Source organism: Podarcis melisellensis (genome assembly GCF_964234715.1).
Source record: "Podarcis melisellensis genome assembly, chromosome: 12".
Taxonomy (NCBI): domain Eukaryota; kingdom Metazoa; phylum Chordata; class Lepidosauria; order Squamata; family Lacertidae; genus Podarcis; species Podarcis melisellensis.
The window spans coordinates 60,430,346-60,556,225 of NC_138544.1; the positions used below are offsets into that span (position 1 = coordinate 60,430,346).

A 125,880-nucleotide genomic window follows, 5' to 3' on the forward strand; every position below is an offset into this window, starting at 1 on the left:
TTAGGAGGGTGGAGACAAAGTGGGGCACATGGATGGTTAAAACGCCTGAGGCTACCCCCATTTGCTCATGGATGAACAAGTTAAAGGGAATCCGGTAGTCTGGCAGGCCCAAGGCGGGGGCAGATCTCAATTCTCGTTTTAGGCGTTCAAAAGATTTATAGGCTTCCTCCTCCCAAACCAATGTATCTGGGTGGTCTTGGCGAGTCATAGCGGATAGGGGTTTTGTGATTTCACTATAATCCGCAATCCAAGCCCGGCAAAACCCGGCCATTCTGAGGAAGCTGCGTAGTTGCCGCTTTGTCTTGGGGAGGGGAATTTTGGTGACAGCTTCAATTCTATCAGTTGCAAGGCTTCGGGTACCCACTCCTAGGATGTGCCCGAGGTACTTGTTTACAGTATTGCAACTTTTGGGGGGACACCTTATGTCCCTTTCGTGCTAGCTCTGAAAGGAGGTGTTCGGTGTCTAATTTGCATGCCTCTTCACTAGTAGAGCATAAAAGCAGGTCATCTACGTAGAGAAGGAGGGCGGAGCCAGCAGGTAGGTGTATGTCTTGTAAATCTTGATGTAATATCGCAGAAAAGATTGCAGGTGATTCCACGTAACCCTGGGGCAGCCTGGTCCAGGTTAATTGGCTAGGTCCCCAGGTGAACTCAAAAAGGAACTGGCTGGTGGGGTCTAAGGGTATACTAAAGAAGGCGGAGCATAGGTCCGCAGCGGTGTACCACGTTGTTCCCGCCGGGATGGCGTTTAGAAGAGAGTTTGGGTTGCCCACCACTGGGCGGGGTATTACGAATTGGTTCACCAGTCTCAGGTCTTGGACGAAGCGATACCAGACTGGGGCTCCTTCTGCTGAAGGTTTTTTTACGGGGAGCACTGGGGTGTTACAAGGTGACGCACAGGGGACCAGAATCCCCTTTTTGAGGAAGTCTTCTATCATAGGCGTTAATCCTTCAATGGCTTCCTTGGGTAGAGGGTACTGCATGGTGCAAGGGAAGGGCAGGTCAGTTCTATAAGTGATCTTTACTGGAGTGGCTGATATTAAGAGTCCTACAGAGGTTGATTCTGTGCCCCATAATGAAGGGGGTAGTTCATTCTCTAGTTCTGGAGGGAGTTCGGGAAATTGGCGGTCTGATTTCGCCTCTTGTATCATGCCCTGGAATGCGGGGACAGAGTCTTCAGGCATATACAAGTAGATGCCATCCCCGGAACATTTTATTGTGGCATTGAGTTTACAGAGCAGATCTCTGCCAAGGAGGTTTACAGGACTGCTAGTTAGGAAGAAAGTATGCTCTGCCAGTAGGGGTCCAAGAGTGACTTTAGCCGGTTGTGAGAGTGGGCAAGTGCAGGGTATCCCATCCAGTCCCATGACCTTCCTGGTCTCCGACCCTGGTTCCAGGTGGCTGTCGGTTAAGGTAGAGTATGTGGCTCCTGTGTCTAATAAACATTGATAGGGGTGGCCGTCGATCTCGATAGTACAAACAGGGTCTTCTGGTGATAATGCTAGGACGGGACAAATGGCTTGGGTTGGATTGGGATCCCCTTTTAGTTGTCAATATGTAGGGAGGAGCGGTAGCGTTAGTCCAAGGATGAGTAGGTGGATTTATGGCGGGCATTTGAGTCCGTGGACCTGGTTGGGGTCGTTGGCTTTGGGGTAGTGTATTCGGGGGCACTTGTGGAGTATAGGCTGTAGGTTGTTGGTTCCCATATCCCTGGGTTATATTGGGATGTGCTGGGAAAGGGGGATAGCTGGTTCTATCAGGAAAAGGTTTAAAGTCTTGTCCCTCGTAGGTTGTTGTACTAAGGTAGGGACAAAAACTTTTTATGTGTCCCTCTTCCTGACAGTGGCAACATCCTCCGGTGGTGGGTCCCCACTGCCTATAGGAATTGGGGGGTCCTCCTCCCCGGACTCCTCTTCCTCGGCCGAAGACTCTGCCCCGGCTGGGGCTACGTTCCATGGTTAGCGCTAAGATCTGTTCGATTTCAGGCTTGGTCTCCTTTCACTTCTTCTCATCCCGGGAATTGTAAACTGATTTGGCTATAGATAAGATTTCACTAATACTTTTCCCGTCATATCCTATTTGGAGATTTAGGGCTTTTCTGATATCTGGGCTGGCTTGGTCTTTAAAAAAGCCTTTGACAATGACTTCATGCTGGGGGTTCTCTGGGTCTATCCCTCCCCATGTTTTGATAGCTGATACCAGCCTGGTATAATAATCTGATGGGTGCTCGTTTGGTCCTTGCAGTACTGTTTGGACCTTCGTCCAATTGACGGTACGCTGTCCAACAGCTTTTATGCTGTCTAAAATTGCTTTTTTAAATAAATTTAAGCACCAGATCCCGTTGGTGGTGTTGTAGTCCCAGGTTGGTTCTATACGTAAGCATTGAGCTGAGAGAGCCTCTAACTATTTGGGGCGTCCTCTCTGGTAGTCTGAGAGTTCTATGGCCTCCCCAGCCTTGGCCAGAATGTCTGCCTTTTCGGCTTCGTTAAAGAGGGCATTCAAAAGGACGTGGACATCTGGCCAGGTAGGCTTGTGGGTGGAAAAGATAGTGCTGACTTGGCGGTGGCATTTATCCAGATCGTCCCTCATTTGATTTGACCAGGTTACTAGGTCAGCCATATAGAAGGGTTGGTGCATATAAACCATCCGGGGGGGGGGGTGTCCATTAGGTTGGAGAGGCGGAATCGGCAAAGCCCTTAGGGGCATCTGGACCGCAGTAGGACTCACTTGACTAGAAGTCCCCGGGGTTTCTTCGGGTTTTTCTATAGGGTTTTCTGCAGGACTACGATGTTCTGGGATGTGGTTTTTCTTTGTTCTGGTTTGTAATCGTGTAAGTCTCTGATTCTTGCCCCCCTGTGCCCCTTCCTCCCCTGTTTCTTCGTCGCTATCTGAGTTGTCGCTAGGGACGGGTGGTGTTGGTTCTCTATAGTAAAAGGGGATCAGGGCTTGTTCCATAGAATCATCCGCGAGGTGTCCCTCGTAAGGGGGGGCAGAGGCTTCCGGGATTTAATATGGGCAGCTGATAAGATGGTGCTCCCTTCGAGGCTTGGAGTAGTCCTTTGACCGTCTCAAAGGTGGCCAAATACTCTAACTGATGGGGTTTTTCTTCCATCAGATATTTTCTTAGGTGTTTCAGACGATCTTCACTAAACGAGCCTCCTGTTGGCCAACGTAGCTCTGGCTTGGCGGAGGCGGTACTGGCGGGCCAGGTCTCTGTGCAGGGGTCCTCTAGTTTTTGTTTCGACAACAATTTATGGCCAGGAATTGACTTCCAGTAGGTGATAACAAATTCAAGAGGGGAGTCAGGGTCCCTCTGGGACTGGGATGGCTTTCTAGAAGCCTTCCTCCCAGAGTGAACCCGCTCGTGCTTGGAAGCCTGGGTACCCATTTTATGATTCACGCGTGTCTGGATAGAGAGAAGGGAAAAGAGAGGGGTTGGTAAGGATTTATGTAACTCATACAGGGGTTTATTTTAAGGGGGGTGTCTCTTGTTGCTTGGCAACTTCCTAGCGGTTTAGTGAGCTCCAACTATCCGGTTTCCTTTTCTATTCCTTTCCTTATTTCCTATTCAATAACCTGGTGTTCCTTTCCACTCTGCCGATCCCGCCCAATTCCTCATGGGCTATCCCTCCTGGCAACCTCCTACCTATTGTCACAAATCTCAGGAAATGGGGCCCTACTGAACGCCCACGCTGTGCGGTGCCAGATCGGGTGATCCCTGGATAGAGTTTGAATCGAAAATCCCCCTTGCTTTCGGAAGCGCTCTCACGCACGATACACGTGTTACATGGCACTGACCGGTGCGGCTGGGATTGATGATAGAAAGCCAGACCCCTTCCTGCCCCCTTGCCGGGCGCTAGGGAAGTTCGGAAAGAGAGCTCCAACCCCTTGCTTTCAACTGAGATGCCCGTTGCGGAGAGTCGGCTGTGATTCAAGTCAGCTCTCTCCGTCTTACTTTCGGACTCCCAATTGGTGCGGCTGGCTGGAGGGTTTTTAAGAGAAAGAGATAGAGCTCAGAACCCCCCTTTCGAGTCGAGCAGCAGTCCATGGTCTCTCTCACTAACCGGACCAAGAGAAAGGTAAGAAGGAGCGATAGAGAGGAGGGCAGAGAATTCAGTTGCCAGGAGACTTTCACCCCTTTCCCACCAGTGCACTGGATTTTCTTTGCCTATACTCACACGTCTTCTACGATGATCCTGGGATAGATGAATAAGCCGGCTGGATCCCTCTTTGCTCCCCGGCTGAACCCTTGGAGCATTCGATTACCGCCCGGAAGATGGCCGGAGGTCCAAAAGGATCTTCCCAGGCAAGATGGGCTGAAGCCGGCTGAAGATTTCGGGGCCCCTGGTCAGCAACACAGGAGAACCACCCGCCCCATGTTGGGCGCCAACTGTTACGGTAAAATCTGGGTGCGAGGCTTCTCTGCCACCCAGCTCGTCGGACTAAGTCCGCGGGTCACTGCGGAGGAAAATGAGCTAAGCCGGAGACAGGAGCAAGCTGCAGAAGATCCAAGTTTATTGTGCAACAGGTTCAAGGCGAGATTGAACCCCGAGAAAGGGGTGACATGAGTTTTTGAAACTTCCCTCCATGTCCCAGAATACAGCACAAAATACATCATAGTTACATCATGAATACATTAAAGAGAGGTTGGGTTACACAGATTACATCGTGAATATTTTAAAGAGAGGTTGGGTTACACAGATTAACATATGGAGGAGGGAGGGGGAATATGCAGAGCTGGAGATATGCGCGGATAAGTGCTTCCTGAGCACTGGTCATGAGAAGACAATAGTCCAAGTATGTAAAGTCTGCCACCTGGCACTGCCCGGAGGAAAGGTTGGGCAGAGTGATTTGACCGGATTAGGGTCTTCCTGAGTACGTGACTCCTCGCTTGAGGGATTATGGAGGCAGAGGAGGTGTCATGGAGTCCTGAAGAAACTGAGTTGATCGACACCAAAACCAAGGGAATCGGAGCTGCGGTTGATTTTATACGAATTTTAGAAGTTTTTAGTCCGTTTCAGTCCATTCTTATATTGATAATTGAAGTCAGAAACAAAATAGATACATTGTTGCGAGATTTGACACTTTTATGAGTTCGCGAGTTTCGGTTCCATTGTTCTCCCAGCGGGGAGCCGTCAGCAGCTTGTCAAGAGGTTAAATGAGGCATGCAGGAGCTCGCTGAGCTAGCTCTGCAAGGCGAATGCATGGTTCTGATTGGGTAGAACATGGCCATTGTAGCGGATGGAGGATACAGTTTGATACGGTCTACCCACAATAAAGATGGAGCGAGAAAGAGGCTTGAGAGAAAGAGGCTTAAGAGTTTGGGCTTATTTCGCCCGTGTGGAAAAGGGAAAGGCACTTTAATTTTGGGGCTTGGGGTAGGGTGTGGTGCTTGTGCAACGGTGGAGTCAATGCAGGGCTGGGTGCCCTCGAGGTCATCGCCTCGGACCCTCTGGTGACCGGCGGAAGGGTGAAGGAAGGCACCCCCCCTTTCCGTATCAGTCCCCCATTCGGAGATAGATTTGCATTAAAGTTCTGTAAGAACTTGCAAATCCTTTCTCCGCACCCTATATTTCAGTGATCTCATATTCTCCTTCCCCCAAGTGTCTCATCTGCACGTACTCTGGGAAGGTAGGGGTGCCCTGTGAGCGGGAATAGGCTCTGAGGGAAAAAGAGGCAGGTTGGGTAGGGCAGCGAAGGAGGGAGCAGCAAGGAGTAACGTAATGTATAGCACAACAGAGGATAGAAATACAAAGGACAACGACAAGGACAGTAAGGAATATAGCTTTGAGCAATTGTCGGAGCCATCCCAGCTTGGGCAACCAACCCCACAAGTCTACATCAGATAGCCCTTCATGTTGTATCTCATTTAGCCTCCCTGCTAACTCATGGATGTTATTTAAATGTCCAGTGATATTTAAGGCTTGATCGGTCACATATGTACAACACTCTGTGCCTATTAAGGCGCATGTCCCTCCCTGACTGGACAGCAAAAAGTCCATCGCAATCCTGGTCTGCAAACTCAGCTGTCTTACCTCAGACAGTTCCGACATCAGGGAGTCCGTAATCTGGGTTGCTTCCTGCATGAATTTGAGGAGGATGTCAGTAAGTCGAAGAATGTCTACATGATTAGATCCTGCCCCATAGGCGGGGAAGAGGGCTTGGCCTACAGTTTCTCCATTTGCAGCAACGTCTGAGAGGTCTGACAGCTCCTTCTGCTCTCTTTTATTCCTCTGTCTCCCGGGGGGTAGATGTGGGACTACCCTGATTCTGGGGACGATGTATCCTACGAAACAGGGAAAACCAGCAAGACCCTCAGCCCACAGCGAATGTCAACAGTATAGAAGAGAGGGGTGACCAGTTACATGATCAAATAGATCAGATACGCACAGACCTCTACAATATAAAAACTTCCTAGCAGAAACAAATGGCCTACTCCTGACGCTTGTGGAGAATTTCAAACAAGCAAAAAGAGCCACAGATCAGACCCTGGACTCAGATGCTAGAATCCACATACCACCCAAAAAGAACTCACGCAAAAGAAAACCGGAACCCAAGACGAAGAAAACTAAAAACATCAAAAATTTTAAGCCGTCTAGAAAAACCCAACACATCAGCAGAAAACAGTGGCAGATACTCTTCAACTTATTGTCATCACCTCCTATATCTACAAAAAAAATCAAAGCTCAGGACACCAAAGAGATCAACAAGGGAGACTCGCCAAAGACCAAACCCCTCCCCATATGTGAAAATAATTCCCCAAGTACATTTAAAGAAATAAGCCCCCCCTCAGCTGTTCTCCCCCTATGTTCGCCCAGCCTGACAAAAGCACCCAAATTACAGCTGGATGCTCCTGTCTTGAACCCACCTAGGACCCCTGTACAAACTGCAAACAGAAGTAAGTCGGGGATCTCCAATATAGACGGGAACCCGCGGGAACTCCAAGCCCCCAGTAGAAAGAAAGAATGGATCCTGGTCCTAAGCCCGGAAAAGATGGTGTTACCGGAAAATCCGAGGGCTCCCTTGGGTAAAATCAAGACACCAACCGTAAGGGAAGAATTTGCTGACAATTTAATCAGAAATTAGAATACAGAAAGGGGAGGAAGTCGGGAAAGTAAGTTATAAGAAAGAAAAATCAGAATTTATACGTGTTTTATGTTTGTATTTCTCTTCTATATTGTCTTTCTATTTTGTTTTCTTTTTTATTTGTGTTGTGTATAAATTTGTGAAAATCTGAATAAAAAATTTATTTTTAAAAAAAATCAAGACACCAACCAGAGCAATTTGAAGCAAATCAGCAGCCTGTAGGCTTGGTCTTTATTGAAGAAAGACTGTCGCGACAGGACTCCCACCGCCCACAAGGTGAAGCAAGATGGAAGCCCAGAACAAAGGAAGACCCCAACTTTTATTAGCTCCTAATCCCCTAAGCTACACCCCTAGAAATACATCATATTTACATCATGACTATATTACAAATAGGAGGAGTCGAGGAGGGGCTGCACAGGTAATCTGAGTATCCTGACACCTGGCCGGAGCCCCTTCTCTTCCCCCACATGAGTCATTTTCAGGAAACAAAGGGAAAGGTGCAGTTTCCTGCCCCCTGAGGGGAATCTGGTCATGGTCCCTTTGTTAGAGTCTGTGTTGAATACACTAATGTATGCAGTTCGTTGTGTCCTTGATAGTCTTCTGTCTGAGCCCATCAAGATGACTATCAAGGTTGCCATGTCAAATGGGAAGGGCCGCAGAGTACATGCCTGCTCGGTCAAGGGATTATGACTGACTGGTATCAGGCCACCCCCCTTTGATAGTCCTTGTAATATGAAGCAAAATAAAAGTGGTCCAGTGAAGATCCGATGTACGGCTGATTTATGGTGAATTTATGAAGAATACTGTCCTTGAAGTTCAAAGCACTTTCACCTTCCCGGAAGTGGTTTGCAACATTTTGATTAAATCAGTCACGGTTAATTGGACTTGGAAACATTGTATTTGAGGACTGTCAAAGACAGAGAAGCGAGCGCCTGCTGCCTGCAGTACCTGCATGGCCGCCACAAGGGGCGCTGTTCGGTAATGCTGATTGGCTGAGACGGCAGCCGATTGACCCGGAGTTCAGGCAGTTGGTCTACCCATAATAAGGATAGGGCGAGGTGGAGTGTTATGGGAAAATACATGAAAATAAGGGGGTTCCGTGCGGAGCTGTCAAGCTAGCGCTTCCTTATTTATGGAAGGCTTTTAGGGGATGCCCCTCTAGAAGGGACATCTCCAGGTTTGGGGAGGCGGGAGGTGTGTGTGTGGTGCTTGTGCATTACGTTGTAATGAAGGGGGGGTCTCCTGCTAAGGTTCCCCCCTTTGGAGATAAGATTGCAAAGGTGGACACCGTGCAATCCTTTTCTCTGCACAAACTAGTAAAAGTCTGACATGCCGTACCTAGAATCTGGATTATGCGGGGCTCCTAGGGATCCCATCTCGGTGAAAGTTGAAGGAGTTCCCGGTGGGATCACCCTGTGAGAGGCAGACGTGCGGGAGCGGAGAAACGGAATGCAGGAGTTGCACGTTTGACAGCAAAACGGGAAGCAGTGGATAGCGCAGCAGAAGAAAGCGATGCAAATGGTGACGGTGATCAGAATCAGGAGCCCGTTTCCCAAGAGCTGTTTTATCCATGCGGATCCTGGTAGCCAGCTCCAAAATTGAGCATCGGATAGGCCTTCATGTTGAATATCTCTAAGCTCGTCTGTCAGTTTGTGAATATTGTTGAGATGTCTCGTAATGTTCAAGGTCTGATCAGAGACGTACGTACAGGCCTCGGTTCCTACGAGGGCACATATGCCTCCGGTCGAAGCCAGAATATAGTCTAAAGCAAGGCGATTCTGAATCGCCATCTGTCTGACCTCCGTCAACTCTGTTAGGATGGACTGGGTTGCCGCGTTAGATTCCTCCATAAAGGTTAATAGAATGTCCGTCAGTTTAAGGATGTCAACATGGTTGGAACCTGCTCCGTAGGCGGGGAAGAGGGCTCGCCCATAGGTTTCCCCATTGGCTGACACATCGGAAAGTTCTGATAAGTCCTTTGCCCTCTTGTTGCGCCTCCTTCCAGGGGGAAGGTCTGGGGTGACCCTGATCCCAGGCAGGATAAGTCCAAGGTAGCAGGTGCCTCAGGAGTGGGAGCTGGCCCATACATAGCCATGATGGCCGCATACCCAGAACAATCTCTGTAGGCAGGAGTCTATGCGGCCGGTGAGAAAGGTACGGAAAAAGCACTGGGAAATGGGGGAGGGGTCCCAAGAATCAGGTAAGCTCATTACTTGTTTCCAGGCAGACAACAGATCTGGATGGGTAGAGGGGGTGCCCTGTCACCACAAGGTGATTCTACCGGTCAGGGTGATGTCAATGATGTACTTACAGGTACTTTCTCCAATCATCCTGTCATTGCTGCTGAACTTCCGACAGAGGTCACTTTTCGTAGGTCCAGTTAGGTAAATGTACTGGTGAGTTAAGTTTACAGCCGTCAAGTTCCAGGACTGTACGTCGGCAGGGAGGTGTTGTTGTAAGGTGAGGGGTACTCCAAGAAAAGGAATGCCGCTGTGGAGGTGAGCCGGGGCGTTGGCACAGATCCAACAGTCGTCGGTGGTAGTTTGTTTTGCGATTTCGGAGACCAGCTTCACGTAGGTGTTGGAATGCCAGGTGGATAACAGGTCGTCATTGGTAGGGGGTTGAGATATCGACAGTTCCCCCCTTTGTCGAGGTGCTGTGCCCGCGGGGTGGAGGGGGTCTTGTCGATGTAGGTAGGTGAGTTTTGTAGCTACACCTCCACATCTTTGAGGCCCGGAGGTATCCCACTCCACGGGTGGGGTGGTGGAGTGATACCAGCCCTCAAGGTACGCTCTGCCATCCCAGGTGGAGGCAAGGCCGATGTCCCAGATGCAGCAGTACCTTCGGAGGCAAACTCCTTGGAGGGTGGTGGGGCGAGGTATGGAGTCCACTCTCTGGCAGTAAAATCCATGGATCAGACGGTCGATTGGGTGATTCTGGTCCGTGTAAACTGATTTCCCACCGCCATTGTCTAAAATTGTCCAGTTCAGCGATTGTTGGGGCACACCATCGGAGAATAGTGTATAGGAACCATTTATACAGCGGGCCCGGTTCCAGGGAACCATCTCTGCTGAGTATGAGTTTGCCGAGTGGGGTGTAGTTTGGAGAACGGACAAACAGTTCCCAAGTTTGGTGTGTGGTTAGGGTAGGTAGTATGGAATGGCGAAGGAGGACACGGGTCTCTGGTACGCAAAAGTCAAAATCCCCAAGGCGGTCTAGCATTCCTCTTTTCACCATGTCCACAATGCCGAAGTCAAGGTATTGGTGCTCAATTTGTAATCCTGGGCATGAAACATGCGTGGTCATGGAGGTCAAGGTTGTGGTAAAAATGGGAAACACGAGTAGGACGGAGAAAGGAGGAGGTATGATGCATCTGGTGAAAAACATGGTGGTCGGAAACAGGGTGGTGGTAAGCGGTAGGCTGTGAAAGGCAAACTGTCTGAAGGCGAAGCTGTCAAAAGGTGAGCTGTCAATAGGCGAGCTGTCAAACGGCGTGCTGTGGTGTCTTACGGAGTCAGAGGCGGATCGGTGGTTGCTCCCGGTTGTCCGTTGTTGTGACAATTTTGGAGGTCCAATGGGTCGGCGTTGGTGTTGAAGCAGGTCCGGTCTGTAGGGCCCGCTCTGTGCCCCGATCTGGTCCGGTCTGTTGAGCTACCTCTATGTCGGTGTCGTCTTCTGCCGGTTGTGGGGGAGTAGAGTAGGGTGCGTTGTCGGTGGCGGAGTCAGGTGGAGAAGCAGGTTTGCAGCGGGTATGATGTAGCCAGGCCGACCTCTCTTGACAGAGGTTGGGGTAGTGAGAAGTGCCTGATAGGGTCCTTCCCAGGTGGGCTGTAGGGGTACCTTCTGGTAAGTCTTTGCCAGTACCCAGTCCCCTGGTTGGAACGGATGGATGTTCTCGTCAAGGGGTATGTTCTGACTATCTGTGGAGAACAATGAGTTGCTTCTGGAGCTGTATTATATATTTGGTCAATTCAGACTCGCCCACTTCTAGTTCGGATGGGGGAAATTGCGTGTTATATACGGGGGAGGGTCTCCCAAAAAGTAGTTCATAAGGGGATAAATTCAAGTTCCCATGGGGGCATGCTCTGAGATTGCGTAAGACCAAGGGGAGGGCATTGACCCACTTGATTCCAGAGTCTCTGCAGAGTTTTCCTAGCTGAGACTTCAGCTGCTGGTTCATTCTCTCAACCTGCCCTGAGGGGGGGTGTGGTATGGGGTGTGTAACTTCCATTTGACCCCTAGAGCTTTAAGCTACTTGTTGGACTACGTCGGAAGTGAAGTGGGAGCCCCTGTCGCTGTCTATGTGTCTCGGAACCCCAAAACGTGGTAAAATTTCATGTAGTAGAATTTTTGCAACTATTTGGGCAGGAGGCATTCTGCCCATCAATTGATCAATAATGACAAGGGCATGCTTGTAGCCTTGACAAGGGGGCAGGTCTATAAAATTGACTTGGAGACTTTCGAAGGGGACGAAAGCCCATGGTCTGGCTCCTGGTGGACATCTGGTGGTATGCTTTGGATTAAAGGTTTACACTGAAAAGGATATACCAAGAGCTCTGGCCAAAAGTTTCAATATAAGGAATAATTCCTACTTGAGAGTTGAAAAGAAAAACGTGCATATTCTGCTAAGAATAACAGTTTTAAACTAATAGTAAATTTAAACACAACGTATAAGTGCGACAGTTTTAAGATAATAGTAAATTTAAATGCAACGTTTAAGTGCAGAAATAATGTAGTTTCAAATATGCAGTGATATAGTATAAAGGTACATAAAATACCAGTACACAACAATTGTTTTATACAAGTCTCAATAGCAGTCAAAAAGAGTCCATGTTATATAATCAGAATAAAGAATAAAGAATCAAATAGGGCCAAAGAGAAGTATCCGGAGTATGAATCAGATGTACGACTCAGTAGTGGTGACCAGGACAGGGCCCTGTTTCGGAGTAAACGCCTTCTTCAGCTGGTAATATCAAATAATATGTCAAAATAGATCAAGGTTCTCCAGTACCATAGATCATAAATATAATGAAGTATATACATTCTAAAGTGTATTAACACATATCATGATATTTGGTTCCATACCTCGGTTTTTTGAGGACTATAAATCTGTTGGAAGTCTATATCATTCAATTCTTTTATGTTTCTTTTTCCAACGTGCGTCTAGAAATGCGAATTTACAAGAGTTATTATTTCCAGTCAAATTGTTTGTGAAAAACGGACATCAGATGAGTGTTTTCTCACCTTAGATAAATGAATCCAAATTTTCTGGCGTTTCTCTGTGCGTTTTCTATTGGGGAGTGAGATCATTGTCTTATATGTGTGTCTGTGGGGGAGAAGGATAGGCTCTCCCTTCTTAAAGGTGTAAACAGAGAAGGGATTTAAAGTCCAAGGTCGTCTGTTGTGGTTTTTTAAAGAAAAGAATTGTAGTCTTGATGTTCATTCAAGCCCTTGGGGGACATCGTTTCAAACAAATGAATATATCGTGCTTCCTGTTGTAAAAATAGTCTATCAATGTTTCTCCTGGTATATAAATCTACTTTTGGTTTCCAGATAATGAAGAAGACAAGATCATCCTCCGTATGTTTTTGCTGTATATAATGTTCCACCATTGGGGCTTCTAGCACTCTGTTGCGGATCCGTGATTGATGTTCGTTTATGCGTAGTTTAATTGGTCTGGTGCTTTTGCCTATGTATATCTTGTGGCATGGACACATCCATGCATACACACTATTCTTCGTGTTACAGTTACTAAAGTGTTCAATCTGAAACTTGAAGCCGGTCTGTATGTTGACAAACTCCTTTACTTGTAGTGCGTATTTGCATACATTGCAACTACCACATTTGTAGTGACCTTTAGTTGATGCTTCCGGGTATGTAAGTTGGTCCGATTTCACCAAATAATTCCTCAGTGATTTTGGTTTTTTTAGACCAATTATAGGTGGTTTTTGACATCCTGGGATGTTGGATAACAAATGCCAATGTTTATATATGAGTTTCTTAATGCTAGAAGTATGTGGTGTAAATTGCAGTGATGTGTAAATACGATCTTCTCTGGGTTTATCCGAGGTTTTTATAGCGAGAAGGTCTTTTCTGTTTTTCACTTCCGCTCTATCTTGAGCTGCAGCAAGAGTCCGTGATGTGTATCCTCGTTGTAATAAAGACTGTGTGAGTTGATAGGCCGCTATTTTATAGTCATGTTGGAACGATGCATTTCTTTTTCGTCTAAATTCTGTCCATACGGTAAGTTATTCAATAAATGTGGAGCGTGAAAGGATGAAGCGTGTAGTAATGAATTTCGATCGGTCGGTTTATGGTATGGGCGGATCTTAAGTTGTTGAGAGTGATCTTTAAAGACTGTGACATCCAGAAAATTAACTGATGTGTCATGAATGGTACCAGACAGTCGTATATTTGGATCTTGGTCATTGATCCATTGGAGGAATTGTACTGCTGTGTCTTGATCCTGTATAACGAAGAATAAATCATCTATAAACCGATAATACTTGATTATTTTAGATCTGAAAGGATTGTTATCATGAAGGATGAAAGTTTTTTCAAAGTGTATCATGTAAATATTCGCAATAGAAGGGGCACAGGAAGAGCCCATCGCTACGCCTTTGGTTTGCAGATAGAACTGTTTTAAGTAACGAAAAAAGTTATAGTCCAAAATGATATCCAGAATGTCGAGCAAAAAATGTGTTGGAGGTTCTCTTGTGGGTCTGGAATCCAAAAGTGTTTCTATAATCGTCCTGACTTCAGGTAACGGGACATTTGTATACAGAGACTCGACATCCAGGGTGACAAGGGAAGCCTCCTTTGGTATAGTAGTGTTCTCGATGTGTCCAATAAATGTTTTCGTATCCAAAATATAAGACGGAGTGTTAATGGCGAATGGGTGCAAATAATATTCCATATACTAACAAAGGGGTTCCAAGAGAGAGTCATTACCTGAGACAATCGGTCTACCTGGTGGAGCATTGAGTGATTTGTGAATTTTTGGAAGTATGTAAAATACTGGGGTACGTGGATATTTATTGAATAAAAATTCAGTTGTTTTTTTGTCGAGGTATCCAAAAGATATGCCTTCCGATAAGGTGGTCCTTGTGGATAGATTCAGAACTTATAGGGTTAAGAAGTTCTGAGTGACGTCTCACATTCCTGAGGGTGGCCAGTTTACACAGAGGGGAGTGTTTTCTCTGTGTCTTTGTTCCTTTCGCTTTCGAGGTGAGGAAGCAAGATGTGTGCTCGCTCACCGGGTGTAACTTCTGTCTGATTTATGTTGTTTTTCTACACGATTAAAGAGAAGAGCTAAGCCAGAACACCCGTCTGGAGTCTTGATTTATCACACACGCACCGCATCAGTTTCTACGCTGCGCAAACTCTGCAACAGGGAGTCCACGTAGAGCTGTTCCCTGGAGGTCCAGTGCGGAGCAGAGTGCCAGGGAAGCGTCTGGACTCCATCCAAAAGCCATAGTCCTGATTATTCTGGATACATCATCGGTAGGCAGTGGTTGGGCAGTGGTTTATAAAAATTGCTATTTTGCAATTGTCTATTTACCTCTGCGGTATAATCCTGAGTATTCATAATAACTATGGCTCCGCCCTTATCTGCTGGTTTTATCACAATATTCTCATCCGATTGAAGGCTGGCAATGATTTCTCTATCCTTTGCGGTAAAATTCCTTTTGTGTGGAGGTGGTCTTCTCTTTTCTATTTTATTAATGTCTTCTAGTAGAACCTGATGGAATGCATTCAGGCGGGCATTATCTACATGCGGGTTAAATGATGAGTGAACACGGAATAGAGATGGTGTAGTCTGAAAATTGCCAAAATGGCACCTTAGTTTAACAAGACGTACAAGTTTGAAGATGTCCACCCTTGTCTGGAACACATTATATTTAGGTGTGGGAACAAATCCCAGTCCAAGATTTAAAATTCTCTCTTCTTCATGGGTTAGAGTGCATTTGGATAAATTTACAACTAAAGACGTTGTTGTTGATTGTGGCGCTTGGGAAAACCCTGTTGTTTAGAATGATCAGTGGTATGTGGACGTAAATCATATTGTCTTAATTGTCTGGGTTGTCTTGTCTGTCGATGTGGAATTTGTTCCTGTGAATCGCTCTGTTCGGAAGATTCAGCACTGCTGGATGAAAATTCGGTTGTTGATCTAGGTCGAGTACTAGTGTTCGTGGATTTCTGCATCCATGGGAAAACATGATCTGATTCGTAATCCCTACGATCGCATTCAAACTTCCTTAGTTTCTCAATTTTTATATTGTCCGAATAATTCTTAAGTTCTGCTTGTAATTGTTTAAATTTAGATTCAAATGTCTCCAAATCAAATTGTTTATGTAGTTCCTCAGTGATTCCACCAACTTCTTTATCCAGACGTTCAGTCTCTTTAATTGCAAATTCTGTGATTAAAGTCATCAGGTCAAAAGAGCATCTATTTAGAATAGACATCCATTTAATTTTAAATTCTTCATTATTGGAAAATAAAGTTGGAGCTTTTTGAATACGTAATCCTCTGGGTATCCTCTGAACTTTAGTATAATCGGCCATAAGTCTAGCATGTAAGTTATATCTAGTTTGCCTTTTTAAAATGTTTAGATAAGTGTTCCAATCATTATTAGGTTTGGTAGGAGTCTCATTTGTAAAGGAAGGGAAGGAACCGAATATTTTCTCTTTCTCATCAGCGGAATACGAAAAAGTCTCAGCCCATTTGGATTAAAGGTTTGACAGGTGTGACAATTCTTTACTGCCGCTTTTGCGGCGAGAGACAGTCCTGAGGCATACCAGCAGCGTTGCACTGAGTCTATGAGCTTGTCCCTTCCCCAGTGGGTACACTGATGTAGGATCCTTATGTGTTTGGGTACCCAGAGTCTGGGCATTAAGAGTCTCTTATCGGGAAGGTACCAAATGCCATTTTTTAAGAGAGCTCCTTGTTCTTCCCATCCCTTTATCTCTTCTTGGGTTGCGGTTTTGTACATTAGTTCAAAGTCCACATCCGAGGGAACCTGAGGTCCCTGGAATTCACTGTCTGCAGATAGCGGTTGGAGGGCTGCTTCTTGCGCTACGCGATCAGCACAGCGGTTCCCTATTGAAACTGGGTCTTTCCCCTTGGTATGGGCTTTACAATGGACTACTGCTATTGCCTCGGGAAGATGTATGGAATCCATAAGACATTGTACTAGGGGTGCGTGGGCTATTTGAGTGCCTGCAGCGGTCAGAAAGCCCCTCTGCAGCCAGATCTGTCCGGTGGCATGAACCAACCCAAAGCAATATTTTGAATCTGTGTAAATGGTGATTCTTTGTCCCGCCCCTAATTCACAAGCTCGGATCAAGGCAATAAGTTCGGCAGCCTGTGCGCTGTACTTAGCATGGACAGGGCATGCTTCTAGGATGTCGGTGTCGCTAACAACTGCATACCCACTTTTCCGCTCCCCTCCCACAATCTTTGAGCTCCCGTCAGTGTACAAGATGAGGTCAGGGTTGGTTAAGGGGAGATAGTCAAGGTCCTCCCACGGTTTTTCGGCATGTCGAACCACTTGGGAACAGTCGTGATGTGGGGTGCCATCGTCAGGGAGGGGTAGGAGAGTTGCCGGATTGAGGGAGTTTACTCTTTTTATGGTGACATTGGACGGACTGAGGAGGATGGCTTCGTACCTGTTCAGCCTTTGTATCGTGAAGCGTTGGCACCCTTGTAAGCTGAGAAGGGTGGCCACGGCGTGGGGAACATTTACAGTTAGGTAATGTCCCAAAACAGTCTCTTGCGCCTTTTCTAGGAGTAATGCTGCAGCTGCCACCGCTCTAAGGCACCCCACATTCCCCATTACAGTGGTGTCCAGCTGGAGGCTGTAATAAGCGACAGGTCTGTTCCTTCCCTGAAAAGGCTGCGTAAGGACGCCAGAGGCTACCCCCCTATTTTCATGGACGAATAAAGAGAAAGGTAGCCTATAGTCAGGAGTCCGAGGGTGGGTGAAGATCTCAACTCCTGTTTGATAGATTTGAAGGCTTCAAGCGCCTCTGCAGTCCGTTGTAGTTGGTCCGGGGCATTGTCATGGGTCATTGCGGTAAGGGGATGGGTGAATTCTCCGTAGCGGGGGATCCATGCCCGGCAAAATCCACTCATCCCAATGAAACCCCTGAGCTGCCTTTTTGTTTTAGGAAGGGGTAGCTTGGTTATGACCTCGATCCTATCTGTGGTGAGGGCACGGGTGCCTTCTCCCAGGATGTGGCCAAGGTATTTCACTTCCTTTTGGCAGTACTGTATCTTTTTTGGGGATACTTTGTGTCCCTTACGTGCCAGTATCGTCAGGAGGGCTATAGTGTCTGATTTGCAGGATTCTAAATCCCGCCCACAAAGTAAAATATCATCAACGTAAAGCCTGAGGGCGGAACCTCCCGGAAGGTCCACATCTAATAAGTCTTGATGTAATATGGAAGAGAAGATTGCCGGAGATTCCATATATCCTTGAGGCAACCGGGTCCACGTTAATTGACCGGTTTGCCAGGTGAAAGCAAAGAGGAATTGGCTCTCTGGGTCTACGGGGGTACTAAAGAAGGCCGAACATAAGTCTATGACGGAGTAAACTACAGTTCCCTCCGGGATGGTGCTCAAAAGGTGGTGGGGGTTGGCGACTACAGCGTGTCTGGGGATAACGAAAGAATTGACGAGTCGGAGGTCTTGCACCAAGCGCCATTTGACGGGGTTTGTGTTGGGCTTCTTGACAGGAAGGAGAGGGGTGTTACACGGAGAGGAACAGGGAACTAGAACTCCAATCTTCAGAAATTCATCAATCATTGGAGTGAGTCCCTTGATTGCTTCCGGGGGTAGGGGGTATTGCTTGGTGCAGGGAAATGGTAGATCTTTCCTATAGTTTACTTTTACTGGGGTTGCAGACTTTAGGAGTCCAACGGATGTTGATTCGGTTCCCCGTAGCCAAGAGGGAACACTATTGAGAAGTTCGGGAGGAAGATCAATGGCTTTGTTGTTAGCTTCTTGAAGAACCCCTTGGAAATTGAAAATGGAGTCGTTTGGCATGTGCAAATAAATTCCTTCCTGGCCACATTGGATAGTAGCGTTCAGTTTGCAGAGCAGATCCCTCCCCAAGAGGTTGACAGGGCTAGAGGTTAGTAGGAAGGTATGTTTGACCGCTAGAGGTCCGACTGAGACCCTTGCAGGTTTGGAAAGGGGGCAATTCCGGGGGATCCCATCAAGTCCCATCACGGTCCTGGTTTCTTCCCCCGGGGCCAAGTGGCTATTTATAAGGGTGGAGTAGGTGGCCCCAGTGTCTAGGAGACAGTCATAAGATTGGCCATCAATTTTCATAGTGCAGATGGGGTCGGAGGAGGATAGTTGTAAGACTGGGCAAAGGAAAGAAAAAGAGGCGGGATCTGCTTCTCATTGTCAATGGTCCTGATACTCTTCCATTACCATTTCATGGGTTGGATTTGTGGAGCGATTTCCCTGTTTATAAGGATTGGTAGCGTGATGGGGGTGATTTCAGGGTCGTGGTTGCAGAGGAGGGGGTCCTGCGCGGGGTTTCATTTGGGACGGGGATTGATTAGGTTCGTATGGAGGGGTTGACTCTCTATATTTGGGGTAGGTGGTTTCCCTGTGTTCTGGTCTGTATGGTCTTGGATTTCTATATTCGGCCCTTCTGGTTCCCATCAAGAGGGGGCAGTGTCTCTTTATATGCCCTGTTTCATCGCAGTTAAAACAAACACGGTCATCCAGTCGTTCAGGTCCCCTTGGCTTGAATTTTCCTTTGAAGGTAGGAACCCCGACTGCATAGGCTAGTACCCGTGGGGAATCGGGCTTTTGGTCTTTTCTTTTCCGTTCGTCTCTTGAATTGAAAACAGACTTTGCGATGGAAAGGATTTCACTTATGGTTTTTCCATCGTACCCAAGGTGTGCATTTAATGCTTTCCGTATGTCAGCCGTAGCTTGGTCTTTGAAAAATCCCTTGACTATTACCTCGTGTTGAGGGCTCTCTGGATCTATCCCACCCCAGGTTTTAGTTGCAGAGACCAGTCGTGAATAGTAGTCAGACGGGTGTTCATCAGGTCTTTGAAGGACGGCTTGGACTTTGGTCCAATTCACGGTTCGCTGTCCCGCAGCTTTGATGCCATCTAGGATGGCTTTCTTAAAAATCTTTAAGCCCCATACACCATCATTAGTGTTGTAGTCCCAGTCAGGGTCGTTAAGTAAAGTCTGGGCGGTCAGTGGGGCCATCAAGGCGGGTCGGTTCGGTTGATAGCCTTCCCGAGCTAAAGCTTCCCCCGCTTTTGCCAGTATCTCCCTTTTTTCTGCCTCATTATAAAGGGCCCCAAGTAGCATATGTACATCCGCCCATGTGGGGTTGTGGGTGGAGAAGATGTTGGCCACTTGGTGATGGCATTTGTTAGGGTTGTCCCGAAGAGAGGGCATTTTGTTGGACCAGTTCATTAAATCCGAAGGAAGGGTTGGTGTGTGAAGACCATGTGGGGTGGGTCTCCTGCTCTGACCGGGGTATAGGTAGTGCCCTTAGAGGAAAAGCTCCCTCTATCTCTCTGTTTTGTAGGTTATCCCTATTCCGAGTTCTACTGGAGACTGGTCTGTCCTTTCCTTCGTTAAGAGGTTGCCCGTTTAGTAGGGCTCCTATATCCAAATCTACTTGGTCTTCTCCTGTCTTGGACGCACTCGGGGAAGGGTTGAGTGGTGATGCAATTGATGAGCTTTGGGAAGGGGTAGCGGCGGGTGGATTTGTTACGTCTTCCCCGGGTCCCTCGCCCCCCCCCCTGCTCTTATCCTGTCTCCTGTCTCAGATCCTGGCAGTCGGGGTGCTCTTGGTTCGGGATAATAGAAAGGGACGAGGGTTCTATCCAATTGCTCCTCTTGGGCTCTAATTTCATCGTATGGGGGAGGTCTGGTTGTTTTTAAAAAAGCCATTTGTTGAACAATTTGGGCTTGTTGCCGTTGGAACAATTCATGGGCTTCAACGAAGGCATTGAGATAGTACAGTTGTCGGGGCTTCTCATCGGCTAGATAAGATTTAAGTGCCTGCATTTTCACGAGATTAAAGGAACCTTGAGGTGGCCATTGAGAGGCCGGCTCCAGATGGTGGGTGAAAGCGGCCCACGAGATGTTGCAGAGGTCCCTCAGTCTGGACTTTGAGAGTCCCTTCCTCCCTCTCAGCTCTTTCCAATTTGAGAGAACAAATTGTAGAGGGGTATCCTCTCTAGGGCAGAAAGGCTTCACAGAAGCCTTGTCGCCTGGAGGAGTCCAGTCTGAATGTTTGGAAATGTGGGCTCCCATCTCCTCTCGTATGTATTGTAGGGTTTTCGTTCACGAAGTACGCTAAAAGACAGAAGGAATGGACACACACACAAGGAAAGGGACAAAGGGAAAAAGAGGGCAAAAAAGAATATTCTTTCAGTACTCGGGATATCCTTGACTAGTACAATTCCTACCTATCAGTAGACTACAAAATGACTTTTCAGAAAACCACAGGCGCAAGCCTGGAAAACCATGGGTCTCTCCACCCGGAAAACCACAGGTGCAAGCCTGGAAAACCACGGGTCTCTCCACCCAGACAATAACCATGGATCCGAAATTCTACCTCAGCGCTGTTTACAAGACTAATCCTAGTGTGGGGCCCCAATTTGTGAACCTCCCTCTCTACCATCCACGACAGCCTCCTGCCTAGCCTTTGAGACTAATTCTGGGCTCCCTACTGAACGCCTGCGCAGTGCAGTGCCAGACCGGGGTCTGAGAAAACAAAGTTTTGAAAGGAAGCAAATGACCTTGCGTTCTCACGTACACGGGTCATCCCCAAGAAGGGTCGCCGAGCAGGAGGGGCAGCTTCATTTGCATAGACAGGGGAGGGAGAGAGAGAGGGAGATAGATTTGTAAGGATGCCTCCGGACGACTCCGAGGGAAGACGTCAGAGAAATAACAAAGTTCCGCGCTTTCCCCGGCCAAACTCTGAGAGGGAAATCGGGGGAGAGAAAGAGAAAGTTTAGGATGTTCCTGGTCGACTCCGAGGGGCAACGTCAGAGATAGAAGGAAGAAAAGTCCAGCTGTCGTGGGAACCTTGCTTTCCACCCCCCTCCCAATGTATTTAATTTTTTAAACCATACTCACGTTCGTAGATGTCCCTCGTGGATCCCGGGATCTTTTCTCTTTAGCCGGCTTGACCTCGCCTTTGCTTCCCCTGGTTGGGCTTTTGGTGACTATTGATTATTGCCCGCAAAGAGGAGGCAGGGAGAGGAAAAAGGGATCCCCAGGGCTAAGGTTGCCCAGTGGTGCCCGATCCCCTCTATCTCCCTCTCACCTTTACAGGAGAGCCAAGTGTCCCTGAGCACGGTCGCCAAAACTGTTACCGGAAAATCCGAGGGCTCCCTTGGGTAAAATCAAGACACCAACCAGAGCAATTTGAAGCAAATCAGCAGCCTGTAGGCTTGGTCTTTATTGAAGAAAGACTGTCGCGACAGGACTCCCACCGCCCACAAGGTGAAGCAAGATGGAAGCGCAGAACAAAAGAAGACCCCAACTTTTATTAGCTCCTAATCCCCTAAGTTACACCCCCAGAAATACATCATATTTACATCATGACTATATTACAAATAGGAGGAGTTGAGGAGGGACTATATTACAAATAGGAGGAGTTGAGGAGGGGGTAATCTGAGTATCCTGACACCTAGCCGGAGCCCCTTCTCTTCCCCCACATGAGTCATTTTCAGGAAACAAAGGGAAAGGTGCAGTTTCCTGCCCCCTGAGGGGAATCCGGTCACGATCCCTTTGTTAGAGTCTGTGCTGAATACACTAATGTATGCAGTTCGTTGTGTCCTTGATAGTCTTCTGTCTGAGCCCATCAAGATGACTATCAAGGTTGCCATGTCAACTGGGAAGGGCCGCAGAGTACGTGACTGCTCGGTCAAGGGATTATGTCTGACTGGTATCAGGCCACCCCCCTTTGATAGTCCTTGTAATACGAAGCAAAATAAAAGTGGTCTGGTGAAGATCCGATATACAACTGTTATGGATGAACATAATTGCACCCCCTTATAAAACCCATTGAATGCATGTAGAGGGCCTTCTCGGTGGTGGCGCCCTCCCTGTGGAACGCCCTCCCGTCAGATGTCAAGGAAATAAACAACTCTCTGACTTTTAGAAGACATCTGAAGGCAGCCCTGTTTAGGGAAGCTTTTACTATTTGATGTTTTATTGTGTTTTTAATATTTTGGACTCACAGCTATCCATGGAGGCACAGGTCAAATCTGTGTCCAGGGCAGCTGTTTACCAGCTCCATCTGGTACGCAGGCTGAGACCCTATCTGCCTGCGGACTGTCTCGCCAGAGTGGTGCATGCTCTAGTTATCTCCTGCTTGGACTACTGCAATGCGCTCTGTGTGGGGCTACTTTTGAAGGTGACTCGGAAACTGCAATTAATCCAGAATGCGGCAACTAGCCTGGTGACTGAGGGTGGCTACCGAGACTACATAACACTGGTCTTGAAAGACCTACATTGGCTCCCAGTAAGTTTCCGAGCACAATTCAAAGTGCTGGTGCTGACCTTTAAAGCCCTAAACGGCCTCGGTCCAGTATACCTGAAGGAGCGTCTCCACCCCCATCGTTCTGCCCGGACGCTGAGGTCCAGCTCCTAGGGCCTTCTGGCAGTTCCCTCACTGTGAGAAGCAAAGCTACAGGGAACCAGGCAGAGGGCCTTCTCGGTAGTGGCGCCCGCCCTGTGGAACGCCCTCTCATCAGATGTCAAAGCGATAAACAACTACATGACACTCAGAAGACATCTTAAGGCAGCCCTGTTCAGGGAAGTTTTTAATGTGTGACATTTTAGTGTATTTTTTTTTTCATGCGTAATTTTTATTAATTTGCATAATACAAAATACAAAAACATAATACAAAAAATTAAATTCTCATTTTCACAGGTTTTTGAATGTGACTTCCTTCAACCTTTCCACAAATCATCCGTACTAGCCTTTTTTTTAAAGTTTCGCATTTGTTAGTTTGTAATGTCATTAGTCGATCTGATTCTTCCATTTCTCTTTAGACAATACCCTTTACTCTTTACAGAGCTCCTTTGAAACCCACTAATGTTATCTGACCCTCGCTTAAATTTTCCAGGTAGTTCATAAAACTTTCCCAGTCCTTAATAAACCTCCGATCTTTTAAATATCTGATTTTCCCCGTCATTTTGTCCATCTCCACATATTCTAACAGTTTTGCTCTCCATTCCTCGATTGTCGGTAGACCCTCTGATTTCCAATTTTGAGCTAATAAGACTCTTGCCGCCGTTGTTGCGTACTGGATCAGCTTGTGATCTTTCCTTTTTATCTCCCTTCCTATCAGTCCCAGCAGGAAAACCTCGGGTTTTTTAACAAAGGTGTATCTTAGAATTTTCTTCATTTCGTTGTATACACTCTCCCAAAACCCTTTAACCTTTTGGCATCCCCACCACATGTGGTAGAAGGACCCCTCCCATTCCTTGCACTTCCAACACTTATTACAAGATCCATACATTTTGGCTAGTTTTACAGGAGTCATATACCAACGGTAGAACATTTTCATTAAGTTCTCCTTCAATGTCACGCAAGCCGTAAACTTAATATGTTGTTTCCAGAGTTTTTCCCATTCTTCAAAATATATGTTATGGCCGAGGTCTCTAGCCCAATGTGTCATTACCGACTTGACTTCTTCGTCTATTAAGTTCCAGTCCAATAACAGACTGTACATTTTAGATAAGATTTTGTAATTATTGTTTAGTATCTCAATCTGGAATCTAGAGGCTTTGTCAGTATATCCTTTGTCTTTAATATCTTTCCTAAACATTTCATTTGTCTGGAAGTAATGCAGCCAATCGTAAACTTGATCTTTAACCTGCTCGTACGGTTTCATTTTCCACTTTCCTTCTTCTTTCATTAACAGTTGTTCATAAGTAGCCCAGTTGGCCCTCCTATTTATCTTTTTTACACTCATGACTTCTAATGGCGACAGCCAGTGGGGTGTTTTGGGTTCTAGCATGTCTCTGTACCTCTCCCATACCTCGATCAGTGGACCCTTAAAGATATGGTTTCCGAAATCTTTATGTACTTTCCTACGCCCATGCCATAAGTAGGCATGCCACCCAAATCGGTTGTTGTGTCCCTCTAGATCTAGCACTTCCCTATCTTCCAATTTTATCCATGATTTTACCCAGCATAGGCATGACGCCTCGTAGTACAATTTCAGGTCTGGCAGGGCGAAGCTTCCCCTTTCCTTCACATCTGTTAACAATTTATATTTTATTCTCGGTTTCTTGCCCTGCCAGACAAATTTTGAGATCTCCCTCTGCCAGTCCTTAAATATCTTTATACCTTTAATCACGGGGATATTCTGGAATAAAAACAGTACTCTTGGGAGCACGGACATCTTGATTGTGGCTATTCTGCCCCAAAATGACAGTTTAAGCCTGCCCCATGTTTCGATATCTTTCTTGACTCCTTTCCATACTGTTTCATAGTTGTTTTTGAATAGATCTATATTTTTTGGCGTTACCCATATTCCTAGATATTTCGCCTTTCTGGTCACCTCTATTTCCGTTTCTCTTTGTAATTCTTCAACTTTGTCCATATTCATATTCTTAACTATCATTTTTGTTTTCCTTTTATTTAATTTGAAGCCGGCCACTTTTCCGAATTGGTCAAATTCTGCAAGTACCTCTTTTAATGAGTCAGTCGGATCTTCCATTGTTACAACCAAATCGTCTGCGAATGCCTTAATTTTATATTCATTTTGCCCAACTGTTACTCCTTTTATTCCTTTATTTTCTCTTATTGAATTTAGAAGGACTTCTAGCACCATTATAAATAACAGTGGGGACAGCGGGCATCCCTGTCTTGTTCCCTTTGTTATTGTTATTTCTGCAGTCTCCACATTATTAATAATCAATCTTGCCTTTTGGTCCGTATAGATTGCCTTTATCCCATTATAGAATTCGGTACCCACTTCCATGTATTCCAGTTGTTTCAGCAGGAAATCCCAGATTATGTTATCGAACGCTTAACCAGCGTCCACAAACAACAACAGACCTTGTTTATCACACCTGTCAGTTAGGTATTCTATAATGTTTACTATGTTTCTTATGTTGTCCTTCATCTGCCTACCCGGCAAAAAGCCCGCTTGGTCTTTAAAAGATGTTCTGGTAGAAAGAATAAATAGTCTCCTTGCCAGGATTCCCGCAAAGATTTTATAATCTATGTTTAGTAGGGAGATCGGTCTGTAGTTCTTAATCTGTTGTAAGTCTGAATCCTGTTTAGGAATCAATGTAATTAGTGCCTCCTTCCATGTCTCTGGAATTTCTCTTTCTTTGAGGATAATATTCATTACTTCTTGCAGTGGGGCCAGCAAAACTGACTCCATCTCTTTATAGAATCTACCGGTGAACCCATCTGGCCCTGGGGCTTTCCCTTTTTTTAAATCCTTTATTGTTGCTTTGATTTCTTCTATCTCAATTGGGGCACTCAGTTTTCCTTTCTCTTCTGTGGAAATCTTTTTTATATTCTTACCTTTTAAAAACCTTTCTATTTTTCTCAGATTGTTCCTTTCAGTGTTTCTGAAAAGTCCTCTATAGAAATCCAGAAATGCTTTCCTTATTTCTTTAGGCTTGTTTATCTCTTCTCCCTCCACCTCAATTTTATTTATTGTGTTTTGTTCCTTCCTTTTTTTGAGTTGCCAAGCTAATAGCTTCCCTGATTTGTTGGCGTATTCAAAGCTTCTCTGTCTTATTTTTTTGACTTTCCATTCTATTTCCCTATTTATCAACATCACAAACTGGGATTGTAAAACTTTGATATTCTCTTTTACTCTCTTGTTTTTGGGATTTTTAGTTAATTTTTGTTCGTTTTCCCATATTTGTTGTAGAATCTCTTTTTTCCCTTTTTCTCTTTTTTATTCTTAATTACACTCTGTTGGATGAAGAAGACCCGCATCACCGCCTCTCCTGCATCCCACACCACCTTTGGTTTTATGTCGTCACCTAAGTTATCCTCAAAGTATTCCTTTAACCTTTTTTGAGCTTTCTCTACTACCTCTTGATCATCTAACAAGTAATCTTTCATTCTCCATCTATATAATCTTCTTTCCAACCCTTTCAGTTCCATTTTTATTGAATTGTGATCAGAAATCGTTTTAGCCTGGATCCCCACCCATACAGATCTTGGAACTAATTCAGCCGAAATCCATATCTGGTCTAATCTAGAGGATGAGTCATTGGGTTCTGAATGGAAAGTGTATTGCTTTTCCAGGGGGTGTTTAAATCTCCAGATGTCTACCAAATTACAATTTTGAACCAATGAGAAGAAGGTTCTGGGTAGCTTTCCTTCTTTTCCCGTTCTATCCCTTAACCTATCCATCTCTAACGACACCACACCGTTCATGTCTCCCAATAGTATGATTTTCTGATCGGAGTAATCAAATAACTTTCCTTCTAACACCTTATAAAATTCCGATTTGTTGTCATTAGGTGCGTATATCCCCACTATTATTATATTTTCTCCTTGCCAATTAATCTGAACTGCAACTACCCTCCCTTCTTCGTCTTTGAAAATTTGTTGTGCTTCAATTTGTTTATTGATGTAGATGACCACCCCCCTTTTTTGTACTTTGGTCAGACGATACAAATTCATTCCCTAATCTTTTATTAATCAGAACTCTTTTGTGTTTCCTTGCTATGTGGGTTTCCTGTAAGCAAATAATATCTAAACATTCTTTCTTTAGGATATGCTCAATTTTATTCCTCTTTCCTTTGTCATTCATCCCATTAACATTCCAGCTCCAAACTTTTAGCACCATAATAGTTTACCTTTGTGTGAACCTGCTGTCTCCCTTTAAACTCTTCCCGCTGCCTCCTCCTCCTCCTCTGCTTCCTCTCCCTCTGTCCTCTCTCTTTCTCCCTCCGAATCTTTCCCTCCTTCTGCCTCCTCGCTTTTGTCTTCTTCTTTTTGTATTTTTAATTCTTTATATTTCCTTAGGAATTTGCTGGTTTCTTCTGGGTTTGTCAATTTTTGCCTCTTACTCCTATAAGTGAAGGAGATTCCTTCAGGGAACTCCCACTTAAACTCGATATTGTTCCTTTTCAGTGTCTGTACCAATTCTTTATATGGGTCCCTACGTTTTAGGAGCCTGACTGGAATGTCTTTGAAAATTATTATGTAGTTTCCCCTGATGTTCAACCTTTTCCCTCTGTTTTTTTGGAGAATCATATTTCTCATTTCCCTTTCTCTAAATGTGATTAAACAGTCTCCTACATATTTTTTGTTTCTGGCTGGTTTTGCTTTCAGTCTAAATGCAGATTGTATTGCATTTTCCATCTCTTCTGTTGGAATCTCCAGCCAGAGGGCTATTTCTGTTATTAATTTCTCCTTTATATTTTCACCTTGCACTTCGGGTACGGCTCTCAACCTAAGATTAACTTCCCTTTGTCTTAATTCATTCATAGCAATTAGGTATTTCATATCCTCTTGACTTTTGTGCAATTCCAGTATCTCAGCTTTTATCTTATCCTCCTCACGTCTCACATCTTTCATTTCTGATCTTGTCTTTTTCAAACCTTCCTCCACTGCCTGTGTCCTTCTAAATACCTCTTTTAGTTGACCCTTCAGTTCGTTAACTGTTTCATCTATCTTTTTGTCCATTTTCTCAATTCTGTTTTCTACTTGCTCTAACTTAAGCTCTACATTTTTCTCACTTTGTTTTATCTCAGCAAACATTCTTAGAATCTCTGCCCTGAAATCCCCTTCTTGTTTAGATCCCTTTCTGTCCCCTGGTGTTCCCCCTTCAGGTCTTTTCCCAGTATTTGACATTCTTACTTAGTTGGGGACACCGGATACTCAGTGTAATAGAAGATCTTAATTTAAACGCTTATTGACCAATTCCCATTAATTTTACCCTTAATTGACCCGGACCTACAATGTTTTTGCAGTCCTTATAAAGTCCACATTGATCAACAAGAGTATAAGTCCTTAGATAGTCCACGTTGGTCAACTTATTCCCTTTCGCAATGGACCTTCTTTAAGAATATTGTGGGCTTACCAAAATTTATAGAGTTCTTGCAGAGGTAGTGGGGAAGGTACTCTTAGTAGATTCTTTAAGGGGTTTTTTTAAAATTGCGGAAATAAAATGAAAGTTCACCCCTTCAAAACCCCTGCAGTTCAAACTGAGATGACCAGGAACGTATGAGAGGCGGAGGTATCACGTCGAAGAAGAGAGACAGAGAAAGAGAGAAAAAAGAAAGGAGGTCCAGTTGTAGTAATATACTCTGTCTGCTAGATGGCACTCACTGATGCTACTCGGTTCCAAAGGCGGTCTCTCTTCACGAGCAGTCTGGAGAAACCAACAGCCGAGGGTGAGAGACTGTTTCTGATCGCTAAATAATCATCGGAGATAATAAATCTTTTTAGGTCAACGCTGGAATATCATCGGGTAGGTGAAGCGCAGCCAAACTTTGAAGATCAGACTAAGCCGTGCTGCTAAAGTAAGTAGCCTTTGTTAATTAGTCTCTTCCGTGTTCCGTTTCTCCTAATGGCGTCGGCACTTTCTTTTCCGCTCACCCTTTGTTGTAAGCAGCACAGAGGGGAGGCTCTCCACCTTCCCCCTTAGTCCTTTGGACGGTTCCAATTTATTAACTTTACCCTCTGTCCCCTGTTTTAGCAGCCTATATTTTTAATAGGTCACCGAATGCTTGAAAGAAAAGTCTTTCAGGGGAACAAAGTACTCATTAGTGGAAGCTCACTCCTTTTCCCTGCTCTGAAGCTTTCCTGCGTGTTCGCTGATTCCGGATAAGAGTTGAACTCCGTAAAAAATCTATTTCTCGCCGGGTTTCTCTGCTCCAAAACGTTACGCTCCTCAAACACAGCTTACTCCCCGGTTTCTTATGCTTGAAAGCGGAGCGCTAGCCTTCTGCGAGATCTGGGCTGTCTGCTACTAGGGAGGGAGGAAATGGCTGCCCTGTACCTGCTGCTCAGCGCCGCCGTTCTCTTCGCCTTTTTAAAAGGTTACCTGACGGTGAGGCGAGCCGCGTCCAGTCTCTGCTGGGCCCCTGTACCTCCGGACACCCTCCGGACGTGTATCTGGGGTGCTTGCGCCCTTCTGCACCCCCTTTTGCCTCCCTTGTAGGACAGGGTTCGCGCTCTCTGCCGAATCCCTTCTCGCTCCGAAGACGCGCTCCACCGGAAGTCCACCCATTTTAGTGTATTTTTGGTCTCTGTGGAAGCCGCCCAGAGTGGCTGGGGAAACACAGCCAGATGGGCGGGGTACAAATAAATTATTATTATTAATATGAACGAAGAGAAATGAACGAACGTGCCTGTAGTGTAAAAGAAAACGGGAATCCTTGCTTCAAGGATGAAAGATGAGCAATACACTGACATCTTGATTGAAAGGTGACAAGCCAAGGACTTAAATTTTGTGAAGAACAGTTTTGTGACATGGTATTTAAATTGTGTTTTCTGGAAATGTTTTTGGGGAAATTGTAGCTTTTAAAAGGGTTGCACACCTTTGTCCGGGGTTTCTTCTTTTTGCTTGTTGGGGGGGGGGGCGTTTTGCAAAAATAAAGATGGGGCTTAATAGCTTCATATACCTGACTGCGGTCTCTTGGATGGTTCTGACTGGCAAAAGGACCTCCCAAGATCACCAGATCCCAGAGTGGAATGTGCTGTACTCAGTGATCCTCTTTTTTGTGATAGCCTTTTTAATTTTTTCATAAATAACCAAAATAAAAACAACAGCAACAACACAACAGAAGATAAAGGGGGTGGGGAATCATATGTGAAATTTTAAAAACCATATTCTTTTTGGCAGACTTCCCTCCCCTCCCCTTCTTGGTTTCATTAATAATAATAATAATAATAATAATAATAATAATAATAATAATAAATTTTATTTATATCCCGCTCTCCCCAGCCGAAGCCGGGCTCAGAGCGGCTAACAACAATAAAACAGTACAAAAGGGGGTTGGACTCGATGGCCCTTGTGGTCTCTTCCAACTCTATGATTCTATGATTCTTAAGTACAACACAACCCTCTAAAATCATTCATTATAAAATTAATTCAAATCAAGCCACTGGCAACCATTGGGCCAGAGCTCCGCGAAGATTGCCGAGGGATTTATGCACGTCCATCAAACCTTATATTCTTAACAGTCCAGTTTTAAAACCTTCTTCGTCTTATTACAAGTGAGTTGTAAAAGTTATACTGATGTACAAGTCTAAACACAAGCTTGAAAGAGATGCATTAAACATTTGCCCCCCTTTTTAAAACTCAAATTCCTTCTTTCTATGGCTTCAAATTAACTAAATTGTCCTGCATCGTTCAAGAGTTTATTTTGCCAGTCTTCTTGTCTTCTTCGGCGGAGGCTGACCTGCTTGGTCTGGGATCCTCTCTCCAGTACTGGAACAAAACCTTTCGCTCAGTAGGTCCATCAAACCCTGTGCATCTCAATATCTTCACCAGTTTTTCCTTAACATTAATCATTTCCCACATATTCTTCAAATCTGTATACATCTTTTCCCAGGCCTTTTAAAGAATTTTACATTTCCACCACATATAGTAACCTCTTGTGCATCTTGCCCTCCCTTCTTGATTCTTCTCTGTCAAAGCCTCCCAAATCTTTTCACATGAGGTTTCACTTTTATCAGTCAAAGTTTCCCAGATCATTTCACATATAATACCATTTTTGTCTTGAACTCCCCTTACTTTCCCTTGTATTTCCCTTGTGTCTCGTCTCTCTACCGTTTCCACCTTGGTGGTTTGTCTATTTGCCGTTTTTAATTGTGTCACGGCCACTGCAAGGAAATTATTATTTTTTGCAAATTTAAGAAACTGCTCTGTTAACATCTTCTTTTATCTGATCAAACACTTCTATTTTCATATCTAAAAGAAAATCATGCAATTCATCTCTTATGTTCTTTTGAATTACAGCTTGGCTGGTTCCTTTTAACATATGGATTTTTTCCTCTGCCATTTCTAGTTTAGAGCGGGGGGGGGGACTCTTCCCATTTCCCAGCTTCCTCTAGGGTTTGCTTTCAGAACAAGAAGCCTCTTCCCACCATTAATAGTGTTATTTTCAGCTTTATCAGTACTTTGTCAGAGACTTTCCTCCAGGTTCAGTAGAAGAAAACCAGTACTTTCAATTTTACCCCTCCCCTCCCCCACCTTATCCACGAATATAATTTGTAGCAATTATATATTCAGATCTTTACATCCATTCACATCCAAATCATTTTTATATTCAATATAATAAGTCTGTACTATTAAATTTTGATAGCTCAATATTAATAATAAATGTTCTAGTCCTCCTCTTGATTTTAGCTCCGTTTGTGAGCCGCAGGACCCCAAGACACCCCAGTGCTCCTCTTGGGGGTTTTGGGGGGAGGTGTGTGACCCTAGCGCCAGCAAACCGAGAAACAGAACTCAAATTACTGACGTTTGCAACCTGAAGGGACAGTATTGAATGACTCAGCAAGAGATTCAGAGGATAGATGCACTCATCTGACAACCTGCCTCAAAAATTAATACACAATTATTTTTCAGAGGTAGGTTTTCAGCCAGTGCCAGATGAGCACAGGCAGTACCTAAACCAACCCATCTCTCAGAAAGAAGTCCTTGAGGCAATGGAGATCTTCACAGACTTGGCAAAGGGTCAGGGCAGCTCATGTCCTGGAGTTGCATATGTCCGCTCCTCTCCAGGGTTTTTCCCAAGCAAGAAGAGACTGTGCTTGTGTGAAGTTCTTCTCTCCTCCACCCCTTTCCTGCCTCTTCTGGTTCTGAGAGACCAGGAGGGAGGGGAGTTTGTGGCTGCAGGAGGGGGAGCCTATGGCCTCCCTCTTCCCTCCCTTCTACTTCAGCTTCGGCCTCTGATTCTGGACTGCCCTCTCCACAGACTCTCCCCGCTCACTAAGCCCTGTTACCTTCTCAGCTTCTGACCCCTCTTTTCCTCAGTCTTCTCTCTCTGACCTCCCATCGTTGTCCCACCACCTCTCCTCAGGCTCTCAGCCTTCTGCCCTTGATGGTTCCCCAGCTGGTTCCTCCCCTCATTTCAGACAGAAGATGAAAAGGAGTCAGGCTTTGGGGAATCAGATTCATTGGCAGCAAAGAAGCAGCTAACAAAAGGAGAGTTCTTACCCATTAGTTTATTCAATAATCACAACGAGAGACAAAGGAATGTGGTCTCTCTCTAGAAATGCTCAAAGTAAAGTCCCCCCCAACTTTGCCTCCCCTATTCTGTGTTGGCCAATCTGAGACTTCTGCAGCTGAGCTCTCTGTTCTACCATCCTCAATGCCTGACTTGTCTTGTGAGAAGGGGTGGGGGTGGGGGGTCAGGAATGCTTTCCAAAGACACTGAGGCTGTCAGCTGTCTCTCGCTGGTGCTTCTTCTTCTTCCTCTTCCAATCTCCCCCAGCTTCTACCCTCTGCAGCCTCTGAACTATGCCATTCTGCATACAACTGATCCAAATCCATACTATCCTCCAGAACCAGCCAGGATGACCCAGATGAGGATCAGGAGCATAAAAAACAACAACATGACGTTTAAGGTATCTTGTTGGAATCAGCCTGTGAAAAAGATTTTCAGTCCAAGAGCTTGTAGTCATGGCAGTTATTATAGGTTCATTTTCATCATTCATGAGTTATGCAAAATAAAGAGAGATTTATATCGATGGAGCATTAATCAAAAAACAACTATGTGTGTTTCCTTTCTGCAGTGCTGGGTAGAATCAACATGCAATACTGTAAGAATCCAAGGCCATCTTAAGTCCTTGTGGTCAGGTGCTCCTTTGTATTCAGATCAGGCCTCAGCAGAATAACGTAGCACTTGGGGAGGAAGATGCAGCCCAGGAGCCCAGCACTGGAGGCCAACATAGAGAAGATCTGCACGGCCACCATGTACTTGCCCTTGGTGCTCAGGTAGGTGGGCACAAAAGACACCCATACACTGCAGAAGACCAGCATGCTGAAGGTGATCAGCTTGGCTTCGTTGAAGGAACCAGGCAGCTTCCTGGCTAGGAACGCCACCGTGAAGCAGATGGCAGCCAGGAAGCCCAGGTAGCCGAGGGCAACGTAAAACATGGCCACAGAGCCTTCGTTGCATTGCAAGATGATCTTTTCCGCCTGGGAGTGCATGTCGGGCTCTGGGAATGGGGGAGAAGAGCCCAGCCAGATGGTGCAGATGAGAACTTGCACACCAGAACAGGAGATGACAATGGAGTTGGCCAAACTCTTCCCTAGCCATCTCCTCACCCTGTTCCCTGGCCTTGTGGCCAGGAAGGCCAGCACCACCGTGATGGTCTTGGCCAAGAGAGAAGAAACAGCAATGGAGAAGATGATGCTGAAGGCCGTTTGTCGGAGAAGGCAGGTCGCTATTCTTGGTTGCCCAATGAAGAGGAAGGAGGACAAAGAGGAAAGCAGAAGGGAGGCGAGCAGGATGTAGGAGAGGTCCCGGTTGTTGGCTTTGACTATTGGGGTTTCTTTGTATTTAATGAAGATTCCTAACACAATGCCTGCTGTAGAAGATAAGAAGAGGACGATGGAAGCTAAGGTGATCCCCAGATGTTCTTCATAAGCCAGGAAGGTCACAATCTTGGGGACACATTGATCTCTGTCCTTGTTTGGATGCTGATCTTCTGGGCATTTGGTGCAACGTTCTGCATCTGAGGAAGAGGAAAAGAGTGGCTTCAGCATGCCTTACATCCATGACCACCTGTGCTCCGGAAATAAGAATGTGTAGAGTGGCAAGCAATTCTTTGTTCCTTTTTTGCAAAGGGCAAAAATGCTTCCTTTCACCCACCCATGTAATCCTTTTCACCCACCTTCTTGGTTGGACATGGTTCCTTCCGCACATGGATCACAAGCATAGCAGCAAACAGGCTTTCCTTCTGGAACCACCTTTGCAAATCCAGGTTGACATATTTTGCTACACCTGGAACGAGGCACAGCCTAACCATGAAGATAAGAAGGTGCATGGAGAATCAATAAAAATGATAGGGCGGGGAGAGAAGGTGAATTTTGACATTTTGGAAATGATCTAATAGGATCTCTTTGCCTCCCGACCCTGTCCACTTTTTGCACAGAAGCATCTCTTTGTTCATTTGTTCATGCAAGTTTTATATCACACGTTTATATACAAGTCAGAATGTTGGTGCTGATCTTTAAAGCCCTAAACGAACTTGGCCCTGTACGCTTGAAGGCGTCTCCTTCCCCTTTATCCAGCCCTGACCCTGAGGTCCAGCTCCAAGGGCCTTCTGGCGGTTCTCAGTGGTGGCGCCATCCCTGTGGAACAACCTCCCATAAGATGTCAGGGAAATAAATAACTAGCTGACATTTAGAAGGCAGCCTGGTACAGAGAAGTATTAAATATCTGAGGTTTTATTGTACCAATTGGCTGTTTAGATCTCTAATGGGGTTTTGCCAAACTTAGGATTCTCGTACACGTCAAATCACAGGGTGCACACGCCGGGATGTAAGACTTGGGGGGTTACAAAATACCAGCCTCCTTTGATGCTGGGGTGTGTGGAAGGTGTGGGAAGGAGAGAGAGAGAGGAAGGAAGAAGAGGAGAGAGCTGGGTGCTGCTGGCTTTCTTCCCCAGGTGGACTGAGAGTGAGAGGGACCTGGCTGGGAAACATAGTCTGCCTTTTCTCAGGATGCCTGGGCGCTAGCGCATTCTTGAGCCTCCAGATTCCTCTCCCCTCTCAGCTGCTGTGGCAAGAAGGAGCAGCGCTGGCAGCTGAAACTGGGTGGAAAGGACACCACTGGTCCCCCTTCTAAGGTCATTTGGCAAAAGAGGCTCCAGGAAGAGGACGAGCAGGATCTCCTAGCCTTTTTCCTCGCTAACATCCCCTACCTTGTGAAACTTCTCAGGCCACTCAATGGCTTCTGGGCTGATGGTGAACTTGATGCCAGTAGATGCCTCTCTCCTTGTACTGCCAATCTTCACCAAAGCATGAGACTCATTGGGAAACATCACCCAATTCATGATATCCAAGTCAGGAGGCAGCTCCCAATTCTCATCCAAACATATTGTGCCCCTGGAGGTATTCAAACACTGGATTTCTTGTAAGAAAGGGTGGAGCTGGAATGACAGGGAAAACAGCAGCATTTCATTGTTCCTCACTTGGAGCAAGGGGCTCTCCAAAATAAGATTAATGCAAATAATAAATAAGATTAATACAAAAGACAATAAAATCATTTTTCCCTATTTTTTATTAGATTTTTATTGCAAAGTAAATACATCAATATAACTATACATAAAGAATAATATAAAGAAAAGGAAAAAAAGAAAAAAGAAAAAAGAAAGAAAAGAAAAAAGAAAAAGAAAAGTAGACAGTAAAAGAATAAAGAAAAGTATATTTCAATACAATAAACACTATTTTACAAAATAATAATAGTAATAGACTTCCATCACTCTTACAACACTTCCTTTCACATTTCATACTTTATTTCATGTTTTATCTGTATTTCAGTATTATTTGCATCTTAATATATAGATATGCATATATTGTTAGGATATTTCCGTTCCACCTTAAGAGAGAGCAGGCTTGTCAGTCACAGAGTCTGCGTGTTTCGTGTTTCTCAGGATGTTTAAGTTTGCTATTGCTTTCGTTTTCTCTCTCTGCGCCAGAACACGATAGCAGTCGGTCATGTTTTTCTTTGTTCTGACCAACGCTGAATAAACATTCTAAATGATACTCTCCTGAGTGCAACTTTTGCTGTGTGAATTCTGCTGACAGAGTGTGCTCCAGCCCAGGAATGTGGCAATCTGTTTCTGAGGCTTGGTGCCGCTAATTGCTGATACTGCGTGACTACAGAGATCAACAGATCGTCCGGAGACGACGTGGAGGCAGTGATGGCCTTTGTCTCCCTGGCAGTATCCCAACAACAGGTTTCGGGCCCAGATTCACGGCACTTAAAGGAGAGTAAGAATGAAAATGCTACAGACTGCTGCTGAGGTATGTGAAAAGCGAAATGAGGAGGCTTTTCTGTTGGGCTTTTGATCTTACGGCAGGGCTTAATTGGCCTGGGAGCCGAGCCAGAAGGCTTCGTGATTAATGGGAGCCAAGATAAGGAGTCTTTGAAGTAAAGAAAGAGACTCGGGCTCACGTAAAGACCTGGAATGGAGTTTTTCCAAGTGTCTGAAGCTGCTGATTGCCCTAAGTTAAATGGGGGAAATTATCAGACCTGGGCAAAATGGTGTGAGAGTTTGCTGCGTCAGTACGGGGTGTGGCAAACCGTGTCTCAAGCCCCCCCCCCCAGTTCCTCTGACAGAGAAATGGGAGGCCCAGAATTCAAGGGCCATTGACATAATCGTCTTGTCCGTCTCTCTGGAGGAAATAAAAACGCTTGCTGGCAACGTGACGGCACGTAAGATGTGGAATGCTTTGAAGAAAGCTCATTTGCCAGTCATCCCAGCTGAGAGTCTGAATGCCCAGAGTGTGAATGCATCGGAAGTCCTGGCTGTTTCCCAGAATGCGAATGAATGCAGGGATGCTGAGGGCACCGGTTGCAAGCTGCAGGGGGAGCAGACTGTGATGTCAGCCCAGGCAGCATTCCAGCCTCCAGGGGGAGCCAAGGAGTCGGCAGCTGAGAGCTCTGTTTCTCGTGGGAGCCAAGGTCATCGTCTTTGCAGAGGCCGGAAGGCCAGAGGTAAACAAAGACAGATGCCTGCAGATGGCCCGAAGCAGAGGGAGGGTGAAGAGCCCACGCCAGTGGAAAACAAAGCGTTGTTAGCTGGCACAGCTTCACCAAAGGCTAAAGGCAAGCCTCATGGCCAGGAGCAGGGGGGCAAGCTGCAAAAGCCCACGCTGGTGGAAAACAAGGTTTTGCTTGCTGCAAAGACTGCTCCAAAGGCTAAAGCCAAGTTTGTTGTGGACTCAGGGTGCACGCGCCATTTAACGAAGGATAGACACCTGTTTATCTCCTTCACACCTCAAGAAGGAGAGATCCACCTGGCTGATGGAAGGACGTTGCAAATTGCAGGAGAAGGGACTGTTAAACTTGCAAGTTTGCATACAACCATTAGTAAGGTGCTTTTTGTACCAGGAGCTACGGACAATTTGATGAGCGTCCCACAGCTGACTGGGCGTGGTTTTGAAATTTCCTTCAAGAGGAGCGTCTGTGTCATCAGGAAAGGCAAAGAGGACATTTTGCATGCAAAAATTATGGATGGTTTATTCTGTATAACTTATGATGACAATGCTGTTGTGTCTAATGCTGATTCTTGTTGTGTTGCACAAACTAACAAGGTTCTTCATGCAGGTTGTATTCATGAAGCACATCAAAGATTTTGTCACATGTCTTGGCAAGCGCTAGCCAAGATGCCAGGGTTGGTTGAAGATTTGAGCATCAAATCTTGTATCACATGAAATGTATATCTTGTGCAGAGAACAAGGTGAAGGTTGCTCCAAAAGGCAAGGAGTCTAGCAGGCAGGCTTCCAAACCCTACCAGCTAGTGCATGCAGACCTGGTTGGTCCACTTGCGCCCTCTTTGGGAGGAGCAAGGTACTTCATGGTTCTAATTGATTCTTTTTCTAGGTACATTCATGTGTTTATGCTTGAGCAGAAATCGCAAACATTCCCTAAGTTCAAGGCATTCTGTGCTTGGTTGCAGAATGTTCGTGGTGAACGTATCGGTTGTCTTTTTACCGATCGGGGCGGGGAGTTCACTTCTCAGCAGTTTGAAGCTTTCCTGACTGAGAAGGGAATCCAGCATGATTTGTCAACGCCTAGATCGCCATGGATGAATGGACTTGCGGAGCGAGCAAATCAAACGTTGCTTCAAGGCCTAAAAACCTTGTTGCATGATGTCAACCTCCCTGAGAAGTTTTGGGGGGAAGCTCTGTCGACGGTGGTTTATACCGTTAATTGCAGACTGTCATCACCCATAGGTTGCACTCCGTACGAGAAGATGTTTGGTAAGAAACTGAACGTCAAGCACATGGTATCTGAAGAAGTGTGCATGCACACGAAAGCTCATACCAAGAACTAACTTAGTTGGTCTTTAAGGTGCTACTGGAAGGATTTTTTTTTGTCAAGCACATGAGAATCTTCGGTTCTGACATGTGGGTACACTCCCCACAAAACAACAAGCTTGGGAAGCGTGGGGCACATGGTTTGTTCATGGGGTACGAGAAAGGTGCATACAGGGTGTGGATGACTAACTCTAAGTCCATTAAGTTCACCAAGAGTGTTGAGTACAATCCTAAGTGGGGGGAAAATGTGGGAATTTTCCAGAGTTACCCAGAGGAGGATGAAGGTGATGGGAAAAAGACAGATGACGTTGAGAAAGCTGAGGATGAGGATGATGATGATGATGATGATGATGATCAGAGTTCGGATTCCAGTTCAGTTGGTGGCGCTGCTGCTGCTGTCAGTGACAGTGATGACACAGCAGACTACAAGAGCGCAAAGGCCTCAGTCAGACCATCTGATGCGTCTGACAATGAACTGAAAGAACCACTGTTCACCATTGGTCACTTTTCTCCTAAGAAGGAGGAGATGAGTCCAGAAGACTTACGTCTGGTTCGCAGATCTGAGAGGGCCACCAAAGGCAGACCTCCAAAGAGGTTTGCTGATGAGTTTGCTAAGATGGCAACTGCTGTTCTTAGTAGCTCAGAGAAGGTGTGGGAACCTTCAAGCTTCAAAGAGGTTCAGGAGTTGACCTCTAAAGATGCTGAGCCTTGGCTTAATGCCATGAAGGCTGAAGTTGATTCCTTGAACAGGATCCAAACTTGGGAATTGGTACTGGTAGTCCCAGGAATGAGACTGGTTGGCAGCAAATGGGTCTTCAAGGCCAAGACAGACCAGAATGGCAAGGTTGTCAGACACAAAGCCAGATTAGTTGCCAGAGGTTTTTCACAGGTACCAGGACAGGATTACCACGAGACCTACTCGCCCACCGTCAAATATGAGAGCATTCGGCTAATGCTCAAGATAGCTGCAGAGGAGAAACTGCATGTTTCTCATCATGACATAAATACAGCTTTCTTGTACGGGATTCTGGGGGAGGAGCTGTATATGCTTCCACCTGATGGAATGCAGATACAGAAGGGAATGGTCTGTAGACTGCGGAAATCCTTATATGGTCTCAAGCAGAGTGCCAGGTGTTGGAACACAAAACTCACTGAGACATTGCTTTCTCTAGGTTTTCACCAGGGCAAAGCTGATCCATGTGTGTTTGTCAAGGAGGAGGGGCAAAACAAACTGTATTGTTTATGTTTTGTTGATGATCTTCTGATGTTTTGGAAGAATCAGGCTTTTTACCAAAGCACCCTAGCTCAGCTGAAGGAGCACTTTGACATGAAGGATCTTGGTGAGGTATCCAACTATCTTTCTCTGCAGGTGGAGAGGGACCAAGCAGGTAATTTTCTGGTACACCAAACACAGAAAATTGCTGATGTATTAACCAGGTTGAATTTGGTTGATGCAAACCCAGCAGACACACCGATGGTGACAGGTTACCAGGTAGATAGTACTGCTGAAGCGTTTTCTGAAACTACGCTGTACAGATGCATTCTAGGCAAGTTGAATTTCATTGCTAGATGCTCAAGACCTGACATTGCTGTAAGCACTAACCTGCTTAGCAGACATGCTAACAATCCTACTGTTCAGGATTGGAAAACTCTGAAGCGCATAGCCCGCTATTTGAAAGGGACTATGCACTACAGGCTGAGGTTCACCAGTCAGAAGACTGGAGGTCTTGAAATCTTTGCAGATGCAAGTTTTGGAAGTGACACCATGGATGGTACAAGCACTTCTGGAGTATGCTACATGTACAACCACTGTCTGTTTGACTGGTTGTGCAAAAAGCAGACGACAGTGAGCCTAAGTTCCTGTGAAGCAGAACTCAATGCTCTGTCATTTTCACTCATGGATTGTGAATGGTTGATGCAACTGTTTAAGGACATTGGGGTTTCTGTGAAATGTCCTATACAGGTATATCAAGACAATAGATCCTGTTTGGCTTTGCTGAACTCAGAGAGTTGCAAGCAAAGAACCAAGTACTTGCAGATTAAGCTACATCGTGCAAGAGAGTGTATTCAGAAAGGACTGATTCAGGTGTCCTACATGCCAGGAAATGAAATTCCTGCTGATCTGTTGTCTAAGGTTGTTAACAGAGAACAACTTAAGGTTTACGTACAGATGTTGCAGTTGGGTGAACCACAGGTACTACAGGTTACACGGAAAGGGGGAGGATGTTAGGATATTTCCGTTCCACCTTAAGAGAGAGCAGGCTTGTCAGTCACAGAGTCTGCGTGTTTCGTGTTTCTCAGGATGTTTAAGTTTGCTATTGCTTTCGTTTTCTCTCTCTGCGCCAGAACACGATAGCAGTCGGTCATGTTTTTCTTTGTTCTGACCAACGCTGAATAAACATTCTAAATGATACTCTCCTGAGTGCAACTTTTGCTGTGTGAATTCTGCTGACAGAGTGTGCTCCAGCCCAGGAATGTGGCAATCTGTTTCTGAGGCTTGGTGCCGCTAATTGCTGATACTGCGTGACTACAGAGATCAACAGATCGTCCGGAGACGACGTGGAGGCAGTGATGGCCTTTGTCTCCCTGGCAGTATCCCAACATATATATATGTTTCCCCTTTTCCATTCACGAGGTCATTCTAGACACAGCCAAATTTTTACGTTAGAACCTTGTCTTTCTAAATAATCATTCAAGCACTTCCATTCCTTCTTCTCTGGATTCATTGGCTTTAGTCTCATTATATCCATCAATTTGGCCAGTTCCAAATATTCACATAATTTACATAACCATTCTAAATGCCTAAGGAAATACCTGCCATGGCTGAAGCCTTCCCTGTTCCCGTTCGGCTCCTTCTCCCACCATCAGCATCCGCCGTGGTCTAGATGAAAACGCAGCATTCAAGGCCTGGGCTGCAGCTTGAACATTGATGTAAGTGCCATAGCTGTCGGCAGACAGGACTCTCTCAATCTCCCCTTGGGGCAAAGACTCCCGTTCCTCCTTCTCTCTGCATCTTATCCGGGATTTTGGGGATAAAACATGCTTTGCATATGAACAGTGAAATGCTACACTCCAAAAAAGGAAAAAATTATGGAACAGTGATTCATCATAACCATGTTTGGTGCTCCTTATCCTGGTCTTAATGCTGAAAGAGAGAGACCCTTGAATGTACTGGATGTACCTAGGAGGGAAAGTCAAGCTAACGTTGATGTCCTGGAAAGCTGTTGTGATCCAGACTGTTCCCGGTATTTCCTTCTTCCAATATTCCTCAATACTTATACATGTTTCCATTATTAAGAAAATTTCCTTTGTATCAGTTACATAGCAAACAAATACCCCAACTTGTCTCCTGTTGATAACAGCTTTACTTGGGTCCATTAGTTGAAATAAATCCTCTTCTGTATATATTTTTGAGAAGGCAATGCAGATCCCTCTTCTGATCATCAGAGGTGTCATAGTCCTCACGAACTTTTCTCCACTGTCATTGTCTGGAGCCAAGAGACCAATCCAGTTCCATCCGAAATGGAGGAGTAACTCCACTATTCCTTGGTACTGACTTTCCTCTTTGGGGAGCATCTGGTAGAGGAAAGGGAACTGTGTTTTATCTTCAAGAACCTGGGCTGTGAAGCCATAACTGAGCTGGTGAGGAAAGGAAAGAGTAATTGTTTGTTTTACTTTCATGGAAGGGAACAGAAAGAGTAATTGTTTTGCTTTCAGGAAGGGAGCAGATATTTAGTAATCTGAAATGATTAATATCTAACCACAGTTGTGCTGGTGGGGCTAATGGGAGCTTTATTCTGAAACATCTGGTGGTGTCAGGAACTGTTCAGATGAGCAGAAGAGGTGGAGATCCTCAAGAGTCTTCCAGGGAGGGGCAGGGGAAGACAGCATGGAGCCAGGATTGTGATGGTGGGAAAAGGACACAGCCCAGAAGAAGAAAAGAGCTGGGGAATGTTGGAAGGTGAGGAAGAAGGGCAATGTAGCAGATTCACCAGCCCTGAAGAGAGACAGGAGTCAGATGCAGTGGAGACAAGATCAGAGCCGGTTGAGACTAGGTCCCTTGGGAGCCTGCTAGATCTTCCTCCTTCCTCTAAAACCAGGCGTTTCACCCACATCACAGAGCAGAAAACGGCCCCGAGGCAGAAGGGGTCCCTTGGCCGCCACCGTAGGCTGCAGGAGGGGCCTGATATGCAAGCTGGGGAAGGAGGAGGGGGAACACTGGGCAACAGCTCCAGCCGGGGGGGGGGGGGAACATACTTTGTGGTTCTCTGTCTCTTTCATTTGATAGTAAGAAGTGAAGGGATAAAGATGCTCCCTGCCTGTTGGGGGGGGGGGTTGCCCTGCCAGACTTGAAACTCTATTATGAATCAGCAGCTTTTTGCTGGCTGAAGGAATGGCTACTTCTTGAAAACACAGATGTTTTAGATCTTGAGGGGTATGATAATGTATTTGGGTGGCATGCATACTTGTGGTACGGCAAGGTAAAAGCACACAAGGCATTTAAAAACCATATTGTTAGGAAAGCACTGTTTAATGTCTGGATCAGATATAAAGACTTTTTGGAGAGTAAAACCCCAAGGTGGCTTTCACCTATGGAAGCGAAAGCTTTGAAAAAACTTAATATGGAGGACAAGTGGCCAAAATATTGGGAAATTTTAGAACAGGAAGGTGACAAATTGAAATTGCAGAGTTATGAGAAGCTTAAAGAGAAGGTGTGAGACTGGTTACACTATTTTCAAATAAGAGAGGTTTTTAACCAGGATAAAAAAGTGGGTTTCCAGGTGGAAAGATCAAAGTTAGAGACAGAACTGCTAGAACCCAATGCTAAGATTCTATCAAGAATGTATAATTTGCTGCTGAAATGGAATACTGAGGAAGAAACAGTAAAATCGGCAATAATAAAATGGGCACAAGATATAGGCTATAATATCATGTTTGCTGACTGGGAGAAGTTGTAGACCACTGGGATTAAATTTACGGCATGTAATGCCCTAAGAGAGAATATTATGAAAATGATGTACAGGTGGTACATGACCCCAGTCAAGCTTGCAAAAATTTATCATTTGCCCGATAATAAATGCTGGAAATGTAAACAAATTGAAGGTACATTCTTTCACCTCTGGTGGACGTGCCCAAGGATTAAGGTTTTCTGGGAGATGATCTACAATGAATTGAAGAAGGTACTTAAGTACACTTTCCCTAAGAAACCAGAGGCCTTTCTCCTGGGCATTGTCGGCCAATTGGTGTCAAAGAAGGATAGAACTTTCTTTATGTACCTTACAGCAGCAGCAAGAATACTCATCGCAAAGCACTGGAAGACACAAGACCTTCCCACTCTGGAAGAATGGCAGATGCAAGTAATGGACTACATGGAAATGGCGGAAATGACTGGCAGAATCCAAGATCGGGGAGAAGAGTTGGTGGAAGAAGACTGGAGGAAATTTAAAATTTATCTACAGAAACATTGTAAAATTTTTGAATGTTGATGACATTGAAATGAATTGAAGGGGTTCTAGCAACAAAGTTAAAAATAAGATTGGATTGATAATAGATAAGTTAATTGGATATGAATTTGCTGAATTAATTTTCAAAAGGGATACAAAAAAGGGAGATGTGAGGAAGTCAGGAAAATAAGTGAATCAAAGATGAGAATTTAAAAAGAGGGATTTTTGTTTTTCGTTTTAGCGTGTTTTGTTTTTTGCTTTCTGTCTTTTGTTTTCTTTTTTATAAGTTAAATGTCTGTAATTCTTTTTTTGTATTTTGTAACCTTATATTTTTGTGTATGTGTTTTTTCGTTTTTTCTGTTGATTCATAAAACCTAATAAAATATTATTAAAAAAATAAAAAATAAAGATGCTCCCTGCCTGCCTGGTTCCCCTTGCTAGTACTTTGCCTGTCAGGAGGGGGCCAAGCAGGAAAAGGCTCAGTATGTTCAAAAAAGAGTATGGATTTCATTCCATTTATTATATTTCTGTGTTGCTTTTCATTCACAAAAATCACAAAGCGGCTCAAGAACAGCAAAAACGTAATAGAACATCACAAATACAACATAAATTGTATAGAATAATTTACAAACCAGCAGTAAAACAATTATGTTCTATAAGACACTCTTAACAAAACAACAGTGCAATTTCAACAAAAGTAACATTATATAATTAACAAAATAGTACCGTATGTATAATCCATGGAACAATATTAACACCCTCAACAAACCAGCAACCAGAAATGAACTGAGCACTCTTGAATTCATGCACCCAGTCTCCCCACCGCATGACTCATGATCTCTCTCTCGATTCATTTCACTAAAAGACACATGCAGATCATGTCCATGGCAGCAGCTCAGGGCTGGAAGGTGGGGCAAGGCAGGTGGGAGAATCCTTGGCCGGATGGCCAGCACATAGCTCAGGGTTTCCCCCCTTAACTCCCCCCAGGAGAAAGTAGAGTGTCCTACTGCGTCCCTCCATGCCCCCTGTCCCATTCATACCTGTGGGATTTTGTAGATGCCTGACATGGTGGAAATCTCCTTTGAGATGTCAGAATCACTCCTTCCAAGAACAGCCAGAAGGGGATTCTCTTCTCCGCAGTGATAATTGGGAATGTTTCTTCCGCTGCCTGCAAGCAGCTCTAGCATGGCATCTGAAGTCATCCTGGCATCAAAATAGTTCTCATAGAGGTTGTAGCCCAGGGGGATGTTGGGTAAGAGCCTGAGATCCCGGTTGATCTCCTGGACAGTGAACAGGAAGGACAGGGTGTGCCAGTAGAACGCAAATGTGTCGCTGCAATGAATGGACCAATTTAAAAGACTCAAACCCTCTTCACAGGTGAATGATAACAAAATATTATCCACAAAGATTAGTCTCTATTAAATTATCTTATTGCATTTATATCCAACCCTTTCCTGCCCATTATACAATTTGTTCTCCAATTCAGGAGTGTAGAGGTGGTGTTTTGTGACTAGTGGGTTAGTTAGTCCAATATCTCAAGACAACTTTACTTAGAAATGAGGGTGAAGAAGAATGAGAGAAGAAGAAGAAGAAGAAGAAGAAGAAGAAGAAGAAGAAGAAGAAGAAGAAGAAGAAGAAGAAGAAGAAGAAGAAGAAGAAGAAGAAGAAGAATTGTTCTTTTTTTAGAGATCTGACTCCATAGCATGGGAGTCTTCTGACTTCTATTGTTTATTTCTTCATTTTGTAGAAAGCATACCTTTCCCTCTCTTCAGCTAACAAATGTCACCTGGAAGATCTTAGCATTTCATTCTCAAAACTGCTCCATTCCTTAAAGACAATTCTGACTAGGCAGTTTATAAATTGTACAAACAGAATAGTGATAAATCAAAACTTGGCACCTTGGAAACTGCCTGAGTCTCATGCCATCCTCACCTCCTTCCTGCAGGTGGGAAAATTCAGGGGATCCCTTTGATCCCTGACCAGATTCTCTTGCATTCTTGTGTCACCAACCTGCAGGATGCAAGACAATAGGAGAGGCTTTGGGGGGGATCTTTTACTGGACCCCACCTCCCATCAGCCCCGGTGGGGCGGCAATTGGGTTGTTGTTTTTATTTTTCTCAGGTATTTTGTGGTTTTATATCTTGATTTTATTCTGTGAACTGCCCTGAGACCCCCGGGTATAGGGATATCTATAAATTCTAACAACAACAACTATCAAGGCCAAGGGTCGGTCAGGCAAGAGGGGGTTGTAATCCAGCGATCTCTGGAGGACCCCAGACTCCCCAGCCGTGAGATAGGGGCTCTCTCCTTCAGAGAGAGGGACCAGGGGAGGTTAAAGACTTTGACATTCCTACATAAAGAATTACTTACATGAAATGGTTTTTGAAGGGTGTCTGGTTAAAGACATATGGACTATGTTCCAAAATATATTGTGGAGATATGATTCCACCAATGAGAAAGTCTCCAGGCCGGAAGTAATTGTGAGCATCAATTTCATCTCTGATCAGATTCAAGGGGCATTTTGCCTTCTGCTTCACACAAACTCCATGGGACTGAATTAGCAGCAGGAGCAGCAGGGATCTCATTCTGGCTCTGCCTCCTTCACATCTGCTACGTGTGGCTCCTCTTCCTTCCTGACCCAGCCAAGCAGGAGAATCACAAGACTCTCGCAAGACCAAAGCTGCAGTGGCTTTCCGGGGGGGGGGGGGCTCAGCTCTGGCTTCCCTCTCCCCCCCAGCCCTTCACCTGCTCCAAATCCTGACTCTGTCTCCAACACTTTTTCTTTTCCAGTCCAGGTACAATTAATAATGTCATGCTGTTGGTGCTTCAGATGCAATCTCTGCAAATATCTCTTGGGCTTTTAGAAGAAGAAATCACTATGATTTTGATAATTATAAGTGGAAGAAATCTCACCTAGATAACTTTCTGGCGTCTTGAATCCTCAAGTAGCAGCTGCAGAGCTGGAGGAAAACACGTTTGCAATGCTGCTCTAACATTTGGCATAAATCAAGCAGTGGGCAGAGTTTGGCCTGTTGCAGGAACCCCCCCAATCATTCAGTTGCACAAGCACGACACACACACACACAAAACACACACACACACCACTTCCTTTAATAAACTTTATTTGAAAAGCCTTCCATAAATAAGGAAGCGCTTGAATCGTAAGTCTATCCCCACGGAAGCCCGTTTGCTATTTTCAATACAGGTAGACCAGTTCCCTATGCAAATAAACTGCTGCGCTCCAGCCAATGAATGTAACTGAATAGCGCCCCTTCTGGCGACCAAGCAGGTACTGCAGGGCCGATGTCTACCTCTCAGTAACTATTGACAGCTGCTAATACAATGTATCTGGGTTTAATTGACCATGACTTGTCCTATCCGAATGTATCCAAGTGTTTCCTCTTGGAGTGAAAGTGTTTTTACCTCTGTAGTGTTTCTGTTATAAATTCAAAGAAATTCAGCTGTACATCGGATCTGTACCGTTCCACTTTTGTTCTGCACCTTGGAAGAAGGACTATCAAAGGGGGAGGCTTGACATAGGGCAGCCATAAGCTCCCAAGCGTACCAACATGTCCGCAGCGAGCCCACCCCAGCGGGCGTGCCCACACTGATGGTGCCAGAAAGTGGACCATTTCAATTACAAAGAACTTGCATTGGAAGTGGGTTCAGTATGGACCAAAACAAAGGACAGTGACCAACCCTTCCCTCTGGGAGCAGGGAACTGTGAACTCCTCTTTGTCCTCTGGAATGTGCTCATGGGGAGGGAGAAAGAAGGAACCGGACAGGTGACACTCAGGTTACCACATCAACCCCTCCTCTTTGTGATGTATCAATGATGTAGTTATGATGTAGTTATGATGTAGTGTTAGGGGTGTAGCATGGGGGATTAGTAACTAATAAAAGTTGGGGTCTTCTTTTGTTTGGCGCTTCCATCTTGCTTTGTCTTGCAGTGTGTTGGAGTCCTGTCACGACAGTCTTAATAAAGACCAAGCCTATTGGCTGCTGTTTTGCTCCAATTTTCCTGGTTGGTGTCCTTGCTTTTTGTCCAAGGGAGCCCTTGGATTTCTCCCTTAACAGTTTGGTGACTGTGCTCAGGGACTCTTGGTTCTCCTATGAAGACGAGGGGGGAGATAGAGGGGATCGGGCGCCACTGGGCAACCTTAGCCCAGGGATCCTTTTTCTCTCCCTGCCTTCCCTTTGTGGGAGGTAATCAACTGTCACCAAAGGCTCAGCCAGGAGGAGCAAAGGCAAGGTCAAGCCGGCCAACTAAGGATCCTGGGATCCACGAGGGATGTTCCTAGGGCATGAGTATGGTTTGAAATTAGTGCACTGGGAGGGGGTGGAAGGATAACATCTCCACGACAACCAAAGCGTTCCTTTTTTCCCACTCCCCGACCTGATCCCTCGGAGTACGGCCATAGAAGGTCATGGGAAACCTTTTTCTTTCTCTCTCCTCGACCCGACCCATCAGAGTTTGCCCAGAAAGGGTCATAGAAATATCTCTCTCTCTCTCCGACCCGATCCCTCGGAGTACAGCCAGAGAAGGTCGTGGAAAACCTTTTTTTCTCTCTCCTCGACCCGATCCGTCAGAGTTTGCCCAGAAAGCGTCGTGGAAAACTCACCACTTTCCTGAAGGATACCCTTCAACCCGATCCTTCGGAGTACGGCCAGAGAAGGTCAAAGGGACTTTACCTACTCCTATACTCTTCTCCTTAAATCAAATGAAGCCGCACCTCTGGCATGGCGACCCTTGTTGGGATGACTCGTGTACCTGAGAACGCAAGGTTGTTTGTTCCTTTCCAAACTTTTGATTTCTCGGGTCCCAATCTGGCATTGCAATGTTCAAGTGTCTAGTAGGGAATCCTGTATCTAGCATTTGAAATCAGGCAGGAGGTTGTTGTGGACGGTATAGCGGAAGGTTCACCGAAGAAGACAGGGCCCCGCACTAGGATTAGTTTGTTTTATAAGCAGCTCTGAGTGAATTCCGGATCTGTTGTTTTTCCAGGTTAAGAGACCCGTGGTTTGCAGGCCAGTTGCCTGTGGTTTTAATTGTAGGCAGGGATTGCCTGGTTTTAGATTTCTGCTAGCCTTCTCTGGTCCAATCCATTGGAATTTGCCCAAAAAGGGCCACGAGGGGCACCTGAGTGTTAGACTGAATACTGATAGGACATTCTTTTCTCCCCCCCCCCTCTTTGTCCCTCTCTTGTATCTGTTTGTCTATCTCATTGTATAGCTTGTTATTGAGCAACGCCCCCCCCCCAGTATAAAAGTAAAATTGGAGCTCAACCTTCCAAGCACTATAGCTGGACTCCTCCTGGCAACAAGGCTTCCATGAATCCTTTTTGCCCCAGAGAGGATTCTGATACGGCTCTCCAGTTTGTCCTCTCCAACTGGAAAAGTTTAAAGGGGCGAAAGTGTCTTTCCAAGTCCAAATTGAGAGACCTCTGTAACTTTGCATGGGTGGCTTTTATCCATCACCTGGAGGCAGGGTCTCAATGGCCACCTCAAGGCTCTTTTAATGTTACGAACATGGAAGCACTTAGATCCTACTTAGCTGATGAAAACCCCCGACAGCTTTACTACCTAAATGCCTTCGTGGAAGCCCACGAATTCTTTAAATGTAAGCAAGCACATATCACTTGACAGATGGCTGTACTGGGGACTGCCAGACCCCCTCCTTATGATGAAATCAGGATGCAAGAGGAACAGTTAGATAGGTCCCTCATCCCCTTTTACTACCCTGAACCAATGGGACCCCTGCCATCCAGACCAGGAGTGGAGCCAGAGCCGGGGCAGGAGCCTTAGACAGGCCGGGGAATCCTGCCCCTGATCTCTCCCAAAACCTACAAATCTCTCTCCCAAAACCTACAAATCCCAGCTCAAACAACCTTCTCCAGATTGTGCCGGGGGGGGGGGACACAAGCTAATCCCGACCCCAATGCTATGCCTGCGGGGGCTCCTTCAGATGAGGAAGGTGAAGAACCACTCTCTAGGAGAACTTGCCACAGAAATAACTTAGTCAATGGAGAAGTAGAGGCCGTGCGCCCCCTCAGAGCACTACCCATACCCCCGGCAAGAGCAGGAGACCCGCCTCACATTGTTTTCACCCACCAGCCTTTCCTCACCTCCAATTTAATGAACTGGTTGGATAAAATGCCTTCCCTTCGAGATGACCCCGATAAATGCCATCGACAAGTAGCCACTAACTTTTCCACTCATAATCTGATGTGGGCTGATGTGCAGATGTTATTAGGAACCCTTTTTCATGAAGCTGAGAAGAGGGAGATACTGGTAAAGGCAGGGAAAGCTTTGAGCAGACCTAACTATTAAGCATCCCCTTCATGGATCACTGCCTTGCCGTGGCGAAGGGGCTTGAAGAACTCAGAGAAGCTATGAACTATGCCGAGCAGGGCACCCAAGATGAACAGGTCATAGTGGAGAGTTTTGACCAAACGTGATCCACCTGGAGGAGGAACCGGCAAGCCACTCCAGTATCCCTGCCAAGAAAACTCCATGGACAAAGACAACAGGCATATAAAAGTTATGACGCTGGAAGATGAGCCCCTCAGGTCGGAAGGCGTCCAACATGCTACTGGGGAAGAGCGGAGGGCAAGTACAAGTAGATCCAGAGCTGATGAAGCGGCTGGGCCAAAGCCGAAAGGACGCTCAGTTGCGGATATGCCTGGAAGCGAAAGGAAAGTCCAATGCTGTAAAGAAAAATATTGCATAGGAACCTGGAATGTAAGAACCATGAACCTGGGTAAGTTGGAGGTGGTCAAAAATGAGATGGCAAGAATAAATATTGACATCCTGGGCATCAGTGAACTAAAATGGACGGGAATGGGTGAATTCAGTTCGGATGACCATCATATCTACTACTGTGGGCAAGAAACCCGTAAAAGAAATGGAGTGGCCCTCATAGTCAACAAAGCGAAGGCTGTACTGGGATGCAATCTCAAAAATGATAGAATGATCTCGATACGAATCCAAGGCAGACCTTTTAACATCACAGTAATCCAAGTTTATGCGCCAACTACTGGTGTTGAAGAAACTGAAATTGACCAATTCTATGAAGACTTACAACACCTTATAGAAGTGACACCAAAGAAGGATGTTCTTCTCATCATAGGGGATTGGAATGCTAAAGTAGGGAGTCAAGAGATAAAAGGAACAACTGGCAAGTTTGGCCTTGGAGATCAAAACGAAGCAGGGCAAAGGCTAATAGAGTTCTGTCAAGAGAACAAGCTGGTCATCACAAACACGCTTTTCCAACAACACAAGAGACGACTCTACACATGGACATCACCAGATGGGCAGCATCGAAATCAGATTGATTATATTCTCTGCAGCCAAAGATGGAGAAGCTCTATACAGTCAGCAAAAACAAGACCTGGAGCTGACTGTGGCTCAGATCATCAGCTTCTTATAGCAAAATTCAAGCTTAAACTGAAGAAAGTAGGAAAAACCACTGGGCCGGTAAGATACAATCTAAGTCAAATCCCTTATGAATACACAGTGGAAGTGAGGAACAGGTTTAAGGATTTAGATTGGTGGACAGAGTGCCTGAAGAACTATGGATGGAGGCTCGTAACATTATACAGGAGGCAGCAACGAAAACCATCCCAATGAAAAGGAAATGCAAGAACGCAAAGTGGCTGTCCAATGAGGCCTTACAAATAGCGGGGGAGAGAAGGCAAGCAAAATGTGAGGGAGATGCTGAAAGATACAGGAAATTGAATGCAGATTTCCAAAGAATTGCAAGGAGAGACAAGAAGACCTTCTTAAACGAGCAATGCAAAGAAATAGAGGAAAGCAATAGAATGGGAAGAACCAGAGATCTGTTCAAGAAAATTGGAGATATGAAAGGAACATTTCGTACAAAGATTTCCATAATAAAGGACAAAAGTGGAAAGGACCTAACAGAAGCAGAAGACATCAAGAAGAGGTGGCAAGAATACGCAGAGGAATTATACCAGAAAGAAATGGATGTCCCGTATACCCCAGGTAGTGTGGTTGCTGACCTTGAGCCAGACATCCTGGAGAGTGAAGTCAAATGGGCCTTAGAAAGCACTGCAAATAACAAGGCCAGTGGAAGTGATGGCATTCCAGCTGAACTATTTAAAATTTTAAAAGATGATGCTGTTAAGGTGCTACACTCAATATGCCAGCAAGTTTGGAAAACTCAGCAGTGGCCAGAGGATTGGAGAAGATCAGTCTACATCCCAATCCCAAAGAAGGGCAGTGCCAAAGAATGCTCCAACTACCGCACAATTGCACTCATTTCACACGCTAGCAAGGTTATGCTTAGAATTCTACAAGGAAGGCTCAAGCAGTATGTGGACCGAGAACTCCCAGAAGTGCAAGCTGGATTTAGAAGAGGCAGAGGAACCAGAGACCAAATTGCAAACATGCGCTGGATTATGGAGAAAGCTAGAGAGTTCCAGAAAGACATCTACTTCTGCTTCATTGACTATGCAAAAGCCTTTGACTGTGTCGACCACGGCAAACTATGGCAAGTTCTTAAAGAAATGGGAGTGCCAGATCACCTCATCTGTCTCCTGAGAAATCTCTATGTGGGACAAGAAGCTACAGTTAGAACTGGATATGGAACAACTGATTGGTTCAAAATTGGGAAAGGAGTACGACAAGGCTGTATTTTGTCTCCCTGCTTATTTAACTTATATGCAGAATTCATCATGCGAAAGGCCGGGCTGGATGAATCCCTAGCCGGAATTAAGATTGCCGGAAGAAATATCAACAACCTCAGATATGCAGATGACACAACCTTGATGGCAGAAAGTGAGGAGGAAATAAAGAACCTTTTAATGAGGGTGAAAGAGGAGAGCGCAAAATATGGTCTGAAGCTCAACATCAAAAAAACGAAGATCATGGCCACTGGTCCCATCACCTCCTGGCAAATAGAAGGGGAAGAAATGGAGGTAGTGAGAGATTTTACTTTCTTGGGCTCCATGATCACTGCAGATGGTGACAGCAGCCACGAAATTAAAAGACGCCTGCTTCTTGGGAGAAGGGCAATGACAGGCCTAGACAGCATCTTGAGAAGTAGAGACATCACCTTGCCAACAAAGGTTCGTATAGTTAAAGCTATGGTTTTCCCAGTAGTGATGTATGGAAGTGAGAGCTGGACCATAAAGAAGGCTGATCGCCGAAGAATTGATGCTTTTGAATTATGGTGCTGGAGGAGACTCTTGAGAGTCCCATGGACTGCAAGAAGATCAAACCTCTCCATACTGAAGGAAATCAACCCTGAGTGCTCACTGGAAGGACAGATTGTGAAGCTGAGGCTCCAGTACTTTGGCCACCTCATGAGAAGAGAAGACTCCCTGGAGAAGACCCTGATGTTGGGAAAGATGGAGGGCACAAGGAGAAGGGGGCGACAGAGGACGAGATGGTTGGATAGTGTTTTCGAGGCTACCAGCATGAGTTTGACCAAACTGCGGGAGGCAGTAGAGGACAGAGGTGCCTGGCGTTCTCTGGTCCATGGGGTCACGAAGAGTCGGACACGACTAAACAACTAAACAACAACAACAACAACAACAACTATTAAGCATACAGACCCACTGATATGCCCCCTTTGACAGCCCAAAACCTCCTGAACAACCCTGCCTAGGATTATAACACAACCAGGGGTATATGGGGTTTGAAGATATTTAAGAAAGCTATCCTGGATGGCTTGCAAGCTGCAGGACAGCAAACAGTAAACTGGACTAAAGTCCAAGCCATCCTACAAGGACCCGATGAACACCCTTCCGATTATTATACCTGATTGGTGCCCGCAATCAGAACCTGGGGTGGGATCAACCATGAAAGTCCACAACATGAGGTTAGTGTTAAGGGATTCTTTAAAGACCAAGCCACAGCCGACATACGGAAGGCATTAAACGCACACCTTGGCTACAATGGGAAAACAATAAATGAGATCCTCTCTATTGCCAAGTCAGTTTTTAATTCAAGAGATGAACAAAAAAGGGAGGACCAGAGGGGAGAATCCCCACAAGTGCTAGTTTACACAACCGGGGTTCCCCCTCCTAGGGAGAGACAGAAGGGAAGAGGACATGAACAGACAGACAGACGTGTCTGTTTCCATTGCAATGAGGAAGGACACATCAGAAGGAACTGCCCATTATTAACCGGACACCAAGAATCCAGGCCCAGGAGATCAGACTATAGAGTCAAGGACACCGAGGCCGGAATACAGGGAACCGGCTAACCCCAGGCTCAGGGAACTCCCCCTGATTATGGGTCCTCCCAAAGGGTGCTTCCTCCTCCTTTACCACAACCTAAGAATCTCCCCAATAACACCAATCCTTTCAACCATCCAAACTGCCCTGTCAACCCTTCCACGAAATGGTAATGGAGGAATACAATGACTATTGACAATCAGAAGCAGATCCCGCCTCTTTTCCTTTCCTTTGTCCTATTCTACAATTATCTTCCTCAGATCCTACAATCTTACGACTGTCTGCTAGACACGGGGGCCACCTGTTCTACTCTCACAAATAGTCACTTGACCCCAGGAGAAGAAACCAGGACCGTAATGGGACTGGACGGGATTCCTAGAGTTTGCCCCCTTTCCAAGGCTGCCAAAATGTCAGTTGGACCTTTGTCCATTAAGCACACTTTTTTAAATTGACTTCTAGCCCCGTCAAACTAAATGCCACCATACAATGTGGAGGAGGGGATTTACCAATCTATCTTCAACTTCCAAGGAATCTTACAAGAGACGAATAATAAAGATCTGGATCTTCCTCCTGAGCTCCTAAATGGGGTCCCCCCCAAGCTGTGGGGAACTGAATCCACATCAGTTGGAGTCCGCCACCCCAGTAGAGGTGAACTACAGGAAAGACCTGCCTTTTCCCTGTACCAAACAATACCCATTACTAAAGGAGGCAATAGAAGGACTTACTCCGATGATTGAGGAATTCTTAAAAATGGGAGTTCTAGTTCCCTGCGCTTCCCCTTGTAACACCCCTTTGCTCCCCGTCCACAAACCCCACATGAACCCTGTAAAATGGCACTTGGTTCAGGACTTGAGACTTGTGAACTCCTTTGTCACTCCCCGCCACGCTGTGGTGGCAAATCCTCATCACCTCCTGAGCTCAATTCCGGAGGGAACTGTAGTTTACTCCGTTATTGACTTGTGTTCCACTTTCTTCAACTTCCCAGTGGATGTAGAAAGCCAATTCCTCTTTGCCTTCATCTGGCAAGCTGGACAACTAACATGGACGTGGCTGCCCCAGGGCAGGAATCTCCAGCAATCTTCTCCGCTATACTATATCAGGATCTGCTAGACGTCACCCTCCTAAAAGTGTCTGCCCCCCTTTTGTACGTTGATGACATCTTACAATGTGGGCGGGACTTAGAATCTTGTAAACTGGACACCATAGCTCTTCTCACGGCATGAGCGCATAAAGAACACAAGGTATCCCCAAAGAAAAGACAGTATTGCCAAAGGGAAGTAAAATACCTTGGTCACATCCTAGGAAAAGAAACCCCTGCCTTAACAACAGACAGGATAGAGGCCATAACAAAACTACACCTGCCCAAGACAAAAAGGCAACTTAGAGGCTTCATTGGAATGAGTGGGTTCTGCCGCGCCTGGATCCCCTGATATGGAGAATTCACCCGTCCCCTCACTGCCATGACTCATGACGATGCCCCAGAACAACCTGAGAGGTCTGCAGAGGCACTTGAATCCTTTGAATCCATCAAACAGGAGTTAAGGTCCTCCCCTGCCCTCTTGCTCCCTGATTATCGGTTGCCCTTCTCCTTGTTCATACATGAAAATAAAGGAGTGGCCTCAGGTGTCCTCACATAGCCATTCCAAGGAAGGAACAAACCAGTTGCCTATTACAGCCTCCAGTTAGATACCACTGCAATGGGGAATGTGGGGTGCTTCAGAGCGGCAGCAGCAGCTGCACTACTTTTAGAGAAGGCACAAGAAACTGTATTAGGACACGACCTGACCATAAACGTTCCTTATGCTGTGGCCACCCTCCTTAACCTACGGGGTGCCAATGTTTCACCATACAGAGACTAAATAGGTATGAAGCCATCCTCCTGAGCCCCTCAGACGTAACGATCAAAAGGGTAAATTCCCTTAACCCAGCGACTCTCCCCCCTCTCCCTGACGATGGGTCGCCACACCACAATTGCTCCCAAGTAGTTCACCATGCTGAAAAACCACGAGAGGATCTGAACTACCTTCCCTTGGAAGATCTGGACCTCATCATAGATACAGATGGGAGCTCCAAAGTAGTGGGAGAGGAGCGCAAAAGTGGTTATGCAGTAGTAACTGATACGGACATTCTTGAAGCATGCCCCACGCATGCCAGATATAGTGCACAGGCAGCAGAACTAACTGCCCTTATCAGAGCCTGTGAACTGGGGCGGGACAAAAAATTATGATCTACATGGACTCGAGATATTGTTTCGGACTGGCGCATGCCACGGGTCAAATTTGACTCCAGGGGGGTTTCTTAACAGCCGCAGGCACACACATTGCCCATGCAACTTTAGTCGAGCGTCTGATGAACTCCACACACCTTCCCGATGCCATAGTGGTGGTGCACTGTAAAGCACACACAAAGGGAAAGGATCTGATCCCAGTCGGAAACCGATGCGCCGATCAGGTAGCACAGGAAGCGGCTTTATGGCCCCTACCACCGGACAATGGATTCCAGGGAGCACAATTACCTTCTGATGTTGATTTCAAGCTAATGTATAAAACAGCGACTCCAGAAGAACTAGAGGGATGGAGGCTGTTTTAAAAGACGGCATTTGGTACCTCCCCGACAAAAGACTCTTGATGCTGAGACTCTGTGTGCCAAAGCATCTAAGAATATTACACCAATGTACTTGTTGGGGAAGGGACAAGCTTGTGGATAGTATGAAACGCTGCTGGTACGCGCCAGGACTAGCCCTTGCTGCAAAGGCTGCAGTTTAAGATTGCCATACCTGTCATCCCTTCAACCCAAAGCACACTGCCAGAACCCCACCGGGAGCTAGACCATGGGCTTTTGTTCCATTTGAACGTCTGCAAGTGGACTTCAGGTTGTGGCAAAAGCCTTGTTACATGAAATCATAGCACCTTTCGGGGTCCCAAGGCACATAGACAGCGACAGAGGATCCCATTTTACATTGGATGTGGTCCAACAAATAGCCAAAGCATTGGGAATTTAATGGAAAGTGCATACCCCGTACCACCCACCGTCCTCCGGCCAGGTTGAAAGAATGAACCAGCAGCTCAAGTCACAATTAGGGAGACTTTGTAAAACCGCCGGATGGAAGTGCGTCAATGCTCTCCCCCTGGTACTACATAACATAAGAGGGTGCCCCAGGGGAAACCTGAACCTTTCTCCGTATGAGCTACTCTTTGGGAGACCTTCCTCTGTGTACCACACCCAATTTCCCCCTTCTGAACTAGAGGTGGGAGAATTAGAACTAACTCAATATGTAATCCAGCTCCAGAAGCAATTGATTACTCTCCACAGGTATGCAGCTGGGAGTCAAAATATACCCCTGGATGAGAAGATCCACTCTTTCCAGCCGGGGGTCAGGAATGCTTTCCAAAGACACTGAGGCTGTCAGCTGTCTCTCGCTGGTGCTTCTTCTTCTTCCTCTTCCAATCTCCCCCAGCTTCTACCCTCTGCAGCCTCTGAACTATGCCATTCTGCATACAACTGATCCAAATCCATACTGTCCTCCAGAACCAGCCAGGATGACCCAGATGAGGATCAGGAGCATAAAAAACAACAACATGACGTTTAAGGTATCTTGTTGGAATCAGCCTGTGAAAAAGATTTTCAGTCCAAGAGCTTGTAGTCATGGCAGTTATTATAGGTTCATTTTCATCATTCATGACTTATGCAAAATAAAGAGAGATATCGATGGAGCATTAATCCAAAAACAACTATGTGTGTTTCCTTTCTGCAGTGCTGGGTAGAATCAACATGCAATACTGTAAGAATCCGATGTCATCTTATGTCCTTCTTCCCAGGTGCTCCTTTGCATTCAGATCAGGCCTCAGCAGAATAACGTAGCACTTGGGGAGGAAGATGCAGCCCAGGAGCCCAGCACTGGAGGCCAACATAGAGAAGATCTGCACGGCCACCATGTACCTGCCCTTGGTGCTTAGGTAGGTGGGCACAAAAGACACCCAAACACTGCAGAAGACCAGCATGCTGAAGGTGATCAGCTTGGCTTCGTTGAAGGAGCCAGGCAGCTTCCTGGCTAGGAACGCCACCGTGAAGCAGGTGGCAGCCAAGAAGCCCAGGTAGCCGAGGGCAACATAAAACATGGCCACAGAGCCTTCGTTGCATTGCAAGATGATCTCTTCCACCTGGGAGTGCATGTCGGGCTCTGGGAATGGGGGGGAAGAGCCCAGCCAGATGGTGCAGATGAGAACTTGCACACCAGAACAGGAGATGACAATGGAGTTGGCCAGACTCTTCCCTAGCCATCTCCTCACCCTGTTCCCTGGCCGTGTGGCCAGGAAGGCCAGCACCACCGTGATGGTCTTGGCCAAGAGAGAAGAAACAGCAACGGAGAAGATGATGCTGAAGGCCGTTTGTCGGAGAAGGCAGGTCGCTGTTCTTGGTTGCCCAATGAAGAGGAAGGAGGACAAAGAGGAAAGCAGAAGGGAGGCGAGCAGGATGTAGGAGAGGTCCCGATTGTTGGCTTTGACTATTGGGGTTTCTTTGTATTTAATGAAGATTCCTAACACAATGCCTGCTGTAGAAGATAAGAAGAGGACGATGGAAGCTAAGGTGATCCCCAGATGTTCTTCATAAGCCAGGAAGGTCACAATCTTGGGGACACATCGATCTCTGTCCTTGTTTGGATGCTGATCTTCTGGGCATTTGGTGCAACGTTCTGCATCTGAGGAAGAGGAAAAGAGTGGCTTCAGCATGCCTTACATCCATGACCACCTGTGCTCCGGAAATTAGAATGTGTAGAGTGGCAAGCAATTCTTTGTTCCTTTTTTGCAAAGGGCAAAAATGCTTCCTCTCTTGTAATCCTTCTCACCCACCTTCTTGGTTGGACATGGTTCCTTCCGCACAAGGATCACAAGCATAGCAGCAAACAGTCTTTCCTTCTGGAACCACCTTTGCAAATCCAGGTTGACATATTTTGCTACACCTGGAACGAGGCACGGCCTAACCATGAAGATAAGAAGGTGCATGGAAAATCAATAAAATTATAAGGGAGGGGGAGAAGATGCATTGCGGAGAAAGTGTTAGGGGTATTTGTGTGTCTGGATTTCACCCACATAGTTTGGTAATCACCCAATAGGATCTCTTGTCCCCCTGACCTCATCCACTTTCTGCATAGAAGCACCATTCTCCAGCCCTAACCCTGAGTTCCAGCTCCAAGGCCCTTCTGACGGTTCCCTCCCTGTGAGAAGTGAGGTTACAAGGAACCAGGCAGAGGGCCTTCTCAGTGGTGGCGCCCTCCCTGTGGAACAACCTCCCATAAGATGTCAGGGAAATAAATACAGTAACTAGCTGACATTTAGAAGGCAGCCTGATACAGAGAAGTATTAAATATCTGAGGTTTTATTGTACCAATTGGCTGTTTAGATCTCTAATGGGGTTTTGCCAAACTTAGGATTCTCCTACACGTCAAATCACAGGGTGCACACGCCGGGATGTAAGACTTGGGGGGTTACAAAATACCAGCCTCCTTTGATGCTGGGGTGTGTGGAAGGTGTGGGAAGGAGAGAGAGAGAGGAAGGAAGAAGAGGAGAGAGCTGGGTGCTGCTGGCTTTCTTCCCCAGGTGGACTGAGAGTGAGAGGGACCTGGCTGGGAAACATAGTCTGCCTTTTCTCAGGATGCCTGGGCGCTAGCGCATTCTTGAGCCTCCAGATTCCTCTCCCCTCTCAGCTGCTGTGGCAAGAAGGAGCAGCGCTGGCAGCTGAAACTGGGTGGAAAGGACACCACTGGTCCCCCTTCTAAGGTCCTTTTGCAGGAGTGGCTCCAGGAAGAGGACGAGCAGGATCTCCTAGCCTTCTTCCTCGCTAACATCCCCTACCTTGTGAAACTTCTCGGGCCACTCAATGGCTTCTGGGTTGATGGTGAACTTGATGCCAGTAGATGCCTCTCTCCTTGTACTGCCAATCTTCACCAAAGCACGAGACTGATTGGGAAACATCACCCAATTCATGATATCAAAGTCAGGAGGCAGCTCCCAATTCTCATCCAAACATATTGTGCCCCTGGAGGTATTCAAACACTGGATTTCTTGTAAGAAAGGGTGGAGCTGGAATGACAGGGAAAACAGCAGCATTTTATTGTTCCTCACTTGGAGCGAGTGGGTCTCCAAAATAACATTAATATAAATAATAAATAATGTTAAGTTGTGGGCGAACATAGCAGACGACAGAGAGATTTCTCCAGAGCAGCTCTTTATTTGTAAGCTGGACAGAACTGAACAGTAAACAGCTCAGCCGGCCTGCTTTTATAGGCAGCCGGCTGTCAAAATTGTAGCAACAACAACACAGGGTTTCCCGCCTAAAATAACTGACGTGGACCTGAGTGAAAACTATCTACAGACCTGAGTGAAAACTATCTACAGTATCCCCCTGCTGGCCCAGGGTGAGAACTTCAGTACACAACACCCCTCCCCACCGAGATAAGGCGTGAGTTACAATCGTAATGGTTTCCTTATATACAGCACTACACGTAATGGTTCAATTAGGCACAAAAGCATATCGGTTATATTTCCCATACTTAGACCAACAGTGATACATGTCCAACAACATAGTCCTTTAAATAAGTTGGGCACTTGGAAACTCTGCCAGACCGCCGGGGACTGGTAGTCAAGTCCAGGAGGCCACACAATTCTTGCTGAGGCTGTGGTGCGACCCTAGGTGGCGTTGAAACCAAATCCCCTGGATCCGCTGCTGTGGGCGGAGCCTCCGCAAGTGGAGTGGTCTGAGTCTGTGGTAAGTCTGGCAGACCCTCTGAAGTGGCTTGGTTCGGCTCCACGCTGGCAGTTTGCGAGGGAGGTGTAGGTGGGGCCTCGCCATCTGTACGTGTCTCTTCTGGAGCTGCAAGCGCAGTTGGGGGCACCTCGGTAGTGTCCAAGTTCCCAACCCTGCGCCTAAGCTGGTCTATGTGCCGGCGCCACAAGCGTCCGTCTTCGAGTGCCACCTGATACGAGCGAGGTCCAGTGACTCCCACTACTGTGGCTGGCACCCAAGGAATGTCCCCCACATAGTTCCGGGCAAAGACTTGGTTTCCTGGAACAAATGACCATGGCACGTTGGCACAGCCTGGGGGTTCGGCCATGGCAAAGTCCGGGTGCAGCCGGTCGAGCGGTGACCTGAGGCGGCGGCCCATAAGCAGTTCAGCAGGACTCCGCCCTGTGGCCGCATGAGGGGTGATGTGTTGCACGAACAAGTATTCGGTGACCCGCTCGTGCCAGTCTCCCCGGTCCAGGTGCGCCAGTGCCTCTTTTGCCGAGCGCACCATTCTCTCCGCTTGCCCGTTGCTGGATGGATGAAAGGGTGCCGTTAGGGCATGGCATGTTGCCCAGTCCCAAAAGATACCGCTCAAAAGTGCCTGATGTGAACTGCGGTCCGTTGTTGGAGACAAGGACATCAGGACACCCATGCGTCGCAAACAGGCCTCGCAGCACCCGGATGACAGCTTTGGTAGTGGTGGAGGGCATCAGGGCCACCTCCAGCCATTTGGAATAGGCGTCCACCACTACCATAAAGGTCCGGCCGTGAAAGGGGCCGGCCAGATCGATGTGCACCCTCGACCAGGGTGTCTTTGGCATCTCCCAGGTGTGTCCCTTAGCTGCCGGTGGTGCAGGCCTCGACTCTTGGCACGCTTGACAGGTGGACACCCAGGCAGTGATGGCATCATCCATGTTAGGCCACCAGACGTAACACCGAGCCAACGCTTTCATTTTGACGATTCCCGGGTGGCCAACATGCAGAGCCTCCAGGATGCGCTGACGGAGTCCCTGGGGAATCACGACGCGGTCTCCCCACAGCAGACAGCCGCGATGAGCCGAGAGTTCATGACCTTAGCGATGTGGCCCCTTCTGGATCACTTCCTACAGATGGCGTCTCTGAATCGACACTTGGCACAGGAATGGTTCCCTCCGCAGCCGGCACATTCCGGTTGGCCCTTGGACTTCTATTGGAACTTCCTGCGCTCCCGCTTTGTCTGGTGCACGTCATCGTCTTCACTGGAGGATGCCTCATCACTGCTGGCCTCTTCATGATGCACTGGAACTGGCTTCCTAGGAAGACGTGGGCTGCTGGACTTGCGGATCTCCTGGGCGCAGCGTTCAGCAGCTTCTGAGGCCACAGCCTCCTCACTGGCTTTCTGTAGCGTGAGGTCTGGCTTGGCGAGGAGACGCCGTTGCAGACGGATGTCCCATACCCCACAGACGATTTGATCCATCAGGGCATCGTCTAAGTCTCGGAACTCGCAGTGCATTGCAGCCTGGCGCAGGGCGGAGGTGTAGTTGTTGATTGACTCCCCCTCTGCCTGGTTCCGGTGATAGAACGCATGGCGGGCAGCAATCTTGGATGGCTTTGGTGCGTAGTGGTTGTGGAGCTTCTCATGGATCGTGTCCCATGGTGTTGCCTGGACTGCTTCAGGCGCAACCAATGCTCGGGCCGTCTCAAACACCTCAGCCCCACAGAGGCTGAGGAATAGGCCCCGCTTCCACTCCTTTGATACTCCTGTCAGCTCGTTGGCTTGGAGGTAGCAGTCGAACCGAGCGAGGTAGGAGTCCCATGATTCAGAGGCTGGCGCAAACGGCGGTAGAGGCACAAGTGAAGCCATGATTCCGATGCCGGCGTGGAACAGCATGCTCTAGCCAGAACAGTCAGCTCTCAATTGGTTCTGTTCAGTGATTTCGCTCAGTGATTCAGCTCAGTGATTCAGCTCTGCTCAGAGGTGGCTGCATCTGGCTGTGCTCTGATGTCCATCGATCCCACCTTCGTCGCCAGTGTGAAGTTGTGGGCGAACATAGCAGACGACACAGCGATTTCTCCAGAGCAGCTCTTTATTTGTAAGCTGGACAGAACTGAACAGCAAACAGCTCAGCCGGCCTGCTTTTATAGGCAGCCGGCTGTCAACATTGTAGCAACAACAACCCAGGGTTTCCCGCCTAAAATAACTGACGTGGACCTGAGTGAAAACTATCTGCAGTATCCCCCTGCTGGCCCAGGGTGAGAACTTCAGTACATAACAAATAAGATTAATACAAAAGACAATAAAATCACCTGCCATGGCTGAAGCCTTCCCTGTTCCCATTGGGCTCCTCCTACCATCAGCATCCGCCGTGGTCTAGATGAAAACGCAGCATTTAAGGCCTGGGCTGCAGCTTGAACATTGATGTAAGTGCCATAGCTGTCTCCAGACAGGACTCTCTCAATCTCCCCTTGGGGCAAAGACTCCCATTCCTCCTTCTCTTTGCATCTTATCCAGCCTTTCGGGGATAAAACATGCTTTGCATATGAACAGTGAAATGCTTCATCCAAAAAATGGATAAGAAGACTGGACAGTGATTCATCATAACCATGTTTGGTGTTAATTATTCTGGTCTTAAATGCGAAAGAGAGAGAGCCATGAATGTGCTGGAAGAGTGTAGGAGGCAATATCAAGCCAGTGCTGATGCCCAGGAAAGCTGTTGTGATCCAGACTTTCCCCCCTATTTCCTCCTCATAATCCGTACATATTTCTATTATTAATAAAATTTCCACTGTATCAGTTACATAGCAAACAAATACCCCAACTTGTCTCCATCTTAAATAAGCTTCACTTGGGTTCAGTGGAATTAAATCTTCTTCTGCCAATATTTTTGACAAGGCAACGCAGATCCCTCTTCTGATCATCAGAGGTGTCATAATGCTCACAAACCTTTCTCCACTGTCATTGTCTGCAGCCAAGAGGCCAGCCCACGTCCATCTGAAATTGAGGAGCAACTCCACGATCCCTTGGTACTGACTTTCATCTTTGGGGAGCATCTGGTAGAGGAAAGGGAACTGTGTTTTATCTTCAAGAACCTGGGCTGTGAAGCCATAACTGAGCTGGTGAGGAAAGGAAAGAGTAATTGTTTTGCTTTCAGGAAGGAGTAGATATTTAGTAATCTGAAATGATTAATATCTAATCACAGTTGTGCTGCTGGGATCAATGGGAGTTTTATTCCGAAACATCTGGTGGTGTCAGGAACTGTTCAGATGAGAGGAAGAGGTGGAGACCCTCAAGGTCGTCCAGGGAGGGGGCAGAGGAAGACAGCATGGAGCCAGGTTCGTGATGGTGGAAAAAGGACAGAGCCCAGAAGAAGAAAAGAGCTGGGGAATGTTGGAAGGTGAGGAAGAAGGGCAAGGTAGCAGATCCACCAGCCCTGAAGAGAGACAGGAGTCAGATGCAATGGAGACAAGATCGGAGCCAGTTGAGACTAGGTCCCTTGGGAGCCTGCTAGATCTTCCTCCTTCCTCTAAAACCAGGCGTTTCACCCACATCACAGAGCAGAAAACGACCCCGAGGCAGAAGGGGTCCCTTGGCCGCCACCGTAGGCTGCAGGAGGGGCCTGATATGCAAGCTGGGGAAGGAGGAGGGGGAACACTGGGCAACAGCTCCAGCCGGGGGGGGGGGGAACATACTTTGTGGTTCTCTGTCTGTCTTGTGTGATACTAAGAAGGGAAGGGATAAAGATGCTCCCTGCCTGCCTGGTTCCCCTTGCCAGTACTTTGCCTGTCAGGTGGGGGCCAAGCAGGAAAAGGCTCAGTATGTTCAAAAAAGAGTATGGATTCCATTCCATTTATTATATTTCTGTGCTGCTTTTCATTCACAAAAATCACAAAGCGGCTCATGAACAGCAAAAATGTAATAGGACATCACAAATACAACATAATTAATATAGAATAATTTACAAACCATCAGCATTTTCACTCTATAAAGAAAAAACTATTAACAAAACAACTCATAAGCTAAACAGCACAATTTCAACAAAAGTAACCTTATTAACAAAATACTACAGTATGTAATCTATGGAACAATATTAACACCCTCAGCAAACCAGCAACCAGAAATGAACTGAGCACTCTTGAATTCATGCACCCAGTCTCCCCACCGCATGACTCATGATCTCTCTCTCGATTCAGTTCACTAAAAGACACATGCAGATCATGTCCATGGCAGCAGCTCAGGGCTGGAAGGTGGGGCAAGGCAGGTGGGAGAATCCTTGGCCGGATGGCCAGCACATAGCTCAGGGTTTCCCCCCTTAACTCCCCCAGGAGAAAGTAGAGTGTCCTACTGTGTCCCTCCATGCCCCCTGTCTCATTCATACATGTGGGATTTTGTAGATGCCTGACATGGTGGAAATCTCCTTTGAGATGTCAGAATCACTCCTTCCAAGAACAGCCAGAAGGGGATTCTCTTCTCCGCAGCGATAATTGGGAATGTTTCTTCCGCTGCCTGCAAGCAGCTCTAGCATGGCATCTGAAGTCATCCTGGCATCAAAATAGTTCTCATAGAGGTTGTAGCCAAGGGTGATGTTGGGTAAGAGCCTGAGATTCTGGTTGATCTCCTGGACAGTGAACAGGAAGGACAGGGTGTGCCAGTAGAACGCAAATGTGTCGCTGCAATGAATGGACCAATTTAAAAGACTCAAACCCTATTCACAGGTGAATGATAACCAAAGATTATCCACAAAGATTAAATGTAAAGGTAAAGGTACCCCTGCCCGTACGGGCCAGTCGTGTCCGACTCTGGGGTTGCATTCTCAATTCGCTTAAGAGGCCGGGAGCCAGCGCTGTCTGAAGACACTTCCGGGTCACGTGGCCAGCGTGACGAAGCTGCTCTGGCGAACCGGCACCAGCGCAGCGCACGGAAACGCCATTACCTTCCCGCTATAAAGAGGTACTTATTTATCTATCTGCACTTTGACGTGCTTTCGAACTGCTAGGTGGGCAGGAGCTGGGACCGAACGACGGGAGCTCACCCCGCTGCGGGGATTAGAACCATACGATCGGCAGCTCCTAGGCACTGAGGTTTTACCCACAGCGCCACCCACGTCCCCTTATCTTATTGCATTTGTATCCAACCCTTTCCTGACTATTATACAATAAAGATTTGGAGATTTGTTCTCCAATCCAGGAGTGTAGAGGTACTCTGGAGAATAAAACAGAGTATGAAAATGAATCTCCCTTCCCCCAAATTTGTGAAATACTGGGAAGCTGCTGCAAATGTTTTGCCTGTGCTTTTGCCCCAGGAGTTTGGCTCCTTCAAAGGGGGGCTGTACACATTCCCCAGCTCTTATTCAGAAGGAAAAATGGGGGTCAAGTAGGGGGGTGTTTTGTCCAGGGTGACCAGTGGATTAGTTAGGAGCAATTTGAGTCCAGGACCTCAAAACTTCTTTACTTAGAAATGAGGATGAGAGAATGAGAGACAAGAAGAAGGAGAAGTAGGAGGAGGAGGAGAAGAAGAAAAATAGGAAGAAGAAGAAGAAGAAGAAGAAGAAGAAGAAGAAGAAGAAGAAGAAGAAGAAGAAGAAGAAGAAGAAGAAGAAGAATTGCTCGTGTTTAAGAAATCTGACTCCATAGCATGGGAGTCTCCTGGCTTTTATTGTTTTATTCCCTCTTTTTGTAGAAAGCATACCTTTCTCTCTCTCCAGCTAACAAACGTCACCCAGAGGATCTTAACATTTCATCCTCAAAACTGCATCCCTAAAAAGCAATTCTGACTAGGCCGTTTATAAATTGTACCAATAGAATAGTAATAAATCAAATCTTGGAACCTTGGAAACTGCCTGAGTCTCATGCCAGCCTCATGCCTTCCTGCGGGTGGGAAAAGTCAGGGGATCCCTGTGACCCCTGACCAAATTCTCTTGCATTCTTGTGTCACCAGCCTCCAAAAGCAACCCAGTAGCATGAGAAGGAGAGTATCTTACTTGGGAAGATGCAAGGAACTGGGAGAGGCTTTGGGAGAAATCTTTTACTGGACTCCAACTCCCATCAGCCCCAGCCATCAAGGCCAAGGTCAGGCAGGCAAGAGGGGAGCTGTAATCCAGCGATCTCTGGAGGACCCCAGACTGCCCAGCCTTGAGAAAGGGGCTCTCTCCTTCACCAGGGGTCGTTAAGGACTTTGACATCCCTCTGCAAAGAATTACTTACCCCACAATCCTGGTGAAGGGTGTCTGGGAGAAGACATAGGGATCATATTCTCGAAAATCTTTTGGAGATACGATCCCACCAATGAGAAAGTCTCCAGGCTGGTAGTAATTGTGAGCATCAGTTTCATCTCTGATCAGATTCAAGGGGCATTTTGCCTTCTGCTTCACACAAACTCCATGGGACTGAATTAGCAGCAGGAGCAGCAGGGATCTCATCCTGGCTCTGCCTCCTTCACACCTGTTGTGTGTGGCTCCTCTTCCTTCCTGACCCAGCCTAGCAGGAGAATCACAAGACTCTTGCAAGACTAAAGCTGCAGTGGCTTTCCTGGGGGGGGGGGCTCAGCTCTGGCTTCCCTCTTCCCCCCAGCCCTTCACCTGCTCCAAATCCTGACTCTCTCTGTCTCCAACACAGGATCTATCATCTGCAACAACTTTTTCTTTTTCATTCACGGTACAATTTATAATATCATGCTGTTGGTGCTTCTGATGCAATCTCCAGAAATGTCTCTTGGGATTTTAGAAGATGAAATCACTATGATTTTGATAATTATAAGGGGAAGAAATCTCACCTAGATAACTTTCTGGCGTCTTGAATCCTCAAGCAGCAGCTGCAGAGCTGGAGGAAAACACGTTTGCAATGCTACTCTAACATTTGGCATAAATCAATAGGGGGGCAGAGTTTGGCCTGAAATTTGTGCACAGGACCTCCAGAGAGAGACCTGCACCTGGATCTGACCAAAGTCCCAACTAGTGCAACACCCTGTAGCTCACAGTGGGAAACTAGAGACGCAGGACCGGAGGGTCCCAAGGGAGCTGCTCACACCTTCTCAAAGAATTGGGGTGCATAAAGCTTGAAAAGGCTACAAGCCCCCAAAGTCCTGCTCTGCCTCCACAGGGGAGAGGGCTGTTGTGCTCAGGTCCAGCCAGGGCTTTTCATGGAGACATTGGGTTGTTCACTGTGAGAATAGGATGAGGAATGACAATGAGCCGTTGGCCTAAATGAGCCAGCAAAGTCCTCAGATTCCCAGGGCTGTTATTTCATAGTTGCATTGCTGATCATAAGCACTGTGTTGCCCCCCCCATCAGACCCTTTCATGGAGCCACAAATGGTAATAATAATAACAATGATAATTTATTATTTATACCCCGCCAATCTGGCTGGGTAAGAGGAAGGAATGCTTGGCAAACCCTCACCATGATCAGCTCCCGCCCGGAAACCTATGTCCCCACTGTGGAAGGACATGTGGATCCAGAACAGGCTTCGCGTGGGAGGGCATTCCACAGGGTGGGTGCCACCACCGAGAAGGCCTGGTTCCCTGTAACTTCGTTTCTCGCAATGAGGGAACTGCCAGAAGCCCCTCAGCGCTGGACCTCAGTGTCTGGGTAGAACAATGGGAGTGGAGATGCTCCTTCAGGTATACTGGGCCAAGGCTATTTGGGGCTTTCAAGGTCAGAACCAACACTTTGAATTGTGCCCAGAAATGCACTGGGGGCCAATGTAGGTCTTTCAGGACCAGTGTTATGTGGTCTCAGTGGCCGCTCCCAGTCACCAGTTTGGCTGTCGAATTATGGATTAGTTGTAGTTTCCAGGTCACCTTCAAAGGTAGCCCCACATAGAGCACATTGCAGTAGTCTAAGCGGGAGATAACTAGAGCATGCACCTCTCTGGCAAGATAGTCCACGGGAGGGAGGGTCTCAGCCTGCGTACCAGATAGAGCTAGTAGACAGCTGCCCTGGACACAGAATTAACCTGTGCCTTCATAGACATCTGTGAGTCCAAAATGACTCCCAGGCTGTGCACCTGGTTCTTCAGGGGCACAATTACCACATTCATTACCAGGGAGTCCTCTATACCTGCCCACCCCCTGTCCCCCCAAAACAATACTTCTGTCTTGTCAGGATTCAATCTCAATCCATTAGCCACTATCCATCCTCCAACTGCCTCCAGACACTCACACAGGACCTTCACCGCCTTCACTGGCTCTGAATAAAAGAGAGGTAGAGCTGGGTATCATCTGCATACTGATGAACACCCAGTCCAAACTCCCTGATGATCTCTCCCAGTGGCTTCATGTAGATGTTGAAAAGCATGGGGGAGAGGACAGAACCCTGAGGCACCCCACAAGTGAGAGCCCAGGGGTCTGAACCTTCATTCCCCACCACCACTTTCTGAACACGGCCCAGGAGGAAGGAGCGGAACCACTGTATGACAGTGCCCCCAGCTCCCAGCCCCTCAGGACGGTCCAGAAGGATGTTATGGTCGATGGTATCAAACGCCGCTGAGAGATCCAGCAGAACTAGGAAAAAGCTCTCTCCTTTATCCCTAGCCCACTGGAGATCATCGACCAGCGCGGCTGTGCTGGTCCCGGGGGGAGGTTACTGTGGGGCGAGGTCCAGGACCTGAGTCGAGGGTCGGCAGAAAGTCCTGCATGGGTGAAGCGGATTTGCAGGATCAGTGCTCTCTGGAAACAGGCTTTCAACCCCTGAAACGCCTCCTCTGCCTCCTTGTCCCAGGAAAATGGCGTCTTGGGGTGCAGTAGCCGGGTCAACAGGGTGGTACAATGAGCATAATCTGCAATGAAGGTCCGGTAATAGTTGGCGAACCCCAGTAATCACTGTAGGTCCTTGCGGTTCCGAGGTGCCGCCCACTCCCGAACCGCTGCCACCTTCCCAGGATCCATCTGCACCCCATCTGGAGAGAGTCGGTGACCAAGGAAGTCCACTGACCGCTGATGGAACTTGCACTTGCTGAGCTTCGCATACAGGCGGTGCTCCCGCAAGCGCTGCAGCACGGTCCGGACATGACCCTCGTGGCGAGCCGGGTCACGGGAGAAAACCAGAATGTCATCCAAGTACACCACCACGTACTTGTCTAGCAAGTCCTGGAACACGTGGTTGATGTACCGTTGGAACACAGCAGGCGTGTTGCACAAACGGAAGGGCATTACCAGGTATTCGAACTGCCCGTACCGGGTCCCGAATGCTGTCTTCCACTCATCCCTGGCTCGAATCCGAATCAAATTGTAGGCCCCCGGAGGTCTAGCTTTGTGAATACCTGCGCCCCTTGCACCCGCTCCAGCAACTCCGAAATAAGGGGCAAGGGGTACCGGTCTGGGATGGTAATTTTGTTCAGGGCCCGGTAATCATGGCAAAGGCGGAGCTCCCCACATTTCTTCTTAAGAAAGAGCACTGGCGCAGCGGTGGGCGAGGTAGAAGGCCTAATGAAACAACGCTCCAGGTTCTTGCACAAGAAGTCCTGCAAAGCCTCGCGCTCTGGCTCTGCTAGAGAGTATAAGCGACTCACCAGTAGGGGCGCTCCTGGCTGGAGGTCTATGCCGCAGTCAAACGACCGATGTGGCGGCAGCTGGTCTGCCCCCCGTTCCTCGAACACGTCGTGATAGTCCCAGTACTCAGCGGGGAGCGTTGATGCAGCCTCCTCAGTGGGCACAGCTGCTAGCATCTCGGTCTGAGCATGAGAACTTGGATCTGGGAAGTGCACAGTCCGTTTGACCCAGTCAATCTGAACGTTGTGAGCCTCCAGCCAGTCCATCCTGAGCACCAGGGGGAACTGGGGCATGGAGGCAATGTCCAAGGTTCGCACCTCCTGGTGCTGCTGGAGACACAGGACCAAGGGCTGGGTCTCCCGAGTGACGGCACCCAAACGCAGGAGCCGTCCGTCAATTGCCTCCACCTGTACCGGTTCTAGCTTGTTCTGAAGTGGCACCTGATGATGAGCGGCAAAGGCAGCGTCCATATAGGAGCGGGTTGCCCCCAAATCTACCAGAGTGTGGGTAAGAATCCAGGGCCCACCTGGAGGGTAGAGACGCACTGGAACCATGAGATGTCGCAATTCCACTGGTGAGGGCCCCTCTTGAATGGTTTGGGACCCCAGGTTGCCAGGTCCTTCGGCTACCGAGGTTGGCGTTTTTCCTGCGGCTGGCATCTTCTCGGAACAGGATCGGGCATAATGTCCACTCCCACTGCAGTAAAGACACAGGTTCCCCACCCGACGCCGCGTCTTCTCCGAGGGGAAGAGGCGAGGTAACGCAGCCCCGAGCTGCGTTAGCTCGTCCGGCGACTCGGCTGTGGCCGTGGAGCTGCTGGGAAGGACTGGAGCCAGGAGCCGGGAGTGCTGGCGGTCCCGGGCCTGGCGACAGTCCCCCAACCGATTGTCTATCTGCAGGCTCCGCTGAATGAGGGCGTCCCGCGTGGTGGGATGATCCATCATGGCCAACTGGTCCAGTATCTCGTCCGAGAGTCCCTCAAGATACTGGTCCCGAAGTGCAGAGTCATTCCACGACAAGTCTTGTGCCAACAGCCGAAATTCTGTGGCGTAGGCGGCGGCTGTGGACTTGTCCTGTCTCAACCAATGAATCGCCCAATTGGCTTGGCTCTCCTTCAGAGGGTTGCCAATCGCAGTCTCTAAGTGGTTACAAAACCCCACAAAGTCTGTCAGCAAAGGAGAATCTTGCCGGAGCAGTGGCAAAGCCCACTTGGCCGCCTGGTCCTTTAACAAACTGATCAAAAAGTGCACCTTGGTGCGGTCATCAGCGAAGTTCCGGGCTCGCCCCTGAATATACAACTTGGCCTGGGCGAGGAACATGGGAAAGCTGGCCAGGGCCCCATCAAATTTCTCTGGCAAGGCCACTGGGTACTTGCCAGGAGCTGGGGCGTCGGCCCCAGGAGCTGGTGGGAAGGCCAACCCCTGCTGAAATGCCATAACCACATCGCTTAGCTGCTGAACGGTGTGGGTCAAGGCCTGGTTCTCCTGGGCCAATCCCACCAGCACAGCTGCCTGGTCAGTCATGGCCTCTGGCTCTTCCCGAACGCACCCCAACGAAGGGGGAGTGCGGGTGTGGCAGGAGCAAACTGTGCTGGTCCCAGGGTGAGGTTACCGTGGGGCTAGGTCCAGGACCTGAGTCGAGGGTCGGCAGAAAGTCCTGCATGGGTGAAGCGGGGTCCAAAGCGAGGAGCCGGGCAAGGACAGGAACTCTGGAGGAACAGGCCTGGGTGCTGGCCCAAACAGCTCTTCAACGACGTTGCTCCCGCAACCTGGAACCGGGCTAACTGGCCTTTATCTTCTCTGAGGCCAGGGGCAGTCCCGGCCCCCAGGAGACCTGCCTCTCCTGGCCTTAAGGCGAGCACTCCTCCTGGGAGAAACCAGTTCCCTCTGCCTCTCTGCCCTGAGCCTCTGCAGCTCAGGAGAGGCTGGAGGGTTACTGGATCCAGGGGGAGACTCACCTTCGCCTGACAGGGCTGGGAGAGGCGCACCTGCAGGCACTGTGTCGTCAACCACCTCCGGAGCCAGAGTGGATTCACCTGGTGCCTGCTCCTGAGGATCCGGCATAGGTGTAGCTGCTTCAGAAACAAGGCCCTGCCCCAGTTCAGCCGGCCCTGGAGGCGGGGACTCCTGTGCAAGCTGGGATTCCTCCGGTTCAGCCTCTGAATCGGATTCCCAGGCCATCACAGCGACCAAGGCAGTTTCAGTCCCATGGTGAGGCCTGAATCCCGACTGGAAGGGATCCAAATGGTCCACATCCTCCAGGCGTGCTTGGAGTTGTTCAGCAACCACCTGCTCAATCACCTTGCCCAAGAATGGAAGATTTGAGAAGACAAACCACAAATAGATGAGGAAAAAGAGGAGGAAGAAGTGGAGGAAGAAGAATCCCAATCTTAAAAATAAAAATATATTATTTTAATTGGAATTTGAAATGGCAGTGAAAGTACTATCATGGAATGTGAATCGACTTAATAATAAAGTAAAAAGAAATAAAATTGAACATTTGTTAATTCAGAAATTTTTTGATATAATTTGTTTACAAGAAACATATGTGGCTAAAAAACATGTTGTTGTTTAGTCGTTTAGTCGTGTCTGACTCTTCATGACCCCCTGGACCAGAGCATGCCCTCCTGTCTTCCACTGACTCCTGCAGTTTGGTCAAACTCATGCTGGTAGCTTTGAGAACACTGTCCAACCATCTCCTCCTCCGTCGTCCCCTTCTCCTTGTGCCCTCCATCTTTCCCAACATCAGGGTCTTTCCCAGGGAGTCTTCTCTTCTCCTGAGGTGGCCAAAGTCTTGGAGCCTCAGCTTCAGGATCTGACCTTCCAGTGAGCACTCAGGGCTGATTTCCTTTAGGATGGAGAGGTTTGATCTTCTTGCAGTCCATGGGACTCTCAAGAGTCTCCTCCAGCACCAGGAGTCAGATTAGGAAATCTTTTATGTGTAATGGTCGTGTGTGAGAACTGCTTATCAGGACACAAATTCGGCAGCGGTCCCATACATCCAGTGACACACATCCAATGGACCTGTGTGCACGCTAACAACAGAGTCAGCAAAAAGCCAGACTGTCCAGATATGTGGCATCGAGTATTTTATTATTTACAGCAAATTAAGTAAACAAACATAACCAGCAGTGTGAGCATCGTCTCACACAAACATCCTCTCAGTCAGAGAGAGAAGAACAAAGAGGGGAAGTTTTTCAGTCTTACTTTCGTTCCCACACATACAATGGTAAGGAATGTAAACATGGGATCATGTGACCCAGCAGTAGGAGAATGAAAATACTAACACCGCTGCGCAAATATGCTTCTAAATCAAGACTAATTGGACTGATCCTAACCATTCCCGTGCTTGCTGTACGTTGGTCATTTATTTGTTACGACAAAGACTTGACCTCTCTGAAAATAAAGAAAGGAGAACCCCCAGACAATGCATGTTTAGCTTTTTTAAAATTTACATTTGGCACAAAAATGGTAAGAAGTCCCATCCCACAAATGTCAGCGATGTGTTGTTGTTGTTGTTGTTGTTTAGTCATTTAGTCGTGTCCGACTCTTCGTGACCCCATGGACCAGAGAACGCCAGGCACCTCTGTCCTCCACTGCCTCCCGCAGTTTGGTCAAACTCATGCTGGTAACCTCGAAAACACTATCCAACCATCTCGTCCTCTGTCGCCCCCTTCTCCTTGTGCCCTCCATCTTTCCCAACATCAGGGTCTTCTCCAGGGAGTCTTCTCTTCTCATGAGGTGGCCAAAGTACTGGAGCCTCAGCTTCACAATCTGTCCTTCCAGTGAGCACTCAGGGTTGATTTCCTTCAGTATGGAGAGGTTTGATCTTCTTGCAGTCCATGGGACTCTCAAGAGTCTCCTCCAGCACCATAATTCAAAAGCATCAATTCTTCGGCGATCAGCCTTCTTGATGGTCCAGCTCTCACTTCCATACATCGCTACTGGGAAAACCATAGCTTTAACTATACGGACCTTTGTTGGCAAGGTGATGTCTCTACTTCTCAAGATGCTGTCTAGGCCTGTCATTGCCCTTCTCCCAAGAAGCAGGCGTCTTTTAATTTCGTGGCTGCTGTCACCATCTGCAGTGATCATTGAGCCCAAGAAAGTGAAATCTCTCACTACCTCCATTTCTTCCCCTTCTATTTGCCAGGAGGTGATGGGACCAGTGGCCATGATCTTCGTTTTTTTGATGTTGAGCTTCAGACCATATTTTGCGCTCTCCTCTTTCACCCTCATTAAAAGGTTCTTTAATTCCTCCTCACTTTCTGCCATCAAGGTTGTGTCATCTGCATATCTGAGGTTGTTGATATTTCTTCCGGCAATCTTAATTCCGGCTAGGGATTCATCCAGCCCAGCCTTTCGCATGATGAATTCTGCATATAAGTTAAATAAGCAGGGAGACAAAATACAGCCTTGTCGTACTCCTTTCCCAATTTTGAACCAATCAGTTGTTCCATATCCAGTTCTAACTGTAGCTTCTTGTCCCACATAGAGATTTCTCAGGAGACAGATGAGGTGATCTGGCACTCCCATTTCTTTAAGAACTTGCCATAGTTTGCCGTGGTCGACACAGTCAAAGGCTTTTGCATAGTCAATGAAGCAGAAGTAGATGTCTTTCTGGAACTCTCTAGCTTTCTCCATAATCCAGCGCATGTTTGCAATTTGGTCTCTGGTTCCTCTGCCTCTTCTAAATCCAGCTTGCACTTCTGGGAGTTCTCGTTCCACATACTGCTTGAGCCTTCCTTGTAGAATTTTAAGCATAACCTTGCTAGCGTGTGAAATGAGTGCAATTGTGCGGTAGTTGGAGCATTCTTTGGCACTGCCCTTCTTTGGGATTGGGATGTAGACTGATCTTCTCCAATCTTCTGGCCACTGCTGAGTTTTCCAAACTTGCTGGCATATTGAGTGTAGCACCTTAACAGCATCATCTTTTAAAATTTTAAATAGTTCAGCTGGAATACCGTCACTTCCACTGGCCTTGTTATTTGCAGTGCTTTCTAAGGCCCATTTGACTTCACTCTCCAGGATGTCTGGCTCAAGGTCAGCAACCACACTACCTGGGGTATACGGGACATCCATTTCTTTCTGGTATAATTCCTCTGTGTATTCTTGCCACCTCTTCTTGATGTCTTCTGCTTCTGTTAGGTCCTTTCCACTTTTGTCCTTTATTATGGAAATCTTTGTACGAAATGTTCCTTTCATATCTCCAATTTTCTTGAACAGATCTCTGGTTCTTCCCATTCTATTGCTTTCCTCTATTTCTTTGCATTGCTCGTTTAAGAAGGTCTTCTTGTCTCTCCTTGCTATTCTTTGGAAATCTGCATTCAATTTCCTGTATCTTTCACTATCTCCCTCGCATTTTGCTTGCCTTCTCTCCCCCGCTATTTGTAAGGCCTCATTGGACAGCCACTTTGCTTTCTTGCATTTGCTTTTCATTGGGATGGTTTTAGTTGCTGCTTCCTGTATAATGTTGCGAGCCTCCATCCATAGTTCTTCAGGCACTCTGTCCAGCAAATCTAAATCCTTAAACCTGTTCCTCACTTCCACTGTGTATTCATAAGGGATTTGGTTTAGATTGTATCTTACCGGCCCAGTGGTTTTTCCTACTTTCTTCAGTTTAAGCTTGAATTTTGCTATAAGAAGCTGATGATCTGAGCCACAGTCAGCTCCAGGTCTTGTTTTTGCTGACTGTATAGAGCTTCTCCATCTTTGGCTGCAGAGAATATAATCAATCTGATTTCGATGCTGCCCATCTGGTGATGTCCATGTGTAGAGTCGTCTCTTGTGTATGCAATGTGTATGCAAACATATAAAGAACATCACACGTTAGGAGGGGCTGCAGCAGGTCAGACAGGCTAGAAATTGTGATAGTTCAGAAGTTAACTGGTTAAATGTTCTGGTATGCGTCACCTGCTGACGTCAGTTTTTAGAAGCTGGGAGGAGACAGAAGCTAAGGAGGAGCTTGTTTCCTGTACTTTCAGTTCTCTCTGTGTCTCTGAGAGAGAAAGAAGTGCCTTTGGATATGGCCGCAAGCAGTGATGGATTCTGTTGATGAAATGTTTCAATAAAGAGCTGTAAATAGACGGAGCTGTCTGTGTATGCTTGCCTGAAGGAAGTAAGACTGCTTTACACCGCTTTGTTCTACTCTGCTAAGCCGTGACCTGAAGGGAGCAACAGTGGCGCAGCTTTGAAGAAGTGTGCCGGACCCGTTATAAACTGCTGATTGACGATCATAAAGTAATCAGGTGTCACGGCAGATCGATATCCAACAGGTTATGGCAGGTTAGCCAACGCTCGTAAAGCAGTCAATGTGAGCTTCAGGAATGCTTTGAAGTCGGCGTTCTGAGGAACGGGAGCTGACTGGATGCCAGAGAGCAGAATGAGGTGTTTGCCTGCGTCTAAGAGGCAAGGAAGCTGCTGAGACACAGAGCTGGAAGCTAAGAAGCAGCCGAGCTGAAGAGCAGCTGGAAAGTCATTTCTCCACGGAAGGGAGAGCCAAGCAGCTGGTACGGAGTAAGTACAGCTAAGGGGCCCCTTGGGAGAACGGGAGAAGATGGCAGAGAGCCATGATATACCGGTGGAAAAGCTCACCCTGAGAAATTGGGCAACATGGAGCAGAACAATAAGGGGTTGGTTCCTGATCCATGGGCTTTGGGGAACAAGCCAAAGGGAGCCACTACCACCACCCCCCAGCGCCAAAGCGGCTGGAGACGTTGCAGGCTGTGAGGCTGCGGTGGCTGAAGATAGCCAGCAGAAAATGCAAAGGGAGCTGGATATGCTCAGAGCATGCGTTCATGCATCGCTGAGACCCCACTTGGAGGGCATGAAATCAGTGTGGGCTGCCTGGAATGTGCTGAAGGGTTTGTGTGAAGCTTCAGCGGAAGGCCAAAGCCCTGCAGACGCTGGACAGGTACCCCCTATTCCCCAATCGGCCTCAAGGAGCGCTGGTGCGCAGATCGGGGGGGCGAAGAGTTCCAAAGGCAAGTTTAAAGGACTTTCCACTAGTGCTGAAGCGAAGAGCAGCTTCAGGGGGGGCCAGGCTGGTGGGAGGCGCCGTTCCAGAAGGAGGAAGGCCAGGCCAGCTGGGAGTAGCCCCGGGCAGTGTTTTTCCACTGGAGTTCAACATCTGTGTGGCAGTTGCCCCCACCGGAGCAGAGAGCCGAGGCAGGATGTTGGCAAGGACACTTCTCATGGGAACCAGGCGGGTTTCCATGGCAACAGGCCTGGGAAGACAGGCAGGCGTGGAACTGAACCAGGTGGTCGTGGTAAACAGGAAGAGTCTTATCAAGTCTCTGCGAGCATGGCTTTGTTCGAAAACAGCCGTGTGGAAAATTCCGAGCTCTGCTTTGTTATTGACTCTGCAGCTAACCGCAACATGGTTCCTGAGACACCTGCAGTCAAGTTGTGGAATTGCAAAGCAATTTCCACGGGGCAAACTGTTTTATTTGCTAATGGACAGCGGAAAAATGTCACTAACTGTGGTACATTGTTCCTTTCTGTTTTGCAGGAGCAGGTCGAAGTGTGCACCATCCCAGAGATGCCTCACTGTCTTTTGTCTGTGCCTTATTTGTTAAAGAAGGGGTGCAAAGTTTGTTTTGAAAATGATGTCTGCACAATCTCCAAAGGGGAGAGGATACTGGCCAAGGTTAAGAGGGGACAGAATGATCTTTTCATTCTTAAAACGTCTCTTGGGGGTGAGGGGAAGGCTGAGAAAGCACAAATGTTGCGTGCTACAGTTCCCAATCAGCATACTACAATTCCCGCTCATGATGTTAAATGTGCATGCGTATGGCATCAGAGAACAATTCATGGGTCGGTAGAGGACTTGCAGACTCTGCCCGAGGTTGCCAAGGGGTGTAGGATTAAAAATTGTGGAAGTGCCATTAATTGTGACACTTGCAGACAGAGAAAGGTAAAAGGGTGCAGTTACCCAAAGGTGGAAAGGGTAACCACTAAACCCTTTGAGCTGGTACACATAGATTTGTTCAGTCCTGTCGAGGAAAAGGGTCTGGGAGGGGCCAGGTTTCTGCTAACGGTTCACGACAGTTTTTCGCAGAATTCCTGGAGTTTTGGTCTCAAATCCAAGGAGGATGCAGCACAGCTGATCAGGAGCCGGATTGAGGGAGTGGAACTAAGGTTCTCCACCAGAGTGCAAGCGATCATCAGTGACAGAAATGCTAAGTACACTGGTTCTGCTTTGCAGAAGTTCTTTCACAAGAAAGGGATACGTCACACAGTTACAGACCCCCAGCAGAGGGGGGTAGCAGAGCTTAGAGGTGAGGCTCTGGTCAAAGCAGCACAGGTGATGCTTAAAGAGTCTGGGTTACCTCCTAGGTTTTGGCTGGAGGCAACCAGATGCGTATGCTTCACCTGGAATAGGACCTACAATTCGCTGGTAGGTGACACCCCGTTTTCTTTGTTGAATGGCAGAAAACCCCAGATTCATTTTCTGCGCAAGTTTGGTTCATCTGCGGTTGTCCCTGTGCCTGAGGCTTTGCGAGGGCCAGATGGAGCCAAGTTCCAGAAAATGATCTTCTGTGGGTATGAGCCAGAAGCTCGTGCATGGCGGTTTGCTTACCCATCAGGTGATCAGAGTAAAGTGCTGATCAGTAAACACGCTGAATTCTTTGAGCAGGATGAGAAGCCAAAAAGGTTTGTCCAGTGTGATCTTCTCTCAGATTGTCTCTCTGATCCAGAGGACAGTTCTGATGAGGAGGAAGGAGGGGCTGAGGCTGCTGATGACGACCAGGTCACTGACCAGGGTCAAGAGCAGGATGGGGCATCTCCACAAGTTGTTAAGCGAGTGCCCAAAAGTGAGCCTAGTTCTCCTGTGAGTGTGATGGAGAGGATTCGAAGACGCTTTAAGTCAGAGGGGGAATCCCGTGATGCAGAGGACACACCGGCTGGTGACCGTGAGCCAGAGGAAACACCTGAGTTTGTGCCTAGGCGATCCAGTCGCACAACTAAGGGTATCCCACCAGAGAGGTACCAGGCCACAGGTGCGTGGGTAAGTTTCGCACAGTGCGATTCTGAGAGTTGTGAGGTGATTCCACAGATGCCTGACAGGTATGCTAAGGGGGGGACACAAGGCATTGGGGAAGGGATTGATCTCACAAGGTGTTACTACAGGTGTTGCACAGGTACCACGCAGGGACGCAAAGGGGGGTGTGGTAGTTCAGAAGTTAACTGGTTAAATGTTCTGGTATGCGTCACCTGCTGACGTCAGTTTTTAGAAGCTGGGAGGAGACAGAAGCTAAGGAGGAGCTTGTTTCCTGTACTTTCAGTTCTCTCTGTGTCTCTGAGAGAGAAAGAAGTGCCTTTGGATATGGCCGCAAGCAGTGATGGATTCTGTTGATGAAATGTTTCAATAAAGAGCTGTAAATAGACGGAGCTGTCTGTGTATGCTTGCCTGAAGGAAGTAAGACTGCTTTACACCGCTTTGTTCTACTCTGCTAAGCCGTGACCTGAAGGGAGCAACAGTGGCGCAGCTTTGAAGAAGTGTGCCGGACCCGTTATAAACTGCTGATTGACGATCATAAAGTAATCAGGTGTCACGGCAGATCGATATCCAACAGAAATTACATGCCAATCAAGTCAGTTGTGAATTGCAGGGCTTACACCTTTCCAGACAGAGTTTTCGTAATGCATTGAGGTTCTGAATAGTTATCACAAGTTCCATTTGAATGACAACACAAGTACCGTATTTTTCACTCTATATGACGCCACCGACCATAAGACGCACCTAGTTTTTGGAGGAGGAAAACAAGGGGGGGAAATATTCTGAATCCCAGAAACCAGAATAGCAAGAGGGATTGCTGCACAGCGATCCCTCTTGCTCTTCTGGCTTCAGTGAAAGCAACGCAAAGCCTCTTCAGGGCAGCGGGAGGAACGCTCCCACTGCCCTGAAGAGGCTTTGCACAGCTATCCCTGAAGCCAGAACAGCAAGAGGGATCGCTGTGCAGCAATCCCTCTTCTTCTTCTGGCTTCAGCGATAGCTGCGCAGCCTGCATTCACTCCATAAGACGCACGCACATTTCCCCTTACTTTTTAGGAAGGAAAAAGTGTGTCTTATAGAGCGAAAAATACGGTAACCAATAGGATGGGAAAACATTGCTATGTCCATTGTCAATTGCCACCATGAAGAAAAACTCTTCTGGACCTTTCTGCTGAGGAGGAGGAGCCTCCGTGACTGTGTGCTTGGGGATTCATGGCAGACCAGGGTTCCCATGATGCCTGACAAGATTGCCCACAGTGTGCCATTGACACAGGAGAGAGTCCCATTCACAAAAGCAGCACAATGGCCTGAGAATTGCCCTGAGCAGGTATGGGGGGGGGGCTGTGCTGCAATCATCTTTTGACAGCAGTGGTTATGGCATGTTGGCCCTTAAAACTCATCCCCTGGAAGTGAGCCTCTGTTGGGAGAGAACTGGCATGGGGGGCTATTGTTGCAGATTGCCGTACTTTGAGAGGACATATTGATGCAAACATGGGCAGGCGTCATCTCTGTTCTCTCTTTGGAGATCCGTTGTAACTACGTAAGATGGGTCATCCGTGAACATAAGTGATTGTGGAGGCCAATTCTGGATCCACACGTCCTTCCAAAGTGGGGAGATAGGTTTCAAGGGGGGAGTTGATCACAGTGAGGATTGGCCAAAGGTCCTTCCTCTTACCATCCGTGGCTCCATGAAAGAAGCACAGTGCTTCTGATGGAACTCATGTATCAGCAATGCAACTATGAAATAACAGCCCTGGGAATCTGAGAGGTCTGCTGGCTTATTTAGGCCAACGGCTCATTGTCATTCCTCATCCTATTCTCACAGTGGACAACCCAATGTCTCCATCAAAAGCCCTGGCTGGACCTGAGCACAACGGCCCTCTCCCCTGTGGAGGCAGAGCAGGACTTTGGGGGCTTGTAGCCTTTTCAAGCTTTATGCACCCAAATTCTTTGAGAAGGTGTGAGCAGCTCCCTTGGGACCCTCCGGTCCTGCGTCTCTAGTTTCCCACTGTGAGCTACAGGGTGTTGCACTAGTTGGGCCTTTGGTCAGATCCAGGTGCAGGTCTCTCTCTGGAGGTCCTGTGCACAAATTTCAGGCCAAACTCTGCCCCCCTATTGATTTATGCCAAATGTTAGAGCAGCATTGCAAACGTGTTTTCCTCCAGCTCTGCAGCTGCTGCTTGAGGATTCAAGACGCCAGAAAGTTATCTAGGTGAGATTTCTTCCCCTTATAATTATCAAAATCATAGTGATTTCATCTTCTAAAAGCCCAAGAGATGTTTCTGGAGAATGCATCAGAAGCACCAACAGCATGACATTATAAATTGTACCGTGAGTGAAAAAGAAAAAGGCCTTGCAGACAGTATTTCCTGTGTTGGAGACAGAGTGAGTCGGGATTTGGAGCAGGTGAAGGGCTGGGGGGAAGAGGGAAGCCAGAGCTGAGCCCCCCCCCCTCCAGGAAAGCCACTGCAGCTTTGGTCTTGCGAGAGTCTTGTGATTCTCCTGCTTGGCTGGGTCAGGAGGTAAGAGGAGACATGAGTAACAGACCTGAAGGAGGCAGAGCCAGGATGAGATCCTTGCTGCTCCTGCTGCTAATTTGCTCCCAAAGAGTTTGTGTGAAGCAGAAGGCAAAATGCCCCTTGAATCTGATCAGAGATCAAATTGATGCTCGCAATTACTTCCGGCCTGGAGACTTTCTCATTGGTGGAATCGTATCACCAAAACGTATTTTGCTACGTGGTCCATTTGATTTTCGTCAGACGCCCTTCACCATGATTTTGTAGTAAGTAATTCTTTACAGAGGGGTGTCAAAGTCCTTAAGCACCCCAGGCCCCTATCTCTGAAGGGGAGATTCCTATCTCAAGGCTGGGCAGTCTGGGGTCCTCCAGAGATCGCTGGACTACAGCTCCCCTCTTGCCTGACTGACCTTTGGCCTTGATGGCTGGGGCTGATGGGAGTTGGAGTCCAGTAAAAGATTTCTCCCAAAGCCTCTCCCAGTTCCTTGCATCTTAAAGGTTGGTGAGAGAAGAATGCAAGAGAATCTGGTCAGGGATCAAAGGGATCCCCTGATGTTTCCCACCTGCAGAAAGGAGGTGAGGATGGCATGAGACTCAGACAGTTTCTACGGTTCCAAGATTTGATTTATTAGTCTTCTATTGGTACAATTTATAAACTGCCTAGTCAGAATTGCCTTTAAGGAATGCAATAGTTTTGAATATAAAATGTTAAGATCCTCTGTGTGACGTTTGTTGGCTGAATAGAGAGAAAGGTATGCTTTCTATAAAATGAATAAATAAAACAATAAAAGTCAGGAGACTCCCATGCTATGGTGTCAGATCTCTTAAACATGAACAATTCTCTTACTCCTCCTCTCTCATCCTCCTATTAAGTAAAGATGTTTTGAGGTCCTGGACTCAAATTGCTCCTAACTAACCCACTGGTCACCCTCGACAACCCCCCCTACTTGACCCCCAATTTTCCTTCTGAATAAGAGCTGGGGAATGTGTACAGCCCCCCTTTGAAGGAGCCAACCCACTGAGGCAAAAGCAAAGGCAAAACATTTGCAGCAATTTCCCAGTACTTCAAAAATGTTGGAGTTCGGAGATTCATTCTCTTACTCAGTTTTATTCTCTGGAGAAATACTGTGTGCATCTACACTCCTGGTTTGGAGAACAAATCTTCAAATCTATATTGTATAATGGACAGAAAAGGGTTGGATATAAATCCAATAAGATGATTAAATAGATACTAATCTTTGTGAATCATATCATGTTTGTTTTCATTCAACTGTGAGTAGCGGTTTCACTCTTTTTAATTGATCCACTTATTGCAGTGAGACAACTAGGTACTACTGGCACACCCTGTCCTTCCTGTTCACCATCCAGGAGATCAACCGGGATCTCAGGCTCTTACCCAACATCACCCTGGGCTACAACCTCTATGAGAACTATTTTGATGCCAGGATGACTTCAGATGCCATGCTAGAGCTGCTTGCAGGCAGCGGAAGAAACATTCCCAATTATCACTGCGGAGAAGAGAATCCCCTTCTGGCTGTTCTTGGAAGGAGTGATTCTGACATCTCAAAGGAGATTTCCACCATGTCAGGCATCTACAAAATCCCACAGGTATGAATGGGACAGAGTCCTTGGAGGGACAGAGACTGAAACTCTACTTTCTCCTGGGGGGAGTTAAGGGGGGAAACCCTGAGCTATGTGCTGGCCATCCGGCCAAGGATTCTCCCACCTGCCTTGCCCCACCTTCCAGCCCTGAGCTGCTGCCATGGACATGATCTGCATGTGTCTTTTAGTGAAATGAATCGAGAGAGAGATCATGCGGTGGGGAGACTGGGTGCATGAATTCAAGAATGCTCAGTTCATTTCTGGTTGCTGGTTTGTTGAGGGTGTTAATATTGTCCCATAGCATATTATTTTGTTAATCTTATTATATCACTTTTGTTGAAATTGTTGTTGTTTAGTCGTTTAGTCATGTCCACCTCTTTGTGACCCCCTGGACCAGAGCCCGCCAGGCACTCCTGTCTTCCACTGCCTCCCACAGTTTGGTCAAACTCATGCTGGTAGCTTCAAGATGACTGTCCCACCATCTCGTCCTCCATCATCCCCTTCTCCTTGCGCCCTCCATCTTTCCCAACATCAGGGTCTTTTCCAGGGAGTCTTCTCTTCTCATGAGGTGGCCAAAGTACTGGAGCCTCAGCTTCAGGATCCGTCCTTCCAGTGAGCACTCAGGGCTGATTTCCTTAAGAATGGATAGGTTTGATCTTCTTGCAGTCCATGGGACTCTCAAGAGTCTCCTCCAGCACCATAATTCAAAAGCATCAATTCTTCGGCGATCAGCCTTCTTGATGGTCCAGCTGTATCTGAAGAAGTGTGCATGCACACGAAAGCTCACACCAAGAACTAACTTAGTTGGTCTTTAAGGTGCTACTAGAAGGAATTTTTTTATTTTGTTTTGTTTTGACTATGGCAGACCAACACGGCTACCTATCTGTCACCATCTGCAGTGATCATTGAGCCCAAGAAAGTAAAATCTCTCACTACCTCCATTTCTTCCCCTTCTATTTGCCAGGAGGTGATGGACCTAGTGGCCATGATCTTCGTTTTTTTGATGTTGAGCTTCAGACCATATTTTGCGCTCTCCTCTTTCACCCTCATTAAAAGGTTCTTTAATTCCTCCTCACTTTCTGCCATCAAGGTTGTGTCATCTGCATATCTGAGGTTGTTGATATTTCTTCCGGCGATCTTAATTCCGGCTTGGGATTCATCCAGCCCAGCCTTTCGCATGATGAATTCTGCATATAAGTTAAATAAGCAGGGAGACAAAATACAGCCTTGTCGTACTCCTTTCCCAATTTTGAACCAATCAGTTGTTCCATATCCAGTTCTAACTGTAGCTTCTTGTCCCACATAGAGATTTCTCAGGAGACAGATGAGGTGATCTGGCACTCCCATTTCTTTAAGAACTTGCCATAGTTTGCCGTGGTCGACACAGTCAAAGGCTTTTGCATAGTCAATGAAGCAGAAGTAGATGTCTTTCTGGAACTCTCTAGCTTTCTCCATAATCCAGCGCATGTTTGCAATTTGGTCTCTGGTTCCTCTGCCCCTTCGAAATCCAGCTTGCACTTCTGGGAGTTCTCGGTCCACATACTGCTTGAGCCTGCCTTGTAGAATTTTAAGCATAACCTTGCTAACGTGTGAAATGAGTGCAATTGTGCGGTAGTTGGAGCATTCTTTTTTAAAAATATATATATATATATTAAGGTTTTAAAGGTTACAAAAAGAAAAAGAAAACACACCAAGTTAAACACAAACTTGTAAAAAAACAGAAAAATAGAAAAATAGAAACAATTAAAACAACAACAACAACAAAAAAGCACAACAAGCCTTCCCCTAACTTATCTTTCATTTGCTTGTTTCCTTGACCTCCTCACACCTCCCTTTTTTGTATTCTAGTTCGGTTAGCTATTTCAACAAATCCTTTCTATCCTTCCCAATTTTTATCCTATAATTAATCTTAATATAATGTAACTTTACCTTTCCTCCTTTCATCCATTAAGTCTATTTTTACTTAGTCCTTTATAATATTTCTGCTGAAGCCACATAACTTCATTCCAGCCTCCTTCTAACATTCCTTAATTTTACCATGTTTCTGTAAATAAACTTTAAATTTCTTCCAATCTTCTTCCACCGACTCTTCTCCCTGGTCTCGGATTCTGCCAGTCATTTCCGCCAGTTCCATGTATTCCGTCACCTTCATCTGCCATTCTTCCTGGGTGGGTAGATCTTGTGTCTTCCAGTACTTTGCGATGAGTATTCTTGCTGCTGTTGTGGCATACATAAAGAAAGTTCTATCCTTCTTTGGCAGCAATTGGCCGACCAGGCCCAGGAGAAAGTCCTCTGGTTTCTTCAGGAAGGTATATTTAAATACCTTTTTCATTTCATTATAAATCATCTCCCAGAAAGCCTTAATCCTTGGGCACGTCCACCAAAGGTGAAAGAATGTACCTTCAGTCTCTTTACCTTTCCAGCATTTATTATTGGGCAAATGATATATTTTTGTGAGCTTGACTGGTGTCATGTACCACCTGTATATCCAAAACAATTACTCTTTCCTTTCCTCACCAGCTCAGTTATGGCTTCAGAGCCCAGGTTCTTGAAGATAAAACACAGTTCCCTTTCCTCTACCAGATGCTGCCCAAAGAGGAAAGTCAGTACCAAGGGATCGTGGAGTTGCTCCTCCATTTCAGATGGAACTGGATTGGTCTCTTGGCTTCAGACAATGACAGTGGAGAAAGGTTTGAGAGCATTATGACACCTCTGATGATCAGAAGAGGGATCTGCATTGTCTTGTCAGAAATATTAACAGAAGATGATGTATATCAAGAGAGGTACCCAACTGAAGCTTTTTCCAGATGGAGACAAGTTGGGGTATTTGTTTGCTATGTAACTGATACAGTGGGAATCCTAATAATAATGCAGCTATGTATGTATTATGGGATGGAAATAGGGGCCAAAGTCTGGATCACAACAGCTTTCCTGAGCATCAGCGCTAGCTTGGCTTTCCCTACTCTGTACTTCCAGTACATTCATGGTTCTCTCTCTTTCGCAATTAAGACCAGAATAAGGAGCACCAAACATGGTTACGATGAATCACTGTCCAATCACCTTTTCTATTTTTTGAATGAAACATTTGACTGTTCATATTCCAAGCATGTGTTATCCCCAAAATGCCGGATAAGATGCAGAGAGAAGGAGGAACGGGAGTCTTTGCCCCAAGGGGAGATTGAGAGAGTCCTGTCTGCCGACAGCTATGGCACTTACATCAATGTTCAAGCGGCAGCCCAGGCCTTGAATGCTGCGTTTTCATCTAGAACACGGCAGATGCTGATGGTGGGAGGTGGAGCCGAACGGGAACAAGGAAGACTTCAGCCATGGCAGGTATTTCCTTCCTCCTTCTGTAAACTGCAATACATTGTCCTAACTGTGGAATAAATGTAGGAGTGAGACAAAGGTTTCTCAATCCACACAGTGAATCCAGCTCTTTGTTGCTTTTACTCAATGATTCTTCTTTAGTGTGGAAAACAGTTAACTCACAAGGTTCTGGTTTTTTCTGACAGATTCAGAAACACTTGTAAATGAAATAAAAAATAAAATAAAATAAAATAAAATAATTTTAAAAAAATTATACCCTGCCCACTCTTGGCGGCTTACAACAGGATATCAAAAACATGATAAAACAGCAATCCTTAAAAACTTCCCTAAATAGGGCTACCTTCAGATGTCATCTAAAAGTCAGATATTTGTTTATTCCCTTGACACCTGATGGGAGGGCGTTCCACAGGGCAGGCGCCACCACCGAGAAGGCCCTCTGCCTGGTTCCCTGCAACCTCACTTCTTGTAGGGAGGGAACTGCCATAAAACCCTTGGCGCTGGAACTCAGTGTCCCGGCTGAATGATGGGGGTGGAGATGCTCCTTCAGGTCCATTGGGCCGAGGCCGCTTAGGGCTTTCAAGGTCAGCACCAAGACTTGTGCTCGGAAACGTACTGGGAGCCAATGCAGGTCTTTCAGGACCGGTGTAATATGGCCTTCCATTCCAAAGATCATTAAGAAAGGGAGGTCTTTGTGGTCCATAATAATGGGACAGCAGCATGGTTTGGGCAAGATGATGATCCATGGTTTGTAGTCACTTGAGTCACAGAGCAGGAAAACAACAATCCAACTTTTCAAAGCAACCAGAGGTTAATTGCTTCATTTCAACTTCTTTTCAGAAGAGAAATCTGACAGCCAAGCTTGAGTCTGGCTATCATCCAACCCCAGGCTACTATCTCTGTGGGCAAGAAGTCTTTGAAAGACCTTCAGTCCACCATGATCCCATCCTTGGTGGAAAGATCACAGGGCACTTCACAGCATAAAGACACAAAATGAGAAGAAAAAATACATAACATATAACCAAATAACACAACCCCCCACAGAAAAGGCCCATCCAGAACTCTCAGCGGCTCACCAAAGCGGCAGCGCACCTCTGAGCACGTGCAGACAGCTGCGCCTTCCCCACCCACAGCAGAGGCTCCCCAAGGAAAAACGTGCGCCCCGGGGGTTGTGGCTCCGTTTTGCACCCCCTGACGCCCCATCCAAGGCTCTTCTACTCAGACACAAGTCCCAGGATCCACGCTCAGCCTCTGAAAACATGAGCGCCTGCGTGGGGACAGCATCAAGTATCTGAATGGGACCAATGCCCCACTCGCCCCTTCCCTTTGCCCCTCCCTGGCCACAAGGGTGCCTTCTCAGTCTGGGCATCCTGTGCCGAGCAGCTGAGCAAAAGAAGCCCTAAAGGTGCTGCAGCAGACGGGCCAGTTTGGGGATTGCGGCTCTTTGCTGTCCTGCTTGTGCAGCTTCCGAAACTGAGGCCCCGCCATAACCATTGGGGTGCTATTTTGCAACCTGCTCGCGCAAAATACTAGTTGCCACAATATGTTCTGGAAGCCTCCGTGCAATTGGGCGCAATGAACTAGGGCCAAAGAAGAGCTGCAAGCTCTGTTTTAGAGAGAGCCAGTGCCTTGACGGGCATCGCATCCCACTCCTGCTGTGCAGTTTCCTACGCCAACCGGCCGCGCACATGGCGCTCCGGCCGCCCAAGTTGAGCTGAGGTCTTGACACACTGCTCTCACCTTCTGCCAGCCCTGTGCTGGGGCGACGGTGTGCGTGCCCACAGAGAGGGCTCTGAGTGTCCCCTCTGGCACACGTGCCATAAGTTTGCTACCACTGGCCTACATGATATCGAGCGACAGAATAATCTGGCCATAATGAGGAAATTTTGTCCATGGTATGACTACTTTCCACATGGTCATCTTGACATTTGGCACCCTATCTGCAAAATTTAACAATCCCAAAATATAGCTGCACTTTTGCAAGGTTGAATATACTGCCTTTGGCTGTACTTGAGGGTCGATTTCAAAAAATTCCACTGGAAAAATGGTCATACCCCTGTGGAAATGGCAGTACTGAGTCAGCGGTTCATGTCCTTCTGGTTTGCACTCTTTATAAAGATTTGAGGAGTGAGGTTATTACCCCTCTTTTATTTTCCATGTCGGGTCGCTCAACCATTGCTACTGTGTCCTTTCTTTTAGCAGATCAAGATGATCAGGTGAGAGCAAAAACTGCAAGGACTTTAATGGGGGGCAATTAGAATAAGATCTATTATTTGATGTAAACCCCAAAATGCATTCTATTTTAGTTAAAGTTTTTACCTCTATCTTTGGTATATTTTGTTATTTTATTGCTATGACTTGTGGCTGATGCAAATAAAAATTCTTCTGATCTGATCAATCTTCACTAGAAATAAGGTGGTCACCAGTCAGGAGTCCAGTCCCTGGCTTGATAACACAGTGAGCATAGTTTATTAAAAAGGATGATTTATTGTCAAAACAAACAGATAAATCCGGTTACAGATAGGTAGCCGTGTTGGTCTGCCATAGTCAAAACAAAAAAAATTCCTTCCAGTAGCACCTTAAAGACCAACTAAGTTAGTTCTTGGTATGAGCTTTCGTGTGCATGCACACTTCTTCAGATAAATCCGGACGGCTCTAACACACCATCCGCCATCATCAGTCAAGATGACCCTTCTGAAGAATGCTTCCGGCGCAACCAGAAGCAACTGAACTTTCACTTCATACATCTTTGGTTTTCCTTCTTATCTTGAAGCCTTCCCATTTGTCGAGACCTTGGAGAGAGTGAGTCAACCCCCTCCTCTTCCTCATTCTCTGAGAGGCTGTCCCTTAATTCTTTCCCACCGGTTTGTGCTTCCGGCGAGCTTTGACTATGTTCCTGACTACATTCTCCGCCATTCCCTCATCAGCAAGCATTCCAAGGGGGTGGGGGAGTAGGCACTAGCCGATGCTCATCCTGCAAGGCAGTTAACCCTCTCTTTTCCTGGATGCTTTCTTCAGTTGGCTGCAACCTTCCCTGGGAGCTGGCTCATTCATGACATCACCTGTGGAAATGATGTTCTCTCAGCTAGTTCCAGTAGACAGATGCGTCCATTAGGCAATTTGGTTCTTAAAAAAAGAAGAAGATTGTATTGCCTCTTGTATTAATCTTATTTATTATTTGCATTGATCTTATTTTGGAGAGCCCCTTGCTCCAAGTGAGGAACAATGAAATGCTGCTGTTTTCCCTGTCATTCCAGCTCCACCCTTTCTTACAAGAAATCCAGTGTTTGAATACCTCCAGGGGCACAATATGTTTGGATGAGAATTGGGAGCTGCCTCCTGACTTGGATATCATGAATTGGGTGATGTTTCCCAATGAGTCTCATGCTTTGGTGAAGATTGGCAGTATAAGGAGAGAGGCATCTACTGGCATCAAGTTCACCATCAACCCAGAAGCCATTGAGTGGCCTGAGAAGTTTCACAAGGTAGGGGATGTTAGCGAGGGAGAAGGCTAGGAGACATAGGCGCCGACTCCATGGGGCCTGAGGGGGCCCGAGCCCCCTCAAAAATTCGTTTGGGGGGGCTCTGCCCCCCCAATAATTTAAAAAAATTATTACCGTGAATTTCGCTCTGTGCGTGTTATTGAGCGAATAGGCAAAAATCAGGCAAAAATAAGATCGGGCGGTCTGGCGGAGGGAAGGCGGAAGCTGCTCCTTTCCTGCATTCTGCCTCAGGGTCTTACTGCCCACCCGCTTCTATTGCTGCGTTTGCTCAAACTCAACAAAGAGCAGGGAATCCCCTGCCCTCCTGGCAAGCAGAGGGTTAAGGAAAGGATCGAGTCCTTCCTTCTAATTCTTTCCTAGTCACACTGCGTGCAGGCTCCAGGTGGGAGAGAGAGAGAGAGAGAGAGAGAGAGAGGGAGGGCTGACTTGGGGGGGGGACTTTTGCCTTCCTTTCCTCCCCCCCACGCCGTTAAACTCCTCGCCTGCATTCTTAGCCAGCTGCTTCTCCGCACACCCCTCTTGTGCTTCTTGTCCCTTCTGTGTTTTTCCTTCCCTCCCCATTTAAAACGTGGTGACAAAGCACGGATCCACATGGATCCTCAGGATTTTTGCATTGGGTCACCCCAAATTCACCATCAGATCACATTACATGTCCATGGCTACAGCCTGCACCAAAAAAATCATGCACCCACTGTGGCCTGGGGCCACAATGGTGCAAAAACGTGGTTACAAAGCACGGATCCACATGGACCCTCAGGATTTTTGCATTGGGTCACCCCAAATTCACCACCAGATCACATAGCATGTCCATGGCTACATCTTGCACCCAAAAAATCACGCACCCACTGTTGCCTGGGGTCACAGTGGTGCAAAAACGTGGTTACAAAGCACGGATCCACATGGATCCTCAGGATTTTTGCATTGGGTCACCCCAAATTCACCATCAGATCACATAGCATGTCCATGGCTACATCTTGCACCAAAAAAATCATGCACCCACTGTTGCCTAGGGTCGCAGTGGTGCAAAAACGTGGTTACAAAGCACGGATCCACATGGATCCTCAGGATTTTTGCATTGGGCTACTCCAAACTCACTGTCAGATATTAAAAATCTTTATAAAATAGAGAATTAAATACATACAGAATGTTAAATTTTCAGTTTCGAAATATTAGTACTAGTTTAGTACTGTATTTCTATATTACTATAGTACTGTATTAGTTATTTTCAAATACTTAAATATTTTTAGGGTGTAAGACCCAATTAAAGCCCGTTATTTACATACAGTATTACAGTATTTACATACAGTATTAGGCATACTGTATTAACTTTATTAACTGTATTAAAGCATTAACTTTGAGATATTATTTTTATTTAATGAACCCTCAGCCTTATTCAAAGTAAGCTTAAATTAGCTATTTCACTTATTAATCAAAGTGCTATTACCGTGCGACAGCAATATTTTATGTTTTATTCTTTTAATGATAGTTTAGGATTTATTTAAATATCATTTCAGTCTTTTCAGAGCTATATATTCACTGCTCTGTAATAGTCTATAAGCATAATTGTTACTGTAAATTAAATTAGCTTTTTATGAAAATACCGTGCGTGTTTATGTTTTGTTTCTTTTTTCAAAGCCAAAAAGTGTTTCAGGCTTGTCGCGTTTCCCGGAGTGTGGAGTTGTAGAGAGTCGAGTTTTCGGGGTTCTAATGTTGATCATATGACTCTAAAATACTTTTAAAAAACTTTAAAACTCACTAATTTTCATCTAAAATTTAGAAAACTTCCCGGGGCAGGACCCCGGTATGGGCCCCCCCAATATTTTTTATAAGTCGGTGCCCCTGCTAGGAGATCCTGCTCGTCCTCTTCCTGGAGCCTCTTTTGCCAAAGGACCTTAGAAGGGGGACCAGTGGTGTCCTTTCCACCCAGTTTCAGCTGCCAGCGCTGCTCCTTCTTGCCACAGCAGCTGAGAGGGGAGAGGAATCTGGAGGCTCAAGAATGCGCTAGCGCCCAGGCATCCTGAGAAAAGGCAGACTATGTTTCCCAGCCAGGTCCCTCTCAGTCCACCTGGGGAGGAAAGCCAGCAGCACCCAGCTCTCTTCTCTTCCCCACTTCTCCCTTCCTCCCTTCCTCTCCTTCCCACACCTTCCACACACCCCAGCATCAAAGGAGGCTGGCTTTCTCTAACTCTTTCTCTAAGTCTTACACCCAGGCGTGTGCACCTTGTGGTTTGGCATGTGGAACATTATCCGAATCCTAAAGTTTGGCAAAACCACATTAAAGCCCTGAACAGCCAATTGGTACAATAAAACCTGAAATATTTAATACTTCTCTGTCTAGGACTGCCTTCCAGTCGCCACCACCGAGAAGGCCCTCTGCCTGGTTCCCTGTAACCTGACTTCTCATAGGGAGGGAACCGCCAGAAGGCCCTGGACCTCAGGGTCAGGGCGGGATAAAGGGGATAAAGGGGAAGGAGACACACCTTCAAGCGTACAGGGCCAAGTTTGTTTAGGGCTTTAAAGATCAGCACCAACATTTTGCATTGTATATAAACGTGTGATATAAAACTTGCATGAACAAACAAACAAACAAACAAACAAAGAGATGCTTCTGTGCAAAACGTGGACAGGGTCAGGGGGAAAAGAGATCCTATTAGGTCATTTCCAAACCATGTGGGTAAAATCCAGACACACAAATACCCCTAATGCACCTACTTTCCCTCTCCCTGTATCATTTTTATTGATTCTCCATGCACCTTCTTATCTTCATGGTTAGGCTGTGCCTCGTTCCAGGTGTAGCAAAATATGTCAACCTGGATTTGCAAAGGTGGTTCCAGAAGGAAAGACTGTTTGCTGCTATGCTTGTGATCCATGTGCGGAAGGAACCATGTCCAACCAAGAAGGTGGGTGAGAAGGATTACAAGAGAGGAAGCATTTTTGCCCTTTGCAAAAAAGGAACAAAGAATTGCTTGCCACTCTTTACCTCTGTACACATTCTAATTTCCGGAGCACAGGTGGTCATGGATGTAAGGCATGCTGAAGCCACTCTTTTCCTCTTCCTCAGATGCAGAACGTTGCACCAAATGCCCAGAAGATCAGCATCCAAACAAGGACAGAGATCAATGTGTCCCCAAGATTGTGACCTTCCTGGCTTATGAAGAACATCTGGGGATCGTCTTAGCTTCCATTGTCCTCTTCTTATCTTCTACAGCAGGCATTGTGTTAGGAATCTTCATTAAATACAAAGAAACCCCAATAGTCAAAGCCAACAACCGGGACCTCTCCTACATCCTGCACGCCTCCCTTCTGCTTTCCTCTTTGTCCTCCTTCCTCTTCATTGGGCAACCAAGGATAGCGACCTGCCTTCTCCGACAAACGGCCTTCAGCATCATCTTCTCCGTTGCTGTTTCTTCTCTCTTGGCCAAGACCATCACGGTGGTGCTGGCCTTCCTGGCCACAAGGCCAGGGAACAGGGTGAGGAGATGGCTAGGGAAGAGTCTGGCCAACTCCATTGTCATCTCCTGCTCCGGTGTGCAAGTTCTCATCTGCACCATCTGGCTGGGCTCTTCTCCCCCATTCCCAGAGCCCGACATGCACTCCCAGGCGGAAGAGATCATCTTGCAATGCAACGAAGGCTCTGTGGCCATGTTTTACGTTGCCCTCGGCTACCTGGGCTTCTTGGCTGCCACCTGCTTCACGGTGGCGTTCCTAGCCAGGAAGCTGCCTGGCTCCTTCAACGAAGCCAAGCTGATCACCTTCAGCATGCTGGTCTTCTGCAGTGTTTGGGTGTCTTTTGTGCCCACCTACCTAAGCACCAAGGGGAAGTACATGGTGGCCGTGCAGATCTTCTCTATGTTGGCCTCCAGTGCTGGGCTCCTGGGCTGCATCTTCCTCCCCAAGTGCTACGTTATTGTGCTGAGGCCTGATCTGAATACAAAGGAGCACCTGGGAACAAGGACTTAAGATGGCCTTGGATTGAAGGAGCCAAACCACTGAGCCAAAGGCAAAGGCAAAACAATTCAGAAACTCTGAGGGTGGGAGATTCATTTTTTACTCTTTTATTCTCTGGATAGAGACTGTGTTCATTTACACTCCTGTAACGGAGCATGAATATCCCAATCTTTATTGTGTAATTGACAGAAAAGGATTGGATATAATTGCAGTAAGATAATTAAAAAAATACTAATCTTTGTGGATAATATGTGGATAATATTATTTGATTGGGAATAGCAATTTACATACTGTCTTGTATATTATTTACTACAAATGTATGCCTTAATTATGCATTCTCAACATATTTTAATTTTCCTTATTCTACTTGTTAATTCAGTGCAATTCTGATATAATCAGTCAGCTGCCAAAAGAACTGGGCTTGGCTCTTTGAAGGCATCTGAATGTTTTCTTTGAAGCTTGAGAACACTAAAAACAGCCAGGAAAGGAAGGGGGGGGGACAAGGTGCTTTATGCTCTTTTGTGGTTTTCAAATCCTCTCCTTTCTCCTTGCCCTCCCCTCAAAATGAAAGAGACTTGTGTAGCCATTGTTAGGTTTTTCTGTTTGCTACTTCGGAAAAAAGGGGGCAGGCTTTTGATTTATGCTCAACAAGGAATTTAATAAGGGTTTACTATGCTCTCCCCCCTTGACCAAGGTTGAATGGACTTTATTTAAAATTATTACTGGACTAGACTAGGAATGCTGTTAGTGCACTGAAAAAAAGAAGGACCTGCTGCTGAATGTATCTGGCAAAGAGGCTGAATTTGAGAAAAGATCTTGTCTTTAACTGTGTGCCGAGGAAGAACTCCAGAGAGGAATTTTAATGGTGGAGTATGGATATGCATTCTGTGAGTTATTTATGGCTGCAGCTCATAGCCTAGTCAGTAAACAGCAGAAGGAATGGAATGTGACCTTGTGCCATCCAGATAAACACTGCAAAGAACTGAGCAATGGAAGATCGTAATGAACTCTCCCAGCACATCAGGTCTGGAACAACACTGTACATGAAGGACTATACATGCGAAATGCATCGGCCATTTATAAGATGCAACGGAGGTCCTGTTTGTAAGGTGGTGTTACGGAAAAATCTGGGTGTGAGGCTGCTCAGTCACCCAGCTCATTGGGCAGAGCCTGTGGGTCCCTGCGGAATAAAGGAAGGAGTCCAGCCACCAACCAGAGCAAATAGCTGTCCATCAGTTTATTGCGCAACAGATTCAAAGAGGAATTTTGAACCCTGAGGAAACTTTCCCACCATATCCCAGAATACAGTTCATACAGCATCATTGCTACATCATTGCTACATCACTGACATGTCACAAAAGGGGAGGGGTAGACAGGGGTTACACTAGTTTAACCTTGGCAAACATGTCCAGACAAGTCCTTGGTACAAGATTAGCATAAGCAGACATGGCAGGGCAAGATTCAGGTATAAGATGAGCATAGACAAATATGTCTTAAGTACCAACCACCCAAAAGTACAATAGAAGTTCCTTTGCATGTCTGGAGCCCGAGGCAAGTCAGGTGATGAGATTTGCCTTCCCTAGGCTAACAATGAGCCCAGCAATTGTCACCTCTGGAAACTTCCTGGAGTCCTTTTGCAAGGGGAAAATAGATTTGGAATGGAGGTAACTGGCAAAGGAGTTGATTTTATATTATTTTTAAAGCTAGGTAAATTCCGTGAGCTGTCAAGTTGAAAGGATACATTCAGGCATAATATTTGTAACATTTAACTTTAAAGATGTGCCCCCCCCCCCCGGTGATTTCTGTAACTGGAAAAAGCAGCCAGCTGGAAGAATGGTGTAACGGCAAGTGAAGGTTTTCAACGGGACTCTAAATAAGAAATGATGCAGCAATGTGAGGAAATGATGATGATCATATGTTTGGAACAGGAGCGGGAGACCTGTTTTTAAGAAATGGTATTAATTTAATGTGGTTTGATATGTATTAATTTGGAAAATTAATAAAAATAATTTAAAACAACAAACAACAAGTGGACTCTTTATTACTGCGTTTGTAATTAAGATTAAAGGGCACCTGGGATCCCTGAGATTCCCCTGGCAGACAACAACTTTCCTGCACTTGGGGATCCGGAAGATCCCTGGTGGGCGGGGCTTGTCTGTTTTGCTCCAGGGTCAGCCTCTCCCTTCGGGGTCTGTTCCCTTAAAAATGTCCATTAAGAGGGACCAGCAGCCGCTTGCTTCTTGCCTCAGACTTGCTTCCGGCTGTATTTAGTTCCTCTCTGTATGCTATATTGCTACAGTTACAGGTAGGAAGCCGTGCTGGTCTGCCGTAGTCAAGACGAAATACAAAAATTCCTTCCAGTAGCACCTCAGAGACCAACTAAGCTTGTTATTGGTATGAGCTTTTTTTATTTTTGTTTTGTTTAGACTATATTGTTACAGTTTTCTCTATTATTAAAGCTTAATCTGCGTGAGTCACTTATTTTTCTCAAACAAAAAGAAACCGCTGAGGAAAGGTGTGGGACACCCTAAACTTGGGTGTTCGAGGGGATATTCCCAGTTTGCCAGGAGATTGGTTTTGTTCGCACAAACCCCACCTCCACAACAGAAATGTTCCTCTCTAACCAGGCCTTGGCTGATTTCCTTTCTCTGGCCTCTTTCATGTGTTTGTGGGAGGGGCAGAATGAGGCAGAATGAATGAATGAATCTTTATTTGCATCAGCCATCAGCCATAGCAATAAAACAACAATACGACATACAAAGAATAGAAATAGAAATAAAAAGTTGATTATATAAAATTCATTTTAGGGTTTTTGAATCAACGGTCAAATAGTGGATCTTACTCTAATTGCCCCAGCTAAAAGCCTTGCAACTTTTGCTGTCTGCTTTTCTTATGATTTTGTGTTCTTGTTTCATATTTTTATGTTATGAACTGCCCTGCGATCTTCGGAAGAAGCGCGGCATACAAATTTAATAAGCAATAACACAAAGCCTCAAGCGTGGGGAAAATAAAGCCTCATTAAAGGGCAGGAGGTGCTCACTGGAAGGACAGATCGTGAAGCTGAGGCTCCAGTACTTTGGCCACCTCATGAGAAGAGAAGACTCCCTGGAAAAGACCCTGATGCTGGGAAAGATGGGGGGCACAAGGAGAAGGGGACGGTAGAGGAGGAGATGGTTGGATAGTGTTTTCGAGGTTACCAGCATGAGTTTGACCAAACTGGGGGAGGCAGTGGAAGACAGGAGGGACTGGCGTGCTCTGGTCCAGGGGGTCACAAAGAGGCGGACACCACTAAACGACTAAACAACAATAAAAGGGTAGGAGGAGCCTGTTGGCACTGGCACTCCCCCCACCCCCCTTGAGATTTTGGCATAACTAACTTTACAGCAGGGTGAGAGAAGAAATAAGCCTCCAGAACTCCCACCTGCCAGCCCCACCAGCAGCATTGGGCTCAATCTGGTGGATCTACATTTGAATCCAAAGACCAATGAGGACCTTTGCTTTGAACAGCCCCCCCCCCCATGTCCATCCACAGACCCACACATTCTATGCTTCCCTTGGTAACGGAAGAGGGGAAAGGACTCTGACTGATTCGCTAACTCTGCCCTGTCCTGTTCCCCCTTGGATTCTCTTTAAGCCAATTCACAAACCAACAACTCATATTCTGACCACTAATAAGGAACAATATGTTGCAGATATTCCCGCAAACTTATTGTGCTCTTTTCGGGATGCAGAAATGGCATGAGAAGATGTGGTCTATATATTTGCATCATTTATTACTCATGTGATAAAGATAAAGAAGCTATTGCACACTGCGCTGGAAAGAACATTACCAACATCTCCGTAACTGCAATTCCCCCCGCAGCTGCTGAGGTCCTCTCACAAATTCCTCAAAAACAAGCTAGAGATGAGCTTGCAGTATCTCCACATCTGGGAGAGTTGTGCACAGCTATTAACCAAATGAAAAACATCAAAGTCAGCGGACCTGATGGGATACCTGCCGAGGTCTTCAAAGTGGGTGGAATTGGACTTGCACAACAACTTCACAAGCTCATCGAAAAAATCTGGGAGAGAGAAGATCCCAGCAGATTTCAGGGATGCCAAAATTATCAATCTCTTTTAAAAAGGTGACAGAAGTGATTGCGGAAACTATCAAGGCGTCTCTCTATTAGCTGCGGCCAGCAAAATTCTTGCAAGGATCTTAGTCTCTTAACAATACCCAAGGTGACCCTTCCTGAACCCCAAAATGGTTTTCGGCCTTCTAGGGGGACAGTAGACATGAATTCCATCGCTCGACATCTTTAAGAAAAATGCAGAGACCAAAAGCAAACTCTGGATATGGTGTTTATTGACCTGACTGAGGCTTTTGACACTGTAAATCGTAATGCCCTGTGGACTGTCCTTCTGAAAACTGGCTGCCCAGATAAATTGTGGACATCATTCGGCTCCTCCATGATAATATGACAGCAACAATCGCAGATAACAATGTCTCTCAAAATAAACCATTCGAATTGGGATCAGGTGTTAAACAGGGTTGTATTATCGCCCCAAATGTATTTACTATTTTCATTGCCATAATCCTACACTTTGTCAAAGGGAAACTCCCCAGTGGAGTAGAAATCATATACCGAAGAGATGGAAAGCTCTTCAATCTGAGCAGGCTGAAAGTAAAGTAAGTTCCGTCCTAAGCTTCAGGATGTGGAGGACAGCGTAGTGTGAGCACGCTCAGAGGATGACCTCCAAGCAATCCTAAATATCTTCACAGAAACTTATGAAAAGCTTGGCCTATCGCTCAACATCCAAAAAACCAAAGTGCTGCACCAACAAGTACAAAATAACATTTCTGCAGCACCATAAATCCAACTCAAGGGTGTAACGTTGGGAAATGTTGATCACATCTCCTACCTGGGCAGCTATCTTCCCACAAGGGCCGACACTGATGCCAAAATCCAGCATCACCTGAGCTCTGTGAGTGCAGCTTTCTCCCGATTGAAGTCAGTGCTGGATTTACATATAAGACAAACAAGCTATAGCTTAGGGCCCCACTCAAAAAATTTAAAGGAAAAAACCCTGGATGTACATTTCCAAAATATAAGATAAAAAACAAATGTAATAAAACCTACATACAGCTCCTTTCTAGATATGGAGTGCCTACATTCTGCTCTTTATAATTATTAGTAGTTTGCATCATATGATTGTTTCACGTTATAGCAAGTTTCTAGAGCAGGCATCCCCAGTCTCTGGGTGGCTTCCAGGCTTCCAGCAAAGATTAAAAATACATTAAAATGTCACACATTAAAAACTTCCCTGAAGAGGGCTGCCTTCAGATGTCTTCTAAAAGTCTGGTAGTTGTTGTTCTCTTTGACATCTGGTGGGAGGGCGTTCCACAGGGTGGGGGCCACCACCACGAAGGCCCTCTTTGTAAATGGTGTTTCTAAAGGAACTTTTGTTATTGCCAAATGCCAATGTGTTTGCATTATTAAGTTTGTTATGAATAAAAAAATCATTTTAAGTTAGAGCTTCATAATTATTTGACTCTTAACATACTTCTTAATTATATTTCACTCTTACTATACTTCTTCTTAGTTGTATTTCAGTTCAACAATGACTTTGATAAAATACATATTTTGTGATGTGCTTTAGATACCCTTTAGGTCAGAGATCAGCAATCTTTTTCAGCAGGGGGCCGGTCCACTGTCCCTCAGACCTTGTGGGGGGCCGGACTATATTTAGTGGGAAGAAATGAACGAATTCCTATGCCCCACAAATAACCCAGAGATGCATTTTCAATAAAAGGATGCATTCTACTCATGTAAAAACACACTGATTCTGGACCTTCCACAGGCCAGATTGAGAAGGCAATTGGGATGGATCCGGCCCCTGGGTCTTAGGTTGCCTCCCCATGCATTAGGTCCATCAATGATCATCTAGCATCTATTCAACACACAAAAAACAGCGGCAATTTGTTGTGGGCAAAGGACAGCTGGACATAGAAAGGGCCCCGTTACCTTCAGGAGTTCCTGAGGGCCACATCCAACCTCAATCCGGCCCTGACTGAAACGCAGAGCATTTGAGGACATTGGCAGGGAAACCACAATGCACCTTTACCAGGCTATTCTGCTACTAACCTGAGTGTCTGCTTGTGAAACATGGACCACTTCTGAACGCATCTCCAGCTCTGAAAGATCCCGCCAACGTTTTCTCTGAAAGATTTGCCCGGTGCAACGCCAGGTGTCCGCCATTCCTGAGGGGGGCAGGCTCTCCCACCAGCAGCCAGGGATGGCGGGGTCTTCGTGTCTCTCTCTGTCTGAGATGGAGAAAGCCTTCCTGGAGGGCCAGTTTGGTGAGGATCTCCCTGTCAGGAGTTCGGCCTACACTCGAGTAGGACCCTGGCAGAGACCCCTGCCCGACTGGCATGTTCCCTCCCTCCTGGTCGATCGTTCGGGAGCTTCATAAGCTTTTTTCTGCCCGAACATCACAGTGACCGATGCCAACAGACACTGGCACACTTAGGGATCCGGAGAGTTTGCGCATCATGCGCATGGCAGACCTCAGCAACTCAGCATTTTGGCTAAACTACTTTATCTACATAGGAACACACAGCGAGCACTGCAACATGGCTCCCTCTCTCTGTTGCATCAAAGGACAACAGTCCACTTCACGGAACACAAATATCCTGTCTCTGTCACATCCCACTCTGTGGAGTCAAAACATATAATGTCATGTGAAAGGCAACAATCGCATGACTGCAAACATGGAGCAGGAATTCTAACACTCCCCTGGGCCTGGGCCTCTCCTTCGCCCGCTTTCCTGAGGGAGTTTCCCCCTTGAGTTTCCCTCTCGGCTGCTCCCTTCCTCCCAGCTTCTCCTTCATTTCTCTTTCTCTTTCTCTCCCTCTTTCTCTTTCCCCCCATTGTTTGGGGGCAGCTGGGTTCCCCCCCTGGCCAGGCCGGCCCAGGAGGAGCCCAGGGAGGCGGCAGAGGAGGCCTTTCCCGCCCTTTTCCGAAAAAGGCGGGAAACGCCATTTTGTTTCTTCTAGAGATGTGATGGCGGCCCCTGTGGGCCTCGTGGCTCCTCTGTGCTCTCTCCTCCCAGCTCCTCTGTGCTGAATGATGGCGGCACCTTTGGGTGCCAGCGCTCCTGGGGTGTCTGGCCGCCTGGCCGCCCTCACTCTGCATCTGCGTGCAGGATGGCTTTGCCTCAGGGGGCACTTCTCTCCTCGCCATGTTGGCACAATGGAGGAGGCCCAGACCCTTGGGGATGCCAGGCCTGGGGGGATCCTCCATGTTGTGCGCCAGAAGAGGCAGCAAGGAGGGAAAGGCCCTCTCTGAGGCCTAAGTGGGATAATAATGAGGCATCTAATCACAGCCTGCATTTTTATCAAAGCTTATATATTAATCAGGATCTGTATTTTAAAATGAGCCTAAAGATTTTCAAATGTTTCATGCCAGGCAAACCAGCTGCCTAAGAACCTTGGCAAGATGTTTATTCTCCTGGACAAGGGGCCCCTTGATTTATAGCAGAAAACAATTCTCAAAGTCGTAAAAAGGGAATTACAGGCTAAGAGCAAGGTTACACTGACCCTACAGATTAAGCGTTGATAAATAGTAAAATAAAACCATGTGCCTCCCATTAAACTTGAGCCATATCTTCTTCCTAAGGTTAAAAAGGCCAAGAGCAAATGGAAAAGAAAGCATCTAGCTGGCAGAAAGGGAGAGAGTATTTTGGGAAGTCTTTTTCTAAAGTTGTTTCTTTCTTAAACTGAGATCCTTTTAAGATTTTTTTTCCTTTTAAAAGGTTATTTATGATAATGTATGAAATATATTGGCTTAAATGTAATTATGTAAAGGATTTAGAAACTAAGAAATGTTAAAAGCTTATGTTAAATTCTTATTTCATAGAATCATGGCTGTAGGAGACCAGAGGGGCAAACGAGCCCAGCCCCCTGCCAGACAGGAGACACCATCGAGCACTCCTGATATATAGTTGTCAGGCCTTTTGTTTAAAGACCTCCAAAAGGAGATCTTTCATTGATGATGCATGAGAATGTGAACTCAACATCCTTGACATCTGTTTAAGATAAAAATTTAAAATTATTAAACCATCTGTTTTGGAAGGCAATAGGGCAAGGAGGGCAAGAGGTGAGCTGGTAATTAAGGTTCCTTGTTGAGATAAATGTAAGATAAATGACTACTTATTTGTCATTTATAGATAGAAGAATATATAGCTTTTGTCTCCCATAAAAGGTAATATGAAATGGGTGTATCTTTTGTGATTGGTTCTAGCAAACAGCCAATGGGAATTTCAACCAGGCTGATTGGACAGAGGCAGCCAAAGGAGGAGCAAGGAGGCTGGGCTGAGGGAATATAAGTGCTGGCCATAATGGCAGGAGCCCAGGCCAGAGCTTGGTAACCATATACCACTGTGCCTCTCATTTATTTGTCTGACAAATAAATTATTATTTTAATTTCTCTATTGCTGCGTTGAATATTTCATTCCAGCTAAGCGTTAACCACAAGCAGGGTGCTACAATAATAATAATAATAATAATAATAATAATAATAATAACAATAACAACAACCACAACAACAATAATAATAGGGCCTTTTTCTCCTCAGAGGTGGAGGGTTCCCTCAGGGGAGTTTGACCCCCAGACCAGCTTCCTTTGTCCCACCAGAGTCAAGGCAAGCCAGGGCTGAAAGGGGGCTTTCTGTCCCCGGGGTCCAAGGCCCAGTTGGGCACCCCTGGGTGCGTCTTTGCGCCCATACACATGCAAAGAAACACCCCGCAACACGTTTATTCGTCAAGGGCGTAAAAAGGATGTATATCATCTGAGTACAAAGGAAGCCTCAGAGCAAAGGGGAAGTGAGCATCCCTTCCAGGCAAAGCAAAGTGTTTGTTCAAAGGAGAACTTCCAGGGGCAGCAATAGTCTATCTGAGGTCAGGTTTCAAATGGTTTATTTGGTCACGGGGTCCTTAAAAGACAGCATTTCCCTCAGATCAGCCAAGACCCTCTGGTCTCCTTTTAAAATGGTTCCCCCCCTCTCGCTGAGGCTTTTTGCCACCCATCACTCTTTGTTCTGCGCAAACCCTTTCAAGGAGTTTTGGCATGTAAATTTACTCCCAAGTAAGCTTCACAAATTTTATTTTTGTCTGATTACTCGTTTAAGGAAATGATAGTTTTGTAGTCCTTTGCGGTTCCACGTGAGGCGAAGAAATGCTTTTTGTGAGTCTGAAGCAGGAAGGGCCCTTTGGTCACAGTCCTGGCTGGCCAGGGATCTGCCTGGGGCAGGGAATGGCTCTCCTGCGGGTGGATCACACAGAGCCTGTGAAAGGACTCAAGCTGAGCTCCTGAAAGGGATCAGAGAATGGCAGAGCTGGAAGGGACCCAAAGGATCAGGCATGTCCAACAGGCAGAGTGCAATCTACTGGTAGATCTCAGGGTACTCCTGGTAGATCCAGGACGATCTCTGGACCCTCAGCAATCTTTTTTAAAAAATGTTTTATTAAAAAAAAAAGCTCAACAAGTTCAGCTTCCAAAAATTATCTCAACAACTCTGGCTTCATTTAAAAAGCTCTACAACTTTGCCTTTCCAAAAAAAAACCCCAACAACTTTCACTTCCAAAAAAAGGTAGATCACTGCCAGTTTGTTTGTTTATTTGGTTGGTTGGTTGGTTGGTTGGTTGGTTTACAATGGGTAGATCACTGCCAGGTTTTTTTTAATACTGTGAGTAGATCACAGTCTATTGGGATCTGGACGTGCCTGGTAGTCCAGTGGATTCTCTTCCTCCGTTCCCCTCCAGAATTTCTTTCTCCCGCACAGCAGCAAACCCTCAGGGGATCCCGTCTCCAGTGGGAAGAGCCATGCAGCCGGGCTTTCCAGGCTGGGAGCCTCAGTGGCCCCGCTGGGGAGGCTTCACCCGGGACAGAAACCCTGGCTAGACCCCGACCCCCCAACCTTCGGGCGGAGGGGAAAGACAAGGCTGGATACTCCCCTTCTTGCCCCTCGAACTCGGGGTCCCAGAAGCCCTTTCTCTGTTCCTCCCACTCAGGTGGTAGTTCAACAGGAAAAGTCGCTCCCGCTCCTCATCCCAGACCCTCCCAATGTCCCCATTTTCCAGGGATGATTTAGAGAAGCCGTCCCAATTTCTGATTTGATCCCAGAATGTCCCACTTTCCCTTAGGACGTCCCTATTTCCACTGGAGAAATGTTGGAGGTATGTAATCCCTCCGGGACGCAGGTGGCACTGTGGGTTAAAGCCTCAGTGCCTAGGACTTGACGATCGAAAGGTCGGCGGTTCGAATCCCTGCGGCGGGGTGCGCTCCCGCTGCTCAGTCCCAGCGCCTGCCAACCTAGCAGTTCGAAAGCACCTCCGGGTGCAAGTAGATAAATAGGGACCGCTTACCAGCGGGAAGGTAAACGGCGTTTCCGTGTGCGGCTCTGGCTCGCCAGAGCAGAGATGTCACGCTGGCCACGTGACCCGGAAGTGTCTCCGGACAGCGCTGGCCCCTGGCCTCTTAAGTGAGATGGGCGCACAACCCCAGAGTCTGTCAAGACTGGCCCGTACGGGCAGGGGTACCTTTACCTTTACCTTTAATCCCTCCAGGTCTCGGGGGCCCACTGCAGCCCAGTGGGGGGGACGGGACTCTGGGGAACTGGCATGGGTTGTAATAATAACAATAATAATTTATTATTTATACCCCACCCATCTGGCTGGGTTTCTCCAGTCACTCTGGGCAGCTTCCAACAAAATATTAAAATACAGTGGTCTGTTAAACATTAAAAGCTTCCCTAAACAGGGCTGCCTTCAGATGTCTTCTAAAGGTCTGGTAGTTTTTCTTCTCTTTGACATCTGGTGGGAGGGCGTTCCACAGGGCGCGTGCCACCACCGAGAAGGCCCTCTGCCTGGTTCCCTGTTACTTGCTTCTCGCAGTGAGGGTTGCCATATGTTTGTATTTTCCTGGACATTTTAGCAATTTCCACCTGGACTCTGTTTTTGAATGCCAATTCTGGCTATGTCCCAGAAATTTCATGCAGTTCTAATTTACATGTCCCTTTAACATTCAAACTTGGTTGGCAGTTTATCTGTTCAGCCTGGGTCACATTCCACTAAGGAGTTGGGTTTCCCAACAGGCTATGGTGAGTCTGATCTTTCTTCTTCTTCTTTGGCAATCCCTCATAGATGAGTAAGATGGTCTTCCATAAACATGCTTGTAACAGTAAGTGGCTGCGGAGGCCAATTCTGGATCCACTTGTCCTTCCACAGTGGAAACACAGGTTTCCAGGCAGGAGTGGATCATGTGGGTTTGCCAAGCATGTGTTCCTCTTAGCACATTTCTGTCTTTCGGCCTGAGTTTGAGCATCTTCAAAACCCACAACACCTATGACACCTTTGGTAAATGCTGTTCTTCAATTGGAGCACTTGCAGCCCAGTGTTTCCCAGTTGTCGGTGTTTATACTACATTTTTTTTTAGATTTGCCTTGAGACAGTCTTTAAACCTCTATTGTTAACCACCAGCATTATGCTTTCTATTTTTAAGTTTGAAATAGAGTAGTCGCTTTGAAAATCAGGCATCCGAACAACATGACCAGTCCAACAAAGTTGATGTTGAAGAATCATTGCTTCGACACTGGGGATCTTTGCTTCTTCCAGTACACTGGCACTAGTTCACCTGTCTTCCCAAGTGAATGTGTAACATTTTCAAAGACACCGTTGATGGAATCTTTCAAGGAGTTGGAGATGGCATTTATAAGTGGTCCATGTTTTAGAAGCAGAAAGCAAGGTTGGCAGTACAATAGCTTTGTAAACAAGCACTTTGGTTTCCCTGTGAATGTCCCAGTCCTCAAACACTCCGCACTTCAATCGGGAGAAAGCTGCACTCGCAGAGCTCAGGCAATGCTGGATTTTGGCATCAATGTTGGCCCTTGTGGAAAGGTATCTGCCAGGTGGGAGAAGAGATCGACATTTTCCAACGTTACACCATTGAGTTGGATTTGTGGCGCTGCAGAGGGGATATTTTGTACTTGTTGGTGCAGCATTTGGTTTTTTGGATGTTGAACAATACGCCAAGCTTTTCGTACGCTTCTGCAAAGATATTTAGGATGGTTTGGAGGTCATCCTCTGAGCGTGCGCACACTATGTTGTCCTCCGCATCCTGAAGCTCTAGGACAGAAGTTACGGTAACCTCACTCTTTGCTTTCAGCCTGCTCAGATTGAAGAGCTTTCCATCTGTTCCATATATGATTTCTACTCTGGTGGGGTAGGATCAACAAAGTGTAGGATCATGGTAATGAAAATAATGAATAGAGCTGGGGCAATAACACAATCCTGTTTAACACCTGATCCCACTGTGAATGGTTCACTTTGAGAGCCATTGTTTTCTGCTATTGTTCCTGTCATTATCACAGAGGAGCCGAATGATGTTCACAAATTTATCTGGGCAGCCAAATTTTAGAAGGAGAGTTCACAGGGCATTATGCTTTACAGTGCTTCTGATGGAGGCGTCCAATGACTCATTTAGGCCAACGGCTCATTGCCATTCCACATCATGTTCTCATGATGAACAACCCAATGTCTCCATGAAAAGCCCTGGCTGGACCTGAGCACAACGGCCCTCTCCCCTGTGGAGGCAGAGCAGGACTTTGGGGGCTTGTAGCCTTTTCAAGCTTTATGCACCCCAATTCTTTGAGAAGGTGTGAGCAGCTCCCTTGGGACCCTCCGGTCCGGCTTCTCTAGTTTCCCACTGTGAGCTACAGGGTGTTGGACTAGTTGGGACTTTGGTCGAATCCAGGTGCAGGTCTCTCTCCAGAGGACCTGTGCACAAATTTCAGGCCAAACATGCCCCCCCCCCGCCCTATTGATTTATGCCAAATGTTAGAGCAGCATTGCAAACATGTTTTCCTCCAGCTCTGCAGCTGCTGCTTGAGGATTCAAGACGCCAGAAAGTTATCTAGGTGAGATTTCTTCCCCTTATAATTATCAAAATCATAGTGATTTCATCTTCTAAAAGCCCAAGAGATGTTTCTGGAGATTGCATCAGAAGCACCAACAGCATGACATTATTACTTGTACCGTGAATGAAAAAGAAAAAGTTGTTGCAGATGATAGATCCTGTGTTGGAGACAGAGAGAGTCAGGATTTGGAGCAGGTGAAGGGCTGGGGGGAAGAGGGAAGCCAGAGCTGAGCCCCCCCCAGGAAAGCCACTGCAGCTTTGGTCTTGCGAGAGTCTTGTGATTCTCCTGCTTGGCTGGGTCAGGAAGGAAGAGGAGCCACACGTAGCAGATGTGAAGGAGGCAGAGCCAGGATGAGATCCCTGCTGCTCCTGCTGCTAATTCAGTCCCATGGAGTTTGTGTGAAGCAGAAGGCAAAATGCCCCTTGAATCTGATCAGAGATCAAACTGATGCTCACAATTACTTCCGGCCTGGAGACTTTCTCATTGGTGGAATCATATCTCCAAAAGATTTTTTAGAATATGATCCCTATGTCTTCTCCCAGACACCCTTCACCAGGATTGTGGAGTAAGTAATTCTTTGCAGAGGGATGTCAAAGTCCTTAACGACCCCTGGTGAAGGAGAGAGCCCCTTTCTCAAGGCTGGGGAGTCTGGGGTCCTCCAGAGATCGCTGGATTACAGCTCCCCTCTTGCCTGCCTGACCCTTGGTCTTGATGGCTGGGACTGATGGGAGTTGGAGTCCAGTAAAAGATTTCTCCCAAAGCCTCTCCCAGTTCCTTGCATCTTCCCAAGTAAGATACTCTCCTTCTCATGCTACTGGGTTGCTTTTGGAGGCTGGTGACACAAGAATGCAAGAGAATCTGGTCAGGGATCAAAGGGATCCCCAGAAGTTTCCCACCTGCAGGACGGAGGTGAGGATGGCATGAGACTCAGGCAGTATTCAAGGTTCCAAGATTTGATTTATTACTATTCTATTGGTACAATTTATAAACTGCCTAGTCAGAATTGCTTTTAAGGAATGCAGTTTTGAGAATGAAGTGTTAAGATCCTCTGGGTGATGTTTGTTGGCTGAAGAGAGGGAAAGATATGCTTTCTACATAAAACAATAAAAGCCAGGAGACTCCCATGCTATGGAGTCAGATCTCTTAAACATGAGCAATTCTTCTTCTTCTTCTTCTTCTTCTTCTTCTTCTTCTTCTTCTTCTTCTTCTTCTTCTTCTTCTTCTCCTCCTCCTCCTCCTCCTCCTCCTCCTCCTCCTCCTCCTCCTCCTCCTCCTCCTCCTCCTCCTCCGTAAAGATGTTTTGAGGTCCTGGACTCAAATTGCTCCTAACTAAGCCACTGGTCACCCTGGACAAAACACCGCCCCCCCACTTGACCCCCATTTTGCCTTCTGAATAAGAGCTGGGGAATGTGTACAGCCCCCCTTTGAAGGACGCAACAGTGGCGTAGCGTGCGGGGTGCAGGGGGGCCGGCCGCACCGGGCGCAACATCTGGGGGTTAGGGTTAGGGGGCGCAAATCCACGGATCAGGGGGCGCAAATTACTTGCCTTGCCCCTGGTGCTGACAACCCACGCTACGCCACTGGGACCCAAACCCCTGAGGCAAAAGCACAGGCAAAATATTTGCAGCAGCTTCCCAGTATTTCACAAATTTGGGGGGAGGGAGATTTATTTTCTTACTCTGTTTTATTCTCCAGAGTACCTCTACACTCCTGGATTGGAGAACAAATCTCCAAATCTTTATTGTATAATGTGTAGAAAATGAATGGATATAAATGCAATAAGATAATTTAATAGAGATTAATCTTTGTGGATAATATTTTGTTATCATTCACCTGTGAAGAGGGTTTCAGTCTTTTAAATTGGTCCATTCATTGCAGCGACGCATCTAAGTTCTACTGGCACATCTTCTCCTTCCTCTTCACCATCCAGGAGATCAACCGGGATCTCAGACTCTTACCCAACATCACCCTGGGCTACAACCTCTATGAGAACTATTTTGATGCCAGGATGACTTCAGATGCCATGCTAGAGCTGCTTGCAGGCAGCGGAAGAAACATTCCCAATTATCACTGCGGAGAAGAGAATCCCCTTCTGGCTGTTCTTGGAAGGAGTGATTCTGACATCTCAAAGGAGATTTCCACCATGTCAGGCATCTACAAAATCCCACATGTATGAATGAGACAGGGGGCATGGAGGGACACAGTAGGACACTCTACTTTCTCCTGGGGGAGTTAAGGGGGGAAACCCTGAGCTATGTGCTGGCCATCCGGCCAAGGATTCTCCCACCTGCCTTGCCCCACCTTCCAGCCCTGAGCTGCTGCCATGGACATGATCTGCATGTGTCTTTTAGTGAACTGAATCGAGATAGAGATCATGCGTCATGCGGTGGGGAGACTGGGTGCATGAATTCAAGAGTGCTCAGTTCATTTCTGGTTGCTGGTTTGTTGAGGGTATTAATATTGTTCCATAGATTACATACTGTAGTATTTTGTTAATAAGGTTACTTTTGTTGAAATTGTGCTGTTTAGCTTATGAGTTGTTTTGTTAATAGTTTTTTCTTTATAGAGTGAAAATGCTGATGGTTTGTAAATTATTCTATATTAATTATGTTGTATTTGTGATGTCCTATTACATTTTTGCTGTTCATGAGCCGCTTTGTGATTTTTGTGAATGAAAAGCAGCACAGAAATATAATAAATGGAATGGAATCCATACTCTTTTTTGAACATACTGAGCCTTTTCCTGCTTGGCCCCCACCTGACAGGCAAAGTACTAGCAAGAGGAACCAGGCAGGCAGGGAGCATCTTTATCCCTTCCCTTCTTAGTATCACACAAGACAGACAGAGAACCACAAAGTATGTTCCCCCCCCCCCCCGGCTGGAGCTGTTGCCCAGTGTTCCCCCTCCTCCTTCCCCAGCTTGCATATCAGGCCCCTCCTGCAGCCTACGGTGGCGGCCGAGGGACCCCTTCTGCCTCGGGGTCATTTTCTGCTCTGTGATGTGGGTGAAACGCCTGGTTTTAGAGGAAGGAGGAAGATCTAGCAGGCTCCCAAGGGACCTAGTCTCAACCGGCTCTGATCTTGTCTCCACTGCATCTGACTCCTGTCTCTCTTCAGGGCTGGTGAATCTGCTACATTGCCCTTCTTCCTCACCTTCCAACATTCCCCAGCTCTTTTCTTCTTCTGGGCTGTGTCCTTTTCCCACCACCACAAACCTGGCTCCATGCTGTCTGCCCCCTCCCTGGAAGGCTCTTCAGGGTCTCCACCTCTTCTTCTCATCTGAACAGTTCCTGACACCACCAGATGTTTCGGAATAAAACTCCCATTGGCCCCACCAGCACAATTTATTTTTTTATTAAGAGTTTTGTTAATACAATAAAAAGAAAAAACAGAATACACAGAAAACAGACAAAAACAAACAAACATAAAATTTAGCATCTTGTGATAACCATCTTTTCTTCATTTTTGGACTTCCTTACATCTCCCGCTCCTGCATTCCAAATTTGTAAAACTTTGGCCAGCAACTTATCACTTATTTATTCAGAATTTATTTTTCTCATAAAATTCACTCATTCTCATAATCTTTTCAACTATCTTTATGGTGCCCTATTGCTTTCAAATCTTTCATCCTTCTTAACACTCATATAGTTTACAGTATTTTTGTAGATAGTCCTTAAATTTATTCCAGTCCTCCTCCACTGCTTCCTCTCCCAGGTCTCGGATTCTGCCAGTCATTTCTGCTAGCTCCATGTAGTCCATCAGTTGCATCTGCCATTCTTCCAGCGTGGGCAAATCTCGAGTTTTCCAATATTTGGCGACGAGTATCCTTACTGCTGTTGCTGCATACATAAACAATGTTCGATCATTCTTTAACACCCTCTGGCCAACAATGCCCAAAAGGAGGGCCTCTGGTTTCTTAGGGAAGGTATACTTAAATACCTTTTTCAGCTCATTATATATCATTTCCCAGAAGGCCTTAACCCTGGGGCAAGTCCACCAGAGGTGAAAGAACGTTCCTTCAGTTTCCTTACATTTCCAACACTTATTATCTGACAGGTGATATATTTTTGCTAGCTTGACTGGGGTCATGTACCACCTATATATCATTTTCATAATGTTCCCACCAGCACAATTTATATCAATCATTTCAGATTACTAAATATCTACTCCTTCCTGAAAGCAAAACAATTACTCTTTCCTTTCCTCACCAGCTCAGTTATGGCTTCACAGCCCAGGTTCTTGAAGATAAAACACAGTTCCCTTTCCTCTACCAGATGCTCCCCAAAGATGAAAGTCAGTACCAAGGAATAGTGGAGTTGCTCCTCCATTTCGGATGGACGTGGGCTGGCCTCTTGGCTGTAAACCATGACAGTGGAGAAAGTTTTGTGAGCATTATGACACCTCTGATGATCAGAAGAGGGATCTGCATTGCCTTGTCAAAAATACTGGCAGAAGAGGATTTAATTCCACTGATGAACCCAAGTGAATCTTTTTCCAGATGGAGACAAGTTGGGGTATTTGTTTGCTATGTAACTGATACAGTGGAAATTTTATTAATAATAGAAATATGTACGGATTATGAGGAGAAAATAGGGGGGAAAGTCTGGATAACAACAGCTTTCCTGGGCATCAGCACTGGCTTGACTTTCCCTCCTACACTCTTCCAGCACATTCAAGGTTCTCTCTCTTTCGCAATTAAGACCAGAATAATTAACACCAAACATGGTTATGATGAATCACTGTCCAGTCTTCTTATCCATTTTTTGGATGAAGCATTTCACTGTTCATATGCAAAGCATGTTTTATCCCCGAAAGGCTGGATAAGATGCAAAGAGAAGGAGGAATGGGAGTCTTTGCCCCAAGGGGAGATTGAGAGAGTCCTGTCTGGAGACAGCTATGGCACTTACATCAATGTTCAAGCTGCAGCCCAGGCCTTAAATGCTGCGTTTTCATCTAGACCACGGCGGATGCTGATGGTAGGAGGAGCCCAATGGGAACAGGGAAGGCTTCAGCCATGGCAGGTGATTTTATTGTCTTTTGTATTAATCTTATTTGTTATGTACTGAAGTTCTCACCCTGGGCCAGCAGGGGGATACTGCAGATAGTTTTCACTCAGGTCCACGTCAGTTATTTTAGGCGGGAAACCCTGGGTTGTTGTTGCTACAATGTTGACAGCCGGCTGCCTATAAAAGCAGGCCGGCTGAGCTGTTTGCTGTTCAGTTCTGTCCAGCTTACAAATAAAGAGCTGCTCTGGAGAAATCGCTGTGTCGTCTGCTATGTTCGCCCACAAATTCACACTGGCGACGAAGGTGGGATCGATGGACATCAGAGCACAGCCAGATGCAGCCACCTCTGAGCAGAGCTGAATCACTGAGCTGAATCACTGAGCGAAATCACTGAACAGAACCAATTGAGAGCTGACTGTTCTGGCTAGAGCATGCTGTTCCACGCCGGCATCGGAATCATGGCTTCACTTGTGCCTCTACCGCCGTTTGCGCCAGCCTCTGAATCATGGGACTCCTACCTCGCTCGGTTCGACTGCTACCTCCAAGCCAACGAGCTGACAGGAGTATCAAAGGAGTGGAAGCGGGGCCTATTCCTCAGCCTCTGTGGGGCTGAGGTGTTTGAGACGGCCCGAGCATTGGTTGCGCCTGAAGCAGTCCAGGCAACACCATGGGACACGATCCAAGAGAAGCTCCACAACCACTACGCACCAAAGCCATCCAAGATTGCTGCCCGCCATGCGTTCTATCACCGGAACCAGGCAGAGGGGGAGTCAATCAACAACTACACCTCCGCCCTGCGCCAGGCTGCAATGCACTGCGAGTTCCGAGACTTAGACGATGCCCTGATGGATCAAATCGTCTGTGGGGTATGGGACATCCGTCTGCAACGGCGTCTCCTCGCCAAGCCAGACCTCACGCTACAGAAAGCCAGTGAGGAGGCTGTGGCCTCAGAAGCTGCTGAACGCTGCGCCCAGGAGATCCGCAAGTCCAGCAGCCCACGTCTTCCTAGGAAGCCAGTTCCAGTGCATCATGAAGAGGCCAGCAGTGATGAGGCATCCTCCAGTGAAGACGATGACGTGCACCAGACAAAGCGGGAGCGCAGGAAGTTCCAATAGAAGTCCAAGGGCCAACCGGAATGTGCCGGCTGCGGAGGGAACCATTCCTGTGCCAAGTGTCGATTCAGAGACGCCATCTGTAGGAAGTGATCCAGAAGGGGCCACATCGCTAAGGTCATGAACTCTCGGCTCATCGCGGCTGTCTGCTGTGGGGAGACCGCGTCGTGATTCCCCAGGGACTCCGTCAGCGCATCCTGGAGGCTCTGCATGTTGGCCACCCGGGAATCGTCAAAATGAAAGCGTTGGCTCGGTGTTACGTCTGGTGGCCTAACATGGATGATGCCATCACTGCCTGGGTGTCCACCTGTCAAGCGTGCCAAGAGTCGAGGCCTGCACCACCGGCAGCTAAGGGACACACCTGGGAGATGCCAAAGACACCCTGGTCGAGGGTGCACATCGATCTGGCCGGCCCCTTTCACGGCCGGACCTTTATGGTAGTGGTGGACGCCTATTCCAAATGGCTGGAGGTGGCCCTGATGCCCTCCACCACTACCAAAGCTGTCATCCGGGTGCTGCGAGGCCTGTTTGCGACGCATGGGTGTCCTGATGTCCTTGTCTCCAACAACGGACCGCAGTTCACATCAGGCACTTTTGAGCGGTATCTTTTGGGACTGGGCAACATGCCATGCCCTAACGGCACCCTTTCATCCATCCAGCAACGGGCAAGCGGAGAGAATGGTGCGCTCGGCAAAAGAGGCACTGGCGCACCTGGACCGGGGAGACTGGCACGAGCGGGTCACCGAATACTTGTTCGTGCAACACATCACCCCTCATGCGGCCACAGGGCGGAGTCCTGCTGAACTGCTTATGGGCCGCCGCCTCAGGTCACCGCTCGACCGGCTGCACCCGGACTTTGCCATGGCCGAACCCCCAGGCTGTGCCAACGTGCCATGGTCATTTGTTCCAGGAAACCAAGTCTTTGCCCGGAACTATGTGGGGGACATTCCTTGGGTGCCAGCCACAGTAGTGGGAGTCACTGGACCTCGCTCGTATCAGGTGGCACTCGAAGACGGACGCTTGTGGCGCCGGCACATAGACCAGCTTAGGCGCAGGGTTGGGAACTTGGACACTACCGAGGTGCCCCCAACTGCGCTTGCAGCTCCAGAAGAGACACGTACAGATGGCGAGGCCCCACCTACACCTCCCTCGCAAACTGCCAGCGTGGAGCCGAACCAAGCCACTTCAGAGGGTCTGCCAGACTTACCACAGACTCAGACCACTCCACTTGCGGAGGCTCCGCCCACAGCAGCGGATCCAGGGGATTTGGTTTCAACGCCACCTAGGGTCGCACCACAGCCTCAGCAAGAATTGTGTGGCCTCCTGGACTTGACTACCAGTCCCCGGCGGTCTGGCAGAGTTTCCAAGTGCCCAACTTATTTAAAGGACTATGTTGTTGGACATGTATCACTGTTGGTCTAAGTATGGGAAATGTAACCGATATGCTTTTGTGCCTAATTGAACCATTACGTGTAGTGCTGTATATAAGGAAACCATTACGATTGTAACTCACGCCTTATCTCGGTGGGGAGGGGTGTTGTGTACTGAAGTTCTCACCCTGGGCCAGCAGGGGGATACTGTAGATAGTTTTCACTCAGGTCTGTAGATAGTTTTCACTCAGGTCCACGTCAGTTATTTTAGGCGGGAAACCCTGTGTTGTTGTTGCTACAATTTTGACAGCCGGCTGCCTATAAAAGCAGGCCGGCTGAGCTGTTTACTGTTCAGTTCTGTCCAGCTTACAAATAAAGAGCTGCTCTGGAGAAATCTCTCTGTCGTCTGCTATGTTCGCCCACAACTTAACATTATTTATTATTTATATTAATGTTATTTTGGAGACCCACTCGCTCCAAGTGAGGAACAATAAAATGCTGCTGTTTTCCCTGTCATTCCAGCTCCACCCTTTCTTACAAGAAATCCAGTGTTTGAATACCTCCAGGGGCACAATATGTTTGGATGAGAATTGGGAGCTGCCTCCTGACTTGGATATCATGAATTGGGTGATGTTTCCCAATGAGTCTCGTGCTCTAGTGAAGATTGGCAGTACAAGGAGAGAGGCATCTACTGGCATCAAGTTCACCATCAACCCAGAAGCCATTGAGTGGCCCGAGAAGTTTCACAAGGTAGGGGATGTTAGCGAGGAAGAAGGCTAGGAGATCCTGCTCGTCCTCTTCCTGGAGCCTCTTTTGCCAAATGACCTTAGAAGGGGGACCAGTGGTGTCCTTTCCACCCAGTTTCAGCTGCCAGCGCTGCTCCTTCTTGCCACAGCAGCTGAGAGGGGAGAGGAATCTGGAGGCTCAAGAATGCGCTAGCGCCCAGGCATCCTGAGAAAAGGCAGACTATGTTTCCCAGCCAGGTCCCTCTCAGTCCACCTGGGGAAGAAAGCCAGCAGCACCCAGCTCTCTTCTCTTCTCCACTTCTCCCTTCCTCCCTTCCTCTCCTTCCCACACCTTCCACACACCCCAGCATCAAAGGAGGCTGGCTTTCTCTAACTCTTTCTCTAAGTCTTACACCCAGGCGTGTGCACCTTGTGGTTTGGCATGTGGAACATTATCCGAATCCTAAAGTTTGGCAAAACCACATTAAAGATCTAAACAGCCAATTGGTACAATAAAACCTGAAATATTTAATACTTCTCTGTACCAGGCTGCCTTCTAAATGTCAGCTAGTTACTGTATTTATTTCCCTGACATCTTATGGGAGGTTGTTCCACAGGGAGAGCGCCACCACCGAGAAGGCCCTCTGCCTGGTTCCTTGTAATCTCACTTCTCCCAACGAGGGAACCGTCAGAAGGCCCTTGGAGCTGGAACTCAGGGTCAGGGCTGGAGAATGGTGCTTCTATGCAGAAAGTGGATGAGGTCAGGGGGACAAGAGATCCTATTGGGTGATTACCAAACTATGTGGGTGAAATCCAGACACACAAATACCCCTAACACTTTCTCCGCAATGCATCTTCTCCCCCTCCCTTATAATTTTATCGATTCTCCATGCACCTTCTTATCTTCATGGTTAGGCCGTGCCTCGTTCCAGGTGTAGCAAAATATGTCAACCTGGATTTGCAAAGGTGGTTCCAGAAGGAAAGCCTGTTTGCTGCTATGCTTGTGATCCATGTGCGGAAGGAACCATGTCCAACCAAGAAGGTGGGTGAGAAGGATTACAAGAGAGGAAGCATTCTTGCCCTTTGCAAAATAATAATAATAATAATAATAATAATAATAATAATAATAATAATAATAATAATAAATTTTATTTATATCCCGCCCTCCCCAGCCGAAGCCGGGCTCAGGGTGGCTAACAATAATCAAATAATCAAACAATCAAATAATCACACATTCTAAAAATATTTCATTATAAAAATTAATTAAAATCAAATTAATGGCAACCGATTAAGCAAAATTCTGTGCAGGTTGCCAGAGGAGGGAGTCAGGCAGTGCCCTGACCAAAGGCCTGGTGGAACAACTCTGTTTTGCAGGCCCTGCGGAAAGATGTCAGGTCCCGCAGGGCCCTAGTCTCTTGTGACAGAGCGTTCCACCAGATTGGAGCCGCAGCCGAGAAGGCCCTGGCTCTAGTTGAGGCCAGCCTAACCTCTCTGAGGCCTGGGACCTTGAGGATGTTATTATTTGCAGACCGTAGGTTTCTCTGTGGGGCATACCAGGAGAGGCGGTCCCGTAGGTACGAGGGTCCTATGCCGTATAGGGCTTTAAAGGTTAAAACCAGCACCTTAAACCTGATCCTGTACTCCACCGGGAGCCAGTGCAGCTGGTATAGCACCGGATGAATGTGATCTCGCAGCGAAGACCCCGTAAGGAGTCTCGCTGCGGCATTCTGCACCCGCTGGAGTTTTTGGGTCAGTCTCAAGGGCAGCCCCACGTAGAGCGAGTTACAATAATCCAGTCTGGAGGTGACCGTCGTGTGGATCACAGTAGCTAGGTCAGGGCGAGAGAGATAAGGGACCAACTGCTTAGCTTGGCGGAGATGAAAAAATGCCGCCTTTGTTATAGCTGTAATCTGCGCCTCCATAGAGAGGGAGGTATCGAAGATTACACCCAAACTCTTAACGGACGGTGCTGGCACTAATTGCACCCCCGCAAGAGATGGGAGTTGCCCCCCCAATCCCATATCGTCCCGTCCCAGCCAGAGGACCTCTGTCTTCGAAGGATTTAACTTCAACCGGCTCCCACGTAACCATCCAGCCACAGCTTCCAGACATCTCGCCAGTGTGTCTGGGGCCGAGTCAGGATGGCCATCCATCAACAGATAGAGTTGGGTGTCATCAGCATACTGATGGCAACCCAGCCCAAAACTCCAGACAAGCTGGGCCAGGGGGCGCTTAAGATATTAAAAAGCATCGGGGAGAGAATCGCACCCTGAGGCACTCTACACACCAAGGAGTGGCGCGATGACAATTCCCCCCCAAGCGCCACCCTCTGTCCCCGACCAGAGAGAAACGAGCGCAGCCATTGAAGGACTGTGCCCTGGATCCCCACGTCGGCAAGGCGGTGGTCCAGGAGTTCGTGATCGACCATGTCGAAGGCTGCTGACAGATCTAGAAGAATCAGCAGCCCCGACCCGCCTCGATCCAGCTGCCTGCGGAGATCATCTGTTAGGGCGACCAGAGCCATCTTGGTCCCATGACCAGTGCGGAAGCCAGACTGGAATGGATCCAGAGCAGATGTTTCATCCAGAAACCTACCAAGCTGTTCAGCAACCGCTCTCTCAATCACCTTACCCAGGAATGGAAGATTCGAGACCGGGAGGTAATTGGATAGATCTAAGGCATCTAATGATGTTTTCTTTAAGAGTGGACGCACTACTGCCTCCTTCAGTTCCCCTGGTGCCAAGGGACAAATTGATGATATCCCCCAGGGGGGCCCGCACCTCGTCTGGACACGCTCTAATCAGCCATGACGGGCACGGGTCAAGAGGACAGGTGGTGGGCTTTCCAGCTCAGAGGAGTCTGTCCACATCGGCTGGAGATATCCGGTCAAAGTGGTCCAATACTGGACCCGAGGACAGTCGAGGGGCCTCCAGTTCCTTTATTGTATCCAAATTGGCAGGGAGGTCATGGCGGAGCAACAGGACTTTCTCCGCAAAAAAGCTCGCAAATGCCTCACAGCTGTGTGTCAGATTGTTATTTAAATTTGGCTGTCCTTCAAGGGACGTTAAAGACCGAATTATACTAAATAATTGCGCTGGGCGAGAGCTAGCGGATGCAATGGAGGCCGAGAAGTAGGACTTCTTAGTGGCCTTCACCGCCATCTCATAGGCTTTCATAAAAACCCTATAAGATGTTCTTGAGGCTCCATCACGGGCACCCCCCGATACTCGCTCTAGCTGTCTGAGGTCCCGCTTCATTTTCCGAAGCTCCTCGGTAAACCAGGGAGCCCGGTTTCTGCGGGGTCGCAGAGGGCGTCTAGGTGCGATCTCATCGATGGCTGCCAGGAGCTGGATATTCCAGCCCTCAACAAGCTCAGTCAATGAGTCGCCAGGGGGAGCAAGGTCCCGCAAGGCTTGACGAAATCTATCAGGGTCCATCAGCCTCTGCGGGCGAGCCCAAATCGGCTCGCCACCTAAGCAGGGTGGGGGTGGAAAGTCAATCCTGGCTTTCAGAAAAAAGGAACAAAGAATTTCTTGCCCCTCTTTACCTCTTTACACAGTCTTATTTCCGGAGCACAGGTGGTCATGGATGTAAGGCATGCTGAAGCCACTCTTTTCCTCTTCCTCAGATGCAGAACGTTGCACCAAATGCCCAGAAGATCAGCATCCAAACAAGGTCAGAGATCAATGTGTCCCCAAGATTGTGACCTTCCTGGCTTATGAAGAACATCTGGGGATCACCTTAGCTTCCATTGTCCTCTTCTTATCTTCTACAGCAGGCATTGTGTTAGGAATCTTCATTAAATATAAAGAAACCCCAATAGTCAAAGCCAACAACCGGGACCTCTCCTACATCCTGCTTGCCTCCCTTCTGCTTTCCTGTTTGTCCTCCTTCCTCTTCATTGGGCAACCAAGAACAGCGACCTGCCTTCTCCGACAAACGGCCTTCAGCATCATCTTCTCCGTTGCTGTTTCTTCTGTCTTGGCCAAGACCATCACGGTGGTGCTGGCCTTCCTGGCCACAAGGCCAGGGAACAGGGTGAGGAGATGGCTAGGGAAGAGTCTGGCCAACTCCATTGTCATCTCCTGTTCTGGTGTGCAAGTTCTCATCTGCACCATCTGGCTGGGCTCTTCTCCCCCATTCCCAGAGCCCGACATGCACTCCCAGGCGGAAGAGATCATCTTGCAATGCAACGAAGGGTCCATGGCCATGTTTTACGTTGCCCTCGGCTACCTGGGCTTCCTGGCTGCCATCTGCTTCATGGTGGCGTTCCTAGCCAGGAAGCTGCCTGGCTCCTTCAACGAAGCCAAGCTGATCACCTTCAGCATGCTGGTCTTCTGCAGTGTTTGGGTGTCTTTTGTGCCCACCTACCTGAGCACCAAGGGCAAGTACATGGTGGCCGTGCAGATCTTCTCTATGTTGGCCTCCAGTGCTGGGCTCCTGGGCTGCATCTTCCTCCCCAAGTGCTACGTTATTCTGCTGAGGCCTGATCTGAATGCAAAGGAGCACCTGGGAACAAGGACATAAGATGACATCGGATTCTTACAGTATTGCATGTTGATTCTACCCAGCACTGCAGAAAGGAAACACACATAGTTGTTTTTGGATTAATGCTCCATCGATATAAATTTCTCTTTATTTTGCATAAGTCATGAATGATGAAAATGAACCTATAATAACTGCCATGACTACAAGCTCCTTGGACTTAAATCAGGAAGGTGGGAAGAGTGAGGCCAGTGTTGGAATATTCTAGAAGAAACATGAAAACAGTCTTAAACAAGTTGCTAGGCAATGGAAAATTTCCCCAACAACTGTTGTCCTTCTTAGGGCATGTGGGTCTGGGTCAGTGTAAATGAGCAAGTGAATAGGCCAGCATTCGGTCTCTAGCTGGATGGCTAAAAGAAGAAAAGATTACATTGCTTTATTTGTTTTTATTTATTAGTGACCAGTGTAAATAGAAAAGACTCTGAGAAACAGAACCAAATGGTGTCTATTCCTGTAATGAGAATTTCTCTAAAAGATAGCTGGAATGCTGCTGCTGCTGCTGCTACTGTAAAGAAGTAAAAGATGCAGAAAAAAAATTCTGTAAAAGGAACTCTGCTGCAGAAATGAAAACCCAAGAGTAGATGCTCACGCACCAGCAAGGTTAGGGGCCCAGATCCGAATCTTCCAAATCCGAATGTCCCAGAACCAGATGTCTCAATACTGGATGTTCTAGAACTACATGTTCCAGAGAATCCAGAGTACAGAACTGTGTGAGCTCTGCATAGGGTGAGCTTTGTGGTTACAGAAAGTCCTGCTTGCTTCAGTTCCAGCCTCTCGGGTTCTTTCTCCTGTCTCCTGGTCTTGAGCAGCTGAAAGAGTTGCAAAGATGGCTCAAGGTCCGCAAAACACTCGACTTTTTTTTAAGAGTGTGTCAGGGACTGGGCAGGGGCAGGGAAGGGAGGGATGGTGGAGACCGACTCCTCAGACTGAACCTTCCAGAGGAGAAGAAGACAGTTCAGGATTACAAGAGTTTGAGGGCGATCACAGCTCAGAGGCAGATGAGACGGAAAGTTGGGAAATAATGGGAGAGGAGGAAGAAGAAGAGGGGGGCAGCTAACAGACACAGTGTCTTTAGAAAGCATTCCAGACCCCCCCCTCCCAGAACGCGGCAGGCATTGAAAGTAGGAGAGCAGAGACCTCAGAGACAGAGGACACATCTCAGCAACCGTAGTGATGATGCGAGTGAGTGGGAGAATGGGGAGGGGTGGAGACTCATTCGGAGCAACGCCATTACTCCAAGCGGCTGCTTTTCTAAGCCTCTCTGTGTGAATTACTGAATAAAAGCATTGGAAAGAACTTTCACTCTCTTACTCGTTTCTGGCAACCTACCATGGGGGATTGGAACCTCGGATGCCTGACATTTCCTGCCCTTTAGCCGGTTTCTGGAGCACCTCCTCAGTTTCCTGTGCATCAATGCAGCTATTCTCCCCTGTGCCAGGTGCTCTTCTGTCGTCCACAATGTCTCTCTGCCCCTCAAGTTCTAGTTGGAACCTTTCCTGAACAGGTCCGCAAGACTCTTAGCAAACACATTCTTTTCAACTGCTTTGAAGCGCAGCCTGGAGTCCTACCTCAAGGAAGTAGAGACCATGATCCTACCGGCCTAATTTATCTTAGGGCAATTCTATATTCTTATTCACATTTCTATCTTCTAAAAGGCGTTCATGATAGCAAAACACGGCACAATTGTGAAATCAAAACACAGTAACTCTAAGAAGAGCCAGCTTGCTGGATTAGGCCAATGGCCCCTCATCATCCTGCACCCTGGGCTCACAGTGGCCAACCGATGCCTCAACTGAGAGTCCTGGCTGGACCTGAGTGCAACGGACTTCTCCCCCGGGGAGGCAGAGCACAGCCATCTTGGTTAGGAGCCTTTTAAAGCTTTAACAACCCCCCAGCCCCGTGAGAAATTGTGAGCAGCTCTGGGGAGGCTCCTGTCCTGCTTGTCACATTTGCAACTGTGAGATGCAGCGTTGTTCTAGTTCAGCCTTTCTCAACTTGTGGGTCCTCAGATGTTGTTAGACTACAACTCCCACCACCCCTAGCTAGCAAGGCCAGAGCTCAGGGATGATGGGAGTTGTAGTCCAACCACATCTGGGGACCCACAGGTGGAGAACTGCTGTTTTAGTTGGACCCTTGGTCCGATACAGCTGCAGGGCTCTCCTTAGGTCCTTGTGAGCAATGTTCAAACTTCCCCCTCCCAAACACAAACATTGGCCTATGCCAAACTTTGGAGAAACATATTGCAGACATGTTTTTCTCCAGCTCTGCACCCGCTGCTTGAGCCAGACAAGAGGCTAGAAAGTTATTGAGGTCTTGAACCGTCTTCCACTTATAATGATCATAAGCATAGTGATTTCTTCTCCTCAAAGCTCAAGAGATATTGCTGGAGATTGCCTAAGCATCAGAATCCTGTATAGGGAATTTTTAAAATGTTTTATGCTTTATAGTTTTTATAGATGTTGGAAGCCACCCAGAGTGGCTGCAGCAACCCAGTAAAATGGGTGGGGTATAAACAATAAAGTTATCATTAGGAAATGGGACATCCCTATTTTCATCAGAGAAATGTTGGAGGGTATGTAATCCCTCCAGGTCTCGGAGTGCCACTGCAGCCCAGTGGGGAGACTCTGGGGAACTGGCTGAACTGGGGTTCTTCCAGTCCAACCCAGACAAGATATAGAGGGAGCTCTTGGAAGAGGGAGTGAATGACAGTCTTTTCTTTCTTTTTTAGGCTTGCTGGGTGCTACAGTGGCCTGAGGAAGAGACAGCCCCCCCCCCCATCTCCTGCAGGGCCCTTGAAAGAAAAACCATGTAAGCTCTTCCTGCCGCAGTGGCTAAGCCTGCCTCGGTTTCCTTCCCCGAGGCCTTTGAGGAACCTGGGGGTGCGGAATAAGGTAAAGGTAAAGGTACCCCTGCCTGTACGGGCCAGTCTTGACAGACTCTGGGGTTGTGCGCTCATCTCACTCTAGAGGCCGGGAGCCAGCGCTGTCCGCAGACCCTTCCGGGTCACGTGGCCATTGTGACAAAGCTGCTCTGGCGAACCGGCACCAGAGCAGCACACAGAACGCTGTTTACCTTCCCGCTATAAAGCGGTCCCTATTTATCTACTTGCACCTGGGGGTGCTTTCGAATTGCTAGGTTGGTAGGAGCTGGGACCGAGCGACGGGAGCGCACCCCGCCGCAGGGATTCGAACCGCCGACCATACGATCAGCAAGTCCTAGGCACTGAGGCTTTTACCCACAACGCCACCCGCGTCCCTGGGGATGCGGAATGGGGAACCCCAAATAGAGCTTAGGCTTCTGGCAGATGGGGAAAGAAGCATTACATGGTACCGTATTTTTCGCTCTTTAAGGAGCACTTTTTCCCTCCTAAAAAGTAAGGGGAAATGTGTGTGCGTCTTATGGAGTGAATGCAGGCTGCACGGCTATTCCAGAAGCCAGTATAGCAAGAGGGATTGTGAAAGCAGCGATCCCTCTTGCTGTTCTGACTTCTGGGATAGCCGTGTGAAGCCTCTTCAGGGCTCCCCCTGCCCTGAAGAGGCTTGGCGTTGCTTTTGCTAAAGCCAGAACAGCAAGACGGATCGCTGCACAGCGAAAGCAGCGCTCCCTCTCGCTGTTCTAGCTTCTGGCTTAGCCCCTCAGTCTCTTCCCCCACCTCCCAGAAAAGCCCCCAAGAGCTGTGTTCCCTTTAAAGAGCTGTGTGGAGTGTGTGTGCGGCTCTTGGGGGCTTTTCCCTTCTCCCTCCTCGGGGAAAAGCGGACACGGAGCAATGGATCCAAACTACAAGAAAGAAGATTCCCCCTAAACATTAGGAAGAACTTTCTGACAGTAAGAGCTGTTTGACAGTGGAATTTGCTGCCAAGGAGTGTGGTGGAGTCTCCTTCTTTGGAGGTCTTTAAGCAGAGGCTTGACAACCATATGTCAGGACTGCTCTGATGGTGTTTCCTGCTTGGCAGGGGGTTGGACTCGATGGCCCTTGGGGTCTCTTCCAACTCTATGATTCTATGACATACGCTCCACGCGGCTTGTGAAAGGGAGCGCTGAGCAGAGCCTGGGATGCAGGCTCTGCTCAGCGCTCCCTTTTAAGAATATTTTTCTTCTTGCATTCCCCCTCTAGATGCATCTTATGGAGCGAAAAATACGGTATCTTTCTAGAGAAGTTTATGAATCGCATTGAAGGTCCAGTGCTTGATCCACCATGGAACCAAGGGGACGGGGGCCTAAGAAAAGGAGTGCAGGGGAGCTGAGATTCTCTTGGTCCTCAGAGGACAAACATTGGTGTGTGCAGAGACGCCTTGAGGGGAGATGGCACCATGGAAACCCTACTGGTCTTGGGGGGCCCCCTTGCAGCTGGATTGCATGGCTCCAGACCCCTGCCAATGGGTCCCAGGAAAGGAGCTCTTTGTGTGGGGTGGGGTCTCTTTGCCCCCTTCTTCCCCCTTGCCCTTCTCATCACCACATGGCATCTAGACCCTATGATCCTCTCCCCTTGATCGCTATTCCCGTTCCTTTTCTAAAACCTCCCATTTCTTGAGATGCTGATTTAGCCCAATTGGAAATTTCTGACCCATAGAGCTACGGTGGTAGAGCACCCTCTGCCTTTGTTGGGGTGGGAAAGGACAGGACGACTCTGGTTTCACTTCCTGCGCTTTGGGCTCCACTGGGAAACTGCCCTCTGAGGAGGACAAATCCTGGGTCTGCTACTTAAAGCATTTCCCAACTTTGCCAGAGTCTAGCCCTGCAGATCCCTGGATCGGTCAGAAAACAAGAGATTTCAACCAAGCCGATGAAGCAGATCTGCACCCAGAGGGCTAAACCTTTATTTGTTGCAACAAAGGTCTCAAACTCGAAGGCGAGCAAAGAAGAAGCCCAAAACAAAGATTACATGAGGTGTTTTTTTAGGTTCCCCCAATTTCCCATAATACATTTCACACAGAGTCATCAAAACATCATGGATATGTCACAGAAGAGGAGTGATGTCAGGCAGAAATCTGAGATCCAGACACGCCCTTCTCAATCATACATTGTTACAACATGTATCTCACAAAGACAAAGTATTTACATTAGGATTGCCATATCTCAAAAAGTAAAAATCAGGACACAAAAACTGTTGAGTTTGTTTTGCAAAATCTCAAAAAATGGAAGTTGTGAGCTATTTTTAAGGAAATTTGCCAAAATCTGCACTACTGACACGGGTTGCCATATGTCCAAATTTTCCTGGACATTTTAGCAATTTCTGCCCAGACACTGTTTCCGAATGCCAATTCTGGCTATCTCCAAGAAATTTTGTCCAAGAAATGGCTATGTCCAAGAAATGACGGAAGAACAGATGTAAATGCGAGCATGCCTTCCTCTTAGCACGTTTCTCCCTTGTGTCCTGAGTTTGAGTATCCTCAAAGTCCATGACACTTTTGGTAAAGGCTGTTCTCCAACTGGAGCACTTGCAGGCCAGTGTTTCCCAGTTGTCGGTGTTTACACTACATTTTTTTAGATTTGCCTTGAGAGAAAATTTTAAAAAATCCTTCCAGTAGCACCTTAAAGACCAACTAAGTTTGTTCTTGGTATGAGCTTTCGTGTGCATGCACACTTCTTCAGATACTTCATGCACTCGAAAGCTCATACCAAGAACAAACTTAGTTGGTCTTTAAGGTGCTACTGGAAGGAATTTTTTTATTTTGTTTTGACTATGGCAGACCAACACGGCTACCTACCTGCCTTGAGAGAGTCTTTAAACCTCTTTGGTTAACCACCAGAATGACACTTTCCATTTTTAAGTTCGGAATAGAGGAGTTGCTTTGGAAGACAATAACCAGGCATCTGATCAACATGACCAGTCCAACAAAGTTGATGTTGAAGAATCATTGCTTTGACACTGGTGATCTTTGCTTCTTCCAGTACACTGGCATCAGTTTGCCTGTCTAACAAGTGATGTGTAACATTTTTCAGAGACACCATTGATGGAATCTTTCAGAGTTGGAGATGGCATTTGTAAGTGTCCATGGTTCATGTGCAGACAGTAAGGTTGGCAGTACAATAGCTTTGTAAACAAGCGTTTTGGTTTCCCTGCGAACGTCCCGGTCCTCAAACACTCCGCACTTCAATCGGGAGAAAGCTGCACTCGCAGAGCTCAGGCGGTGCTGGATTTCAGCCTCAATGTTGGCCCTTGTGGAAAGGTATCTGCCCAGGTAGGAGAAGTGATTGACATTTTCCAGCGTTACACCATTGAGTTGGATTTGTGGCGCTGCAGAGGGGATATTTTGTGCTTTTTGGTGCAGCACTTTGGTTTTTTGGATGTTGAGTGAT

The 125,880-nt window shown here is 47.0% G+C and overlaps 3 protein-coding genes across 6 annotated transcripts; 1 reads left to right on the plus strand and 2 right to left on the minus strand.

Moving 5' to 3' along the window:
- Positions 1 to 11,477: 11,477 nt before the first annotated feature.
- LOC309381090 (vomeronasal type-2 receptor 26-like) lies at positions 11,478 to 120,019 on the plus strand. Of its 4 annotated transcripts, none has more exons than XM_081931538.1 (7): positions 11,478 to 11,612; positions 15,823 to 15,940; positions 83,041 to 83,101; positions 85,616 to 86,428; positions 89,677 to 89,904; positions 92,696 to 92,822; positions 92,984 to 93,926. In XM_081931538.1, coding segments are annotated over exons 2-7 (2,130 nt in total). In that variant the 5' UTR covers positions 11,478 to 11,612; positions 15,823 to 15,938; the 3' UTR covers positions 93,883 to 93,926. The 4 variants fall into 4 exon arrangements, with proteins under 4 accessions (XP_081787664.1, XP_081787663.1, XP_081787661.1 ...); XM_081931535.1 differs by lacking the exons at positions 11,478 to 11,612; positions 15,823 to 15,940; positions 92,696 to 92,822; positions 92,984 to 93,926 and adding exons at positions 111,034 to 111,843; positions 114,833 to 115,060; positions 115,951 to 116,077; positions 118,664 to 120,019 and having other exon boundaries at positions 82,380 to 83,101; XM_081931536.1 differs by lacking the exons at positions 11,478 to 11,612; positions 15,823 to 15,940; positions 92,696 to 92,822; positions 92,984 to 93,926 and adding exons at positions 111,034 to 111,843; positions 114,833 to 115,060; positions 115,951 to 116,077; positions 118,664 to 120,019 and having other exon boundaries at positions 82,380 to 83,101; positions 85,679 to 86,428.
- LOC309381145 (vomeronasal type-2 receptor 26-like) lies at positions 31,949 to 44,787 on the minus strand. The gene is made up of 5 exons (XM_081931710.1): positions 44,573 to 44,787; positions 40,903 to 41,727; positions 34,965 to 35,192; positions 33,933 to 34,059; positions 31,949 to 33,773 (listed from the first exon to the last, which is right to left on the minus strand). Exons 1-5 carry the CDS (start codon positions 44,732 to 44,734, stop codon positions 32,875 to 32,877), a joined length of 2,241 nt encoding a protein of 746 aa, XP_081787836.1. The 5' UTR covers positions 44,735 to 44,787; the 3' UTR covers positions 31,949 to 32,874.
- Positions 57,110 to 67,100, minus strand: LOC309353367 (vomeronasal type-2 receptor 26-like). Its single transcript, XM_081882783.1, has 6 exons — positions 66,698 to 67,100; positions 64,873 to 65,164; positions 62,804 to 63,610; positions 59,587 to 59,814; positions 58,585 to 58,711; positions 57,110 to 58,433 (listed from the first exon to the last, which is right to left on the minus strand). Exons 1-6 carry the CDS (start codon positions 66,910 to 66,912, stop codon positions 57,535 to 57,537), a joined length of 2,568 nt encoding a protein of 855 aa, XP_081738909.1. The 5' UTR covers positions 66,913 to 67,100; the 3' UTR covers positions 57,110 to 57,534.
- Positions 120,020 to 125,880: the final 5,861 nt, after the last annotated feature.

What these genes read in the sequence shown, in the direction of transcription:
- LOC309381145 (XM_081931710.1), bottom strand. Translation starts at nt 44,734, where the DNA reads ATGACTTCAGATGCCATGCTAGAGCTGCTTGCAGGCAGCGGAAGAAAC. An exon ending in GCATCTACAAAATCCCACAG is followed by an intron (nt 41,728 to 44,572) that starts GTATGAATGGGA and finishes TTTCCTCACCAG; the next exon opens with CTCAGTTATGGCTTCACAGC. An exon ending in GGCCTGAGAAGTTTCACAAG is followed by an intron (nt 34,060 to 34,964) that starts GTAGGGGATGTT and finishes CTTCATGGTTAG; the next exon opens with GCTGTGCCTCGTTCCAGGTG.
- LOC309353367 (XM_081882783.1), bottom strand. Translation starts at nt 66,912, where the DNA reads ATGAGATCCCTGCTGCTCCTGCTGCTAATTCAGTCCCATGGAGTTTGT. An exon ending in GCATCTACAAAATCCCACAT is followed by an intron (nt 63,611 to 64,872) that starts GTATGAATGAGA and finishes TTTCCTCACCAG; the next exon opens with CTCAGTTATGGCTTCACAGC. An exon ending in GAAGGCTTCAGCCATGGCAG is followed by an intron (nt 59,815 to 62,803) that starts GTGATTTTATTG and finishes CTGTCATTCCAG; the next exon opens with CTCCACCCTTTCTTACAAGA.
- LOC309381090 (XM_081931535.1), top strand. Translation starts at nt 82,940, where the DNA reads ATGACTTCAGATGCCATGCTAGAGCTGCTTGCAGGCAGCGGAAGAAAC. An exon ending in GAAGGCTTCAGCCATGGCAG is followed by an intron (nt 111,844 to 114,832) that starts GTGATTTTATTG and finishes CTGTCATTCCAG; the next exon opens with CTCCACCCTTTCTTACAAGA. An exon ending in GGCCCGAGAAGTTTCACAAG is followed by an intron (nt 115,061 to 115,950) that starts GTAGGGGATGTT and finishes CTTCATGGTTAG; the next exon opens with GCCGTGCCTCGTTCCAGGTG.